This window comes from Pelecanus crispus, chromosome 8 (assembly GCF_030463565.1).
Source record: "Pelecanus crispus isolate bPelCri1 chromosome 8, bPelCri1.pri, whole genome shotgun sequence".
NCBI classification, from domain to species: Eukaryota; Metazoa; Chordata; class Aves; order Pelecaniformes; family Pelecanidae; genus Pelecanus; species Pelecanus crispus.
Genome location: NC_134650.1, coordinates 3680071 through 3810035, shown reverse-complemented (window position 1 = coordinate 3810035; position 129965 = coordinate 3680071). Strand labels below are relative to the sequence as shown.

Below are 129965 nucleotides of genomic sequence, written 5' to 3'. Positions count from 1 at the left end.
TTATCCCCCCCAACTTAGTCATTTTAAGCTGCAAAAATTGCTGATTTCCCTCTTTTAGAAAGGCTTTATTGATCCTGCTTGCTTATTAAGGGCAGGAATTTATCCCCCGCCTGCCGTCCCTCTGCGCAGCCTGTTATTTGTGGTATCCCCACACAACAAACACCTATTTTTAGCCGAGCGTTCTTGGAAGGGGTTTCGGTACCTTGTTTATCGCAGGGAATTCTCTGGCTTGCAGGGTGCCTGGAGCTGCTTGTAGCCCTCCAGCCTGCACGGGGGGATGCTTGGACGGCGGCAGAGCACGTGGCAGGTCCAGACCCGCGTGGACGGCCGGCGTCCCGCTCTGACGGCAGCAACGTCCTAAACAAACACAGCGTCTCCCTCCTGAGGATCGTTTTCCCAGGAGTTACGGCTGCAGATGTGTTATTTTGCTTTTTGACCTGCTCGCCTCCCAGGAAAAACTCCATTTCATTGATCAGACCATTTCAAGCTCATTGCAGGGCTGCTAATGACCGAGCCGTAACAGCAATATTTTAACCTCTGCGTTTTCTCCTGGTGTTCAGTGCCAGCATTATAAAGTACCACTTAAAATATAAGCACAGGCAGTCAATTAGTTTAATCTTTATTACATGTGAATGTACAGCAGCTACTCCCGAGCAAAAAAAAACCTGTGCCTGATACTCAGCAGAGAAGGTTTGGCTGGGAAATGCCATCCCACCGCTTTGGAAAACTCCATCCCACCACGTGCACCCATCAACGGAGCTCATGGACACCCCGAGGGCTCATTTCGGAGGGCAGCCACGGCACGAACACCACCCCCAGCATCCGACTCCTGACTTTGGAGGGGATCTCTTCCTCCTACCTCCTCCTAGATCCCCTATAAATTGGTTGCCATTTGCATGATTTCTACCCCTGTGCTGACAAAGTCCAGGATCAGCACCCACTCGCAGGTGAGGGACGGATACGGACAAAGCCGTGGGCTCACCCTGTGCCCCCAAAACCGCTCGGCTGGGGGCCAAGCACCTCCCCACCACGACTCTGTGCATGATCTGCAGCGCATGGGGCCACCACACGAGCAGAAAGAGCTGCCCGCAAGCAAAACCACTGCTGCTTCCCCATGCTAATCCTCCACCAAAAAAAAAGGTGCCTGGTGAAACGCTGCCCGTCGCACGCGCGAGTCTGTTTTTAACTTGTGCATTAAATGCACAGGGAATGAGCTTGTCAAGTGGAGTTTGGGATGGGCGAGACATCAAGGCAGAGGCAGTGCTTGTGAAACCCAGCTGGTTCAGCCAGGGTCGGCGTTGGCTGGAGCCGGATTTTTCCCTTGTTTTGTGGGTTAGTCATAGGTTTGTTTATTTTTTTAGATTTTTTTTTTTTTTTTTTAAATTATTCATCTGTTGCAATCACAGCAGCCGCATCATTTCACAGCCCTACATGGAAATCCAAGACCAAGGAGCTATTTTTAGCACACAACACGTCTCCCCTAAATGTATTAACTTTGGAAGAGTAAATATTAAATACACTCTCATCACATTAGAGGCGTTTATGCAGAAGTACAGCACCAGCGTTTTTAATGGTTAGGGGAAATTATGTTATACCAGTAGCACTTAATCAAACACAATAAAATGAGATCTTACTGCAATTCTTTCAGGATAAGTTGAAGGGAAATTAATTCATTTTCACATCCGTCACTGATGATGTACTGACACTGGGGCACATTTGCCCCATTAGTATTTATGGTGGCACTTGCAATCCTTATGCAAAACATATAGGGGATAACCTAACATTTATTTTGCAATTAAACTGAAATGATTCTTCGCCTGCTTGCTCCCGATAGAGGCATTCAGCACCGTCTGTGACGAGGGTACTATAGGCAAACTGCAAGCAGGCAACACAGGGAAACCCGATGTGCTGTAAGTGCCTATAAATATATATTTTTTCAATAAGAATGGCATTTTGTAACTTCATTGGAGAAGGATGCGGTGCTGTTGGTGGAGCCCCGGTGCCCCAGGGCTGTCCCTGCTCGGTTGGGTGCCTGGAAAAGCAGCAGTGACCCTCGCAGCTTGGGGACCGGCGCCGGCGGCTCTCGCCTGGTGATGGGGATGGGCAGCGGGGTGCTGCCCAAGTTTGGGTGCCCAGGGTTTGGGTCCTGTCCTCACGGAGCTCCTCGCTGCACCTCGTTCCTGCAAGAGCTAGGCTGGTTGGGTTAGAAGGTGCTTTTCCAAAAAGAAGGATGCCAAAAATACGGAGCCGAGCTGTTGGTGGTGGGTTGGTTTCATTGTTGTCTCGGTTATTGTCTCTAGTACGGGCTCTCTGGGAAAGCAGGGGTGTACAGAGGTGACATAGACGTTCTTAGAGGTCCTTTCCAACCTTAATGATTCCTAGTTTTTACTTTCATTAAAAATAATCCAGCCACCAAACCAGGAACCACAAAATTGCTACTCTCCCCTTGATTGGTTTAGTGGTGGACTTGGTAGTGTAGGTTAATGGTTGGACTGGATGACCTTAAAGGTCTTTTCCAACCTAAACGATTCTATGATTCTATGATGTAGTCCTTTTAGATGCTCCAAACTTTCTTCTCTCTCCCTTTACTTCCAGGCATTTGGGTTCCATTTCCCATGCCCATTCCCACGATACAGCTAGCCAGACCATCCCAGCCATCTCTGGTCTAATACAGGGGCCAGAGGCTGGGGTGCATCTTCCCAGGAATTTGGCTAGCTCTCTCTTCCATGAGGCTCAGGTGTTTTAGAGACAAAAATCCTTGCCAGTTTGTAAGGACGTTGCCCCATGTTGGCCAGCATCAGGCCTGCCAGGCCTGGCCGTGCTGTGTGTCATCCTCCCTTCGACATTTTAGGAGTAGCCCAAGGCTGGGGACATTGCCAGGGCTTGAGGGTAAATCAGGGGAGTCAAACCAAGGGGGTTTTCTCAAACCAGGAGCATGGCGGGCTGGCTTTATGAGATCGAACACTAATATCTCCCTGCCTAGAACAGGTGAAAAACTTATTACAGAAGATGACTCTTGAACCGGCTCCGGACAGACAGGTTCATGCATGATGCTGCGGGCATCGTGTCTGCGCCGTGAGGCTCCGTGGACCGGCCAGGAGCTTGAGTTCATCACTGGGGTGCCTCGGGCAGTGCAAGCAATAACACAGCCCAGTAATAAAATCCTTAGCTTGCAATAAACTGATCCTTTGCCTTTCCATTTAAGAGCAAAATATAAGGCCATGGTAGTTTAAAGGCGGATTTCCTTCTCTCCTTCCCCCATCTCCTGGAAGACCCATCTCAGATCGATGGGTTTAGCGCCGTCTTCTCCATGCACTGTCATTTCCCTAATTAATCATTTTGGTAATAAATTGGACAAAGTATGTCCGTTAAGTATCTCATTTTCCTTCAGCAGCTTGGGCACTTGGTCAATTTTACAGAAAAAACCAAAAAAAGTTACAGGAAATGCCAAAAGGGTGAGACAAAAAAGCCGATGGCCAACGATTCCTTGATGACCAATTGCCCGCCCAGATGAAGTGGCCACACACTAATGGGTCCCACACCTCGGGGGGGGCTGTACCTGACACCCAGCCCCAGCAGGTCGAGTATTTGCTGAAATGAAGTGACACCCGTGGCAGGGAGACGCGGGTCCCGTTCAAGCGACACTTTTTAAAGCTGGTTGGATGAGCCCGGCCTCTCCCACCACGCTCGGCATGGGGAGGTGCGATGGAGGGTCAGCCCCGGCGCCCACCTGCCTGCAAACCAAGTCAGCAGGAAAACAGGCAGCACGTTTGTCCTGGTTTCGGCTGGGATAGAGTTAATTTTCTTCCTAGTAGCAGGCACAGTGCTGTGTTTTGGATTTAATAGGAGAAGAATGTTGATAACACGCTGATGTTTTTAGTTGTTGCTGAGTACTGCTTATGCCAGTCAAGGACTTTTCAGCTCCCCATGCTCTGCCAGGGGCACAAGAAGCTGGGAGGGGGCACAGCCAGGAGAGTTGATCCCAACTGCCCCAAGGGCCATTCCATACCATACGGTGTCATGGGCAGTATAGAAACTGGGGGGGGTTGGCCGGGGAGCAGCGATCGCTGCTCAGGAACTGTCTGGGCATCGGTCGGCGGGTGGTGAGCAATTGCATTGTGCATCACTTGCTTTGGATATTATTATTACTATTATTATTATATTGTTATTATTATTATTTTACTTTATTTTATTTCAATTATTAAACTGTTCTTATCTCACCCCAGGAGTGTTTCTCACTCTTACTCCTCCGATTCTCTCCCCCATCCCATCGGGGCAGGGGCAGCGAGCGGCTGCGTGGTGCTGAGCTGCTGCCTGGGGCTGAACCACGACAACGTTACAGGCGGTTACTTGTCGCTGTGCTATTTTGGATTGCACAGCTTGCTTTTGCTCCTGCGAATAGCCAATGTAACAGCGTGTCTCCCCACGTTACGCCGGCTGCTGGCGCAAGGGGCTGCTCCTCCGAACCTCCCGTCTCCTGCCCCGCTGTGTTTTGCTCCGCGCAAAACAAGATTTCAGTCTCCAAGAGAAAGGTTGTTACGTTGAATGACAGAAACCTCCAGGCACTGGGGACTTTGTGAGCACCCTCTCACTTGGGCTCTCCCCTCCCGCGCTGACAAATGTCTCCAGCCGCGCTCCCCAAGGGCTGGCTGAGGGCTGGCAATGGAAATGTCAATGGAAACACAATGGGAATTCGGGAATTCGCCGTTCACGGGCGGACAGCGGCTGCATCAGCAAGGACGGAGCAGCTCTGCATCCCCATGCAGAGCGCTGCATCCCCTGGGATGCTCCAACGGGCCCTCCGGTCCCCGGGGAAATTGGCTCTGCGTGACCTTGCTCACTACACCAACACGGCGGCACACAGAAAACACTGCTTTATTGACTGCATTTGCCAACACATTGAGGAATGCAAAGGGTTTTCTTTTCATAAGCAATGGGCCATGGTCCCAATGTGTATTAAAGCATACACTGTATCTAAACAGGATGAAAATAATGGCAGACAGAGCTATTCCAAGGCAACACAAATAGCATGCATAATACAGTCTCACACAGAACAAGTTTGATAACGTTATATTGCTTTAAGGATTAACTAACATGGAAAATGTACAAAAAGGAGAAATAGGTTTTTGCATTAATGAAAAATACATTTTTTTCTCTACAAAGGAATTTCTAATACAAGAAAATAAATATTGCAACATAAGCCAAAAATAATTTAAAATTGCTCTTTTCAATATATTTTCAATATTTCTCTTTTATATTAACAAATGGCACATCACGTTCTTTGAAACAAAGAAAACAGAAGGGTTTCTCCTCCTGCGACATTCATATCATTTCCTGTAACTGATGTGAAGTGGGTCTGTTTTGGATGTGGAATGGCGCAAACTGCGGGGGGAATTTCCTTAAAGAACAACCAAACCTCACGCCCTGCCCTGCGGCAGCATCTTCCCGCCGGCGGCTGCTCCCGCATCCCGCTCTCGCCGCCCGGCTCCGTTCTGCATCCCGCCTTGGGGCGAGCGCCGTGGGACAGCAGGCATCCAAAGCCCATCAAGTAGGTGCATGCAATATTTAAAAAAAAAAAAAAAAAAAAAAGGGAAAAAAAAAAAAATTAAGCAGCGGGTGTGGGGAAAATGGGTGCGTGGGATGGGGGCTGTCCTCGGGAACCTCCCGCAGCCCTCGGGGCTGGGGCTGGCGTTGGGGCTGTGCTCCATGAGGGCACGACGCCGTTCGCATCCTCAACTACAGCGGCCGCTGCTTCTCCAAGGAAACGGGTGCTTTTACAGTGCAAACGTCGATTCCTGCAGTTTATACATCTTAAAAGACATTTCTCTACTAAAATAAACCCCCCCCCTTTTTTTTTTTTCCCCTCTTTCTAGTCATTTCAAAATACATTTACAGTAACATCAAAAATATTTCCCTTGTGCATTTTCTTTTTTTCTCCCCGAACGCCAGGCTCCCCTGCTCGGAGGCGGCGGCGAGGACGCAGCGGGCAGGGGATGCAGCGGGGCAGCCCCCGCGCAGCCCCCCGGCTCCCCGGAGCCCCTTTTCTCCTTTCGATGTGCCCCCCCCAACCGCCTGTAGCTCTCCCCACCTAAACGCCGTCTCCCGATGGCAAAATCCGATGCCTGATATTTTGGGAGCGTTTGAGATTGGTTTTTTTATTGCCCGGTGCTGGCGGCGCCGGGTTGGTTGTTCTTTAAAGTCTCCCCCCTTTTTGCTTTCCTGTACTGAGAAGACAAGTAGTGCAGAAGCTGATGAATGGAGCTGTGTACAGTGAAATTTGTGGATTGCTGTGGGTTTTTTTTTTTTAACCATAATTGAGTGAAGCACACGGAAGCAAGATTCATTAAAAGGCAGCATATTGATTATTGTTATGACTCTTATACTAGGATACTGTAGCTAAAGCTAGCAAGCCTGATAAGATAAACTAAGTCCTATTTACTGTATTTAACATTATCTGAACATAGTGAGCCTTAATTAATGAGCAGATTTTCGTTTCCAACCTCGATGGATTATGCTAATTTATAACAAAGGTGGTTCCTGTTCTGTTGATTTTCTGTTGGTTTTTTTTTTTTTTATTTTTTTTTCCCTGCTAACAACTTGTGTAGCGTTTTTCCCATCTGAGGAAGATTCCTCCCCAGGCACGGGCAGTCCCAGCCGCGTTAGTGTTGGGCTTAGCCAGGGCTGGGCGCAGGCGCTCGGCAGCCGCCCCGAAGCCCCCGCCGCTCGCCATGCCTGGGATGAGCGAGGCTGTCATCGCTTATCTTTGCTGCAATTTTATCAATAATAAGGACTTTGGAAGGCTGATAAAGATGATCTACTCTAAAACATCAATTGAAGGAGTCTCAGAGTTTCAAAAGAAAGCTCACAGTGGAATGAGCAAAAAGCATCGGAAATCAAAACGGCAGGATGCGGTCTCGGAGCAGCAGCATCCCTCGGAGCAAGCTTGGAACCTAACGCCGCAGCAGTGTGTTATGAGTGTGTCTTGAGTCCTTTGTTGGTAAATAACTTCCAATTTTTTTCATAATGACAAGTTTCCGGTTTCTGGCTGTGCTGCTTGACTGTCAAAATATTCTTTGGCATCCACAAAATTATTTGACTGATTGGTTTGACAATTGCAAGGTTCTTTTGTTTAGTGATGGGTTTAACCGGTTGCAGAAGTGTCCCAGGTTTGGTTTTTTTTTTTTTAAAAGTTTTTTTTTTAAAACATTTTTTATTTTTACAAAACAACAACAACAAAAGTTTCAGTGAATTCCTTTTTTTTTTTTTTTGTTTTTTTGTTCCCTGAGCTCACACTGGGGTCACTCCAATAAAACACGTAGCACGACTTAACTGTGACCTTTGAAGCCAAAACCGAAGTAATGGTGCAATTAAGTGCAAACATGGAAATTCGCCTGACTTGTAGGTAACATGGGCTTTTAAACAACATTTAAGGCTTATTGGGGACATTTTATGCATTAAATTATTGTAATATTTATAATGTCAGCTTCTGTGAATCACCCTCCCACAACGAGTCAACAGCTTGTAACCAGGATTTAAGGAATTAAAAAAAAAAAAAAAAAAAAAAAGGATGGGGAGGAATAAATTCACCATTTCCATTGTAGCGTTTAGTAGGAAAACAAAATGGTGAAGGCGAGCGTTTCCATTTCCCCTCGGTGACAGCATGTTTGGCCTTGGGGCCAAGCGTTTCCTTGTGCAAAGGGGATTCCAAACGTGCCGCCCCGGCACGGTGGGACCGCGGCAGCCAGCGGGGAGAAGCAGGGGCAGAAAAACTTCGTTCAACCTCCGGGGTTAAACCAACCCCGACTCTCCATGGTGCTTGTAAAGGATGCTTTTCTCCGCCATCCTGCCCCACAGGCCCATTTTCCAGCTTGCTAACAGCTGATCAATTCACCTGAGTAAATCAGTTTTTCCAACGACCTCAGCGGGGCTGACCTACGGGGCAGGGACGGGGAGAAATTTTGCATCCTGGCCCCTGGACAGATCCCAACCAGATGGAACGGCGAGGGGAAAAATAACGACCGAGTTTTTGTTTTTGTTTTGTTTTGTTTTTTTTCTAAAAATAGAAACGTAACGTTGCTCTCTTCCACCCCAAGCGCTTTCCGCCAACAAGCTTTTTGTGCTTTAGTCATTATTTATTTTAGTATCGCTTATTTTGCTTCCTCGTATACGCGCACGCAGGCAGGTACTTCCCCTCCCGCAGCTGGCCGCTACCGTACCCTCCGCTCGCTCCCTGCTCCGGGGGCAACCGTCCCGGGCAGAAACCTGCCCCTCGTTAAATAATGCCCATTAATTAAACTGTCGTCCCTGCAGAAAGCACCGGTACCAGCACCCTCCGCCCTCTCAGCACCCTCGGCATCGGTCCTGCCGGGCGCCGGCTCACATTCCTGGGAAGCGGGGTCCGGCGGGGATCCGGGGAGGGACCACGACTGTCACGGCCATCGACGTCGGTGAAGCTGAAGCTGTATCTCAGGCGTATAGAGAAGAGAAAGACAACAGTGCCGAATTTCCAACTATATACACATATTAAAAATCCCCCTCGCTACGATACCAGGCAGAAATTGGACATGGCAGTTGTAACTGGGTTGAGGCCTCGTCGGGAGGAGTTAGGATGCCAGGATGCTCATCCTGACGATGTCCTCGCTGGCCGCGTCCAGCTGGCCCCGCTGCGCCCGCCCGCCGCGGGACTCCCCGTCCGAGTCGCTCATCTCTGCGTCGGAGAAGTAGCCGTCCGTCTCAGCGTCGAAATGACGCAAGGGAGCTCCGCCGGCGCCGTCGGGCTTGGGGGGCTGCGACCTCCGAGCCCCTCGGCTCTCCTTTGGTAATTTGAACCGCACGACGGTTTTGGGGCTACCTACGGAGTCAGGCACTTTGGCCGCGGGGCTGGGCTCCGGCTGAGCGCAGCGCGGCGTCTCCTCCTCCTCCTCCTCCTCCTCGCCGACGCAGCCCCTCGCCCCGGCCGGGGGGTGAGGCTCGCCGGCTTTCGGGAGAGAGCCCTTCTTGGCCGCCTTTTTCGCCTCGCCCGTCCCTTTGCGGTCGGCGGGAAGCTTTGCCGCCCCTTTCTCCGACTTGCTCGGTTTGGAATCGGGAGCGAAGGGCTTGGCGGCGTCATCCGACAAGTCGCTGCCGTTGTTAGTCCAGGGCTCCGAGCTCTCCGGGTGGCTCCCACCCACGGCGGGGGGGCTGCTCCTGGGCAGCTTTTTCTTAGTGTTCGTTCTCGTTTTGCTTTTCACTTTCTTTGTGGCCTCGCTCTGCTTGAACGGGGAGCGGAGGGAATGGTCCATCATAAAGCTCAGCAAGGTCTCCTCGTCCTGGAGGAGCTCCTCGGAGAGGCCGGGGGTGCTGTCCTCGTGGTGGGCGTTGTTGAGGGACCACTCGCTCATCGCCATGTTCTCGGCGGTGATCTGGACCGACTGCGCCAACCAGCTGTTGAAGAAGGTCCCGTCGATGGGGAAGGAGGTCGACAAGCCTGGAAAAAAAAACAAAAAAGGGAAGATTGCCTCAGGAGCCAGAAACAGCCACGCTGCCCTCTGACGCCACCGACTTCACCAAAACTCCCCGGCACCGGAGAAACACTCAAAAGGTCAACAACGCACCATATCAGGACAGAGAAGAGGGTTTAATCCAGCACCAATGCTGAATTTGGGGTTCGTTGAGGTCACAGCACAACAACCCAAGTGGTCCCCCGCATCCAACGCTCCGCCAACCTGCCCGAACCTAACCGGAGCGTCTTTCCGCAGCGGAGATGCCCCAACCCACCCCAGCGCGGGTGGAAAATCCATTCCCGTGCAAAGGCAGCAAGAGCACCGACCCAGGCGCGAGCCTACAAACTCAGCATCTGCTAGCAGAGGCGGGACTTGCGCCCAGGCGAGGGGCGGCAGGTTGCCCAGGGAGCGGCTGCCAAAGCCCCGGGCACCAGCGGAGCCAGGCGGTCAGCGGGGTGACGGGACCCGTGCTGCACCCGTGGGCAAAGGCGGGGAGGGAGCGGGGCAGGTCTAGGAACGTCTCCAAATACTCGAGAGGGGTGAAAATGGAGAGGAAGAGCAGAGAGGACAGGCTGGAATGGAAAAAGCCGAAAAAACGTCCTAATCGTTCTCTCTTGAGAGCAAGAATGAGCATTATGGGCTGGGTCTAATTAGCAACTGGAAAGGCGCATACCCGCACAAGCACACGCAGCTTTAATCCCCGTAAAAGAAACCCACGGGTTCGACATCAGAGCCGGTTTTATGGATGGAGGAAAAATTAGGATTGGTTTTTGATTTCAGGTAAGAGCTTTCCTTTTAAAGCAGTCAGCCTCGCAACAGAAGAGGGAAAGAGCAGCGGCACGGGCAGGGCGACTCACGGCCGCGATGTCTGCCGGTCTCGACAGCTTTGCGTCGCCCTTCCCTGTGAGCAGCGATACGGGCTGCGGCCCCGCACCGCGGCGGGACCACCAAAACCCCCTGCGCAGTGCCAGGGCAGTGCTGAGGAACTCGGCCAGGTCGGATCCCCCCTCGGAGGTGACAGCCCCGCACCTCCTGGCAGGTCCTTCGGGAGAAGACAGCCCCCCGCCGTGGCACCAGCCCAGCGCAGGGGAGGGGAAGCAGGAGCAGGGATGAGCTTAGGGCGTTGCGGGGTACCCAGGCACCGAGCAGCCCATGGTCTTGCCGGCAAGGGCGCTGCCCAGCTCGCCTTCCCCCAGCCCCTCTCTGATGACTGCAGCTCCAAGTGATGCTTCGAGCCCTCAACAAAATCCAGGAGGTTACAAGACCCCGGTGAAGCTTTTGGATCAGCTGCCTGGTTTCCCAGGCTCGCAGCAGCGCAGCTTTTCTCGGAGACCCTCCATCATTTGATGGAATTTGCCCCAGAAAATCCCAAGTTTCTTGAGCAGAGAACAGCGCAGAGGCAGGATGAGCGCAAAAGCCCCATTTCCAGAGGGGCTCCTGCCTAAAAACCAACAGCTTTGAGATGAACAGAAAGCAGCAGAGTCAGGGCGAGCAATGGGCAAAGCAGAGCAAGGCAGGGTGACCCAAGACCCCCAGACCTCCCACAGAAACTCTCTGTGCCCCCAGGAGGGTTTTATAGCACCCCAAACCATCCGGGAGCCCCACGGGACCGTACCCCCCTGTGCACCCGCGGGGCAGCTGAGTACGCGTGAACTCATCACTCCTGCCCCGCATGCTGGCGGAGGTGACAGCGCTGGAGGAAGTCAAAAAACCCAAATTCCGGGTAAAAACCATACGCAATTGTCAAGGATCTTGTCAAAACAGACTTTTTTATTCTGGTTTTTTGCTTCTCCCCCAGCTCCGTCTGCTGCCAAGCGGCGGTAGGTTGTAGCTGATGGGGAAGAGCCGGAGGTGGGTGAAGCATCTGCAGAGCTTGCATCTCCTTGCCCCCCGACTAAATTCAAGAGAGCCGCCGTGCTTTGTGCCTGCCTCCTGGATGCTCCCGGACCGCCGGCACAACCAGCACGACCGCGCGGTCCTGGACAGTGAATGCCATGAAAATGCACAGCCCACGTGCTGTGTTCACCACCGGTGCACAGCACCGACGGTACGGGGGGGCAGGGATTAGCCCTGCTGCAGGGTGGGTAAGTCTGATTTTATCACCGGAAAGGGAAATCACTCTTTAGCAGCGCATCGCAGGTTTTCTAACACGTTTTTCCCAATCCGGGCGCAAGCCCTGGGGCTGGGGGGGCGGATTTTACACCCCCTGCCCCGCCGGGGACCGTGTCTCTGACATGGGCTCTCCCGTAGGACCTCGGTAACTCAGGCTGACGCCTGCAAGGGAGAGATGGAAGAGGCTCCCACGGCCTCGGGTGTAAATCCACGGTGTACGTGCAGGAGGGATCAGGGGCTGGGACTCTTAACCCTGCTCCCCGAAACAGGGAGCCTCCAGCGGCACGGGTCAACTCCGCACCCATAAAATCAGACTTACCCAGTTGTCCCAATACAGTTTCGTTGACTGATTTCCTTTTCTCTTTCTTCTCGGGACTATTTTTTCTACCATTTCTTCCTTTCCTTCTCGGGTCACTTTTCTTACCCTTTGTCTTCTTCCCAGTTTGTTCTGGCATTTTTTAGAAAAAAAGGAAAACTCCGTGTGAGACGAGGCATCAGGGATGCTGCGGTGAGCAAGTTCCCCTGGGGCACACCCCTGCGGTGGAGACCTGGACCGGACCTGCAAACAGCTCCAAGCCAAAGGCGGAACAGCGGCCGCTTTTTGGCCAACGGTAGGCTAAGGTCTCTATAGGTGAAGGAAGCGTGACGCCCGTAGGTTATGTAAAAAAGAGGTTTGGGCCTCGGACGTGAACCGAACACGGCTGCAGGAGCAGGCGCACTGAAGGCAGGGGACCCGCTGGAGACTGCAGCCACCGACGTGCCCTCCCGGAGCAGGGCTTTGGGGTGAGGACCTGCGGGAGCAGCAGAAGGGAGTAACCCCGACCCCTGCTCAGACACCTTCCAGGAGACATGGGGACCTCCAAACCCGGCGGCGGCGCCCACCGCCGCCAAGAGCATCTCCTGGAGGGATTCCGCCGCAAAGCCACTTTGACAGCAATGGTACCGGCAGCGTTTTAAAGCAGACCTTGATTTGATTTGACCTTTCAGCGACAGCAACTGCTCGCGCTCATGCTGCGCGGGGGCAAAAAAAAAAAACCCCAAAGCTATAAAACTTAAGCAGTGTATTGAGCATAAGTAAATGCAGTAGGAAAAATGACCAGCATGGCCTATGGAAAGCCAGGGATATAACTCTTAGCTATGTAGACATTCAGCTAAAAATCAATATTTCCTAAATGGCTTTGAACTTCTACTGGATTTATTCCTCTTGGGTAAACAGGACAAATACCCTGTAAAAGTATGACTTGTATTGCCAAGCAAATTACTTCCAACAGTTTTTACTTACTCCGTTAGGTCATTCTCCCACAGAAGTCCATGCTAAGACTTCAATTAATTTTCAGAGGGGGAAGGATCTTGCCCTTAAACCAAAATGCGGGTGGCTGACGGAAGTGCAGGCGAGACGCGGTTTTTCAGAGCCTGGCCCATAGGTTGAACGTGCGCAAGCTGCGCAGCTATCGGAGCGATGCTTTTTAAGAAACAAAATCGGTTTATTGCGTCGGCCAGCGGCAGGCCGGCAAACGGCCTCAGCAGAGAGGCTGCGAACGGGCTGGGTGCGAGGGAATAAGCGCTGCTCTCCCCTCGGTGCGGCAGTGGAAATGTACTGGGCGAGGAGGGGAGGGAACGCGCATTGCACCTGCCCGAGCCTGCTTTAAGAGAGGATTTACAGTCCTGGGGTTGCCAAGCCAGGAACCCCTCCTGACCAAAGGACTCGCTGAAAGAAAGAAAAGCAAAAGCAAAATTGGTATTTGCTACGTTCCTGCCAAGTAACTGGAGGAACGCAGACAGATTTTTCACTTCGCTTACAAAATAAAAATCTAACTTTGTTTAGACAGCACAATGGGGCTAAAGAGAAACCCGAGCACTACTTTTTGAAGAGGAACCTGTCAAAATAGCAGCCGTGTTTCAAAGCCAGACAGTGTTTACTTTCCACTCCATGCAAGAAAAATACAGGGGAGAGAGGTGGGTTCATTTTACACGGGCAGTTCTCACTAATTTTATTAAAAGTCTCCTGCTTAAATGATCATTTGTCAGCGGGAAAAATAAACCCCTCCAGTTCTGAGTTTTATGCGGGAGCCATTCCAAAAAAAACTTTGTGCCAAAACCATCTTTGGAATAACCCCAGCAGATTTCGGTCAATGACTACCGTAACAGCAGTTAAAAAACCGGCCTCATCCAGGCAAAATAAATGGAGACTTCTTCCTTTCTCCAAGAAACCCCAGGCACAGCCCGGTGGGGAGCTGTGCGGAGGGGATGCTACAGGAACCGTCCCCCCGGTTTCAAACCAGTCAGCGCTTCGTAATGATGGAAAATGCAGCGGGGAGTTACCCACAGCTTTGGTCCCGCCGGGTGCCGAGCATCTTTAGCTCTAAGTATCGTCAAGCGGCACGGAGGAGGCTTAGCAAGCATGTGAGTGTTGGGAGCGCTTGGGAGCACCGGGGTCTACAACGGCGCGTGTTCGGGATGGGACCAGCTAGGAGCTGAAGCAGAAAATTGTCGTGGTTTAGCCCCAGCCAGCAACTCAGCACCACGCAGCCGCTCGCTCACTCCCCCTACCCCGATGGGATGGGGGAGAGAATCGGAGGAGTAAGAGTGAGAAACACTCCTGGGTTGAGATAAGAACAGTTTAATAATTGAAATAAAGTAAAATAGTAATGCTAATAGTAACAGTATAATAATGATAATAATAATAATGATATACGAAGCAAGTGATGCACAATGCAATTGCTCACCACCCAACGACCGATACCCAGACAGTTCCTGAGCAGCGATCGCTGCTCCCTGGCCACCCCCCCCCCCAGTTTCTATACTGAGCATGACGTCATATGGTATGGAATAGCCCTTGGGGCAGTTGGGATCAACTATTCTGGCTGTGCCCCCTCCCAGTTTCTTGTGCCCCTGGCAGAGCATGGGAAGCTGAAAAAGTCCTTGACTAGCATAAGCAGTACTCAGCAACAACTAAAAACATCAGCGTGTTATCAACATTCTTCTCCTACTAAATCCAAAACACAGCACTGTGCCTGCTGCTAGGAAGAAAATTAACTCTATCCCAGCCGAAACCAGGACAGAAATAAACGCAACGCTGCTTTCCCTGGCTCTGCTATGCGCTGCCACGGCTGCGTAGCTACCGCAGAAGGGCAGCTGCAGGCTGAGCCCTGATCTCCTTTGCGCCGACCGCTCCTGCCGCTGGCCCCAGCGCTTGCTCCGCCAGCGTGAGGACCGCGTGCTGCACGGGGGAGGAGGCATGTACCGATGCTGAGCTCTTGCCTGCGCTAGGACTGTCACAGCTGACCGGGCCGTCCTCTTCCCACGTTTGGGATCGCAACTTACGGCCTGATGCTACGTCCCGGCAAGGGAACTCCTTCCAAGCGTGGGAGACCCTATGCGCCAATGCCAAAAGGCACCGGGGTCCCTAACGTCCCCCTGGCATGGGAAGGACCCAGATGCCCAAACCACCTGGAGATCCCAGGACCAAATTCCCGCAGCCGGGCCCTTTCCCTGGCAGCAGCAGCTCGTGGGAGCCGGGTTCCAGAGGCAGCAGTCCCTGCTCAGCCTCAACCAAAAAGCCCATCCCGGGAGAGATGAGCAGCTCAGCTCGGTCGGTTCAGAGCAGAAAACAAATTGGCAAACGCCAACTATGTGGGGCAGGAGAGAAGAGCATTTGCATCAAAACGTACGAAGCGATCCCACAGCCCGCACACCAATTGCCGCCTGAGTCACCCTCTCACCACGGCTTTGCCTCTGATCGCTCACCTTTAGGCAGAACAAACACCATGGTAACGGCAGCCGTGCTTTCCCCGCCCGAGTACGTGCGTAACATTTTCAGGAAGGGCAATTGCACAGCACCGGCGCTCGGTGGTGCAGACAGCTCCGAAACGCGAGCGGCGGAGCCCCAGCACAGCTCCCTCTCGCTGCTCGGCACCCGCGCCCCGCCGGGGAAGGTCCCGGCTCACCCACCTCAGCCCTTCCCGGGAGGAGCTGCTGACTCCCACCCCGTCGCTGCGTTAGAGAGCGGGTCAGGGATGCTCCCCAAGGCATTTCGGGGAACGCAGGTTCCCCAAGGGCATCTCCAGCCATCTAACACGCCGTTTGTGAGGGAGGTGAGCTCAGAAAGCCTTCCTGGCAAACTACCCTGCGCCTGCCTCCTTCCGAGAGCGGCAAACGCTGACCCGGCTTCGCCCAGCTGAACCAACGAGCATCACGAGGTCCCCTGCGATCCCCGCAAAACCCGCAGAGCCCGGTAGCAACAGTGCATGGCATCTGCCTTCAGGATCTGAGTTTGTTGCTCTTGTCTTTTATCCACCCGTTATTCCCGAGCTGGACGTCCCACCTCGCCGCCCCAGCCAGCAGCATCGCTGCTGGAAGCACCAGCCGGCATAAATTTCCCAGGTGCCAGGGAATGGCTTGTGCTGATGTGCAACATGGGGTCTCCGGCTGGTGGAAGCAGTCAGGAACACCGTTTTGCGGTGACCCGTATCGCTGGTTCGGCGAGGACGTATGGAGCAACACACGGTGGCACGGGGACCACGATTTACGGGATGCACATCCCCCCGGAGCACACCCTGGGGTCCCAGCCACCCTGCCCCACACTGCCGCCCGGCTCTGGCCATCGAGAGGAATCTGCACAGGCTCCGAGTCACAAACATCTCAACGTACACATTTCTCAGCCTCCAAAACTTCAGTCAAAGGAAACTTTTGTCAAGGAAAAGCTCAGCCCAGACGGTTCCCGAAGAAACCCTAACTATGTGGTGGCTTCAAACGCAACTCCAAAGCCGCAAACACAACAACCGTCGGAAGAGCCTGCCAAAGCGCCAGATGCTGCTGCTGGAAAATCTGTTCTGCAGCCATGGGGGTTTGGGCTGTGCTGCCACCGAAGGGAAAGGAGGAGGGATCAGGAGCTGTGGGCTCCGGCACCGCTTGTGCAAAAGGAAGAAAAATTAGGACAGAAGGAAACCAACTTTATTTCAGTTCCTTAATAAAAGGTGCCAGAGGCTGTGCGTGTGGTAGGTGCAACATTCCCCACTGACAGGCGTGTGGAGCAGAGGACTGCAGCCGAGCAGAGCCGAAGGAGCTGGCCTCTAGCAGTAACAGACATCCCATCAGCAGCTTAACCTTTGATGGCGAACAGAGCCAGAAGCATCTGCAGAGAGTCCACAGCGAGGGCTGCTGCCCCGTGCCAGGGAGCCAGCTGCCGTGGACCAGCCCCAGCATCAGCAGCCCCGTGCCCAGGACTTGCCGCCTCCTCCCAAACAGCTCCATCTCCACGGAAGTTGCCGAAACACTGCCTTAGCATCACCACCTAACCAAACACTTGGTCTTTCTGACCGATTGCCGGGGAGAGGAGGAGCGAGAGGGATCTGTGAAAACAAGGAGCTTCGACACTCCGGTCACCCAGGGTATGGCTTTATTGCGTGCTTCTGAACAAAACTGGAGATGCGCAAGGAGTCAACATACGAACCGTGCTTAAATAACGCTGCAGGGGAGGGGGCGGCTCTGGCTTCCTTGGGGGGGGGCTGAGGCTTGGGCATGAGGCTTTGGCTTCAGAGGATGGCAGGGACAGCGCCTGCGAGAACAAGCTCTGGTACGCGGTACTGACCTGGGTAAAGATCTTTCTCAATAAGCTTCATCTGGAGGTGGAAGATCTGCTCCTGGAGTTTACAAATGGTGTGTTTCATTTTCTCCCGTCTCGTCACCATGTAACAGAGATTTCTAACCTACAGAAACACAAGAAACAGCGTCCATTTTAGGCAGGGTCGAAGTGGGTCCCCTCAAGCTGTGTGGCTGCTTCTGCCGCCCAGGGAAATCCCCGCTCCCTGGGATTCGGTCCTCTTCATCTCACCATCATCCGTGCTGCACCAAAACTCCTACCAGGGCTCTTTGGATGCGCCAGGACTAGAGGGGAGGGCTCTCGATCCAAACCTGCCTAATATATCTGGGGAAAACCATGCAGTGAATGATTCAAAGCCTCAACGTCTCTGTTGCGGCTCCGACAGCCAGGACCCCATGCGGGGCAAGGAGGGCCGGCCGGCTTCTCCAGCGCGTGCACTGGGCGTACAGAAGGCGTAAGGAAGCGCGGTATCTCCAGAGATACGGCTTTGCTTACCCCAAGAGCACATCTCTCTTGCAGCACCAAGACTCCTTGCAAAGCCCCGCAGATACCTACCAACGCGCCTGGGGCACCCACCCCAAAACAGACCTTGGAAACCCCCACCCACAGCTCCAGCAGCCTCTGCCCCGGCACCGGGGAGAGCTCGGCCACCACCGCTCCCAGCGTTTGGGGCAGCAGCGAGCTGGGAGCGTCCTGCCCCGGGTCCCAAGCCCTTCCCACGCAGGGGACCACGCAGGATGCTGCACGGAGGGGACTCTCTCTTTCTCCCCCGTCTTCTTCTGAATGGAAACAATCAGCGAGTTAATCTTTACCTTCTCCCATCAAAGGCCTGAATTCACAGGCAGGGTTTGCACTTTGGCATCAGTGCTTTCGAGGGCAGTAATTCAGCCCGAATAACACAGCACGCAGGGAGTCCAGCGCGCTGCTAGTCTGCTCCGATTAGGCAGGATTAACTTGAGTACTTGTCGCAGCGCATCCTTTAATTCTGCTGTCGATACGCATCGGCGCAGAAAAGTGACCGAGACCCACGAGATGGGAACAGAGCCAGGAGAAACAGGTGAATCGTTTTGTGATCTTACCCAGGTTACGGCAATGGTGTGGGCACCCAGGCTGTTTTAATCTCCTGTTAATTGTTCACAGACCTAATGAAGAAGTTAATGTCTCTCAAGGATTTGGAAAGTCTCGGAAGGGAAGATACTGTCGAAGGAGCATTTTTATATAGTTACTGCGCCAGGGGAGGTTTAGGTTGGAAATTAGGAAAAATTTCTTTACGGAAAGGGTGGTCAAGCATTGGAACAGGCTGCCCAGAGAGGTGGGGGAGTCCCCAGCCCTGGGGGTGTTCAAAAAACGGGTAGATGAGGCACTTGGGGACATGGTTTAGTCTAGTCTACCCTCGATTGGTTTAGTGTGGGCTTGGTAGTGTAGGTTAATGGTTGGACTGGATGCTCTTAAAGGTCTTTTCCAACCTAAACGATTCGATGATTCTATGATTCTATGATTACGCAAGGGCCCAGCAGACACACAGAGCCCGGAGCATCCAAGCATCGTGCCGAGCGCTCAGCCCAGGCTGCGTCACGCACGTGCCCTGCTCACACCTGACACAGAAACCTGCACAAAGAAATGGCTCAATAGGCCAGTTCTCCTCCACAAATTGCTCCTTTTGCAGGGAGGAGAGACCCTCTTCCCACAGCCAGTGCAGGGAGGAGGCACAGCTGGGACGGAGCTGCAGGTATGAGGCTACCGATCTGCTGAACGTCAGAGCCTTACAAACCTGCCTGCTGCCCTAAAGCAAATGCCAGGACACAGCATAGAAAATACAGCAGAATATTCAGGTGATGCTGGCCCAGGTCAGCACCCATGCACCGGTGCGGCTCCCTGGCCCCAAATCTGGCTAGCACCCTCCCCTCCGCGTGGTTACTCACGCTTGCTCCGCATCTCCCTGCAAATCACGGGTGTGTTTTGTCCCCGGCTCAAGAAATTTTATTAACCAAGCGCGAAGCCCTAAATGCAAACAGCAAAGCACAAGACATAAGTGCTCACGGGAGCTCGCGCGGCAGCGGTTAAACCCTGCTCGTCACACGGGGTTGCTGATAACTACCCCCAGCAGCCCCAGATGACAGAGGTACCGTGTTATGCCCGCCGGCATCTGCCTTGTGAGCAATTTCAGTGCCGCGCTTTTTGCCAGCCCCGCGTGAGGGTGGCTGGAGAGCAGGGCTCCGTCACCATGGCTGCGGCGGGCATCGCGGCTTTCGGAGGAAACGGAGGGTTTCAGCTGCGAAACAGAAAATGCTAATGGCAGCTAACAGGATTTGACAGCGGTTACTCAGCTTCCTGATGCTCTGAAAGAGCAAAACTGCCTGCAATAACGTGAGGCGGCGGCGGCCTGAACGGAGGCACGGGCAGGAACGCGCGTGGGTATGTCCACGCTCACGCATGACCCCGGCGTCTCCAATTCCTCCTCCTCCTTGTCCTTAAACCCCTCTCTGCGGAGGAAGGCTGGGGTATTTCCAGCCTCGGGGGACTGTCCCTAGATGGTTGGGAGACTTTGTGCCTCTCACAGTGACAGAGCAAGCCAGGACCTCGTCCCAGGCTTACCTGACGTCTGCCACCAAAGGCTGTGAAGGCAGCAGGACGACCGTGGCCATCCCCTAATGGCATCAGTCTTACCTAAGGACAATTTGGAAACACTTAGGAACACAGGAATTCATTTTCTGAATCCCCTAGCTGTAAATATAAAGCAGCGCGCTATATGCTGTATATTTTACGACGTTTTCCTGTTTTGTTCTGGATTGGAGAAAACATCAAAATAAAAATTTCTTTATGAGGAAAACAACTGCCTCTGGCAACCTGCATCTCAAAGTGTTTGGCGGTATCTCTTCTCTATGATTTGATGTTCCTGGAAGAAAACATTACTTGTGCTCTGCTTAGAGACTGCTGGTATTTACACACACTTCCACAGATAAACACCACTCAGCACTGCTTCCTCAAGCCAAGCTTAGATAGAAAAGCCTGGAAACTATAGTTTTTTTGTTAAAGCTAATTTAAACAACCAGTCCTTGGAAAAAGCTTCTAAAAAAAAAAAAAAAAAGGTGGCAAAAGAGGGTTAAAAAAGGCCGGAAAGAAAATGGGGGGACTGTCTTAGGATTCCCAGGCAATAGCTTTAATTTGCTGACACCGTGAAGTGCAGAAATGACGGTGGTAAAGAGACGGCAGAGGGAAACGCTGGCACCCTGGCTGCCCCCACGTCAGCCTCCCCAGCTCTTGGATCCAGACACCACTATCAGCCCCCAAATCACAACCATTCCTGCCGGATTAATTGCTGAAAACACTAAAATAGCCACGCGATGCCCCGCGGACACCCTCTGAAAGCCACCCCTCCAGGCTGCTCTTCTCAGACCCCTGTTTGATGTGATGCCTTGCTATCTGCAAACGAAACGGGGCGGCCGCGCGCGGCGCCGACAGCATGATCTGATGCACCGGCAGCCATGGGATTTCAACCTGCATCACCCGGCTGAGCGCTGGACTTTGATCCGACCAGTGTTTATTGTTCCCCGTCTTGGAAGAAGAGCAAACAAACAGCTCTTCCAGAGCCAGGCAGTGAAACCTGGCAGGGAGTTGCTAAGCAGAGGCTGAACGCCGATGGGGAATGACCCCACGAAGCCTGGAGGCAACCCTGGAAAACGAGAAATCTGGTAAAACCCGTAGTTTTGACACGAAGAAATCAAAGAGAAGCTGCCGTGCCACGTCTTTGAATTAGGCAGCTCGGGGAGCAAAGCGCTGTACCCAGAGATGCGCAGTGGTTCACTGCAGCTGGGAGAGGCAAGCTGGGAGCAAGTGGAAGCAGAGGGAGGTGGAGCAGCGTGGTTTAGATTTACAATATAGAGAAGCAGACGAGGGGAAAAAAGTGAGTTGAACTTGTTGCCCTCGGATCCGGCAGCTGCAGCCTGTTGCCTACAGCTTGGTGCGGAGCCCCATTAGCGGCGGCACCAGCCCGGCCCAACAGAGATGGAAACATGAGCAGTAAAGGCAGGAGCAAAGGAGGGAGAGACCGGCAGAGCGATGGCAATGACGTACGCAGGGATGAAGGCCAATACGGCCACAGAAAAGAGACCAAGAGCTTGAAATCCAATTGCTTTTACACAGAAGGGTCTTGGGTGAAGACCCACATAAGGACCTGCAGTGAGGGACCAGGACAGGCTGGGCCAGAGCTGAAACCCCGCCTGGACATGAACACCCTGCCCACCCGCACCGCCTTTCTCCCCATGGGTGAAGTGACGCCGCAGACCCACAGCGGCTTGGAGAGAAGGGTCAGGGATAGCAGGGGCAGCGTCACCGCCGCCGTCGCCTCCCAGGGAGCAGCACGTCCCCTGCAGCACCCTCCGGCCCCCTGCTCGGGGCACCACCTCCACCGGGTCAAAGCAATGCCATTTTCCTGCTCTCCTCCTTCCTTGCCTGCTCCCAGAGATCCCCTGAGCCCTTCCACGGCTTCTGCACCCCGGGTGGGCTGTCAGGAGGGGACCCAAGCAGGGGCCAGGGATACAGCCCTCTGGCAGGAGCAGGAGAGGGGAGAACGGGCAGGACTCGGGTTTTAAGCACCGGAGGAAAGGGAGCTTGGCCCCTGCGTGCCAGATTGGCAGCCCTGCCCTGCCTGTCCCCGTCCCAGCGCTGCCCCGAGCTGTGCCCATGTCCCACGCCAGCAGCAGCACTACCGCACCCGCCCCTTCCCTGGCCGCACTCTCCCGTCTCACTCCGGGTGCTGTGCTTCATACCCCGTGCTTCCTCCCCATACCGCTTCTCGCCTTCGCCGCCCCTCCTCCTCTCCAGCCTGCCTCTGCCCCGTCCCCGCTCCCGCCTGCTCCTTCCCTCCATGCAGCCATGACAGCCAAACCCGCAGGCAGGCAGCGCGGTGCGGCAGCGAGCGCAGCCCGGGGGGGCTCCGGCACCGCTTTGGTACTGCCGCTCCACCGATGTTTGCTCTCCCCAAAAAAGCTGCCGTGGAGGCAGCTGCTCCCTCCCCGATGCGAGGATGCCCCGTGCCGCGGGCACCTGCATCCTCCGTCTGCATCCTCCGGCGCGGCTCTGCCTCTGCCGGCAGCTCCCCCAGGAGCCGCCCCACTTTCGGCTGCAGCAGGGCAGGGAATGCCCAGTCCCGCTGGCCCTGCAGCTCACTCCTGCCACTCACCCGTCTTTAATGCAAGTAAATAATGAAGTGTTCCTGTGCCTTGCTGCCGGAAAGCATCTGAGGGGCAGCACAGGATAATTTTACGGTTTGAGGCTAGGAAGTGCTCAGTGGAGCAGCAGCATCTGCCTCCCAGCCGCCCAGCCCCACCGATGCACCTCTCCCCACAGACATTTGCTCTTCTGAACCCCCGGCTGAGACCGCCACTATCCTATTTCATCGGTGTCAGTGTTTTGGCAGTGATGATACACACGCTGAGCACCGCTACTCTTCTGAATAACGCTCTAGATGAAGGGACGCAACGGCTACGGGAGTCGAACGGAGTCACCAGGGAACAGGGCTGGTTCTCTCTATAGGTGCCAGCACACGTTAAAGCAGCCCTGGTGGAGCATAGGGGTACACCGTGGAAGGAAAAGCTGTACTCACCCTCTCCAGGTCTTGCCTGAGGTGCATGAAGAGCTTTAAGCGTCGGTAGAGAACATCCTGTTCTTGCTGAGCCAAGTTGTCCACTTCATCTGTTTTTGGTGTCAGCAGCGGTTTGTTGGAATTTGCTTTCCTCTTCAGCTTCCAGTACTGGTAGACAAAATCCACCAGCGATTCGCTTAAGTCAAGGTTCTCCGCCACCTCCGAAGGCTTCACGAGTTCATAGAAGTCCTCCTCCAGCTGCTGGAGCTTCTGCTTCCGCAGCGTGACCTTCTCCAAGTCCAGCTGGGCTTGGTCAGGCTCTGTCCGTGCCTCCTCGGGCAACTTGGTGGCACCAGTGCTGTGCTCAAGGCAGAAGGACTTGAACTTCACTTCGTCGTTGTCTGCTAGAATAGTCCGCATGTCGAGGTTGTGGTCGAAGGCGCAGGTGACGTGGAACGCTGTGACGCAGGCGGGCATGGAGCACTGCGGGGAGAAGGACAGGGCTTACGGCCAGGGCAAGGCACCATCGGCGGGGGGGACGCTTACCAACACAATGTGACCACAAGGCTCGAGCCTGGCTTACTACAAAAACTGTGACACCCATCTGAGTGACAACACCTACCATGAAGTGATGGACGCTCTACTACAGGTACTTCTTATGGAGGAACCCCTGTATTGCCCAAGTCTTACACACCCATGAGCTGGACACCCAAGCAGAAGAAACCCAGGGTTCACTAGATACCAGCGGGCACCTTCCCACCTTACCTGCTTTGATCCTTCTCTGTGATGGGCCCTGCTCATCTTCCACCTACCATGAACAGGAGTTTCCAATGGTTCTTCCAACAAGACACGTCAACAGCCAAAGACAACAGCACGGGCCAACGGGATGCTCAAAGACTGTCAATGGATTTCTCCTGACGGAGAAATTTTCATCCCTTATTTCACCCTCAAACTACTAATTTCACCCTAATATTTCACCCTTAGACTACTAATTTCACCCTAATATTTCACCCTTAAACTGCTCCACTCCTTTACCACATCTAAAGCTAATGTGCCATTTTTACTGAAAGCATACAGAACACGGCAAGGTTTATGAGTGAACATGGTATCTCAGAAGCAGCCAGCGCTCCCGGAGCACGATGCCTTTCTCCTCTGGAAATTACACAGCCTCTAATTAGTTCCATTAAAAAAGAAAAAAAAAGGCAACTCAGCATATACAGAGCCAAACGTCGTGAAATGAACTTTTTAGAACTGGTACAGTGGCTAGACTGTTGTCTAACTTATATCGGGTTAATTTTTTAACAATTTCCCTAACTTACCTCAGACTTAAATTACTTTGGATCCCACAGGCAACAAACCTCAGCGTGGTTTCCTACAGAGGAACCCCTCCAGCCAGCGCAGTGCCTGCGTCCACGTCAGCACCTTCTCCCCCTCTACTCATTAACTGGTTTTTAATGGCTCAGAGTGTCAGGTAATTATTTCAACCATAACTCGTAAGAAATCAGTCTATTCCAGCTGCTAATGACCAGTTAAACTGCAATAATGAGACATTTTAAGTGGGCTATTACTGCAGGCACCATATTTCAGCATTTATAGAAGAACTGCTCTTGCGGGGGATGAAGATGCAGCCGCGGCCTGAAGGACAAGGCGGAGGCACGTGAAATTTCCTGGACGTTGATGACAAACCATTCGGGATGCCGTAGAGTTTTACTGGGGCTCTGCTGCACTTTGATTCTCAAAAAGAAAAAAAAAAAAAAAACATTCTGGTAGTAGTTGAGGAACAGAAGTTTTATGGCTTTTCATCTTCAACCCATCAGCCCTGAATTCTTGCTCAGTCACTCAGCGTGTGAACTTTTGACATTGCTGCTTTTAGATATTTTCCCTTGACTTTGTTTATGAATCTGCTGGTGCTTATGAAAGCGAGAGACTTGCGTGGCTGCCAGGGCCAAGAAAACCGTAGGCAAGCGGTGTCCAAGTCCTCCACTTCCAGGGCTCTCCAGGCCCTGCTCCAAAGCCTCCGAAGCCAGTGGGAAGAGCTGGCTGCAGCCCCACCGCGGCCGAGCCCCGAGCTGTACCAGCACGGCTCCGGGCAGCGATGCCGGGCGCTAACTCCTGCAGGCACCAAACGCGAACAGATGTACTCCTACCCCCCGCTTACCCTGTTTAAATACGGCCGTTTGTTCCTCATTTCAACCTGAAATTGCTTGTGAAAATAGCTGATAGCCTGCAAAAACCAGCTCCCTCTGCTACGCTGCCGGCGCTTGCATAGAGCCTGGCATCACATGGGACCTGTCGGTGCTCCCCGCACCAGCCCGGTGCACCCACCGCAGCGGTGGGCAGCGGGCGCCCGCCCTGCCCATCCCGCGGGACAAGCCCCGTCACAGCCTCCCACACGGCTGAAGTGCTCGAGTATTTATTTTGGGTAACGAAGGAGGGACAGAGGGAGCCCAGCCTGACTTGCAGCACCCAGATTTATTCGGTGCAGTCAGTATATCACGCGCTGGCTCTTGAAGCGCAAGCGCTGGCTCCTGCAGCCACGGGGCAAGCATTAATACGAGAAGGAGATGCGATGCACTTTCAGGTTGGAGGCCTTGGCCAGCTGGAAGTGCCCGTGATTGAGCTTTCTTCTCTGGTAGCCAAGATGGTAATGGTACGACATGGAGCTCCGGAGGTACTCCTGATACACTCCTCAGGTACTCCTGATGTACTCCTGATATACTCCTGATACACTCCTGATGTACTCCTGATACACTCCTGATGTACTCCTGATACACTCCTGAGGTACTCCTGACACACTCCTGATATACTCCTGATACACTCCTGATGTACTCCTGATACACTCCTGATATACTCCTGACACACTCCTGATATACTCCTGATACACTCCTGAGGTACTCCTGATATACTCCTGATACACTCCTGATACAATCCTGAGGTACTCCTGATACACTCCTGAGGTACTCCTGATATGCTCCTGATACACTCCTGAGGTACTCCTGATACACTCCTGAGGTACTCCTGATATACTCCTGATACAATCCTGAGGTACTCCTGATACACTCCTGATGTACTCCTGATATACTCCTGATGTACTCCTGATGTACTCCTGAGGTACTCCTGATGTACTTCTGAGGTACTCCTGATGTACTCCTGATACACTCCTGAGGTACTCCTTATATGCTCCTGATACACTCCTGAGGTACTCCTGAGGTACTCCTGATACACTCCTGTGGTACTCCTGATACACTCCTGATGTACTCCTGATACACTCCTGATACACTCCTGATACACTCCTGATGTACTCCTGATACACTCCTGAGGTACTCCTGAGGTACTCCTGATACACTCCTGATGTACTCCTTATATGCTCCTGATACACTCCTGAGGTACTCCTGATGTACTCCTGAGGTACTCCTGATATACTCCTGATACAATCCTGAGGTACTCCTGATACACTCCTGATGTACTCCTGATATACTCCTGATGTACTCCTGATACACTCCTGAGGCACTCCTGATGTACTTCTGATACACTCCTGAGGTACTCCTGATGTACTCCTGATACACTCCTGATATACTCCTGAGGTACTCCCGATATACTCCTGATACACTCCTGAGGTACTCCTGATGTACTCATGAGGTACTCCCGATATACTCCTGATACACTCCTGAGGTACTCCTGATGTACTCCTGATATACTTCTGATGTACTCCTGATACACTCCTGAGGTACTCCTGATATACTCCTGAGGTACTCCTGATATACTCCTGATACACTCCTGTGGTACTCCTGATACACTCCTGATGTACTTCTTATATGCTCCTGAGGTACTCCTGAGGTACTCCTGACACACTCCTGACACACTCCTGATGTACTCCTGATACACTCCTGAGGTACTCCTGACACACTCCTGATGTACTCCTGATACACTCCTGTGGTACTCCTGATACACTCCTGATGTAGTCCTGATACACTCCTGTGGTACTCCTGATGTACTCCTGATACACTCCTGAGGTACTCCTGACACACTCCTGATATACTCCTGATACACTCCTGATATACTCCTGAGGTACTCCTGATACACTCCTGATACACTCCTGATACAATCCTGAGGTACTCCTGATACACTCCTGATGTACTCCTTATATGCTCCTGATACACTCCTGAGGTACTCCTGATATACTCCTGAGGTACTCCTGATATACTCCTGATATACCCCATCCTGGCTGTTCTGGCATAACAGCTGGGGGTGCCGCAAGCTACAGCACCTTTCGTGCTGTTACGCACATAAATGCCTACGGTAGAGACAGCGGAGACGGGGAGCTCGCCGCCATCGGTGAACTACGTGAGCAGTAGTAGGCAGGCAGCGATGTCCCCTCCCTCCTCCTCCTGTCACCGGCAGGAGCATCGGCGTTAGTACCACGGTTGTGGCTTGTGCCAGGACAAGGGCGCACGGCGTGCCCGCTAACAGAACGACCATCGCTCCACTTTAGGAATAAAGCACATGGAACGACACCCGTCCCGGAACTCTCCTCCGACAGATGGCAAGCAGCACTTGTCAGAAACTGTGCCCAAAATGCAAATAGAAAATAATTAGGCAGCTCGGCTGACAGGGCAACAAAGGAAGGTACCTGGTCAGCCGCGGCTACCCAGGGACCTTGCATAAACTGACAATAAAAACAGATTGATCCGTCCCAGAAGGGCGCTGGAACGAAGCCGCTCTCCGCGGGAGGGAGGGATCTGCCGCGCAGAATAAACCAGGCTCAAAAGACTGCTGCAGTCCCCAGGTCTGCTTCGTTATCCATCGTGCTTCGTTATCGTACAGCGCCTTTCACGCGAGGATTTCAGCGTACTTTGCTTATCGGGGCAAATCCACCGCCAAACAGAACTCTGAGAGGGTGAAGATTCACCGGAGATTAATGTGGGCTGTTACTGAGTCCTCAAACCACTCTTACCGGGAAGAAATAGAGGGATGATTTTATTTGTCAGGGAAATTCAGACAGAAGTTCACCAGCTTACAGAAGTGCTCTGCTGCAGTCTGGGGCCGGAGGGGAAGGAAGAGGCTCCTCCGACAGAACTCCGAGGGGAACTCAGGAAGGAAAAAATAATTACTGATGCTGAACTCCGGCCAAGCCACCAGCCACGACACTTCTGCATCCTCACAAGAACTACCATGTGATTTGTGGTGACCACAGATGGTCCGGATCCTGGTAGCGCGTCTCAGCCGAAACAGGCGATTCCAGCGTTGCAGACGTCCTCGGCGGCCGCAGCGCTGAGGCAGAGGATGGCACGGGGGCTGCGCGGTGCGCGCACACCGCTCGTCCCCTGACGTCAAGCCGTACGTTTTCAGGGCTACAGATGCAGTCGGATGACAGCTCCGGGAATCACCACACCAGTTATCCCAGTGGGTGGGGACCGGTGGCACAAGCAGCTCACGGGGAGCGGGCAGCAGCGGGCAGAGGAGCGATAGTGAACGAGTGAGCGGTGGAGGACGCTTCCCAGGGCTTTTTTCTCCAAAAAAACAACCACAAAAAGAAAGCTGGAAGACGACGACTGCAGAAGGTCGTCCCTTTGGAGAAGCCTGCCAGCCACAAAGAGAGACCTGGCATTTTGCGCTGCGTTCAAAGGCCTTGGTGAGCTCTTCCAGCCGCTCCGAGAAGCGAGGAGGCAGCTGGGGAGGACGGAGCGGGGTCCCAAGCAAGCGCGGCTGGGACTCGGGCTGTGCCAGAGCCCAGCTCCTAGCGCTCTCTTTTCCATCTCAGCAATGCAAACAAAAAAATTCCTGCTGGATACTGAGCTCCCTTTGGCACCTCCCGATGTCTGACCACAAGAACCACCATGAAGTCATGACTTCCCCTTAGCAGGAGCTGGGGGAAGCGTGCCTCCAGGGCTGCATCCCTGCCCAGCGTCCGGGAGCTCCGGCTTGGCTACGGCCGTGCCAAGTTACACCGGGCTCACAGCTCTGCACCAGAAAAGCAAGGGAAATAATTCCATGCAAGCAGCAAGGTCAGAGGCGTGGTGAGCAGTGGGGAGCCCTTCCTCAGGCTTCCCCGGGTTTGTTTTCCTTTTGATGGTCAAATCTGGATGGGGAAAAATGAGGTGATGGGGAAAAATGAGGATGAGGTGCCCAGGCAAAAGTATCTCACATCGGTCTCCATAAATGTGGACGAGGTGGGTGTTCTCTTAAGCTGCGGTGCTGCCTCTGAGCATCCCCGCGCCCCTCCGGGATGACAGTCTTCCACTCCTCCAGCTTGCCATCCAGATTTTGCATCCCTTTTCGGCAAAGCCCCGTTCCAACCAGCCGCTTGGGAAAACCCCCTCCTGGAAGCAACACCCTTCCTTCCCCAGACCTGCCCCACCTGGAGCACCTGATTCCCGCTGCCAAGAATAAAAGCTCAGTGCTTTAACAGAAAACAACCTTCTCCTTTTAGAGCTGGGTCATAAACCCGAAACGCTGACAAAGGTAGTTAGATTACACCTGTACAAACAGGCACTAATCAAAAATATGCTCCATAAACATAAGCTTTCAAAACAGAGCTCTGTAGCGCTGGTGAGTATGGAGCGTGTTTATTTATCCATGGGTGAACTTGCTGATTTACCCCATAAATCCTTAAATAAAGGCACCACCTGCTTTTTTTTTTTTTTTTCCCTCCTTCCCCTTTTCCTTGAAGCAAAACCATCACGCTAGGGTGGCCTCGGCGAATGCTCCCGTGACAATCTTGTGAAGACTTATAAAGCGTGAGCTGCCGGCACAGGAGACAATAAAGCTCCTGTTCCATCTCAGGTGACCTCTAATGCAAATCCATTCAGTCCCAGGGATCTCACAGCTCCCGTGCCATGCCAGCACTAAGAGGATGAAGCCTCGGAGAAGCTGAATTCTTTTTGATGCTGCCAAGCCTGTTTGCCTCCTTCCCTGCCCTTCCGTTCTTTGAAAGCAGTTGCCGTTATGACACAGTATCTCCATCTGGCAGGGTGAATAAGCAGATCCACCCAGAGCCATCAAAGAAGAAGTGAGTCAACGCTAGAGATTTAAAGAAGTATTGTGAGATTTCATTTCAAGCTAAGGGGATTGCTTTCAAATAGCTCCCTTTAAAGTATTAAACCCAAGGCAGTGGCGCAAATGCAGCGGAGCCTCCGGACCTCCTACTCCTACCGCCCTTCTGCAATCAGCCAGCTACTTCTGGTCCCCGAGTCACTGCTGCCTACGCCGACCTCCGAGGTTCTGCTCCTGTTGCTGTACAGGAGCTGATCAGCCAGGATTGGCACACACCCCAAACCTTCTCCCAATTTTTCAATGCTTAATGGTTATTCCATCCCCGCCCTGCATGCCAAGACTGCTTCCATGCCTGGTCTGCCAATGAAAGCAACAGGCACCGGCACCGTAGAGCAGCAGATCCCCCAGCCCGTCCCCAGGGACCGCCGGGACATTACACGGGTAAGCAGGGGGAATCACTTGGTGCAGCAAGGCTCCCCAAACGCTTTCACACCAAGTGCGCTGCATTTGGGATGGGAGCTTTTGTTCTTTGCTCCCCAAGAAGAAAGATCATGGCCCGGGAAGCTTGGTCCCACTTTTGTAACAGGAAAGCCCAGAGCGTCCTGTTTTCGGTCTGAAATGAGAACGTCTCGCCCCCTCTTTAGTACGCTGCTGCTGCGGAGAGAGCAGGCAATCAGACGTCTGCAGTGGTTTGCTTAGGTGTGGAGGAAATGTGGGAATGTAATTTGCAGTAAATAACCCCATTTTCCAAGCCAGCAGGCTAGTGAGACTGCCTAATCCCAGGGTTTCCCGATATCCGCCCAACAGAAAGACTCCCCAGCCACCCCTCACTGGTTTGTGAAATACTTGGGCTACATATCTCACGTCGCTCACTTTTGCGGCAGCTACGCCAAGCCTCTCTGCTGGAGGTTCCTGCTTTCAAACCAAGGTCATCTGCCATCCCGGTAATTAGTGTCACTACAGCAACATCGCTATGTTATGCAAAGTACATTAAATGATTGCAAACAACATCTGATAATGTCTGATGGGCGCTTGTGCTCCCTGTTGCTAGGTTTACTCAGAGCAGGAATAAGACTCGGCCAGATCGTGCCCACCAACAGCTCGAGAATCTCTGGTGGCTATTACAGGCACAACCCCGGAGGTCTGCGTTTCTTCGGTGCCGAGTTACGTACCTGAATACACGTCCCAGTGCACTCCTTGCAGAGGCTGCAGGACAAAGCCCATCTGTTTGCTGGGATATGTGAGATCTTTGTAATGGGTTCCATTTTTTCAGGACATCCAATGCTCACCTGGTCACGAAATAGAAGACAAGTTGTAAGTACTGGTTACCATCCCAAATCTCCTACAGGGTCACGTCTGTGGCAGTCTGAATGGGGGATGGAGTTATTTGTTATTTTTCAGGGTCACTTGTAATTTGGGGAGAAAAAAAAAACCAACAAAAAACCCCCAAACCCAGAAACAAAGCTGGATGAAATGGAAGGAAAAATTTATGCCAGTGTTTCCTCTGAACTAATCCCTCACCTGGATGTCGCCGTGCATCTCAGATGGGCACACGAAATCAGCGTTACCCTGCCCAGGCAGGTCCCGTGACTGCCCCCCACCTCTGCGCCCTTGCACCCCACCTCTGCATCCTCCCTTAACGGGGTGCCGCGTGGCTGCTAATTAAACACAGCCCGATGACGGACCGGCATCGCGCCTCTGCCCTCAGCACGGCTTGATGAGCCAAACTGGACTTGCTGTTTCGACCACTAATGAACAACCTGGGCTCAGAGCTGGAAACCAGGTCCGTGCCCACCCGCCTGTCACGAGGAGGCTGGAAAACATCTTACTTCAGGTATCCATAAGGCACAGCTAACGTGGACCCATTTCGTCCCGCTCCGGGTGGGCTTCAGCGCTCCCCCTCTCTTCGGGCACAGCAGACACTTTGGCTGAACGCCGAGGGCGCAGGTCCGGCACAGCCAGCTCCCGATGGGGACCTTCAGGATGCCGTAGCACGCCTGCGCAGACACGAGGGAGGTGGGTTAGTCCCAGCAGCCCGGGAAGAGCATCCTCCAGGGCCTCCTCCTCCACTCCTACCTTCTCCACTACCGCTGGCTTATCGCCACCGCATCTGGGCATCGCAATAACAAACAGCAGATGTGGAGCAGCTCCGCGATCACGGACGGCGAGGTTAAGCTCTTCCTTCCTCGCTACCTTCCCCGTTTTCATGTGGGTACTTATGCCAGATCAGTATGTCCTGGGTTTTAATTAAAAGCTGAGTACACCAGCGCGCTGTGTATCACGCCGAGCATCCCCCTGGGGCGGGGGGAAAAGCAACCCGGCTGCTCCATCAGAGCCCCCGCCACCGACAGCTCTGCGGCGCGGACGTCTGCCCACTCATCTCCTGCCCGCTTCCGAACCGCTACCGGACCCACGGTGACGCAGAGAAGTAAGAAATGCCACGCGGAGAAAAACTCCGAGGTAGCTGCGGGCTGAAAAGCCACAACCCCGTGATTGAGAAAGACGGCCACACTGGTTACGCGCCCAACGCAGCCTGCAGGGGAAGCGAAAATAACTCCGGGAAGGTAAAAAGGGGAAACCGATAGTCATGAATATAAATGAGCAGGGAGGAACCATAAAGGACGATAAATCTAAGGGACGATAAATCCGCACGAGGCAAGGACAAGTCTACGGACAAGAGAGCGAGAACTAAAGGACTCGGGGCGCCCACGGAGCTCCCCGACCCGCTGTGATAGCGCAGGGTGCAGCGAAGCCGAAGCGCTTCATAAATATTTCCCTTCCATACTTGGGGAAGAGCCAAATGATAAGCCGTATCACATAACGATGATGATAAAATACTTCCCACTTCGGCCGTAACTTATGACTCTATTAAACAGCTAGTGCTAAAGCTCGACAGTTTTTAACCGGCAGGTCCCGCTAACTCGCACTTAAAAGGTTTTCAGAGAGCGGCAGACAACTGCCTTGGGTGCCAGCGCGGGGCTGTGTCACTACTTCACGCGAGGCGATGTAATTAATTCTAGATCTGGCTGCTCTGACGGCCCTCCAGAAGGCAAGCGGGCAGCGTCGATACGGAACCCTGCCGCTTGTTGGCTCTAAATGGAGCCCAGGCATCTCTCACCTCCACTTTTTGAAGTTTAGCCCCAAAACCAACAGTTTTTCGGCCTGCTGCAGGTCACCGTCACCGGGAGCGACAGCGCTGCGGGGGAGGATGGGGCAGAGGGGACACGCGGAGATGCGCGAGCGGGGGAAAAGCGTGTCCTCGGTCTTCACTGGCCAAGAACAGGCTTTATAACATGACTTTAGCTTGCCCCAAAGCACAAATTGACTCTGATAGTGATTTCCAAGGGGAAAAAACCACTTCATGAACAGATTATTGGGATAATAAGGAATTAAGGGAGGTAATATTATTGCTGTGAGCCTACACGGTTCAGAGACTTAACTGTGTGTTTCACAGCGCCTCCAAATCTGACAGATAAATCATTTCTGTAACAGAGTTTTATAAAACATCTGATTTAGTACCAGACAAAAATCAGCCTGGTATGTATCACCAGGAGAATAAACTGGCAGACTGATCTCAAAATCCAGGGGAAAACAGGAATTATGACCAGGTGTGCATCTCTAGCAGCGTCTTGGCGCTCGGTTATTTATTCCTAGAAGTTTTAGAGCTCCTAGGAGCAAACACTACGGGGCCTCTGTCCCAGCCAAGGAGCGGCTCTGGAAATGAGGTGGGTTATCGGCTAAACACGCTGTCCCAGTCCAGCAGCAGCCAGAAGGTGCTCCGGGAACACGGAGCCAGAGCAATGCTGACTAGAAGCAGAGCAGCTATTTTTATCACCGCGCCTGTCACGGGCTCAACGTCACCGAGAAGGGAACGCCGAAACACCAGGGAGGATGCCGAGCCACAGAAAAGCTTGGTGTGATCCACGGAACAAGAGGGAGGGCTCGGCCGTGTCCCCACGCCAGGGAATGGGAATTTGGGAATGACAGGACCACGGCGCGGTGGCTGGAAGCTGGAGATGGATCATTCCCGTGCTGAACAGAAGTGCGACGTTGCCGCCACGAGAGCAATGAACCGCAGTGATTTAGCAGCGGGGCAGGGTGGAAGATTCCTCCTCGCTGAAAATTTTAAAATGAAGATTGCATGTGTTTTCTAAAAGCTACGCTGCATAGGAATTAATTAAGAGCAAGCCTCGTGGCTTGTGTTATGCAGATGAGATGATTACAACGATCCCTTCCGGCACCGTAACCCACCAACATGTGTCTGAGCAAAACCCTTCCTCTGCCCCTTCCCACTGGGATGCGGGAGGATGAGGCATCACTCCGGCCGTGTCCCCCGGGACCCCAGCTCCCCTCCGCCGCTGCCCAAATCCATGGAGCAGGTGGCAGTGGCACCCGGTTCCCCCCAGGAAAGCCCCAGCAGGTTTTGGACATGGGGCTGGCAAAGGCACGGGGAAGGTTAGATTAAAAATATGATGCCACGTAACACCCCGTGCTGTGGCTCTGGACTTTGTGGCTTAGGGCGTAAATGGGAGCAGGGATTAAATCACAGGCAGCTTCCAGGCTGGCATCAGGCTTAGGGCTGGACTCCGCTCCCTGAAAACAGCAGAAAATCTCCTTTTTCTTGCAACAGCCTTGAAATCCAGCCCGCCGCGTCCCCTTCTGCAGCACCGCTGTGCTCCCAGCACCGGGGCCGCTGCCGAAAGTGGAGCCCACGGGGTGCGACGGCCCGTGGTGGGCACAGCCGGGGTCCGTACGTCCCCGCGGCAGCCCGCGCTGGCCTGCCTCCCCCCAAGCCCCTGCCCACCGGCACGTGCCAGCTCACAGCCTCACACTGCCACTTGGGCTCGTTAAAAAAGAAAAAAAACACCCAACACAAAAAAAAATCCCCCAACCCCAACCCTGAATCGTCCTGGTATTTTGTGGAATCTGATTCACTGATGGAAATCATTCAAAACACCCACCTCCCGCAACTATAGATATCTCCGTTGCTCCCCACCCCCAGGAAGCGCTGATGGAAGAGCTGCCCAAAAGATGAGCAAATGGCTCTCTTCAGAGGAAAAAACCCAACGCCTTCACCCAGAGGGTGAAGCCCAGGAGCTGCCACTGCCGTCCCAGCACCGCATGGTGCTTCCCCTCAAAGCACAACCAGGAAAACCTCCCCGGATCCGTGTGGGACCCGGGAGACCCTCAGGAAGCTGCCTTCTCCTTGTCGAGGTCTCCCCGCCTTGAGCACCAAGCGCAGGAGCCCACAGAACCCCCAGCAAGGGCTTGAAGCATTTGCATTCAATTCTAAAAATAAAATGGTTTTCCTCCAGGCAGCAAAATAAAGTGAAATCCTACACTTGTACAGCAGGGAAGCTGAGACAGAAAGCCCGCGATGTGAGACGGCGCTAGCGGAGCTGGAAGGTCCTACTACCCCCAGGAAAATGCAGAGGAGGAGGAGGCTGGAGGTGCAGGCAAGCCCACCGCTCCAGAGAGTGCCGGGCTGCAGACCCGCGTCCCCCCGGCCCACCGGCCAGTCCTGCACACGGTGCTGGTCTGCTCTGGATGCTAAAGGTCCCGCGGCTGCAGTTTAATAAAGAAAGATGGGGTAAAGAAAGCAGAATAACGGAAGAGGAGGCATAAAATAAAATATCACAGCGACCAGAGAATAAGGAGGAGGGAGCAAAGCAAGCTCGCGGGGAGCAGCTTTCAGCCTCTGGTTGCATATTTCTGTGGCCGCTTATGAAGGGCTGGGGCTAAGAAAGTAAGAAAAGCAAGTTGGCTGTCTGCCCGCTATCCAAGACCCCGTTTGCTACCCTCGCTCCGCTGCAGAGGCGCTGGGAACCCATCAGAAAAGCAGAACAGGGCTCTGCAGCAGCTCGGGGAAAGGGGGACGGTGGGGACGGGAGGAACCCCGAGGAGTGCGATGTGCAGACGGCCAAAACCCGCCGCTCTCCGCCGGCGGCGGGGGCTCACCTGGTGCACGCAGACGTTGCACTTGTCGCAGAACACCATCTCGTTGCCGTCCTCCCCCTCCGGCGAGCGGCAGACGTCGCACACCACGTCCTCGTCGTACTCGATGCCCAAGCCCTCCTCCGTTTCGATGGCGATGTTCATGTTCTCGTAGCACATGGTCTCCAGCTCCTCCAGCACTCGCTCCAGGGTGATCTCGTCCAGCTCGGGCTTTTCTGCAAGGCAGAAGGCAGAGGAGGACACTGATGCAGCTCCGGCACAAGAGCCCACCCGCCTTCGGGGAGCGTTTTGCCAAGGGCTGAGCATTTTAAACTGCAACTCAAGAGGCAAATCCACAGCGACGGTAAGAGCGGTGATTCAGAAAACGGCTGCTTCTAACTCGGGATGCAGTTTATGTTTCATAGACAGTAACAAAATATTGCTGCTGGCTGAGAGGAAAGAAACCCATTCAGCTGAAGCAATGCGGATAATTAGGTCTGACAGTTTAAATGTTCAAGGAGACAAGTTTTGCAAAGATGCTTTCTGCAGCGAGGGCTCAGACAAGCTTTGGCAACACAAAGTCAATGCTTTAATTGTCAAGACTGAAAATTGACCCTTTTAAGGCCAGTTAAATGGAACTGTAAAACTGAAGCCAAAGGCTGAAATTGAGGACAAATGAGGTTTCTTTTCCTGGTTGGGTTTAGTGGAACCGGAAGGTCAGACCTGGGGTGGGCTCAGATCTGCTGTGCTGTGTTTTATTCCCCTCGTACCAGGATCTTTAGTGGAAAGAAGTGGCAGAGGTGCTTTACCAGAGGTTTATCCAGAGTGACAACCAGGAATACGAGGCCAATAACCAGGAATACGAGGCCAATAACCAGGAGAGGCTTTTTCAGAGCAGCAACGGGATACCTGGGCACCGTTACGGGGGGATGCTGCTGCCAGGAGCTTGGCAGCACCGAAACGGGCAGATGTGGCACTTTGGGACGTGGTTTAGTGGGCATGGGGGTGTTGGGTTGATGGTTGGACTGATGATCTTAGAGGGCCTTTCCAACCTTAATGATTCCTAGTTTTTACTTTCATTAAAAAATAATCCAGCCACCAAGCCAGGAAAAAACAAAATTGCTCCTCTCCCCTTAACTGGTTTAGTGGTGGACTTGGCAGTGTAGGTTAATGGTTGGACTGGATGATCTGAAAGGTCTTTTCCAACCTAAACGATTCGATGGTTCTATGAAATGGTGCCACGCTGACTGCTGCTCCCAAAGGCGCTGCCTCTCACTCACCCATAAAGATCCCAGTGCCACAAACACAACGTGAGGTCACTCCAGGTAAGGCAAAAAAGAAGGGAAAAATCTGTCAGCAGCAGGAGAGAGGTTCTCTGCGAGGGATAAGAAGCAGAGCTAAACCCCCACCGCAGCCCGTCTCCCTGTGAGCACTATTTCATCACCAGGGAAGGCACAGAGATGGGGATGGAGATACCAGCGGGATGCAATAAAAACCATTTCATCTTTGCATTTCATTTGTGTATATTATTCGTGATAACGGCCAGGATGCTCCAGAACGCACCAGACAGCGGAGGAGCCCAACCCGCGCCGCTGTCCACCTTTCCTGTTGCAAGGCAACGGGAGAAAATACCTCATTTATGAGCAGGCAAGGGGGAAAAAAAGGCTTGAGGAAGTGCTGATGTGGAGCAGTTATTAATTATATGTTCAGTGAGAAATTCGCCACCCTGGGCACCTGTCGAACCACAGTGCGACGGCCCCGTCCCAAGCCGAGCTCTGGGCCCCCGAGAGGCCCCCGGGGCTGGGGAGGGAGGGGGCTGCGGGGGTCCCGGGCAGCGCTCCCGGCCCCTCCGGCTGGACGGTGCCAGCAGAGGCTGCACCTTCCCCCGACGGCCATGGACCGGCTGAAAAAACTCTGTTAAGGGGGAAAGCAACCCGTAGGCGAGCTCGGCAAGCAAACACACCATTGTCTGCCTTTTTAAGCTCTTCCCCAATGTTTCGCGCTGGCACGGTTTCCCTTGGCTTGACAAGTCTCTGCAAACATCTAGCCTGGCATTTTACACGTCTGTGTCGAGTCTGAGATACCATCTAAGACAGACAACACTGCTCCCTATCACAGCCCTTTCAAGCGCTGAGGCTGCTGTGCCGCAGCACGCCGAGGAACCTGCCGACGCCTGTTTTATTACCGAGCAGCCCGGCGATGGGCGCGGGATCTCTGCAGAGCCCCAGGCTGGCACAGGCTGCCCGGGGGCTGCCGGGGCTCGGCCATGCAAAGCATCATCCTGCGCTGGCACGGCGGCACAGCGAGTCCCGCGCGCCCGAGCCAGGGCGGCTTGCTCCTGGCATCGTGCCGGTCGGATGCATCGGGGCAGGGTGCGGGTTACAGACAAAGCCAGAGCGTTCTTTTTGCCTTCGTGGTGTCCCTTTATAAACACACCACCTGCGCTGCGCTTGCTTGATGGCGAGCTGCAAGCCACGACTTCAAGCCAACATGAAATAAGCTCTCGGTCAGGGTTTCGAGTCCGCATCTGTGACTATGATCCCGGGCACCGGAGCGTCAGCCTGGAGTTACTCCCTTTCTCCCAACATTTCAGGCTCTGCTCTTCTGGAAAGCAAAATGATCATTGAAGTGTTGCCGGTGCCTTTCCCCACGCGCTTTCTAGAGCCGCCCTGTGCTCGGGGAGAGGCCAGGCAGAGAGCCGGCAGCTGCAGGCAGCGCGAGGAAGGAAAGGGAGGAGGGTTTCCATAGGAATCATGACCCTAACCTGCCCGCAGGGTCGGGATCGCGCGGGCATCGCGCTGGCATCGCCACCGTTCCCATTTCACCTCGAGTGGAAAGAACCAGCTCCCATCCCACCTCCCGCATTTCCCCATTTTCCATTGTCGTGGTTTAGCCCCAGCCAGCAACTCAGCACCACGCAGCCGCTCGCTCACTCCCCCTACCCCGATGGGATGGGGGAGAGAATTGGAGGAGTAAGAGTGAGAAACACTCCTGGGGTGAGATAAGAACAGTTTAATAATTGAAATAAAGTAAAATAGTAATGCTAATAGTAACAGTATAATAATGATAATAATAATAATGATACACAAAGCAAGTGATGCCCAATGCAATTGCTCACCACCCGCCAACCGATACCCAGCCAGTTCCCGAGCAGCGATCGCTGCTCCCCGGCCAACCCCCCCAGTTTATATACTGAGCATGACGTCATATGGTATGGAATAGCCCTTGGGGCAGTTGGGATCAACTATTCTGGCTGTGCCCCCTCCCAGTTTCTTGTGCGCCTGGCAGAGCATGGGAAGCTGAAAAAGTCCTTGACTAGCATAAGCAGTACTCAGCAACAACTAAAAACATCAGCGTGTTATCAACATTCTTCTCCTACTAAATCCAAAACACAGCACTATGCCTGCTGCTAGGATGAAAATTAACTCTATCCCAGCCGAAACCAGGACATCCATCCACAGCGATGCCCCGGTGTCACCAGCTTAATCCTGAGGAGAAAGTCCCCGCCGATCCCAAAACTCCCGCGCCAGAGCAAGACGGGCACCCCAGCGGGGTTCCCTTACCAGCCTACAGGCAATGCGGTTGTTATACTGTTACACTGAAAAATATAGATCTCCCTCCCTCCCGCGCGCACACGCGCGCGCTCTCACACTCCATTTAGATGTAATTACATTAGGAATTCGCTTGCCAAGCGCCATTCAGAGTACCTCGGAGCTTATTGAATTGACAATTGCACTTGATGGGGATGAAGCGATTAATCGCTTACGAAACACTAAACCATGGGGCCTGGGGGTGAAGTGCTTTTTCCATTTGTGCTCCATTTATCTCCTTTTGCATCATATAAAGTTTGTGCTATTAAACTCCATTCACAAAATTGCCATCTTTTTGGCTGCGAAAACGCTATCTGTATTGATTGTGGCCAGCTAAATAGCAAAACCAAAAAAAACGCTCCACCAAAACACTCCTCGTGTACGTGCACAAGTGACACTGGTATTGTCCCCGGGGAAGGAAAAGCAAAGACCCAGATACTGATCTTGGCGCTGATGACTAAATCCAGCGACGTCGAGAGGGTAAGTCACGTTTGAGACCATCAGCAGGACCGTGGACTCTAACTGCTGAGCAAGAGAAAGGTATTTTTACCTGGTTAAGGTATGCCAAGGTCTTGTATGAAAGGGAGGGAGAAAACGAAGCTTTTCTGAGCTTCCACAGAGAAGGGCTGCAAACTTCTTCATAGTTTCTGTCCGGAGGGACGTGGCCAGAAGTGAGGATTTAATCTCACGCCAATCTCATTACTGCACCGGCGATCTGGAGCCGTGTTCAAAACGCTAACGCAGCAGTGCAAGGCTCCGTGTCCCATCGCCCCTTCCAGGAGTCCACCCCTACCCTCTCCCCATCGACACCGAGCGTGTTAACGATGACTGGTTTTAATGGGACACCCCCGACATCATCCCGTGGTGGGAAGGGCTATCACCCAGAGCACGCTGCTTCCCACCGCATCCCAGCCGGAGAAAAGCCATCCTCTCTCTGCCCGGAGCAGGGTGCTGGCGGGCAGCACACACCCAGCCAAAGGAAGCATCCCCCGGCGGAGAAGGGGGACGTGGCTTTGGAAATGGAGGAGGAGAAGAGGCACCGGACAATGATGCACTACAGGAGGACTCCCGATCTGATTCAGGAAGGCAAAACGCGTAGGAACCCAGCCTTTCATTTGAACTTTGCTCCCAGCAGAAAACTCTTCTCCGTATCTCTGCCACATCGGGGTCCGCCACGATGCCTGCAGCTCCGCAGCCGCCCAGCATCCCCGTTATCCCCGGGGAGCTCCCGAGGTGCCCGCCCTGACCCCACACACCTCAGCTTCCCCCCAGACTTTGAAGTGACTGCCCATACCGCAGCTGGAACACAGAATTTAAATATTTTATCCCAAAGGAGCTGGGATCGCTGGGTTGGCACCGAAGCCACAGCGCCGGGTCTGGGAGAACCACCGAGCACATTCCTTTACACAACGCCGCTCTCCGTTATAATTATTTGTGTAATATTGTAATTTATGTGGCATGAAGGAGCAATATTCTTCTGCTAAATGAATTCTCAGCCACCCCTTATCGTGGTGTGAGCCGACTCACTGCGCAGGGAGAAAAAAAATAGCTGGAGAGCCACCTTTTACAAAACCAAGCCCTATTTCTGACTAAACGGCACTCCACTAAAATCAATTTACTGAAACAATAAATTCTTTTACCCTGTGGAAGATACCTGGAGATAAAACGGCTCATGAACAAACAGTCATCAGGGCTGAAGGCTGTGCCATTAGCTGATTCACAAGCTATAAACCTTGGAGTCTACTTTTCAGTAAAAATATATATAAACAAGCAAAATTACTGGGGTTTTTAATTAAAAAATACCCAAAAAGCACCTGTGACATGATGTAGGCTTATCTCCTAATATCTTTGAAAAACTGAAGAGTGAAAGGAGACCAGCTCCCTGATGGGATCGGGGTGTTGGCGCACGGCACTGGGACCACAGGCTCCTGAGATCTGCTTCCAGCTCTCTCCAGCTCGACTTGGGAGTCACATCAAACCTGCCTCTTGGGCTTCTGCCTCTGCAAAGCTGGGCAGAGGATCCTTCCCCCCTCGGAGGCCGGGAGAATGAAAGCAATCCAAAGCTACAACCACCTGACAGGCGGTTGTAGTGAGGTGGGTGTTGGGCTCTTCTCCCAAGGAACAAGCAATAGGATGAGAGGGAATGGGCTCAAGCTGCGTCAGGGGAGGTTTAGATTGGGTATTAGGAGAAATTTCTTCACAGAAAGGGTAGTCAAGCATTGGAACAGGCTGCCCAGAGAGGTGGGGGAGTCCCCATCCCTGGAAGTGTTCAAAAATCGGGCAGATGTGGCACTCTGGGCCATGGTTTAGTGGGCATGGGGGTGTTGGGTTGATGGTTGGACTGATGATCTTAGAGCTCCTTTCCAACCTTAGTGATTCCTAGTTTTACTTTCATTAAAAAATAGTCCAGCTGCCAAGCCAGGAAACATGGAATTAATTATGACTCTCCCCTTTTTTGGTTTAGTGGTGGACTTGGTCGTGTTAGGTTGATGGTTGGACTGGATGATCTTAAAGATCTTTTGCAACCTAAATGATTCTATGATTCTATGATAAAAAGCACTGGCTAGATGCTAAAACTGAGTTTAGGCACCACTGTGCAGAAGGACGCTTTGGGAGAAGCACAATTTGCCTCTGAGTAAGGCCAGAAGCTGAGCACCCATGCACTCGAGGCACCCATGGGGACACCAGCCACCCCTGCCCCGGGCTGGGTGCTCCCCTGGGCATCCCGGGTGCCATCCCAAGCATCCTTTGGAAAGGTCAGGGGATGGCGGACAGCCACCCGAACACCACACCAGACTATCTGGGACTCCCCAGCCACCTCTAACCCATCATCTGCAGGCACACAATGCTTGGGAGATGCCGCAACTGTACATTAATCTTTTATCAATGTTATTTATAAACAGAACCTTAATGTAAAGCGTGACCGACAAACCAACCGGCAACATGCAACCTGCGCGAGCTGAGCATCCGCAGTCAAACTTCTCGATATTTTGTTACAAACACAGGCTGCTAATGCACTTAAAAGATTTACAGGAACCAATTATCACCCTTTCTTGCCACCCACCGACAACAACTATCGCTCAAATTTAAGACGATGACAAAATGTTTTAGAAGCCGCTTTATAAGCTGCTGTCTCTCTCCAGCGACGCTCGGCACCGGCAGAGCTGTCCTGGAGCACTTCTGATGAAAGCCTCCTCGCTCCATCCAGCAGCAAAACTCTGAATATTGCTGGGAACTACTGCAATTACTGCGAGGAATTTATGGAAATAGCAAAACTAACAGCTTGACATAAAAACTGATTGTGCTGAAAAAAGTGGAGGCAAAACGTCTAAAGCTTCTCCCGCCGATTTCCAACCCTGCTCATCTATACATTCACACAGCTTTCCTGCAATATCTGTTTCTATAAGGAGTTAAATAAGCTCAGCTTTCCCTTCCAGAGCCTCGCGGTGTTTTCATCTCTGCCGACAGCTTAAGAAACTGCCACCTGAAAATATTTCTGCATTTCCTTGCTTCAAGATAGGCTTAAAGGCCGAGGCTATTTGCACACAAAATTACCCTGGATTATTATTTGAGCCTGAATTATTATTCCTCTGACTTGCCTGTTCACAAGGTGAGTTCTGCCCTTGCCTTAAATCGGGGCATTGACCCCTCCACGAGCACCAAGAGCCCGCCAGCAAGCGCGGTGAATCCTCCTCCCAGCGATACCAAGGGTGTTAATCCAGATCATCGGCGATGCAACCGAGAATGGCTTCCAGCCCTAAATCTGCTCCCAAGACACTTCTACGCTGTGCAGCTGTACCTCTATTAAATACACCTCCTGCTCGTAATATACGACCGAGCAGCGGAGGATTTGCCGGTTCGTCTACCCCGGCGCCAAACCGGTCTGCTGCCGAAATGATTACTTGTGCAATGAGCTTACGATCTCCGCGGAGAACAAAGATTTCAGGCTACGCGCGGATGTTCGCTGCGGGCTGCAGCACAGACGTCTTATAAAACAGCTCCAAACCGGCAGGATTTCTTCAAAACAAGGGGGAAAAAAAAAAAAAAAAAAAAATCCAAACAGCCCCTGAACAGCCCCTGAATTATTAATGGGCTAAGCTTTCTCGGGCGATGAGCGGCAAGCGGGGTGAGCCTGGGCGCGGGGGCACGGCGGGGAAGGGGGTGGAAGGGCCATGGCTGCGAGCGGTCCCTTATGGCTGTGGGGAAGACACTTGGAAGGGGGAAGCCGGGCTGGTGGTTAAAGAAACGGGTCCTGCTGCAAAAAGAAAAGACTCTGTACGTCCGCCCGCCAGCCGGGGCCGTGGAGCATCCCTGCGGGGGGGCGGCAGCCCCTGGATCCCCCGCGTCGGGGGGCAGCGGTCCCCGTCGTGGGGCTCCCCCCGGCCGGCTGCACCGGTGGGGAACGGGCCCGCGCCTCCGCCACCGCAGCACGGCGGGGAATTGCGCTCAAAGTCGTTAAAATGATGGAAGGGCTTCAAACGTGGCCCCGCACAGAGGATGGAGCCTGGCGGCGGTGATGGGCACCCGCGGCTGGACAGGCTCTGCCTGGGGAGCACCAATGTGCTGCCTCGGGGGGAAAAGGGGGCTCCCCAAATCCCGAGAGGACGCGGTGGGGTGGGGGTAGCCTCGGACAAGGGCTCTCGGCACTGCGGGGTGGCGGGCAGCCAGCCTCCACGGCGTACACTCAATGGCAGCCTCTGCTCCGTTGAGTACATCTTCCCGGGGGTTACTCCGCCGACTTTGGTTTATTCCGCGTCTACTTGACCAATCTCACCTCCGCCGAGGGAGGTATCGTCTCATTAGCACACAGACATATCTCAAGTATGCAGTGATGAATTCCCCCCGGAGCTTCAAAAGCAATAAATGTGACCTCTGCATGTTCCTGCCATAAAATACCAGGAACACCTCCAGCTCCCAAGATAGAAGCTGTGGTGGGCATATGTGAGCAGCATACACCATATGGATTAAGTCAAGGCAATACTTAGAAACTTCGACTCTGCCTTCAAGCGAAATTGATTCCGGCAACGTTTTTAGCAATTTCTTGAGGATTTTCCCTGTGTTTATGAAGTGCCGATCACTGCAAAGGGATCTTTCAGCCTTGGTCTTTGAAGTCTCTCTAGCCCCGCTCTTACAATAGCCTTGGATTTAGTGGAGATCACAAAATACAGCATAAAATGTTAATATAAAAACGAATATTTTCCTCTAAAAGGAAAGGCCTGTGCTGCCTGCAGTGGCGTACACATAAATCTGGTTCAGGGTTTCATTCAGACTCCTTCAGACCCGCTTTTTTTGCTCTCTCATATTGCAGCAGCAACAAATAAAACATTTAGGCGTGCTTAAATATTGATTTCATCTCTAGCGCACGGAGGTTCTTTAAACAGTACATTTCTACTGAGTGCAGTAGCAGCTACTGAGGCATCTTAATGGGGGGTTTGCAACTATTTAAAGCCGTTTCGCGTGAAAAACTTTTGCTTTTCGGAGCAATTCCACCTGATTGGGAGAGGAGCCGGCAGAGTGCACAGAGCTGGAGCTATCTGGAGGCTTATCTGATCTTGGTGATAAAATTCCATCCCCGGGGTGACCTAAAAAGGACTGGAAAAGGCATGTGCTGTGCGCTACGTGGATCAACGCCGCGCTAACGGCGAAGGGAGATGGATGATCTCATAGGTGTTTTCCAGCTCTCCTCCCCGCGGCTCCTCAAGAGCCAGTCAGAGATCAGGCTCCTTCTTTGTCATTAAATATTTTGGGAATGACACATTGTGCCCCTGGACTGCCCAGTGACAACAGCTCAGCTAAACTCCCAGGAGGAATCTGGACTTCTGCGTATCCGGGCGCTGGGAGATAACTCCTGACTTCTCTGAATAGGAGGAGAGGCTGCAATTCTCCAGATAAGTCATGTTAATGATCTCGGAGATTAGCAAAGCTGGTTTGGAAATCTCAGCAGGTCATTAATGTCGAGGGCTTCCAGGAGAAAGCACTATTTACGGCCTGCCTTCAGACCAACCTAGGCAGGCGGCAATCTTCTGCGTTGGGTGGCGAAGGGCGCGGGCTCCACATCCCATCCCCGCTGCGCCCGGCTGCGTGGCTTCTCCCACGCGGGAAGCAGAGGGAGCAAAACCAGGAGGCGAGCAGCGAGGGATTTGCTGCAACAGCCTTCCTCTACGTGCACCCCAACCCCATCCCTTCCGCAAATAGGAAAACGCATCCCGCGAAGAAGCCCGTTGCCCGCGCAGCCCTGCGGCCCCGCAGCCTCTGCGGTCCAGCCCCCCGTCCCGCTGCCTACCTGCCGGACCCCCGCCTCCCCGCGGTGCCGGGGATGGGTTATTCATCAATGCCACAGGTCTTCCCTTTCAAGTCGCTGGAAAAAACGCACTAGCCCTCGCACTGCTAGAGAAGTCGGGAGGGCTGGGGGATGGGGCGAGATACCAGAATCCTTCGGGCTGAAGCCACATCCGCAGTGGATTTCCCGCGCCAAACGCTGCGTTTCAAAGCCACTCTCTCCCCAGCATATGTAAGGCTCAGCCAGTAATTACAGCGCTCTTTCAGCAACAGAAATGGACTGGAGAATCAGCTGCTGGACAGTGAGGCTCTTTGCGTTGCCGCTGCTGAAATCCCCTGGGTTCGTTATTACCGTCTACAGTTGGTTATGGCAGGAGGGCTCAGGGGCTTCATCAGAGACCGTGGTCCTATCCAGCCTGGTGCTGCACAAACACCTCCTAAGGACCATCCTTGAAAAGCCGACTGGCTGACAAATGACAAGGAGCCGGGGGAAGACAGACACAGCTTGCTCAAAACTGCACAGCGGCGAAGCATCGCCTGCGTCCCGACACGGCGTTCAGGCTGTGCCCGCCGGGATGCTGCGACGCCAGCCCACCCGACGCGCCTGCAAAGAGCGGGGCTAGCAGGGGCGCATGGCTGCGGCGATGCTCAAGCTCCCCTCCTAACTCCAACGCGCTCCCGGAGGAGAGCGAAGCCGCCTCTCTCCCCCAGCGCCCGCAGGTTGGGCGCAGGCCAGCATCCCTGGGGCCCGTGCCCAAGGGGATCCCTGCCCCGACAGCGCCCGCTTCACCTCAGCCCTCCAGCTATCCGTCAGCACGGGAGCTCCACATCCGAGAGCCGTCTAAGACGCCGCATTTGCAACCCAATAATTTGAAGAAATCATAAAGCGAGCCAGATTTAACCCAACTGAGCCGGAGCTCTGCCCGCTGCCTTTCTACAGACTTATGAAATACGTACGAGGGGGAAGTGAAAATACAGACAACCCTTCTCTGGAGCCCAGAGACACCTCTGATGGCCACCCAGCTGTGGAGATGGTGAGGGAAATGCAGCAGGAGATACAGTGACAGCACGGCGGATTCAAAAGGATGCCCGGTGCGGTACAAGCCGGTTTCCTGATGCAGAAACGGCAGCTGTCCAGCGTTAGGAAGGGTGGATCCTCTGCAAGGCACCCGAGCAGGACCGAGCCGCTCGGCTTCGCCCAGGAGCCCCGTCTGCTCTGCCCAAGGACTTGACCGTAGCTGCCAGCAGCTCAAAACCTGGGTGTGCTAATGACAGAGCTGAGGCTGCTAATACAGGACCAGTTCACGAGGGCAAAGCTGACTGCGATTTGCTAGTGAGACTACGGGTTCCACACCACCGAGATTATGGGAAATGCAATACACAGGATACATGTGAGAGCTAATTAGCCAAACTTCGGGACATGGTTTAGTCTAGTCTACCCTTGATTGGCTTAGAGTGGACTTGGTAGTGTAGGTTAATGGTTGGACTGGATGATCTTAAAGGTCTTTTCCAACCTAAACGATTCTAAATTAAAAATTAAAAGCAGCCTCTACAACTTTCTCAAGGTCCCGGAGATCACGCTAACAAAATCTGGTTGTAAATCATGAGTACATCAGAAGAAGATACCTTGTCCCACCCCTGAAAGACCTTTGCAACGGGGAGTAATGCTTCACGTAGGCACGTTTCAGCTTTCACTGACCTCACCAGGTGAATGTTTTACTGCGTTGTTATTCTTACCTGCGCAGCAGCAGCCACACCACAGCAACCGTTACCTAACAAGGACTGGAAAATCTCTCCACGGTCTGGCAGGGCTACACACCCACGTGTCTGTGCCAGCAAATCTGCCCAGCAGACCATGCTAAGCACTAGTGCCAATGGTCAAATTCCAAATCCAGGTACTTGCCCTCAACCGAAATGCACTAATGGATTTTGAGAATGTGCAATGATATAACAGCGGTGATGCGGGCAACGTTATGTGTGATATTTAGACACCTGGGAAAGGAGACACAACCCAGGACCAGCATTTCTGAGAACTACACATTTTGACCAGGAAATCCGCTTTCCTCTGACTCCATCTGCCCAGTTGGCTACAGTTGGAGAAATGTTGGAGAAATGCTTTCAGATGTGGCCGGTCAAAGGAAGAGGAGTCAGGGTCAACACACCCATCCTGACCAACGCCTCCTCCTGCAGTGCAGATGCCGCAGGGATGAGTGCGGGAGGTGACAACGGTCATGAAATGAGAGCACGGCCATGAGCGATCTGGATCTATCGGTTCTTCTGCAAACCAGAGCCCTGCTCCACGGGGCACGCTGCGCTCTTCCTACCATCATCTGGTTTGCCCCGTTCTTAGACCACGTCCCAAAACCCCTACGTGAGTGAGAGGCACTGAAATGCCCTCAACATCCCTCAGTGCAGCCATCCGTGTGATCTCTTTGGGAGAGCCTGAACAAAAATTTCTTCTTCGAGGCCTTCTGTTCCACATGATTACTTAAAAAGACTGAATGCCCACTCTGGGATGCCCAGGCAAGGAGAAAAACAACAGCAATACTCACCCATCTCCTTGAGCTCCATATTAACAAGTTCCAACCAGCAAGCGTCGAGCTCATCCAGGTCATAGCGGCTCACTCCTTGCAAGTAAGTCCTCGTAGCTTCTGAAATCTCGGAGCCAGGCAGGCTACTCGGTGAAACCTGTGAAGGTGAGTTCTCCAGCTGGGGTATGATCCTGGAAGAAAAGAAGGAGAGGTTGAGAATGAGCTAGAAGTTGCAAAAGTATCCGGTTTCTTGCCGTGGAGGGTGCAAATATACCATGTACAAAGCTGACTCTAAGAAGGAAAGCAAGCCCAGCAAAATCAAAGGGGTTTTGTGCGCTTGGTGTCTCATCTCCCGTGTCTCGGATGCTCTGAGGACCCCAGCTTGACACAAGCACTTTCCCAGAGACTGCTGGTCTGAGCACCTTATGTGATGGTTTGAGCTGGGATGCATCAAAACAAGCTGATTGTCAGAAAATGCTGAGCACAGCCCGGCTGCCAGCTCCCCTTCCTGGGACCTCAAACTGGCTGCAAAAGGCTGGACATCCTCGGTATCATGACCAGCTTAGGAAAACCTCGTTCATCTTTTTCTCCAACAAAACAGTAAAAAAGCTTTTGAGCTCTTTGGAGATAAAAATCCTGCAAAACCAGAGAAATATCCACCTTTGCCTGTGACAGATGCCTGCTGCTCACGGGCCGGGGGTTTGCGCTTCTCCCAGCGTCCCAGAGGAAAGCGGCACGGGGAGGTGGGAGCGCGGCGGCACGGCCCCGGCATCGCGCCGCCGCTGAGAGCCAGCCCGCATCCCGCTGCGCTGTGGCTCCGGCTCCCGCTGGGCCGGCTTCCCACGCCGTGCCCACCCGCCTCGGGCTGCTGTCAGGAGGGGAGGGAGTGCCCTGGGAATCAGGAATTTGGTTTTTGGCCCGTGCCTCCATCTACCTCAGTGTATTCTTCCCTGCAGACTGGTGGCTAACACCCATCCCTTCAGAAATAAAAGCAGGATCAGTGCCGCACGCAGGGTTTACCGCCGCACCTCATTCTTCCTAAACTCCCACTGATGCTTTTCGGTACGAACCAGCCCGCGCTCCTCACGGCTCCAGGCTGCAGAGCAGCCCCGGGGAAGCACGGAGCGGGCGGCTCTGCACCAGGCTCTCCACGGGAACACGCCTGCTTTTCAAGAGCTCCGCAATTCCCTCTCACACCATGAGAAATTAAGCCGTTTTTCCACCTTGTGTGGCTCCTTTCTTCCTTCCCGCCTTGCTTTACTACCAGCCTGGTGGCAGCAACCTTCTATGTGTTTGGATTCCCGAGTCAAATAACTCGACCGACTGCTACAGCCACCAGCATCAACCTCATGTTGCTCCCCCTGTCATTAGAGGGCTGTTTCTCCCCACGGGGGCTTGCAGAGAGGCTCACACAGGAATACCTGATGTGGTCATCAGGACAGAAACAGCCCGTTTGGGAGAAATACACTGTCCTGCCTGCGAAATGGGGGGATCTGATGTGGAAAGCACATGCAAGCACAGGACCGGGGCTGTTACAAATAGCGATGCCCTTGCCTGGAGCCAGTTCTTGCCGGCGCAGGGGGACCGTGGCACCAACCCATCCCTGCTCCACGGCTGCAAAGGAGCATCCCATACCCCCAAAAGGCAGGATGCACCAGAGACATGGAATAAACACGGCGACAGGGCTACGGCAAGGGCTTCTGCTCACCACGCTGCCATCTCGGCCACGCTGCCGACCCAGCTCCTTCCACCCTGCGGGCAGGACGGCACGCAGGCACTGGGTTTGGCACCGCCACGCGCTCTGCGCCCTGTGAATATGAGAGACTCTTTGGCCAGTGGATGAACGTAAGCGCAACGCTCTGTCCTAGTTACATTCGGAAACACGAGCTCAGCCAGCGCCTTCTCCCCGCTGTGCCCTGCCCGAAGTGCTCAGCGGGAGCAGAGGCATCCGTCAAGTCTCTCCAGAGGTCTCCGAGGACTGGAGGAAGCCCCAGCTCTACCAGCGCTTCCCCGCTCGCCCAGCCTGGGACCGGACCGCAGGAAAGATGAGTTATAGTTTGGCGACCAAGTCACCCAGCTTTGCTTGCAGCCCTCTCCCCAGCGATGCAGGCAGTCCTGGCCGGACTCTCCGCTTCCAGCCCCATTGTACCAGTCGACTGATGGGCTCGTGCTGAGCCGGTCCCAGTGCGGGTCCGTGACAACTTTCCTTTACCTACAGCAATAGTTTTTCCATTCATCTAGGGAAATTAACTCTTTACATGAGAAAAAATTAGGTCCAACGGATACGATGCTCCAAATACTGATAGCAACAGTGACTCCGCCAGCCATTAACTCCTCAGAAGCAATTACTGCTCATTTACTGGGGCACCACAGAGATCACATCTCTGAGGCTGCTCAGGATGAGATGCCCGACCCACTCTGTGCAGGTATCCACTCCCCAGCGCATCCCTTGCAGGCAGAGCGACCCGCGATTTAAAACACCCTCCAGCCAAGCCCCTGCAACCGAGCCCCCCCGTTGCAGGCAGGCTGCCTGCTGCCCGCTGCCGCGGGACGCCTTCAGCGTGCCACAGACTTTAGTGCCGCATTCCCACCGCGCTGGGCAGTGCTTTGGCAGGCTCAGCAACGGAGAAGATCCCACAGTGGTCCGTGAGATTTGTTCTGAGCGCTCTCTAGTCACAACCACAGGGACGGGGAGAGGAGCTGCCTCATCTGCTGCAAACTCCCTGCATAGAAAGCGAACAGGCGCTGGCTGTCAGCTCTTCTGCCTTTTCTTGGCAACTCTGCGGCAATATGCATGACACTTGCCATGCACACGTCAACAGTGTTGCGCGTAATGACATGCAAGCAGAGGACGAGCTGGAAATGAAAAGCAGCCTGTGGTGCCAGCTGACAGATCTCTGCGAAGTTGGGAGCTGGAGCTCGCTGCAGTATTTGCACAGCTCACGTTTCCTGCCCAAAATACCACCTCCCGGCGCAAATGTCAACACAGAAAGACACTGCAAAGAAACAAACAAGCAAACAGCAACCCGCTGCAGCACGTCACCCCCTTCCAAGCAGCTTCTCTGCCATGCAAAGCCAGAGGATCCAACCCTCCTCCTGCACCAGCACCAGCTGCGAAGCCTGTTGGCCCCTGCAAGCCTTTTATCTGCCTTCTGTCCCGATATGTAAGTTCACGTCAGAGCATCGAGTGCCTCGTGCTCTGCGATGTGTCTGGGGCAAAGCCATCGTGCCCATCACGTAATCAGCTGAATCGCGGTACCAAGGTCTGTGAAGTACCAAGGGAAGAAATTAATGCACGGCTGCCCTTGGGAACGGGACCCTACCTTGCCCAAGGCTGGGAAGAAAATCTGTGGCAGGGCAGAAAAATGAACCTGGAGCTTCTCCGGACCCAGACACGTAGTTTAATTGCTGTCCTCTGCAGTCACAACCATTGGAGGCACTTCCAGAGCCACCAGCGGGAAAAGCAATAATTTGATTGCTCGAGGAGGGAAACATCAAGGACGGGGTTCTTTTTGCCTCTTTTGCCTTACTTTCCCCAGCGGTACATTGAAAATAAAGATGTGCCCCAATGGCCTGAGGACATCTGCAAATTTCAGTTCAGGATCTGAAAATAACCCCATGAAAAGACGGCTCTCAGTCCCCAGATTTTAAAACAAGCTCACCGTAATGTAGGACAGGGCTTGGGGATTCAGTAACGTCTGTATTTAATGCAGACAGCGGTAATAACACTGAAACTATGCCTGCCCCGGTTGGGCTTCAGGACCGTCATCTAAGGTGCTCCCAAGTCCCTAAAATATAGAGGAGTCGCGGGCGCAACGTGCGCTGGTCCAAGGACTGGACCTCTCCTTCCCACCAGCCCAGGTCCAGCTGCGGTGGTCTTGCAGGAGAAAGCTCAAAGCTGTCAAGAAAAAAAAAATATCCTGCAACTGCAATGAATATTCCGGTCGGACGGAGCTGTCTGAGCAGGCACGGGGACGGCGCTGTGAGCCTTCATTAAGCCGAGTTACACAAGCTGCTCGCCGAACAGCCGGCTGCAACAGGTGATAGTCGGACACCGGGCCAGCCGGGAGAGCTCGGGACGGCGGGAGAAAGCTGCTATTTTTAGCCTGGCATAAAAATGCAAAGATGAATGCCCTGCCTGCATATCAAAGGGGCGGCCTGAACAGGTCATTTACTGTACTGACAGCCACCGAAATGCACTTATTTTGGTAAGGATGCTGACGGTGACCGGAGAAGTCTCTTGGGGTTATCTATAATGCGGCACACGCCATACCGCCCGCCGAGAGCCGAGCCGCCGCGTGCCCGGTGCTGCCGGCGCGCAGGACGCGACGCCCGCCCGAGCCCCGGCGAGTCGGCCCCGGCGCGTGCGTGTGCGGGCGCTGTCTCCTTACCGCAGGCACCTGGTGGAAAAGGATTTTTGCTGAACCTGATGCTCAGAGACGGGATGCAAGCGACTCTCCCCGGTCACGCAGCTGCCCGCCGAATGCGACCGAACCCCCCAAAACCCGGACGGGCGTTTAAACTCGCAGGTCCTGGCTTTGCGCAGCCGATGCAGAGATCACAGGGAGCTTCACGGGGTCACTGATGGTAACAGCACCGCCGGCACGGAAACGCGATGCTCACCCCTTCCTAACACCGCGCTGTTCATAGAATCATCGAATCCTAGAATCGTTTAGGTTGGAAAAGACCTTTAAGATCATCCAGCCCAACCATTAACCTACACTACCAAGCCCACACTAAACCAATCAAGGGTAGACCAGACTAAACCATGTCCCCAAGTGCCACCTCTGCCCGTTTTTTGAACACCTCCAGGGATGGGGACTCCACCACCTCTCTGGGCAGCCTGTTCCAATGCTTGACCACCCTTTCCGTAAAGAAATTTTTCCTAATTTCCAACCTAAACCTCCCCTGGCGCAGCTTGAGCCCATTTCCTCTCGTCCTAACGGAGTTCGCTTTGTTCAACGGAGATCGCTTCGGTTTAACAAAATTACAGAGCGACTCTTCGCCTCTCCCCGCGCCACTGATGACGAAGGTCAAGTTAATTAAAATACACAGATCTAGCGGCGTGCTCCGCGTGCTCGCTGGCGCTCGGTTACGAGGGTCGAAGCGTGCCAACGCAGCGATGGCAGGTGCCTCCCCCCGGCTGGAAACACGCGTATCGGGGGGGCCGATCAAGTGCGCAGCACCCAGCTACCGCGGCACCGTGCTGCCTGCGCAGCTCCTCCCTCACTGCAGTTGGCTTCCCTTACCAATTATTAGTCCTGCAAGGAATAAGTATTGATATAAAATCTATCTTCTAAACTAAACTTTACTTTCGGAGTTTCCTCTTCACGGGCAGGACCCCGTGCCCACCCGGCAGCGTGGGCTGGCATCCCCCGGAGTTAATTCAGATTTGGGGATGCTGGGACACATCTGTGCCACGTCCTCGCCATTTCAAATACCAGCAAACGGAGGAGGTCAGAAATGAAGAAACCGCACAAAGGCGGCGCCGGGAGGAGAACTTCCACCCCCAAGCCTGTTGCGCGCAACTGAGGGAAAAGACGAAAAAGGAAAGACAGCCCAAAGGGTCCGCAGCCCGCCGAGCCCCTCGGCATGAAACCTGCCCCTAAGCAGCCTCTGAGGCCAACGCGGCCCCGGGGGAGGGAAGTGCATCGGCCGGAGCGTCCCCAGGCAATGCCCACGCCGGGGGACACGGTGCCCCGCGGTCCCAGAGAGACGAACGCTGCCATCGAGCCTTACCCGCAGATTACGCGCACCCAGTGACGGCCAGAGCCAGAGAGGCTGAACCCCGACGCAGGGCACCTAATCGGAAAGCAAAAACTGCACGTTCAGGATCTGGCTCCTCTTACACTCATTTTCTACTGACATGAATTTTATGACTTGAGTGTAGCTACGCCTGACTTGCACCAGTGGGAGATGAGACTCCAGCGCCAGGTCTGCCCCTCCGACGGCTCAGCAAATGCCTTTCGTCAGGACGCTTTGCCCTGTCGCGTGGCTCTGAGCTGTGGCTCGAGCGGTGCCGATACCTGCTGCCCAACGGCGCCTCAGAAATAACTGCAAAATAATTTTTTTATACGGCGAGCAGCTTGTATGACCCTACAAAGACCTGCTGGGAGCCTGGTCCAGATCAAACCCCTGACTCATCCGCAGCACTTGGTTAAACACGAGGTTTTTATGGCTCACAAACGATTCAGCAAACCGTACGAGAGGCTACGCCTGCTCCTACGAGCATCCCTCCCACCCCGAGGGGTGCAGGAGGCTGCCAGGTGCCAGGGGCTCGCACTGGACACCCCGAGCCTCTGGGAATACCAAGCAGGATGCAACGCCCAGAGGCGCAGAGCCTCCCGTCGATTCCCGGATTTGCTTTAGTGGGTAAAATCACGTCCCTAAAAAGCAGCCCGCTCCTCCCTGACACATGCTAACACACCTGCTAAGAGCTCGGTGTTCAGAAATAAAGATCAATGACTGCAGAGACAGTTGCCTTGGGCTAGGAGAAACGGTGGAAGAGATCCTACAATTTAATACCAGAGAGCAATCCTTTGGAAAAACCCATGCCCTGATTTACAGCAATATAGAAAACAGACCATGCTGTGCACCCCTCCTCAGCTACAATACCACCAGGAAAACTGGAGCCCGGAAAGCTGTAAGCTTTGTGCTGCCCAGACACGTTGCAGTGCAGACACAGCTAGAAAAAGGGAAGAAACCACCGAGGCTGCGCTCACCAGCATCTCCTGCCCATCTCCCGCCGGGCTCCGAGAGCTGGGGCTGGCAGGGACGTCATCAGGGCTTCCCTTTCGCATGGCAACGGGGCTTAATCCCTTTGGAAACATCCACATTTCCAAATAGCTGCTCAGTGGAAAAAGCGAAACTCAGGCTGGGTGATGAGGCTGTCTGCACGTGTGCCACCAACTCACAGAAATCTGCAGTGAATTTTGCATTATGTACTAATGTTTTTCACATCCGAGGTTCAGGCATTGCTGATCTCACAGGAATCAACCCTTCCTTCTTATTTCTACTCTTGTTTTCTAGTTTTCCTCTCCTATTCCGGCCTCAGGCGCGGTGGGGAAGATGCAAGACTCCCTACCTGCTTCAGGTGCTTCAGGATGGCGAGATACCGCCCGTGGTGCGGGACGTGGGACGTAAGGGATGCCCGCCGTCGTTGCTGGGGCCGTGGTGGGCAGCAGGTGCCCGGAGGAGCCTGGCAATACACAGGTACGTGCTCGAGGAGATGGTTTTCTAAAGATTGGTGAAAACACCCGTTCCTCACCCTCGGCGAGAGCCAGCGGCGTGGCCGTGCTGTGCCCTGGCATCTGCCTCGGCTTGGGAGAGCGCCCGCACCCCCTCCTGCTGATGGCACCAACGCGGCCGCCCAGGCGCTCCATTGATTTTTCCTTTCTTGGAGAGAAAGCAAGAGTCAAGCTCTCAATTACCTCAATTACCACTTTTCCCGTTTCCCTTTATCTGTATCGAAGGGCTTCCGTTGGCTTGTGTAGAAAATTTTCTCCTTTTTACAAAAGCAGAAGTAGTCAGGTAAACAACAAAAGCAGTGCTAGGAAATTCATGTCCGGGGCATCTGTGAGGCTGAGAACTCGTCAGCTCAGCTCGCCTGGGCTACCCCGCCGTCTGCTGGGGCCAGCACCTGCACAAGCAGATCTCCAGAGCACAAACGGAATTTCACGCGTCTTCGAGGGTTTTTCCCCTTCCCCCAGGGTTTTGATGCTTTAGTTATTCATCCCTAGACTCGGTTTAAAGAGAGCGAGAGAGACTCAAACCCCAGGTGGCATCAGCCCTGGCATGCTCCAAATAAATGGTGATGGTGACACGCGAGCATCCCTGCAGCCAGGGACCCTGTGCAGGGCATGACCGACCAACCCACCCGGACTGGGTCTGCAGGAGAAGGAAGAACATGCTCCAAAAAGCCCCAAAGCACCTCTCTCAAGCTGAACTAGAGCAAAAGAGTCTTGGGTAGCAAGCAATGGGTTACGAAGCACGTGGACGAGGCAAGATCCTGAGCTTCCAAGGCTCTGTGATGCGCAGGGGGTGTTGTGAGAAGAGGAAGCATCACGCGTGACCCTGGGCTGGGGATGGAAAGCGTCATGAGGCCGAGGTGACCCATACCCCAGCGGGGAATATCTTAAATGCACCAGAATGGGCAGGTGGCAGAGGATAAATAATGCCAAAGCGGGAAACAAGAACGCTACAGAAACAAATGACATACATAGCCTGAAAGTTCATTAGTACAACGTAGGTGCATTACAGAGAATCATTATCCTATTACAGCAACACAAGGATTTTCTTCACCTCAAAAATACCTTAAAAAAATTCAAGCAGAAACCTATTGGCTGGACCCTGAAGTTTTACTCAGGTCAAAAGCCTCTCACTGAAAGTAAAAAAGAAGCACTGCGGCGCTGAAGAGCACAGCGAGCGCCACGCTCCCCAAATGACGCTGTTCTCGGGGGAAAAACCGTGGTCCTGGGCAACAGCTTCTTGGGGGTGCCACCAAATAGCGAGGTGCCCTGGTCCTCCGCCCTGCGAGCGCTCTTCAACACCATCCCCACCCCCCCCCCGCGGGGACCCCCAAAGCCCTGCTCGTCCCTCCAGCCCCTACGGCGGAGGATGCGGTGCTGGGAAGGACGGACCTGCCCGGCTCCGCGGTGGCACGAGGGCTTTACCTCCATCTGAGCACCATCACGGAGCACCCAGACACGGCAGACCCACAACCATGAGATAAAATCACTCCTCGCCGATCCAGAGCGAGCGGCTGGTGAGTTTGGTTGCCCTCCTTAAGCCAGAAGACTCCAGCAAGGCGGCTTCAAATTAGCATCTCGCTGCCGCCCCAACGACCCGGGCCAAGGGCAATGCGTGGCCTCACCGCGCAACTGAGACGACTCATTTCCCAAACTGGGCTCTGACGGCGGGACCGCGCGCCTTCCCATCGCAGCTCCCGGTACTGGCGTTGGCTGGTTGGCCACCACCGAGACGCTGCGGCTCTCCCTGCACCACCGCGGCAAAGCATCACGGAGGCAAAGCCTCCGCCAAGTGCTGAACCATTTGCAGAAGCTCGATTTATTTATGCAGCCAGCCAGAGACATGGTATTTTAAAAAAAAAAAAAATTCTGTATCAATCAAGGGCTTATTTAAACGAAGGGCTGAAAATTGGGATCAGCCTGAAAAGCACAACAAACCTGAGGCCATTAGTCTGAAAGTGGGTCTCAAGGGCACTTGAGGAAAAGGAGTAAGTGGACCTCAACACTCTTGAGGATCACATCTATCCCTGGAGAAGATTATGCAATAATAAAACATACTCAGGAAATTCCCATGGTTAATCTCATCTCTGTAAACTGAATGCTTCACTTGGCTGAAGGGAGAAGGCGTTTTTTTCCATATGCTCCCTTTTAATATGCTGGATAGAAATAATGAATCCTGCGTAGTGTTTCTCTTCTGAAAATACTTTGTTTTATTACAAGGAAGGCTTTAGTCAGTCATCTTTTCTTTACCTACGTTCCAGTCTAAATTAGTCTTGTCCAGTGTCCATAAATAAATCAGCTTAGGAAAGTCAGTGGAAAGATAACTCTGCCAGCAACCTCCAGCGGATGCTGATACCGTTCTTACCGCCAGCTCCACTCGCGGGGGAATTCTCCTGCAGCACACGAGGACTTTCAAAAGGCAATTTAAAGGGATGATTTTCATCTTCTGTTTATTAAAACAGTATCTAGCAGGCCATTCGGACCAGATGCCCAATCTTCTTAGGAACTTACGCTAATAGATTTTATAGGCGTTATTGCTCCTCGATAGCGGAGCAGAATTTAAGATGTTAGAAAAAGAGCCTGGTGGCATAAGGGCGAAGGACGGGGCTGCAGATGGCAGTGGACGGTCACAGTAACGAGCTGCAACCCACAAAAACAAGATTTTGTGACCCTCAGCATACCCAGGCCCAGATTTACCCACCACGTTACACCTACTTATTCCACTTTTATGGCTTCTAGTGAAGTCTGTAAAACCATGAGCTAAAACCTATGCTCCCAAAGCCGGGTTCAAAGAAGAACGGGAAGGCCAAGAAGATGTTAATGGGTTAGGTTTTAAATTAACTGGCCTGATGTTTAGAGTGGCATGTAAGCTGGCTGGACCAGCTGGGTGAGCCTAAAAGCATCGCTGGGATCCAGGTCCCGGTGCTAATGGGTGCCTGTGCACTTCACCGTTCCCCTCCTCGACTGAAGATGCACCAGGTAACACCGGGAGCACCCCGGTCACCGGCGCAGGGTGCTCGAGAGCTCCCAGCCCTGCGGGCGCCCTGCTGTCACCCCTGGCACAAGCCACTGGCAGGAGTCCTGAAACCAGAGAGCCGGGACCCTGCGGGAGGGACCACCGGTGCCCGGCGTCTGCCAACGTGTCCTCCTGCGTGACGGAGCAGAGGAAGGGCTGGAGGCGGCTGGTCCCGGCGAGGAGAGCGGGGACACAGTGCGCCTGGGCAGGCCACTGGCACCAAACCCTTCTATTCGAAAACAAAGAAGAACCTCAACAGAATTAAAGCCCTGTTTTTAGTGGGCACTGCTGGCACCGCTTTGCTCAGAAAAGTAAGGATTTGCAGTTATTTCCTTATTGGCTGCTGGAGCCAAAACTCCTCAAGATTTGGCAACAGCCTTTGCAAATCCACAAAAATTTGTATGGACATAACAGAGCGGCTGCGGGTGCAGGGCTCAGCCCGGGGGTCAAAGGTGGGTCCGGGAAGGGGAACCTGCAGCGGCTGCCACCCTGCTTCATGCCATTCGTGGGCTATCTTCATGGCAGGGGCTGTAACCAGCACATTTCTAGCAAAAATAGTTGATGGAGGTAACATAGCATCAACCCCTTCCTTGGACATCCGTGCTCGAGCAAGCAGCCCGGCGTAACCGCAGGGTTCATCGCCGCTGCTGCTCATGGGCGTGATGGATGGCCCGGCTGGCGCTACCCCCTCGTATAACCTAAACCTTCAGTAAAGGGCTTCTCCCAAAACCCTCCGCGGGTGGTAAACACTTGGTTCAGCTCTGAAGCTCTCGTTCAGCTTCTTGCTGCTGTTTTGGGAGAACAAAGCAGCTGGATTTGGCCCCGGGAGGATCCACCAAGTTCCTGTAACAGGAGCACCCGTGCCCAGAAGCCCCCCCCCCCCGACTGCCCAAACAGCGCTGGCCAACACTCAGCCCCGTGAAGGTCCCTTTGTGTTACCCAAGTGGCACCCGGGATGCTCAGGAAGGGGTTAACGCTGCTTGCAGCAGTGTCCTGCCCTCCGGGTACCAGCAGCCAGTGAGTGCGGCTCCGGGTGACGTAATGCAACGCCTGGGTGGCTGCGCAGGCTGCACACCCCATCCCTCCTGCGCTGGAGGCGCATCAGGGACCCCGGGATGCGTCAAGGACCCCGGGATGTGTCAAGGACCCCGGGATGCGTCAAGGACCCCGGGATGCGTCAAGGACCCCGGGATGTGTCAAGGACCCCGGGATGTGTGGGGGACCCTTGCGTCCTCTGCCAGGCAGGGACCAGCTCAGGCCAGCGCAGCGCAGCTACACCCACCACCCCTTTTAGCTGTTGCTTTTCCCAGCCGAACCCCCCGACGCTCGGCGCTTTCCAAGCAGTGAATATTATAAATGATCATTATCAGCTCCTAAAACATCCTCAGCCATCGGGAGGGTACGGCGAGCGGTGCTGTGCAGCTCCGCAGGGTGCAGCCCCGGCACAGCCTCGCCACCCGCGGCTGCCGGCACCATCTCAGCTGGGAAACTCCTTTTGATGCCGTGACAGTCCAGGGTCTTGCTGTTCGGGTTTGGAAATCCCCCTGTGACAATCCCATTTCTGTGCAAAATGTCAAGGACGGGGTAGGGTGGCCCCTCACGTGCTGCTGGCGGTTGAAGGTTTACACAGGCAGGTTCTGGAAGCTTTACAGAAATGCAGCTGAAGCTCCAAATTGCAGTTAACAGGTGCAATAGGAAAAATGCTCCATTTTCCCCTCTCCGTGTAGTAGCTCCTCCAGTAACAGCCTGTAACCAGAGCGGGTCCTTCCAGGCCTCTGGAATAATGTAATCCTCTAAGGAGAAAGTGATTCACTCTTCTTTGATGTGATAAAAAGAGGAAAACAAGTGAACAGGAGGCACTAAACAGCCATCTTGTTAAACCCAGACAGCTTTTCCAATTTCGTTTCTGAGCTGTTTATCACCATATAAAAAGCCTGATACTCAGCAGACTAGATAAAGACCAGAGTGTTGATGTCCCTGTCTTTCTCACGTTTATATTCCAGCCTAAATCTCACCGAGATTTAGCTCAACGAATGAATTATTTAAGTCTCAGCTCTGATGCAGTGCCCAGAAAATTATCTTCATGTAGATCGGAGAAGGGACCTGGTAAAGAAGCGCTCAGGTGCAGCGCTGGGAAGTTGCGGAGCGGCGTCCGCCTTCCCGAGGCGGAGGAGAGGACGGGCACCATTTCACAGCGGGGTTCATCTGCGCGACTTCTGCGCACAAGAAAACCACGGCTGCATGGACAAACAGCGATGACCGGGCAGCGGTTTGCTGGTGGGCTGCTTGGAACAACAAAACGCAGATGTTTTTCTGGTTGACTAGACAGAAGCAGCGTCTGGGCTGAGAGCAAAATACACACATAATTTCTGATGCTGCGCAAGGATCTTCTTCGTATTTCTTTCCCCCTTTCCTCTCCATGCTGTTCAGCCTCAACAGTGGCATCAAAGGCAGCAGGAGGGGGCTCTGACCCTTCTGGCTCCGAAACGCAGCAAAACACGGCGGCCCCCGACCCCAGGGTAGCTGCAGAGGATGCTCAGGAAGCGTCTGCTCCCCGTGGGCGACCAGGGCAGAGCCAGCACCCGTGCCAGCACCCACGGGTGCTGCTCTCCTCCTTCTCCCAGAGCACCACTGACCTACCTGGTGGGCCTTCGGGGACTCGTGCTGCGTGCCAACCTTCTCCAAACCCAGCCAGCAGGTCACTAGTATTCTGCTCATTTCCATTTAAGCAATATATATCTTGGAATTGCTACTAGGGAAGCCAGGGACACTTGAGCGTATGTTTTCTGGATATAAAAAGACGAAAAATGTTGCTTCTTTATGTAATTTAAGCCAAGCTACTAACGCTAAAGCATCTGGAATTAATTATCTCGGCCAGATAATGTTTCCACAATTATTTCAGTAATGCAAACAGCTCCACTCGTATTTGTATCCACCTACGAACGCGGAGCAGAACAGAGGCTGTGAGCAACGGCAGCAGCTCTGCACCTGCCGTGGTCTGAGCCGGGGCTGCGAGCATGAGCCAGAGCGGATCAGGAATCGGGCAAATCCCCCCCGACCCTGCTGCTAACGGAGCCGAGCATCGGAAAGCTCAAAATACAGAGGAGGGCACAGAGATGACTATTCCTGTGATCAGCACGGTGCCGTCGCGCGGGTCTCCTTACAGAAAACCAACCCAATGAAAGCAAAGCTTTGAGGAATTTGAAAAGGCAGCCTCCAGCCTGTTTTAATGTGTTTTGAATCACTGCACTAACGCTGAACCCTGAAACACAAGAGAACAGTTTTGACGCTGAGTCACTTGAAGCAGCGCACAGCCCATCCCACAAAACCAGGAGGGATCCATCTGCCTCTTGCACCATCCATGTTACTGCTATGCAGCTACGCTTGTTTTGGGGCATTTTCCAGCTCTTCTTCAAGTGCACTGAAAAAACCCACCTACCAGCTCTTCTCCACCTCACCAAGGTCCCGGGAACGTGGTAAAGCTCGCTTTCCAGCAATGCAGGCTTCACCTAAATTCAACAGGATTATCCGCAGCAGCACCAAGAACCGAGCAGCTATTCCCGCTGCCAGGCTGTCCCGGTCCTCCCATCACTCTGAAGAGCACTTAAGAGTAATAGTTTCTTGTGTTGTTCAACGGGGACGCAAGGTGCACTAAATCACTGAGAGGTGATTTAATTACTGCTGTGGCTGCAAGCAGCAGCAATCAGATCTGCTACGGTTTGCCCGGCTATACGCTAAATTCATGATTCTGGATGGAGAGCGGAGGTGATGGAGCAAGATGCGGGGGCTCCCGAGGCTGTACCAAACAGGAATCCGCCCTCAGAGCTGTAAACCTCATTACAGAGCAGCAGGAATCAAGCCCGCTCGTTCTATACATTTACTGCTGAAGTACACTTGCCTTTCTGTGTGCCTGATCCAGTATAAACCACAGGCATCCACTGGGAGGATTAGCAAACATTTAACATAGAAGTCCAAGTGGCTCCGTACTAGGTAAGAACAGCCTGGATTAACACGTTTCCCGTAGCAAACTAATAAAGGTGAGGACTTGCTGAAAGCCCACCCGAGAACTTGTCAAGCAGACTGCAAACCAGAAATGATTACAAGTAACAGAGTAAATCACGCTTAACTCCTTTGCAAAGCACTCGCGGGCACCGGGCACGAACTAACAACCCTCTACAGCGCTGATACCGCCTTTTGCACCGCCCGGACCCTCCGAACCACCGAACCGCTGCTGCCGTAGAGGCGGCTCACCCCATCCTAAACCAGGCATCTAAAAGGCCGGCAGGACAGACCACCCTGCAAACAACCCGTCCCTCCCCGCCGCTTGCAGGGACAAGAGCTGCCTGAGCAGATCCGACTGGAAACCTCCCTTTCCCAGCGGCAGGGTTGCAGAGGGAACTCACTGATGTTGCATCGCTGGGGTTTTTTTTGCCGTCCTTGGTCAGTGCCGCTGGCCAGCCCCGAGCACAAGCGCTGCCGGGGACCCTCGCCGCGGCCAGGGGTCACCCCGGGGGTCCCCAGGAGCGTGCGGAGCGTGCCAGCAGCAAGCTTTCCTCTCCCCGCGCTGCCGTATCCCAGGGCTTGTGACATTAAATGTAAACAGTTAGGCCTAGGGCAGTTGGGATTTTTATTTCTTTTGATCAGAGCAGAGTCTCAGATCTTGAAAGGGAAGCGTACATGTATTTCTGAAGCATACCAGAATCCAGGCACATTTAAGGGCAGGCAGCTACAGAAAGGGGGTAACTGACCCAAGAAATAGCCCTTTGTAAAATGGCCAGCATGCCATCTGCAAGCCCCAAATTCACACGTTTTTCATGATGAGCTGGAGGGAAGGGGGAAAAAAAAAGGAAAGGGGAAAAAAAAAAAAAAAAAGGATCATGTTAAAAAAAAAAAAAGCTCTGCTCCAAAAGATACACAAACTGCTGCAGAATCCTGCCTGCCCCTTCTGCAGCAAAGCCCAAGGGAAGCTGCCGATGAGTCAACAGCCAGCCTGCGTTGCCGACAGAGGAAAGGAAGTCCAATCTCAACACTCAAGAACAAAGTGTGCTGGTTCATACAGTACATGCTGAGAACGAAGCCTCGGAAAGCCCTCCCCGGGCTGGGAGCCGTGCCGCTGCAAGGATACAGCCTGGCTGCCAGCCAGGGCTCCCGCCGCACGCGGAGGAAGAGGGAGAGGTGAAATCCAGGGATTGCCGGGCCGTTTGCACCGTGCCGCCCTGCTGCCGGTGCCACCACGCTCCACGCCGCGGCGGGGATTGCTCCCGGCGTTATTTTCTCCCTTCGCTGGAACCACTCCCCCTCCCTGTGCCGGGTGTTCTGGATGCAGCATCCAGCCCCGCCGGGATGAGCCAAGGTGTCCGCTCACCAGGAGCGGAAGGGAAGGGCAGGGACGTGCCCCAGTCCTACACCCGCTACTGGTGCACCAGTTAATTCTTCTCCCCGCCCCAGCACGCTCATCTCCAACACTGCTCCGCGCGAGCAGACCCGTGCCTCCTCGTGCTCCCCTTTGCAACGGTGCTGGCATCGCAAAACGACATGAACGTCCCTGCCAACAACTCCGCACGCTCTCAAAGAACCGCTGGACCTCCCGGAGACGCTGGGGCAACTCCTTATGGGACCGCAGTCCGCTGAAGAGCAACACAGCTCGAAGGAGACGAACGCCGGGCAGCTCCACGTCGCGATCCGGGCGCGGCCGGCCCCGCGCCAGCTCGACGCACGCCCAGCAGCGCAGCGAGGAGCTGCTTTACCTGCCTGCCTGGCTGTTGGAGGAGAGGGGACGGAGGGGATGGAGGGAGGAGGACAGGACAGCGACACAAACACCGTGCCGACGCGGCGGACGGCATCTGCGCTGGTGCCGCCGCCGTCGCCGAGCTGGTACTCGCAGAGGTTGTGCCTTCCTATGGCCACAGCACTTGCTGTTTGCTGTTAAAACAGGGCCACAGCAATGATGAAAGTATAGATCTGCAACGCCAAGAATACCTGGGAAGCCTGCCAGCAAGAAGCAGCCTTCCTGCTCGTCCTCCCGCTGTGTGCAAATTCGCAGGAAGCAGAATCTACAGCACATGCTAATGTGGCTTAATGTGAGATCCAAGAGCCACCTCTCGATCCTGCCCGCATCCCTGTCAGCCTGGGGAAGGAGCCGCGTGCCAAAAATCTTAAATCATTAAATAACGCCCCTACAGGTGCATAAAATCACACGTAGGTGCCACTGCTTTCCGGAGTGATGCTCTCTGCTGAGCAAGCTCAACGCGCCGCCGTGCACGGCCCCGGCATCGCCGGCAGTGGGTAGGGATGAGCCCGGGTCGGGTCCCGGCACACCCGCTCTGCAAAAAGGGCTTCACAGCCTCCTGCGAGCATCCACGGCAAACCAGCAAGGCCCACGTTCCTCTTGGGTGTATCCCAGTGTGACTCCGGGGAGACAAAGCTCATCCAAAGCTTCTCTTTCCCATTTACAACAGGAGTGTTACCCGCAGCCCCGATGCTCCGAGACCGCTGCAGTAACTCCCCCTGCTACTTCACCTTGCGTAATGCTTAAACTCAAGCCGTGCTGAGATGCTCCCACACTGCATCCAGCACCCAACCGTGCCCCCCACACCAGAGCGGGATCTCATACCTGGCTCCACCACTGACTCGCAGTAGAAACCTCCGTGCCTCAGTTTACCCATTTGTAAAAGAACTGCAGAGGTCACACGGGAGCCGTAAGGCTCACCTCTGGCTCTGACAAGCCTGTGGAGATCTTTTGGCTACGGGCTCTAGCAGAGGTGGGACGTGCTGCCATCGCCGGGGTGTACTGTCGTCACCACCCACATCCCAGGGTGGGTGACCCGGAGACGCGCGGGCAGGGGATGCCAGCCTGCCGCTCCCTGCCTGTCGGAAGGGAAACTCGCCTCGACTCCTCGCTCCCCTGCTCCCACCCGACTGCAAGCGGCTTTTCTCGCCACGCCAGAACCCTTCACGCTTTGGGCAATTCTCAGGCGTGTCACTGTACAAAATAAAACCCTTTTCAGCAGCGCTGAGCCAGAAAAGGTTGTGGAGAGGGAACAGCTGATCTCCTGCGCTGCCTGATAACCCTGGTGTGCGGGTGGCCATCGGCAGCATCTGCGCCTCCCGGGACACCGAGCCAAGAGATGCTGCACCTCTTCCCCCACCGCTTCCCTCCCAACTGCACTGCGATTTCTGCTAACCTAGAAAGGACCCTCGAGTTTAAGGTGGCTCTTAGTGGAGGCATTTCGAGACGGCGGCGTTCTGGGGAAAGCATTCCTTAAAATACAGCTCCTTCCCTTCTGCCTCACCCCCAGCTTTTGACATTTTAGAGCTCCAGAAAAATAAAATGTTTCAAAAATCTAATTTTCAGCTTTGAAGGCACAAAACCTACAGGCAGGCTGCGGGTAGGAAGCGCTGGTTTCCAGGCGCCCAGGCGGGAGATGAAAAGAGCAGCAGCGGCTGCGTACAAGGCACCTTTCGGAGGGCGAGAGCCGTCGCTGGAGTGGGAAGCGGCTCTCGCACCCTCCGCGGCAAAACCTGCCGATCGCTCAGCCCAGGAACCGGACCCCTGGGGTCGCAGGATGATGGGCTGAGTATTATTTTGCAGGCAGTGCTTGCCTGCTCTCCAGCTCTCAGGGCTCTAGTGGCTTCTCCCCGCCCTCCCCGCCTCCCTCTAGGAATTTCACATGGAAATGGCTGTCAGGAGCGACAACATTAGGACAGGATTGCCATGGGCACCCATCCCCTGCTGCCGCAAAGCGAAGGGCAGGATGCTCGGTCACACCCCTGCGTTACACCTTTGAGATGGGGGGGGGAGCAAAACGCTGCCCCAGGAGCGAGGAAGACGGCCGCTGCGCGGCTCCAAATTTCCCAGTCTAGGAAAAAATCAGTGCTGGGGTTTTTTTTCAGCAGAGAATTTGGATTGCCCACATCCGACACAGGGAGGATCCGTTAGGTTTACGTGGAATTTTTTGTTTGAGTAGGGGAAAAGGAAAGTTTGGAAGCAAAGGGGGAAACGGGTGCAGAGCCCGTGGGGCAGGAGCTGCAGGGTGGTAGCGAAAGCAGCAGCTCCGGTGGGAGCAGCGAGGTACCCGCTCGCTGCTGCCGGGGTGGAGGCAGGGGCAAATTAAAGCAATTAAACTCGGGAGGTAAATGGAGTTGGAAGGCCTTTTAAGGCTGCTCCCTTTAGGCAGATGAAATAGAGTCATCTCTTGTGAAAAAATACTTGACGTTTCTCCAAAGGAGGGCAAGCTGCAAGAGGGAGTTGTCTAACACCGGAGATAGGAAAGGGACTGCAGTCTTCATCTGTCCTTGGCAGCCTGAACGCCGCTCCCTCCACCTCCGACTCTCACATCGGTGACCCAACTGGGAAAACACTGAGGATGCTATTGGAGGGAGAACTGCTCGGGAGGAGCACGCCCGTCTCTGCCGTGCCTTCTGGTGTGCATGTGGAGAGATGCCGTCCTGATTAAAAAAAATCTGGCAGTGTCACCGCTTGTCCCCCTGGGACGTGCATCATGGCCACAAACCAGGTGCAACCATTAACGCTGCTGTAAAATGAGCTCTTCATTCCACTCACATCGCACTAGCGAAGGCAAAATATCCTGAACAGGCTTCAGTCCGAAGACAAAAGCCCTTCAGGCCACGCTTGCTGTCTTGCCAGCAAAGAAAGATGGTTCAGGCAGATGAGACATGGTGCAGGACAGACAGATGGAGCAACAAGAGAGGAAAGACCTCCGAGGAAGCTGTGGGTAAGCAGCACAATCCCGCAGCAGCCTGGGATGAGCGGGGCATGTCGCAACCCAGAGGGGCTGCAGAAATCCACCTGGGATTAGCTGATGAGAGTGATGGAACCACTAATGAGTATCTTTGAGAGGTCACAGAGAACGGGTCAGATTTCAGAAGACCAGAAGGCAACACACATTATCTGCCTTTAAAAATAAAACTCGGGGAAAACGCACTGAAACACATAAATAAGCCATCTATATGAACGCAGGCAGAAAATAACGTGGGTAAGAAGGATCCGGCATGGGTTGGGACCTCTGCGGTGGGTGGACAGGAGAGGAGCAGATGGGACCCATCCTGACTTAGCGAGGCTTCAACGCTACCTATCAGGAGATGCTCCTCGGCGTCCGTGGGCTGTGCCGAGATCTCCGCAGGGCCAGGCTTCCTCGCGCAGACTCGGGGTACGCTTGCTCAGTCTGCTGAGTTTAACTCTGATGAAGAAGTCACAAGCTCTTTGGAGAGCAAGGCTTGAACTCCAAACGGTGCTGAGGAACTGAAGAAAGAGCTGGAACTATTGCAAGAGACAATTCATCAAGGATTACAGAATAGCGTGGACCTTGAGAATAACCAAATGAGCAAAATAACCCCAAGAATTAGGAAATTCTTCAGAGGAGGATCTGATGGTGGAAGTGAAACCCAAGCTCAAGGTGCGTGGGCAGTGCCAGGCTGTGGTGGAGTGTCCGATGTCCCCTCCGAAGCCCGTGGGCACGTCCCTGTGGTGACACGGGCAAAACCAGGGGAAGCCTGGAAGACGGTGACAAAAACATTCACAACTCCAGAAAACACAACTTTTGACGGAAGCTTAAAATGAACGGATCTGTTCAGACTAGAGGAGAGAGGAGTGAGGAGACACGACAGCGGTCCAAAAAAAGTGAAAGATATTGGGAAAGGGCTGGTGCCGGAGCAGGACAGGGTGGGATGGGGACCTGGGGGGGGTGACCTGCACCAGGCGTTGCTTTAGGAGCATCCCTGCGCGGGAACAGGCGGCACTGGCAGAACTGCCCCAGGGACCCCTGAAAACAAGGGCTTAGGGAAAAGCAGGGGGGCACATCTGCAGCCTGCCCCGCGCCCCGGCAGCCCCCAGCTCCGAGGTCTGGGATGCCAAACCGCACCCGACGGAATGCCGGGAAGCAGCGCCCACGGGCAGCCTGGCAGCCTGCTGTTCGGGCTGGCTTTACAGGGGCACCGCCAGCCCAGGCAGCGCCGAGCTATCGCTTTTCGGCTGGAAATAGCACCGGCACGAGCCCTCAGCTGGGGCGCAGAGCGCTGGCGAGTCCAGACTGCGGTTAGCTATCAAAGACAACTAAAAAAAGATATTCCACACATAGGGGTTTTTTTCTCTTTTTTTTTTTTTTTGTTGTGTTTTTTTTTTTCTTTCCCAAGGATTAAATCAACTCAACAAGCCCCCTTTACAACTTCCCTTTTGATGTGTTCAGACTCATTAAAGTTTCATTTCTTTCTCTGTTTTCCCCGGGGGAGGAGGGGGAGCGTACACAAAAGTTTACTTCAGAAGCGACGTTGGCAGCTGCAGCAGCAGCTGCTGTTGCTGTGGGACAAGCGGAGCCTCCGCTGGGCTTCGCACCCTGCCCAAATCCCTCGGCAAAACGCATCCCCCCGCAGCCGCCCCCCGCTCCCACGCGCAGCCCCAGCATCACGCCGCCACGCCGCTCGCCCGAGCGCTTGTGCAGGATGCGCGCCCAGGGTCGCTCGTCACGAAGCGAGCGGCGCGAGAGCCGCAAAGCTCCTGCAAACCCTGTGAGTTTTGGGGTCCAACCCTGCAGGTTTTGGGGTCCCACCCTTTTGAGTTTTTGGGTGTGACCCTGCGAGTTTTGGGGTCCAACCCTGCAAGTTTCAGGGTCCAACCCTGCAAGTTTTGGGGTCCCACCCTGCAAGTTTTGGGGTCCCACCCTGCAGGTTTTGGGGTCCCACCCTTTTGAGTTTTTGGGTGTGACCCTGCAAGTTTTGGGGTCCCTTCCTGACCCGCCCGGTTCCCCCCACCGGCAGCACCAGCCTTTCCCCCGCAGCTTCGGCCATCGCCCTGGGATAAGCCCCCGCGCACAGCGCACCGGTAGCAGCTCCCCCACGTTTCTGCCCGAGCAGCTGTTTAAGTGTCTATTTTAAAACAGTTCCCTATTTTAAAATAGCTAATGAGACACCGATCTAGGCTGATAGACGCCGTCTCTACAAGGTCTGGGAGATGCCTGTCTACTTGCTGGGCTCCTTTTCCCGAGCCCCGAATCTCGGCATGCCCATCACGTTTCCAACACGCACAAACAGCTTACACGGTAAAGAGGGAAGTTTTTAATTTAAGGGCCAACTCCTGCACCCCTGCCGTGAAATACCAGCGGTACAGCCACGTGTTTCTAGATGGAGATGCATCAAGCAGCCAGGCAGAAGCTGACATTCTGAGTGGTTTTCTGTTGGTATTTTTTTTATCCTCCCTTTGATTTTATAAAGTCTTTTTAAAATTCCCCGACCAAGAGGAGCTGGTCTGCCCAGCACGGCTCCTCGCTGCTGCCCGAGAAAAGCTGGGCACGTACGAGAGGGACTTCCAGAAAGCAACTGCCCGTGGCAGGGTATGGCGGGAAGTCCCCGTGCATTCCTGTGCATCCCCTTTGCATGCTCTCCGAGACGGCGTGCACCCCACCAAGGCAGAGGGGACCCCGCGGAGGGGACCCGGCGGAGGGGACCCCGCTCGCTTACCTGACCACGGGCTCGGGGATGGCCTCGGCGCTCGCCGGCACCTGGACGCCCTTCTCCCACTCCTGCCTCCAGGGATCGGCCAGGACGTAGTACTCGTCAGGGCTCAGCTGGAAGGAGTCAGGGATCTTCATGGCCGTTATCAGATCCGTACGGAAAACCTGTTATCGGAAAAAAAGGAAACATCCATCGGGCAGGGTGAAGGGGTCTGGCAGCGGCCGGGTGCACGTGCGCCCAGGGAGGGTGCGCTGGGGAAACGGCCCCCACGGAACAGCGTGGTGGGTGCCTGCGTCCCCAACGGCACGGCTTTGGGGTGTCACTTTATGTCACCTCCGGGATGAGGTTTGGGTGCGATTCGGAAGAACAAGGTGCGCAGGCAGGGGCTGCCCATGCTTGGCCAGGGAGCACCAAGAGCCCGAGCCCCCGCGGCTGCAGCCCCTCCGAGGTCCCCTAGCCCAGGCAGATGTGAAATCCAGCCGCAGGCTGCAAGCTCGGCCAAGACACGGACCAAAAATTAGTATTAAACTAAAGAAATGACAAGCTGCTTTCTCTGAGGGGATCAGTGTTTTAACAGAGCCACATAAACATCTCCTCCAAACGCCAAGGGACGTACAGCAACTGGGCTTCTCCGCTCCAACTGGGCTTCAGACTCGCTGGGGGCAACGATGCTTTCTTTGTTCTGGGCATGAATGAAGCTGTGGGAAACACAGAGCCACCTCATCCCCCCGAGCACCTCCACGTCCCCATCGTGTCACCTCCCTGCCCCGAGCGGGGACAGCCAAAAGCAGAAGGTATCCCATCAGGGCTCGACTGCTCCAGCGGTGATTGCACACCGAGGATCAAAAGGCAAAATAAAGCCAGGCTGGGTTACGCTAGAGCTGGAAAATATTGGACTAAAAGGTGATCTAGGTGCTTGCTTACACATCCACAGCCAAACACAGGGAGATTTTTCCTGACCCAACAAAACTCCTGTGAGATCGACACCGGACACCTCCTCTATGAAAATCCTGCAGCCCCTCGGACAGCGAATGGGCTCGCTCTCCATCGCACCTCTGGCCCTGCAGCGCCTTCCCCCAATATACGACGATGAAAAACTCATTCCAAAAAAATCCCTCACGGTAAATAAGATTTTCCTTCCAGAGGGCTGCCTGACAGCAATGACTCGAGCAATCCTGCCTCTTGCAGCATAAAAATAAATTGTAAATGAAAATGGATGATTTCTCCTCTCTACCATCTGCTATTAGCTGAGATAATAACCGGCGGTGCCAGCAATCATGCCTGGACACCATCTCGCTCTATCCGCTCCATCCCTGCTACTTCTGCGATACCTTCTGCGGCGCCGGGACGGATCAGGTGTTTCCTTCAGATGCTGTTTAATCTGTTTGCAGAGTCTATTCTCCAAATGAGCACTGCTTTGTCACGACCACAACAAATGATACAACACGCTTTTACACTTTTGATACAAGGACAACACGCTTTGGAGAGTATTTGGGAAACCAAATCGGCTGAGATGCAGGAAACTAGACATTAACTAAGACCACTGAGACCGGTATTTAGGTCAGTTTGTTTAATCCTCAGAGTCTCAGCTGCTAACCCAATTAGAGTTAAATACAATATATAAACAACCTTTTCTATGTTGGGACCTCTTTGAATTTTACTGGTACCTTCCTCCTGATGCATCTGCTTGGAGACATTTTTGACTATGTCTATATAAACCTGATTTGAGTTGGCCAGATGCAGGCTCAGCACATCCTTCAATAAACATAATTAACAGCCTACATATTACAGTCAGAATTAGGCTCAGTTTGAGAAAGATCAGGTTCCTTTAAGCCTCTATGCGCTACAGACGCATGGTTACAGATGCCACAGTAACCTTTTAATAAGCTGCCAGTGTGAGAAATGTTAAAAAAAAAAAAATTAAGATAGACGTTAATTAAACAAGAGAAGGGATATGTGAGATGTCGTAGTCCTTCCAGTGCTGTGTGCCTGCGTATCATAACAAGCAAAGTAACACCGCTGTAGCTCATTTTCTAAAACACGGTGTACAAATAAGCCCCGTTCTGGACACCCCTGCACTGCCAGGGTCACAACTTGGGCAAACAGCATCTCCGTTACCCAGTTTCGGTGCCCATCTCCGGCGAGGACAACGCAAACCCGAGCGAGCCTCCCCGCCTCGCACCGCTCTGCTTTGGTGGACAAGCACCGGGGCGGGAGCATCGCAGCACACCCACAGCGCTCCATTTGCAAAACTGTCAGAGAAAACACTATTTCGGAGACGCTCGCTCTCGGGACTCATGGGCAGAGCCAGGTGGGAATGGTTTCCAAAGGTGCTGGGCACCCAACACGTTTTCAATACGCCCGGGACTGGACCCTAAGCACCCTCCAGCCCCCTCGTCGCCAGCTCAGTTGCCTCCCGAGGACACCCCCTTCAACGCCGCGGGGTGCGGGAGCACGGATCACCCTTTCCCGGCATGCAAATACACACAAGTCCTCCATGAGCCTGCCCAGCGTGGCGCTGGCCGGGCAGGCAGGGCCCCGCGGGCAGCGCAGCGCAGGGCAGCGGGCACGCTCGCGCTCCCGCTGCAGCGCACACGACCCGGCAGCCAGCGCAGCACCAGCGACGGCGGACGTGGGATTGCCCTTCCCAGGGCAGCTGGCCCCCAGGAAAGTCCAGCCGTGGTGTTCACCTGCCCTGAGACGTCTCCCCGCTCCCTGGGGCGCTGGCACCCGCCGCAGCGGTGCCTTTTCCAGAGCCTTACCCCAAACAAGCATCCCTGCCTCCTTTTGCAAAGGCAGCGCCAGGCGACAGCGTGAGAGGTGACGGGCCCCAGCGCTCCGAGGTAACACCGGGGTGGGCGGCCACGGGGGATTTATGTCAACGCCTGGCCCCCCACCTTCCTCCTGCCGATGAAGAGGGAGACAGAGGAGCCTGCACCGACATGTCCTGCACCATGCAGCCAGCCCAGGGAGGAGCCAGCAGCGCAGCTGGGGAGCCCTGGTCCCCCCCGAGGGCTGGAAGTCAAACATCTCCATCCGATCCGTGTGTCAGAAACTAAACATATTTTGCTTTGCTTGCAGCTATTAGATAATTTCTTCAGCACTCTCAGCTGTTTGCTGGGGTCGTGGCTTCGGCGGTCCAGGCGCCCCGGCAGCATCTCACGGGCCGCTGGCCGTGCATCCCACGCTGCTCACCGCTGCTCTGGCCCAGCAGAACCAGCCTCACCGATGCTTCTTCGCAACATCCGCAGCAGATGCAAAACCCTCCGGCAAACCGCTGCGTGTACCTCGCAGCCTCCGCGTTGGAAAACACAGCGTCGGCATCAGCCCTTGGTATAATTTCTCCCCTCTGCACGGTGCGGATCCCAGGCTCCGTGTTTTCCTGCATTAAGTCTTCCCCAAATTCATCCCTTCTGGCTTTTCAGCTCACATCGGCGTAGAAGCTTAGTTTTAATTTTAAGCCAAATAAGCACGATTGTATCTATTTCCCTGAAGATGATAAGGCACATCGCAGGCTGGATTTGCAATCTCACTACCTCATTTATTTAGTCCTTCTTGGAAAACAGATAAGCTCACCCATCCAACGGCAGCACGCACGCCCACACTTTATCACAGCGATGCCTCTGTCTTTTCATGAAGAACTGGAAATGCTCAAATTATTAACTATCAAAGCAGAACACTTTAGAAATGATAGAACGGCACAGAAATTGTAAAGGAAAGCAGATCAGTTGTCTGGAAATCTCCCAACAGCTAATACGCTCAAATTGTAATCTAAATGTCTTTTTGTTTTGAATTGTCTGGGATTAGGGCTGGGAAAAGACTCAATTATTCTACTCAAACTCCTCTGAATTATTTATGAAAACCAAATAAAGGATAAATTGGGCACTGATGAACCGAGGACCTGGTGATGAAGAGAAAGTTGGGCACCAGAAAACAAGCAATTTTCCCTCAATAGGAGTGTTTACTGTTTCTCCCTGTCCGCAGGAGCTCACAAATTGTCTCCAAGGCCTGGCTGCCGCGCTCCCTGCTCCCCCCGCCACTGCCGCAGCCCTGGCCAGGCTCCGTCCTCCGCTTCCAGCCCGGCAGCGGGATCCAGTTTATTGCCTATTGATCTGCCGGCGACGGGGAAGGCCAAACCAAGACGTGCACTTTATTACCTCTGCTCGCTCGGGAGCCTCAGGCAGTTTGCAGCGATGCTCGGAGATGCATCGCAGCGATGCCCAGGGGCCAGCCTCGCCCACGGGTCAGCTTTAAGGACGGGGAAAAAGAACATCACGTTGCGAAATCCCAAGACATTTTTGCCTTTGGACTTCCAAGGGAGAGGGAAGAGGAGTCGGGGACGGCGTGCTCGTGCAGCCTCAGAGCCCCAGCAGGAGAAAGGCGCACGGAGAAAACCCCCCTCTTGGTCCCTGCTGATCCCACAGCGGGTGAGCAACGAGGGGTGTTTCACAGCAGGGCACGGCGAGGAAAAGGAAAAACTAAAGGAGGTGCCCAACATTCCCCCGGGAGCTGCAGCAGGGAGGCAAATCCGGCAGCTCCCGCTGAGGGCTGCACCTCTCGCTCCCCCTTGCCAGCCCTGGCACCCGCGGCAGGACCGTGCCCGCACCCCACCACGGGTCCCACTGCACCCACCACCGCCTTCCCACGCTGCCCGCAGAGCTACGGCTTATAGGATGCAGAATGCAGGTGCCTGTGGATTTTAGTGGCGGATAAAGAGTAAGAATTGATAAAAATACTCCTGAAGATACCGCTCCTCGGCACAAGCGTACCCAAGGAGGCAGCAGCAGCAAACCATCAAGTACTGTACAAAAGCAGCAATCGATGCAGCAGTCCCGTCCCGATCTTTTTGCGTAGGAAACAACCTCTAAGCAAGCATTGCTCCCTGGACCGAAGAACTACTGGGCACTCACAGACTCCAGCTCACCCCTCCTGTCCCAGCACCGCCACTGCCAGCCACAGCCTGGTCCTGCGGATCCACCCGCTCTGGGCCGGCTCCATTTCCAAGGTCCGCAAGCCTTCAAGTTACCCCTGGCACTCACATCTCACCGGCCAAGCAAGCCTCTATTACCGATCTCTACTACTTCCCCATCCTTTCAGCCCACCAGTTTGCAGTGTTGGGCTGCCTGCCTCCCCGGAACAGCCGGTCCCAGCGGTCCAGGAACACGAAAAGTCACTGGGAGACCAAAGCCATCGCATTCCGCAACGATACGTCAATATTTTTTGTTATTTCTGCAATTTGCCCTTGTGAAGTAAAAGCTGTATCGGTTTTATCTCTCAAAAAAAAAAAAAAAAAAAATCCCCCCAAGCTAATTAAATATAACGCATCTTCCAATCTTCACATCTTAACGCTTTGCTCCGCTCCAGCCTGGCGCGGGAAGGATGCTCCCGTGGTCCTGGCAGAGCCCCGCAAGGCAGGGGCTGGATTCAGCTCCTCCTGCGGCCACACGCGCCCCGTGCATCGGCCGTTCCACCTCGCACAGCATCTGCTGCTTCGCCCGCCAGACGCAGCCGTGCAGCGGTTCCCCGCACCCCTGAGGCAGCTGCCGGGCATCTCCAGGAGCTCTCGCTTGGACCAGCATCAATTTGTCCAACGCTTGGCCAAGCTCAGAGAGAAACCCCTACCCCCGGGAGGAGCTGCTGCGGCACGCGGTGCCTGGCTGCGACGGGCATGCCGCGTTGCATCAGGAACCCCCAGCAAAGGGCTCCCGGGCTGCACCGCTTTGCAGCAGCATTCCTCCTCCTCCTCCTCCTCCTCTGCCTCTCCTCCGTGGCCGCCCAGCCCCTCTCCAAGCCTCTCCATCACCTTTCTGTGCAATCCTCACATTGATTCCCAGGTTCTTTGACTCACTCACAAACCCCTCTAATAAAGTGGCCCGGCAATCTCACTGCCATTCAGCTCCCACTTTACGCGCTCCGTCAAGGACTCGGCTTTTCAAGTGACTGCACCGTAGGTCTGAGCCTGCCAATTATCCCCTTAGCCCCAAATACCGACCTGAAAATGCCAAATTCAGATCCCACGGTAACGACTTCCCGCTCCTACGAAACCAACTCCTGGGCAAGAGCCAAAAAGCTGTATCTGTTTTGGGCTTTAAATTGAAACGAAAAGAAACACTCATCTAGCGCTGGTTTTAATTAGCTCTTAAAACAGCAGCCAGCCCAGGGACTGCCGTGCGGGATCCGGCGCGGATGATCGCACCCGGCAAGGCGGCACGGCCTCAGCATCACCCAACACGGGTACGCAGCCGGGGCCGCCGGCTCCCGGCGCCTGCTCCAAACCAACCCGGGTGAAAACCAGCTCCAAGGGACCAGGCGGCTCAGCCCAACGCAGACGGGCTTCAGCAGGCCGGGTCCCGGTGCACAGGGCTTTCTGAGCCAGCAGGAATTGCGTTACACATCTTCCGCTGCATCTGCACCCAGCTGACCTTGGGGCTTTTAGACCTTGCCCTTGGGGCAGAGGGACAAACTCCATCCCTGCTCCCAGTCCCGGGATGGGATGCAATTTTGTTTATAGCCAAAAACATCTGTATCCCTGAAAAGTTTTAGCAAAAAAAAAAAAAAAAAACCCAACTTTCCAAAGCACTCCACACTGCAAAGCACTGATACGAAATATAAGAGAAATGAAGCCCATCGTTGAAAATCAAGCGCGTGCTGGAACACGCAACGTGCTCGCTGGGGAGAGGGTGGACAGGAGAGGTGGGAAGGGGCTGGCCACAGCCCGCGTCCGAAGTCTCACATTTGAGTCTCCTCCCTCCCATAACCCAGCAAATCGGCAATCCTCCCCCGACGCCCTCGCATCCGCCGCGGCGACGCGGGACCTCGCACGGCCGACCCCTCCGTGGCGAGCGCGGGCAGCGTGGCGCTCCCAGCGTCGCGCTGAAGGGCGAGCGGCAGCGGGTCACCGCGCGAGGGATGCGGGAGCGCTTTTTGATGCCGAGATAACAGGTTTTCTCTAGGTTCTGGTTCAACGCTCTTTTTTTCCCCTCCGACTGCCATCCTGGCAGCCGTGTCCCATGTACCCGCCCCGGCCATAACCCCCTTTCTCCACCCACTCTGGGACCAGGGGAGTCTCCCGCTGCCTTCTTTGCAGGGCTCCCTCCTCATTTCCAGCCAGCTCTATTAGCTCTTCACCCTCTCAAGCATAAAATTGTTTGCTGTAGCTCATGAGTCACAAGGATTTTTGGAGAAAGAGAAAACAACGGGAACAATGGGAGCCCTGGGAATAGTTTTTGGTTGTACAAACTGTCTTCGTATCAGCTTGAGCCGGCACCTCCGCGGGTGCAGCCCTCGGCTGCCCAGCCCCGCTCCCCTCCCGCCCCCCAGCCCTATTGCCCTGCCGCTACATCCCATTTTCCCAGCCTTTTCCGCAACGAGACAAGCGGTGATATTCGGGAGGAAGGCTCTGAAATGTGGCAATGCCTGGCGTGTGTTTGTAAGCAGCGGTATTATCTGCCTGTGGGGGAAAAAATACTTACTCTCAGGTTCATTTGGGAGCCAGCCTGCTATCTCTCCATCTAGTCTTGTTTCCTCTCGAAATGCTGAATGTTAAAGATTCAATGAACAACAGAATTTAAAATAGGAACAAGAAGCATTTTTGTCTGGCCCTTCTCAGCATTCAGAAGACAATGGTATTAATCTGTTATCCCCACGCCGGCTTGGGAAAAGTGACAAAGCCGCTGCAGTCAAACCTTTCAACAGAGACAGATTTTCTCTTCATCCAGCCCAGTGAAAGCATGTCCAGTCTTGCTCGGCCATACTCGTAAAAGCCCTTCTCCAAGCACGGAGAGCCCGGGGACTAAATTCACATTGCACTGGGCTCTCACATACCTACCGCAGGGAAAAAAACCCAAGACCTAACGCGCCGAGAGTTACTTTGTAGAAGGGCAGCAATGAGGATGTTTGTTAAAAGGGTTAAATCCTTGTAAAGAGATAGAAAAAGACATCTTTCAAAACACGGAAGTAATATCTAAACAAGGCAAGCAGAAAATAACGTAAATTGTATAAATTTGTGGTTTCCCCTTCATCTTGAACCCTGCCTGCAGCTGCGGCCCCCTCGCCTCCAGAAGGTCTAGACCGAAGGAGAAGGGCGATGAGGATGTCCGGTGAGATGAGCAGCACCCGCGGACGAGCGCCGAGACTGCACCGGGCTCTTCAGCCTCGAGAAGGGACGGCTGGAGGCATGTCAGGCAGGTGGTTTGCGGAAAAAAAGCAGGTGGTTTGGTTTTTTTTGGTTTTTTTCCCCCACAACGTATTCTAGCAGCGCAGCTCATTGCAGGGTAGCGTTCTGGATCCCAAATAGTCGGGGAGCTCGTGAGTAACGCACCGGCTACGGCAGTGACTCAGAGGCAGCACGCGAGGGAGTCCCCCGGCCGCCGACGGCTGGGAGCTGGCAGATGGAGCCGGCGACCATCGTTACGCACTCGCCTTGTTCTTACATTCTCTCCTTAGACACTGACAACCGTTCCCCGGCAGGAACAGGAGAGAGGGCTTGAGGACTGCAGCCGAACCAGCGAGGCTTGCGCTCGTACCCCCAGCAGCCCTATAGCCGGGGGCGGGATTCCGCTAACGCGCCACTAAAAGAAGCAGAAATCCATACTCCAGGCACACCTCGCTGCCCGCCGCAGATTCAGCATCCGAGACGGGGAGGACCTGAGCGAGCGTCCCCCTCCCTCCAGCTCCTGGGGCAGGGAGCACGACCCGCGTCTCCTCGCAGGGGTCCTCGGCCAGCGGTGCCCGGGGACGGCTACCGGCCACCACGCTCCGTCTGAGGCCAGGTTCAGAGACAAAGGAGCTCCAACGAGATGAACTGAGATGGCCGGATTGGTAGGCTGCTAGCGCCGCAGACCCAAGGAGCTGCTGGCAGCTGCCCACAGGCAAAGGCAGGGCAGGAGAGCCGTGCCCGCGCCCCGGGCACCGCCGGCATCGCAGCAGGGCTCCGCACCGAGGTCTCCGCCGCCCGGGCGCGGGGCAGGCGAGGACGACCGTCACCTCTGCACGGAGGCCTGGTGCCTGGGACACGCAGGAAAGAGCCCGGGCAGAGCCCCGTGACAGACGCAGATAAATATAATCGCCCTCCCTGGCAATGGCCCCCTTTGCGGATGTTTACAAACAGCTCAGTACTTTTCCATGTTAAGAAGCTTGTTTTTCCAGATGCCTTGTATCGGGTGGTTTTTAATGTGTATAGTTAATCCCTCCTCACAGAGTCTTTCATAATAAACATCACCCCCTGACCTGGCTAATAACTATGTAATGCCCGTGATTTTTTTTATCTCCTGCTCGGCTCGTCAGAGGGAATGAAGACGGCAGCTCGCAGCGAAACAGGGGACACAACTTTGAGAGGGGCAGGAGAGCTCGGCGGTTCCCCCCCCCCCCCCAAACCCCCGCTCCCCCAGCCCGTTCCTCCAGCATCGCCGCCCCTCAGGACGTGCCCGGACCCCCTGCACCTGGACAGCAGCTCAGCTCGTGATAAAGCTACAAGCCGTGTGTAAAGCTGGAGTTACTGTTTGAAAAGGCTTGTCCAGCCCCAAAATGTCCGGGGCAGACTGCCCGGGGAGGGTTTCAACATCTGATAATGCATTAATCGTGCTCTCCCTGTTACGCTCCTGTGGTTTCCATTCTCAGTGGGATAACAAAGAAAAAGGTACTTCACTAATTCACGTGAAGTAGTTTGACAGTGGTGTGGTTTATGTTTTACACTTCTCAGTACTTGCTCCAGCGGGACATCCCAGTCTGTGCCTGCAATCCTCCAGGCTCCAGCAAGAAATCCCCCGGGATGTGCCAAACCCCGCAGCGTTTCACAGATGATGGGCAGCAGATTCCACACACGGACTGGACGGGTTCACGGGTGCTCACAATAAGAGCAGAAGTTGGGGCACTCATGGAAAAGTTTGGAAGATGCTGTCATAGAGGAAATCCATAAACCAGCGCTCACCAGAGTGACCTCCAAACCACCACCATGCACTGCTACGGGTCGGACCCGCCGCGGGGGACAATCCTACGTGCAACGCCCGGGACACGCTCCCGTGATCCCTGCGTTTCACCTGGAGCTGAATTCGAGCAGAGCGGGATGCCAGCGGCCGTGGGGGAGATGCAGGGGAAGGGGAGGAAAGCTGGGATCCGGACCGCTCCCATCTGCTCAGGTTCCCACCACGCTTTTGCAAAAGACGGTTTGTCAGCCTGAGCACCCTGGCCAAACTCCAGCTTGAGTAATTACACATCGCCTCCCCAAATTTCCCTGGAGTTTCAGTTCAGATATGCCACCAGGGTTCATTTTCTGTCCCAACTGTTTCTAAGCTGGGCACCGTTAAGCTTTTGCTCCACTTTATTTGTTCCAGAGCTACATTTCACTGAGAACCATCCTCTGAGCATGAAGCAGAGGGATGAGCCTGGCCTGCCCAGGCCCCACATCTGACGTCTCCCCGGGTGCCGTGGACTAAGATCCAGTTTTCACCCCAGCTGTTGCAGAGCAGCAAAACTTGGATCCAGGTCTGACCATCCTTCATAAAGTGCAGAAGCATTTTCACTTGGAGTCTTGGACTTCTATCCAGTAACTCTGTTAGCAGCCTGGCAAACTCCTAGCTGGCTGATAAAGCTAATTCATATTAAAGACAAAAGCGTGTCTGTACCAGTGATGCAGAAAGACATTTCCCAAGGCAGGCTCTTGTGGGGAAGGATTTTACTGGGCAGCAGCAGGGTGGCACGTGTGGCACTGTCGGTGACGCAGGAGTCACGTCCCGGCGCATCTTAACCAGGTCTAACGCCGGGCATCTCCGCGGGACTCCTGAAGGCACCTACACGGCTGATCTGGTGCCTTTACGGACACATCGGGCACAGGGGTGGGCAGTTATTTCGGAGGGGGAGGGTAACAGTGCCCCAGGAAGAGGAGATGCCCCAAATCCTTCATTTTTTCAATGGGGGATTCAGCTCGCAGAATACAGCCCCTCACCCATTTTGAGAGACACATCTGTAATCAAAAAATGACATTACCGGCCCTAATGCACAACTTCCCGACAGCCTTGTCAGCAGCCAGTGACATTTGCACCCCTGGTTCTTTGCTCTCTGGAGTGTTTCCCATTACCTCAGCTGGTAATAACAGCTTTTCAGCCCCTCTCTTTACCCAAGGCACCAACAACTCAGACTTTTTAAGTCTCCGTCCACTGCCAACACATTAGATATATCAATGTGAATCTGTCAGAGTGATAAGAACTAAGTGCAGCTGTAATTCAAGCAGTGACCACAGGAAAACCTCAAAATCTCTGCTCAGCTTGATGCAAAGGGAGGATGTTAGAGAGGTTTGTGCTCACCGAGCCACAGCCTCAGGAGCGGCGTAACGCGGGGGCTCGGGAAGGAGTTCACGGCCCGTGAGCAGGCATTAGCCATGCCAGCTTCCCCTCCTTCTAAACTTAGCTCTGTTTGACGCCGGACCCTGGTCCAGAGGAAAGGAAATGTGAGAACAACGTCCCTCTGGCTTTGCTCACGCTGCTCTTGAAACGAAGATGCCCACCGCTAAACACTGCAGTTGCTACAACAGCAGCTCATGCCTAGTATAGTTTCCATCTCCAGTGGAAACGTATCCGAGGCACGGGAGGGAAAACAGGGCACAGCATCGTCCCTTCCAGCACCGGCCTCGGGAAACGCAGCTCCTCCCGACCCGGTCCCCGACCCTGCACCGCAGAGCTGGCAGGGGCGACCTGGTCAATGCCCTCCGGGGTGGGCAGCGCTGCCTGTACCAGCTAAGAGTGAGGGAAAACCCTGCAACAAGGTCACACACCAGCGGGCTCAGCTTAATGCCCTTGAGCCCCGTGACAGGAAGAAACCAACACAACATAATCTCCAACTCAGCTGCGCTGTCTCTCATTTCACGGCTCTCCGTACCTCCCACTTATTCACGGGGAGGAGCTCCACGCCACCGAGCCACCCTCCCCTGGCATCAGTGCTATGACCTGTGCCGTTAACGAAAGGGCATTCAGGCGGGCACCCAAACCGGGGAACCTCAGCACGAAGCCACCCCAATACTGTAGGACCTCCCAACCCCACCAAACTCAATCTCCCCCAACTTGCATCAACAGGGATGAAGTGGGCACAAGGAACCCAATGGAGCAGACACAAGTATCCCAATGGCGTGGGCACAAGGACCCCAATGGTGCGTGCACAAGGACCCCAATGGAGCAGACACAAGTATCCCAATGGAGCGGACACAGGACCCCAATGGCGCGTGCACAAGGACCCCAATGGAGCAGACACAAGTATCCCAATGGAGCAGACACAAGTATCCCAATGGCGCGTGCACAAGGACCCCAATGGAGCAGACACAAGTATCCCAATGGCGTGGGCACAAGGACCCCAATGGCGTGGGCACAAGGACCTCAATGGCATGGGCACGAGGACCCCAATGGAGCGGACACAAGTATCCCAACGGCGTGGGCACAAGGACCCCAATGGCGTGGGCACAAGGACCCCAATGGCATGGGCACAAGGACCCCAATGGAGCAGATACAAGTATCCCAACGGCGTGGGCACAAGGACCCCCCACCTTTCATCAGAGATGCCCACCGGGTACTGTCGCCGGCTCCAACCCCCAGAGCTGAGCGGGAGGCTGAGGCTGGTGGGAGCTGTGGCTCTGCAGCGTGGGCTCTGGCTTCTTGGAGGATGCCCTGTCCTGGCACCCACCACCCACAGCCAGCTGTGGGCACGCCAGTTGGCCACCACATCTGGGCAAGCACGGCCCCGGGGGCAAACTCTCCTTTGGCGAAAGCCAGAAGTCCACATACCTCAGAGGGCTTCTTCTCCTTCTGCCGTGACCAGGTGGATTTGGTGTTCGGAATTTTGGAGCATCTGGAGGCTGACGTGGTGTGACCTGCAACGAGGCAAGAGAGGCAGGTTACCTGGAAAAAAGACACAGTTTTTTCCATACCTTTGTCACCAGCCCCACTGCCGCTACTACAGCCTCACCCAACACTTTGGGCCAACGCTAAGGGGCCATAATACCTTGACATGACATTATTTTTGTGCACATGCCAGGGTACTTCACCAAAATAGATTAACATCGCTTTCCTGCTGCTATAGATGATGAAACAGAGGCCTCTGAAGTTTATAAACACTGTTTTCAAATGCAGACATCAGAAATGAGAAACCCAAAGCCATGAGTAAGAACGGCTTCTAAGAGGGAACGAGCCAGGGCTCATTCCTGGATTCAGGAATCTATTGAGTTCAGGAATTAAGGAGATAAGACTAAAAATTTTCTAACAAGGATGTCAAAGATAAGCATCTCAACTGCTCGAGGACTTCAGACCTGGTGGTCAAAAATACCGACCAAACTGGGTAAAACTCCTCTGCCAGTGCCAGGACTAAAAATTTCCACGCCTGTGTGCAGTTCAGCATCTAGTGGGAACCACGCAACAGGACACACCGAGCGAATGGACTTTAGACTTCGGTAGTGAGAGGGTATTTGCTTTGGCATTTGGGATTAATTTATCCTGGGAGTGTTATGAATGGACTCATCATCCTGACCAGAGCAGTGCTACCACCGCTTCCACCTCCACAAGCCAAGGGCAGCTGAACCTGAAATGTGCTGGGACCATTATGTTATTAATCTTTATTTCCAACCCATAGGTGTTACTATCACTTAAAAAAAAAAAAAAAAAAAAAAGCTGTATGTATTTGGTAATAATAAATAAACTCATCACTGGAATCTCTTTATGATAATGATGATGGCTGGGTCTTCTGTATACAGGATCCCTTTAGATTGCTCTATATAAAAATGTTTTGGTGAGGGCACAACAAATTAACTATCGATAAGCCTATTTATCCTGATTTTATCCTTGGCCACTGATTTTATCCTTGGATGGCTGAATAAGAGCAAACAACCCCGGGCACATGAGCAAATGCCAAGCACGACAGATCCGTGCACGCAAGGACTTCAGGAGGGGCTCTGGGCTGGGAGCTGAGCTGGCACGAGGGACCAGGGCTGTCCCCGATGGGGTACCAATGCGGTGGGAAATGTCCCTCTCCCACCAGCGCAGGCAATTTAGTCCCTCGCAAGCCCGGATAAATCTCCCATGCCTGTTTTTGCTCGTAGGGGAAGAGGCACTAGTTCACCATGCACTAAACCCACTTTCTCGTACTTCCTAAAATGAAGACCAGATCTGATGGCACCAGTCGTTCTCAGAGGACAGCTGGTTTTCTGCCTGTAGCGTCAGGCTAGACGTCATTAAAGTGGGCTCCACATAAATGCATTTTTTTAATCATTTTGGTACCTAGCAGGACTGCATAGGCAAAGCAGCAGAAGTTCGCACGCTGCAGCCGCCGGGAAACGCTGCTTTACTCGGCGCATTGCTCAAAGCATCGCAGATCCAGAGGTTATACTGGGAGACTGAGTCACTCATTTCCACCTTGCCCTTCTTCTCAAGCTACAACGTGGTGCTACAACTATGTAGACTTAGATAACATGCCACTACCATCCTTTCCTGGCGGAGGCATAAAAAAGAAGGTCAACACTTTGTTTACAATTATAATGCAGGAGAGCATTTGTCAACAGCTTAGCTATCACCTGCAGCATAAATATCCAAGCCCAACAGAGATAAGGCCATGTTGTTTAATACCGTGATTAAAGATGCCTTACCCCCGAGAGGCAGAGAAGCCAGCTAGCATGGCTCGGCCCAGTAAGCCTTTGAGCATCTGGGGATTAGGAGATGGGAAGTTTGGAGCACGGCTTCCAAAACAAACCCCTTTCCGAGACAGAGATGTTTTATTCTACGAGAAGCGAGCGGTGTTGACAGAGCCTGAAACACTTTCCGTAGGCACGGCTCAGCCCCCCGCCCCCCCCCAGGGCTCCAGCAGGACGGGGGTCCCCTCCGGCAGCCAAACAGCAGGTTCCCGTCGGCTGCAGCGGTGCAAGCTCCAGTCACGCTGACAATTTTTTTGGCTAAAGCTGTGGGAACGGCAGCCAAACCCAGCAAGATCAGCCTTTCCATAACCCCCTGTAATCTCCCCATCATCCTGTTAGGAAAAGGCCCAGAAGTTTTAGTGTCTTTAGCGAAGTCCTTTTCGCTCTCGGATATCCAGCAGCCAGATCCTGTAAAGTGTGGAGAGCAAATTCCCAGCACGGCCCAGATGAAATTACTGTGACATTGGTAAGAAACCAAGTGCAACTAGGAGGGAACTCCGGAGCCCAGACAAGGGATTAGACCAGTGCCTTGAGGGTACTGAACGCTAAGGCACTGCGGTTTGTCTGCACTGGGTGAAACCCTGGAATAAGTGGGAGAGGAAAGCGCTCTATTTATAGCCAAAATTCAGCACATTTGCACATTTATTGTTGAGCGCATGCTTCTGTGCTTTCCTGAATGAGGATGAAGTGAGGTAGATGTTGAGAAGCAAGCGTGGGCTTGCAAGCTTTGCTGGCTCAAGCCTTATCCCTTTTCCCACATCACCCTTCAGCTTGCAAGAAGGGAACAAGAAGGCTCCAGTTTTACCCTGACTCCAGCAAAAACTTCCCTTTCCCCCAGCACAACTCAGTCGAGAGCTAACCGGTCTCAGGCTGCAGCTCACAGGGAAGGACAACTCGTCTACAAAGGGTGTTTGCCTTGTTAGCAGATATGCAATCAGCAGCTCCCCCTCGCCCAGACTCCTCACACGAGGGAGACGCTCTCATCAGTTAAGAGGAAGCACAACCGGGGCATTTAAATTGGTATCAGCTTGTTGCTGCATTTCTGACAAACCCAGCCCGGCGCACAATTCATTGTGCAGGCTTCCCAGTAACTGCAGTTTCCGCCACTCTTTGCAAAGTAATTATTCAAGCGTTTTCCCTGCTGGAGGTGAATCGCTTAGTTATCTCGTTCAAAGCCTTGAATTAAAGGTCTTACTGTCAGTGGTGTCTGAGTTATCACTGCTGATCGAGTACTTGCGCCGTTTTTCTTCCATCTGTAACAAAAGAAATTGAACATTACACTTAGTGCCCAGGAAACTCATCTCAGTACCAAATCACTGTTATCTCTGAATATCTGCACGCAGGTTATCCCAGCGCCAGCCAGTACTTACCCTCCCGACAGACAACTACCCAGGGGCTTAAAAAAGGAAGAAAACAATCCTCATAGCGGGTTTTTTTAACTTTAAGGGTGCCGGTGCCCCTCTACCAGCTCTCCCCGCTCCTAAGAGACACCGTGAGCACGCTTTGATCGCTCAGCTTTGCACAGCGATTTGCCTACGCAGGAGTCACAACCCAACGCCCCATTCCCTGCAAGAGCATCGCCACGGGAAGGTGCCCCCGCACGGCCCCGCCGCGGAGCGCGGTGCTGCTGGACGGGACAAAAGGCATCCCGTGAACTACCCCGTCTGGGCTGCAAATTTGAGACGCGCACAGACAGAAGAATGGAAACTATGGCGCGCTCTCGGTATGTCTGCAGGGGGAAGTCCGAGCATCACGGAGCTGAAGAGGACCCCTGCGTACGACGAGACCGGGGGTTTTACCCTCTGACTCATCTTCCCACTCAGGCGGTATCTACTTCTTTTAAGACTTCTGGTGTATCTGTCACACAGCCAGCGCGAGCTAGCCAAGCCTGAAGCACGCTTCCCATCACCCAGAGCTGCTCTGCCTGCTCCGGCACGGCCATGCAGCCCCCCGCCGGCACCGCGGCTCCCGGGGGGCGGCGAGCAAGCGGCTTCTGCACAGCCGCTGCGACTCCTCCATCCTCTCGGAGACAAAAAAACCACGGCAGCGGGTCCCACCGCACCGATTAGGGGGACGGGAGACGCGTTTCAAGCTCGGCTGCTGATTTGCTTTGTGACTTTGAACAAGCCACAGAATTGCTTGAAATCAGCAGGTTCTCCTGAACTCGCCCCTCAGGAACTGAGTACTCAGAGCTGAAAGTCAAGTACCTGTACCAGTAGGTGCTTTAAAAAGAAGGAAGAAAGAGGGGAAAAAAGGGAGGGAAAAAGGAAGGGAAAAAAGAAAGAAGGGAAAAAAGAAAGAAGGGGAAAAAAGAAAGAAGGGGAAAAAAGAAAGAAGGGGAAAAAAAAAAGAAGGGGGAAAAAAAAGGGGAAAAAAAAAAGAAGGGGAAAAAAGAAAGAAAGGGAAAAAAGAAAGAAGGGGAAAAAAGAAAGAAGGGGAAAAAAGAAAGAAGGGGAAAAAAGAAAGAAGGGGAAAAAAGAAAGAAGGGGAAAAAAGAAAGAAGGGGAAAAAAGAAAGGAAAAAAAACTATTTTAACTTTCAAAGACCCCAGCTTAGCAATGTGGGGGGTGACTGATCAGTGTGGTCCCCAATACAGGGCTTGGGGAGCTCTGGATGGAAAGGGCTACCCATATGGACCAGACAACGATCCAACAGGCTGTGAGCTAAAATACACCGCAGAAAACAATGCTAATCTCGTGGAAATCGTCTTAGTACTTTCTGAGATATTTTGTAAGAAGCCAAGGTTGTTAACATGGCATACCCACCACTGCTTCCACAAATGATAAATGGGAATGATAATAAAATACTGGTTTTGTGTGGTTCAGTCGCAGCATTGGACAGCAGGCTAGAGCACGCCATTTCCCCCCAAACAACACGAAAAGTTCCACATAAGCATATAAAACCCTTGCCATGCTTGTATTTTACAACATAGGTGCTATGTTTTATCGCCCCATTATAAGGGATAATACTACAAAGTATCATAAACATTTTAACTATCAGTGTTGTGGTGAGGCATTGCCCTGTCAAAACGTGATTAAAAATGTTCCTTGAGAATATGGCAATATCAATACCTTCCCCCAGCGATTCAAGGGGAACCAGTTGTTATTAAAGCAGCCTTGTTCCAAGTAGCCATTACATTTTGCTTGGGGAACATGATATCGGAGGCAGCTCTACCTGCAGTTCACTTCCTTTTAGTGGAAATTCTACCTGAACCTTTTAAACTGGTTCCTACTGGTCTGAAGTGGCAAACAGGCTTTTGGAGCACGAAGCTGGAGCTATGCTTTTATTGATTCTGGAGTTCCCAGTCGCAGAGATTAAATAAACCAAAGTCAATGGGGAAAAGAAACACCTGAGCTGAAGCAAAGGAACGCTACTGATGGCCAGGCAGATTTCCAGCGTTTCCCATCTTTGCCTTTACAGCAAGACAGCGTCATTAACATCGCTCTCCTTCCAAGGGAGAGAAGAAAGTTTAGTGCACAGCACAGGTGTCAGGGTGCTGGGACTGGTTTTGGCTCTGATATATATGCGAGAAGATGCACCGATCATCCCTTTAATCGCACGTGGTCCCTGCATCCCGCTCCTGTCCTACACCCACCTCCACAACACGCTTTTACACGCTTACTAGATAACCACAGGAATTTATATTCACATACAGAAGTGGCTCACGCTGCAGGTAAAACAGTGGCTCTGCTTCAGAAAATCATTTTGCCACTGTCTGGCAGGATCCAGGACAGCCTCCTCGGAACCAAATTCCATTTCAATCGCTCTGAATGAAATTCCGGCTTGAGCAAAGCCTGGACATCTCCGAACGCAGCAGCACGGAAAGGCGACCGCTGCCCGGGCAGAGGATGGCACGCAACGGCCCACAAGGTACTGAGTGCCTGAAGGAAGGAAAATTTGGGGCCAAAACCACAGGGCTCAGCCAGAGCTTTTCAGAAAACGGTGAGCTTCCAGGCAGTGCTAAGACGACGCTGTTTTCTGAGGGACTCATCTTCCTGAGCAGCCAAACAGTAGTAAACCGCACGGTACTCAACAGAGGAATTTGCTGCAGAAGAAGGGTAACCGGGCCATCTCCCCATCTGGAGTTACAAAGTTCTAAAGCCTGACGGTGGCTGGGCGAGCCATGGGCTCCCAACAGCCCTCCGGCACCCAGCGCGGGGCACCCGGCACCCACATCCCCACACTCCCGGGCCAGAGCTCCGGCCTCGCGCCGCGCCGAGCAAGCTCTCGGGAGCAATTCAGTTGGTGTACTACTAAGCAATTTAAAGTCTCTGCAAAATACGGTCTCCGCTCCAAAATTAATCCTTTGTTTACATTAGAAGCTAATTTCACCTTCTACTGACCCATTCCCCGCATGGCATCATTATTAAAGTCATAAACAAATACCAAAAAAATTTGTAATACTTTGAAAAGGTCACCGTTAGGTCAAACTTGGCCCAAAATCTAGCTTTTACAGAGCCAGAAACCAAGAGAAAGGTTTCTATGTATGCTTGCTTAAAAAATTAAAACAGAAACAGATGTGGGTTTCTTTTATAAACAAATGAACATCCCCCTGAAGTGTCTGCAACTCAAATCCACAGGCATAGCCCTGCGCTAACGCCTGCAAACCCGAAAAAGGGAATTGCTTGCAAACTAACACATGTTCAGCATTGCCTTTGTTCAAGCTGAGAAAGGCAGATAAATGCTTAAGCAAGGAAGATGATGGCCCTCCATCAGCCTAAACAAATGTAAATCACTGGGGTTTGGAGAAATTAGCCACAGGATTGGCGGTAAAATTGAGATGATGGCCTCAGGCTGCCTGGTCCTGCCTGGCAGCAGGGAAGGGCTGAAGAAGAGCTTTCCGAGATGCAATTTTGCCCAGCCCATGCAACCTGGGAGAAGCGAAGGCAGCAGCACTCTTCAGCCCACCGGGAGATGCGTGCGCCCAGATCCCGAGCTCCCGTCCCACCCGGGCGCTCCTCCCCGCACCCACGCTCCCATGGGCGCTCAACCAAAATGCCTCCTCCAGCCTTCAGCCAGCGAACGCCCGCTTCCGACGAACTCCTTGCCCTCTGCCAACCCCTTCCAGGATCCCTGCGCTCTGGGGAATCCGCTGACGTTCCCCAGCTCCCTGCAAGCATCGAGTCCACGTGGGATTTGGAGCTGCTGGTGGCATTGCAGCACCATGTGCAGGGGCTGCTGGCAAGAATGAACCATTCTGGCTTGTAGCTGGCGAACTAGAGAAATTCCTACACGCCTGGGCACACCGGGAACAGGCACAGAAACCTGCAGAAGTTGCAGCAAAAAAAAAAAAACCAAACCGAACCACAACAGTATTTGGTCATCACCTCTTCCCAGCGCTCATCCGCACGTTAAGGGATGCACCGCGCTCGGTCCCCCCCGCGCCGTCACCTCCGACGCCGTGACAGTTGAGCAACACCGGCTGAATTCTGTGCTCTGTTTGTGAGCTGCAATGAGACTGCAGAAAAACCACTTCCCTGTTTGTTCCTCCAGCACAGAAATAGGAACACAAACAGAAAATAGTGCCCCCAGCGGCATGCGCACCGCTCCGGCCACCCGGACCCCCGCTCCCATGGCCCCCCGCTCCCAGAACCCCTTGTCCCATCGCCTGTGCCCGGGCGGGTGACGTGGAGTCGAGGGGTAGCTCATCAAAGCTTCTCCTCTGCGTTAACTATTTCTTCGCTCTGTCTAGGAATACCAGCAGGTTGTTAGAAAGTATAAGAAGAAGGGTGGAGGGCTGGAAGGTCCCAGCCTTTACACCCTAGGAGGGTTGTCCTCGTCGGATTCCCTCTTCTCATGAACAATTTTGGAGCCAAGCGCTGCTATAGGGAGGCTCGGAGAGAGCAGCAGCATCCCCCGCCGCAGGCACAGCCCCAACTTCACAATAACAGAAGAACAAACTTTCTGACCGAAGGATGCGCGTCGGCTGTGCCAACAGACCGTCAGCAAATCTTGGTGCGCAGCCCTTACATCTCAGGGGAAGGCGCGCTGCTCTTTTCTTAACCTCCCTGGTAACCCTGCAAAGTGGAAGTCCAGACAGGCACGATCCTGGTACCCAGGAACGCTGATTTTCTGGGCAGCGGGAGCCTGCGCCAGCCAGCCGGGGCTCGCCGGCCCCTCCACCAGCTGCTGTCAGCTCCATCTTCAGCAAAACTCAGCTGCCCAGGTGAAGAGAGAGCCATTCCTCCTCTCCTCCACAGCAACTCTGCCTGCTGCCTTGGTTCCCTGGGGCAAAATTTAATCTCATTTAAATTTAAAACAAAACAAGCCCTCGTTTACTTCCTGTGCTTTGCCTTTTTCCACGTCTACAAGGGGATTTTTTTTCTTTACTACTCACATTTGTAACTTCGCTTGCCTCTTCTGACTTGTTACCCTCTAATTATCCTTTTTTTTTTTTTCCCAGCAAGCCCAGGCAGAGCACAGGTAATCGGAAAGGTTACTGCGGGCACCCGGGGCCACCGCTGCCTTCGGGCAGGAGGGAGCGGGCAGGGATGCAGGGCGAGGGCAGGGACACAGGGCACAGGCAGGGGCACAGGCAGGGACACAGGGCACGGGCAGGGATGCAGGGCATGGGCAGGGATGCAGGGCACGGGCAGGGATGCAGGCAGGGACACAGGGCATGGGCAGGGATGCAGGGCACGGGCAGGGATGCAGGCAGGGACACAGGGCATGGGCAGGGATGCAGGGCACGGGCAGGGATGCAGGCAGGGACACAGGGCATGGGCAGGGATGCAGGCAGGGACACAGGGCATGGGTAGGGACACAGGGTGAGGGTAGGGGGACAGGCAGGGACACAGGGCACGGGCAGGGACACAGGCAGGGACACAGGGCACAGGCAGGGATGCAGGGTGAGGGCAGGGATGCAGGGCACGGGCAGGGACACAGGCAGGGACACAGGGCACAGGCAGGGATGCAGGGACACAGGGCACAGGCAGGGACGCAGGGCACAGGCAGGGATGCAGGGAACAGCTCTTTGCCCGCCGTCAGCTGCCCCATCCTGCAGGTCTCTGAGCATCCGCAACTTGGAGGAAAATCAACAGGAGCTACGGGCACTCCCGTCTTCGTACCAAACACCCAGAGAAAGGCAAAGACCAGACCTTATTTAAAATACCTTAGTTTGAGGACCACCTACCCACCAACTTCCAGAACTTGGTGTCAAACACTACCAGCAGCCACCAACGCTTTAAATGAATTGCATCTCCCTGCCTACAGACCTAACGTGTACCCTCTCATCCTTTGCTCCAAGCCTTCATTTTTGGACATCAGCCTTAATTTTCCTAGGAAAAACAAATTTAACCTTTGATTTAACCTTTCTGCAAGCTATTTTTACTTCTATCTCAAGCTTATTTTAACCTCAGTAGCCAATAAATGCTTAAAGGTCAAACACCATTCCTAAGTGCCGGGCTCCTCACCCCTGGGAGAAAGGCTGGGATCATTGATTTTTTTTTTTTTTTTCCCCTTTCCCCCAAGCAAAATCCCCTCTTAAAAACGTCCCAGCGGCAGGACGGCTCTAGGCTCAAACCCGCAAGCAAACAATTTTCAGTGTGGGTGCTGCGAGAAGGAGGTGGGAATTCTCCCCGTGAACGCCATCCTTCCCACTCAAAAAGCGCTCCGGATGCGCAGGTATGGAGAGGGAGAGATGTGGATCATTTTTCCCCCCCTCACTGCACAATTCCAAGCCCCTCGCCCGCCTTTGCAGCGCTTCCCAACTTCCAGGTCGCCGCCTGCACCCCCGGGAGCGGAGCAGGCGGGGGGGCGAGGGCGCAGGTCCCAGCCCCGCAGCCCAAAAGCGGAGCGGCCGGCGGGGAAGGGGCGGGAGCGGCGGCGGGGGGCGGCGGGGGCTCCCCCGGGAGGGCTGCAGGGAGCAGCCCCCGGAGGGGGCAGGTGCCCGGCTCGCCCCGGCCCCCCGGGCAGGGCCACGGGGGATGATTTGGGGCGCGGGCGATGCAAGGGGGGGTGGGGGGGGGGGGCGCCTCCCGGCCGCGGCAGCCCGGGGAGGCGGCGGCGGGGGAAGGCGGCGGGGAAAGCCCCGCGGCGCGGCGGGCCGGGAGCGGTGCGGAGGGCGGGCGGGCGGGAGCCGGCAGCCGCCACGCCCCCGGGCACCGCCATCCCGGCCCCGCGCAGCGCTCCGCGCCCGCGCAGCGCCCGCCGCCCCCCGGCCCCGCACCCCCCCCCCCCCCCCGGGGGTACCGCGCATCGCCCCGCGGAGCCGCGGCTGCGGGCCCCCTCCCGCAGGCGGGCAGGGCGCGGGGCAGCGTCTGCCGCAGTCATTAATTTGGCAAAAAAAAAAAAAAAAAAAAAAATTTAAAAAAAAAAATTTAAAAAAAAAAACCGGCGAAGCCGCCAGCCGAGCCTTTAAAAGTTCTTGTTTACATTCCCGCTGCCTCCCTCGTACACTTTAAAAGAAGAGTGACCAACATGCGCAATCCGCCCCTGGAAATGCTGCACATCCCCCGCCTCGCAGCCGAGGGGGAGGGAGGGGGGAAGGGGGGGGGGGGGGAAATTAAAAAAATAAATACAAGCGAAGCAGGGGGAGCTGCAAAAAAAAAAAAAAATTTTTTACCATCCGCTGCAAAATAAGCCCCATTCCCTTCGCCGAGCCTTTTTACCTTCGCCAGGAGAGTGTCCGCCAAGAGTTGAGGCTGTCTCTCGGGTTACGGCGGAGGCGGGGGCGGGGGATGCTCCGCAGCCCCCGGCCGGGAGAGCCCCCTCGCCGCCTCACGCCGGTGTCATCGCCGGGGCCGCGCCGGCCGGGCCCTCCTCAGGGGCGGCCGCCCGGCAACTCCATGGATGCGGCCCCGCTCCCAGCCGAGATGGCCGCTCCGCGGCGGCCGGCCGAGCCCTGCCCGCCTGTTTCTCTTTCTTTTTTACCCCGCACTTCCTCAGGCTTCTCCTCGCCCCGCCGCCCGCCCCGCCGCCGCTCGGGCTCCGGCAGGGAGGCGGGGAAGCGACTTTCGGAGCGGGGACGGATAATGGTGGCGGCGCTTCCACACACACACCGCACGCACACGCGCGCACCCCCCCGCCTCCCTCCCCTCAGCCGCCCCAAATCTTCAATTCCGTCCCCTCCCGCGCCCCGCGCCCCCCCCAGGCGCCGCGGCAGGGCCAGGTGCGGCCAGCGCCGGTGCCATCCCGGGCCGGGCCGCCCGCCCCGCTCCGCTCCTCACCCCCCCCGCCGGCCGCCGGGGCCCCATGGCGCTGCCCGGAGCCCCAGCGCCGCACCCCGCACCCCGCACCCCGCACCCCTTCCCTCCCCCCCCCACCCCACCGCGCCCCGCGCCCCGCGCCCCCTCTCCGCGCTGCGCACAGGCGTACACGGGGCCGCTGCTGCAACCTTAAAAAAAAAAAAAAAAAAAAAAAAAAAAAAAAAGCTTATACTTAAAAAAAAAAAAAAAACCACCCTTTTGGCGCCATATTAATGACGTACTTAAAATTTGCCATTTCTCCTGCGTCAAAAAGACGGTTCTTGCCCATCGCGGAGCGGGCGGGGGCCGCGGTGCGGAGCCGCCCCCCCCCCCCCCCCCCCCTCCGCGTAGCAAACTTCCGCGGCCGCGGGGCGGGCCGCCGGCGTGGGAATGGCCGGGCTGGGCCGCGCAACCTCCGCGCTGCTCCGCGGGCCGGGCTCCGCGGGCCACGCCGGCAATCGCGGCCGCGCTGGAAGCGCGCAGCGCCCGCGGAGCGGCGAGGGGCGGCTGGGCTGCGGCTGCGGCTGCGAAGCCCCGGGGTGCCCCCCCCCCCCAAAAAAAAAAAAAAATTAAAAAACCAAAAAACTTTACAGAGTTTCCGCGGAGAGGCGCGGAGCGGCTCCCACCCGCCCCCGGGGGGACCCCGGCGGGTGCTCCCCAAATGGGTGCTTTGGGCTCGGGGCTGCCCGTGGCCAGTGGCTTCCCCAGGGTTCAAAACCGCGACGGGGCACCGCTGTCGAGATAAAGCCGCTTTCTTAAATTAAAACAATAATAATAATTTGGAATTAATAATAATTGGATGGAGCGGGCCAGACAGCCTACGTCTTTCCAAACTCTCGGAGGCCCGAGAGTAAAACAAATTGCAGAAGTTGTTTCGCACCGGTTTAAACCGTTTGCTGCAGAAGATGAAAATTCAGGTGAAAGACCGTCTTTCAATCCCAATCTGCCGCCGTCTCTTAAATTCGTTAACCTGGTCAGCTCTAAAACTCTGAGTTACTGGTTGTTAAAAACCCATCGGGACCACGGGTAGCATCACCGCAACTACAGCAGTCAGATGCTCCCCACTCTACATCCCTGTTCTGGCTCCGTACAATTTGCCAAACTTGAATGAATTAGGCTGCAACTTTCTGCCTTGGCAGCCTGTGCTGGACGTTTTCCGAACGCTCCACATCCTTTGGCTCTTCCAAGGATGAAAGCAGAGGAGGAGAGGAGGATTGCTTTGGTCATTCTTGGGCTCGTCGGGGTTTTTTGTTTTGTTTTTAGGACTGTAACTCTGGAAATAGGGTCTTGACATTTGGCATCGGGCAGCCCTTTATGGTCGGTCAGATAAACCCACCCAAGTTAGTCATGTTCTTGGGCTTTGAAGAAGAGCAGCTCACAACACACAGCAAAAACATGCCCGATTCCGGCTGCTGAGGTCCCTCGAGATGCTGCTCGTGGGGGACCTGCAGCCCCCGGGCTCAGAGCCCGCTCAGCGGCCCCCCAGGGAATGGGAAACTTCAGCCCCTCGTTAAAAAAGCCTTTCCTGGTAGTACAAGAGTGGTGGGACTCGGGAGCATGGCCCCTTTCTGTCGGTCCCCGCCAGCCCCGGGTACCTCGGGGGACGCTGGCCCCCGCTGCTCCAGCACCCAGCGGCGTTCCCTGCAGGGACTTCACCTCCGGATCCCACCCCGTCTACGTGCACAGGCTGCGTTAAGGGATATTTTTTTGAAGGTCACTGTGTTACCTGCTCAGAACGTCAGAAATGTCCAAAGTGAGGCATTCTGTACCAATTTACGGAGACTTGCTTGCGCACGCATATTCTAATGCAGTTCTTAATTACCTAGTCACAATCTGTTTCCCATATGACACCTGCGTGCCACAGACCTGCTCCGTAAGTCAAAAAGGAGACAAATTTTGGCCAGATCCTCATCGTACCTGCAGAACCAAAAACTGCCCAACAGAACAAAGCAAGGGCTGCAAGACGTGGACGCAGTCCGACAGCGAGGACAGGATAAAACTCTCCCAAAGAAGAGGATTCTCTCCTTGCCCTTGCCACAGGCTTGGTAGCGCTGACAAAGTCATTAAACCAAACTTTTGGGTGCTGACGGTTGTGTTGCCCACATCGCGGGTGCGTAGCTTGAAACCTTTAGCCTGAATTGCTGACATCCATCTTAGTACAGCTGGAAGCAGCGGGTGCTGTGCTTGCATGTATGAAGTGCTGTATCATGTTAAATGCTCTGAAAAAGCAGACATTACGCTCCTCAGATGGAGTACCCTGAATTAGTCAAAAACTGACCTTAATCCATCCATGTGTCACCCTGACCCATCTTCATAACGGGTGTTTGGGGAGGATTAATGACGTGCTGAAGCACTGATGCAGTGTAGTGGAAAGTACCGTCGAAAAAGCCATGAGGAAATTAATAATTCTGTCTTCGGAGGAACCTGCCGACGTCCCTGCTCCGGTCCTGTACAGCACGCTACAGCCTTACCACCCTTCTGGCCATTTCTCCAGGGTTTCTGGACAACACCCCTAAAGGAGGTCACGGCGTGCCAAAATCCAGGGACGCAGATCCGCTCCTCGGTGCGGATGGGTTGCGCACAGCAGGTCCGCAGCGTCCCGAGACGCGACCCCAATGCGGTTTTGCCATCCAGAAGATGAGCGCTTTTGTTCTGCTTTGCAAACCGCGCACGGGAATGTCGGAGCTGTATTTTCTCTTGCTGCCAAATCCAAAAGTGGTCAGACATGTGAATAATGTGCTGAGCTAAGGCCTAGGATCATGTGCCGAACAATAGGAACAAGCCAGCGTTCCTGAGCCCCTCGCTGACCATCTCACGCGTTGCACGCCGTAGCGACGCAGAAGAAAAATAGTATCCGATCGTGCAATTAAAATCTTGGTCTGCTTCAACAAAAGGGTGTGGATTAAGTCATGCTGGCAACAAGAATTTGGCCATTTCTGCGTTTTGAGTACTTTCCTCGGCAATAGCGATTGCGTGCTTAACAGATTTTTGGCTACCACACGTGCACACTCATGCAAAACTTGCATACGGATGCATATATGTAACACCTACATATAAAATACACGGAGATAACACCTGATGGATGGTTCTACGGAAAGGTCACGTATATGATATATATGATACTCCGTTTCTATAGTATGACATTTATGTAACGTTTATGAAGAGCTCTGACAGGGTGTTGTCAGCTGGCATTTGCTAAGAGAAGAAATAAATCTAATAATAAAAACAAAAAAAAGCATTTTGGAAGAAATAATACTGCACAAATCCTCTAAAAGGACAGAATTGTCTACACAACAAAGGCTCAGCTGATTGATGCTAAAATAAGCAGTTATGCAACAAGTAAGAAATACGATCTCCAGGGAAGAAACCAGCAACATTTTCCTTTCATCTTCATTCACCGGTGCTTATTTTTGCATACCTGAAAGAAAAATATAGGCAACCTTTCGATGATGAGCGCGTCAGTAGAATTAACAGATGTTTTAGACGTTTCTAAGTGAAGGACGGAGTCTCGATGAGCTTTGTGCAAGTTCTGCAGAGTTAAAGCCCGTCACTAAACGTGAGTCCCCCCCAAAGCACCACAGAGCTACTGGCTTTGGGGGAGCGCGGTGCTGGCATGACGAGGTGCGAATATGTTGATTTTAGGGGTGAATTGACTCACCGTAGAGCTGTGATTACAAAACTCTTCAAACACCTTCAGGAGAACAAGCATACAAAATAGTTTGCCTCCCAGCACTTTGGTTTAATGAAACTTCTCAACAGGACTTGAGACGAGTGAAAATCTCGGTGCAGATGGGTCTCATGGAAGAGGAAGAGGAAAACCCAGCGGCCTCGTTGGCATCAAATTTGATTACTGCAGGACGTTAGCACCAGACGCACGGGTGGAGCAGGTCCAAGGGAGCACCGGTGTTCCCCAAATGTAATGAAGATTCAATGGCATTTTGAAGACCCTTAGAAACAAGCCGTTCAGGAATGTCAGCTAGTGAGAAACCACGAGGGAAGCTCAGCTCCTGTTCCCGCAGTGACACCCACCCGGCCCCGAAGCTGGGTGCTGGAGGACCACCACAGAGCAGGGAGATGCTCTGGTGACGCAGAGCTCGTGGAGATCCTCAGAAGCACCACGCAACTTTGAAAACAGCGCAGGAGACACGTGGCTGCTAATTTACTGCCTTAGATACCCTCTTCTGAGGCCTCTGGTAGCCAGAAGTCGTCAAAATAGCCACATGGCTACTTTAATTTCAATCAAGGACCAGGGCAGTACGCGGGCATTCCAGGAGGGGAACACAAAGATGATGAAAACCTTGCTGCATCCGCATCCCGGGTTGGGTCATCCAATATCCCAGCTATAATCAGGATATTTAGTTTTTATTAAAATACGTGTTAATTTGGAAAGTAGTAAGCAGATGCAGTAGAAGGAAAAAGAACAAGCTCTGTTCTAAATTACAATAATCACTCCCATCTTGGAGAGTGAACTACTACAGAAAGATCAAGGGAGAGATGGCTGCCATGGTCATTATATAAACTAATCCCTTTTCTTTCTCATTCATTCTGCATAATTCTTTTCCCCTCTGAAGCTAAGGAAAAATACTATACTTACAGGAGAAGAAAATTTGATTTGGCAGATCAGTGGATAGTGAGATTTTGTTTGCAGTCTCAATTACCTTCAGTAGCTAGAAATTTGGTATCAAAATAAACTGTAAACAAACAAAAAAATAGATATAGCATTACAAACATCCATCCCTTGATGGATAGCTGAAGAATTCTCTTATGTTCTAGCAACAGCTGCTTTAATATCTTTCAAAGAAATGGCAGCCTCCCTCTGTCTGAAGGGATTACCTTTAAGGAACGCATCCGTAAGTGGTTTTGTGCAAAGATGCTCACGTTTGTGTGGGTTCTGTGCACTGAATTTTGTCTGCCAAATTTCAAGATTCCTTTGTTGTTGTTGTTGTTATTGGTTTCTCTGTTTTCGGTAAGTTCATTTCTATTACAAAGGATATCTAATGCGGCACACGTTTCATCCAGTCCCCGGACTGCAAGAACTGAGGCTTTTCAAAGGGCCCTCAGGGGTAGATCTGGGGAAATCAGGACCGTCCATGGTCAGCTGAACTGCTTCAGCGCTGCTCCTGCAACCCAAGACCTCTTGTAGCTCCTCACGCTTTGGACGGATCCTCGGGCATTGCAGCAGAGCCCCCCTGCAACGCACTTCCCTGCTTTATAGAATCATAGAATCGTTTAGGTTGGAAAAGACCTTTAAGAGCATCCAGTCCAACCATTAACCTACACTACCAAGCCCACACTAAACCAATCAAGGGTAGACCAGACTAAACCATGTCCCCAAGTGCCACCTCTGCCCGTTTTTTGAACACTTCCAGGGATGGGGACTCCACCACCTCTCTGGGCAGCCTGTTCCAATGCTTGACCACCCTTTCAGTGAAGAAATTTTTCCTAATTTCCAACCTAAACCTCCCCTGGCGCAGCTTGAGCCCATTTCCTCTCGTCCTATCGCTAACTACATGGGAGAAGAGCCCAACACCCCCCTCCCTGCCCCCTCCTGTCAGGAGCTGCAGAGCGATGAGGTCTCCCCTCAGCCTCCTCTTCTCCAGGCTGAACACCCCCAGCTCCCTCAGCCGCTCCCCACCAGCCCTGTGCTCCAGACCCTTCCCCAGCTCCGCTGCCCTTCCCTGGACACGCTCCAGCACCCCAATGTCCTTCTTGTGCTGAGGGGCCCAAAACTGGACACAGCATTCCAGGTGCGGCCCCACCAGCGCCGAGCACAGGGGCACAATCACCTCCCTGCTCCTGCTGGCCACACTAGTCCTGACACAAGCCAGGATGCTGTTGGCCTCCCTGGCCACCTGGGCACACTGCTGGCTCATGTTCAGCTGCTGTTGACCAACACCCCCAGGTCCTTTTCGGCCAGGCAGCTTTCATTCCTTTGCTCCCTTTTCATTGGCATTTCAAACTTTCCACGTTCGACACGGTGATGGGATAACGCGGCTCCTCAGACCGCTCGGAGTTTCGGCGTGAAGATGGTTGACTGCTAGGGGCAAAGTCTGTAGTTCTGGATGATGGGCGGTGAAACTAGTAGTAGATTTAGAAGATTTAGAATAGTTCAGTTGGAAGGGACCTACATGGATCATCTAGTCCAGCTGCCTAAGTACCTCTTCTCTCCCTCGTGAAGGGCTGTCCCAAAGGCAGGACATGCCATTGCAAGCCCTTCTCCTGCCCATTCCCACCCCGCAACCCAGGGAAGGATCGGCCTAGGTGTAAAAGCAGTCGTGTTTTACTCCCCTGAGGAGGCCAGCAGAGCTTTCCTCCTCCTCCAGCTGCCCTGGCTTGGGAGGGAGGTTAACAGCCAGGTGCCAGCGGGTGTCTTCCTACCTGCAGAGCCCACCACAGAACACTCTCCCAATTAAAAAAAAAAAAAAAAAAGAAAAAAATAGACATTAAAGATCTGAGTCACAATTCAATGCGCCATTTGAGTGAACGGTACATATGCTAAACAATACATGCATCAGGACTTCATTAATCCACATTTTATATGGATTCCCTCTAGACATTCAGTTTATAACCGAGTTGGCTATTTCCCTGTATTTCTCTGGAGTTGGAGGGTGTGAAAAAGACATTTCCATTTCATTGACTAAGTTCCCAAGGGGAGAGTTTATGAAAGTGCAAGTGCATAATTTACTGCCTGACAGGATAAAGATGGTATGCGATTTAAAAAAAAATAGTGTACCCTGAAAAACAAAATTGCTAGAACAGACATTTGTTTTCCGTAAGTACCATATTTTAGAAGCATTTAATTTAGCTTAGAAGCACTGTTAAAAATATATGCATTGTAAATTGCAGCTGTATAACATGATATTTATCAGATAATGTCACTGAATAGTCTCCTGTTGCAATATAAATGCCAAGGCATTTATAGAAAATAAATGTTGAAGTAGAGAGCTTTCTTTTCAAAGTGGAAAACCATTATCTCATCCAAAAGTCATAAATAAAATGATGAGGGTTTGCTTACAGGGTTGGTTGTAACCATAGGGGGGCTGACACGGACACTCCATCGCCTGAGCAATATTCCCGAGCAGCAAACTTGGATGCGGCGAGGAGAGAGGGAGGCACGTGGGACGCGGGACTGGCGACGACCGTTCAGAAAGACCCAAGAGTAGCCAGAAGGACAAACCAGCTGCTAATGCATTTAAGGAAAAGAGATACGGATGGAAAGTGAGGGATTTCTTCCGATTTACAACATCACACGGTATTTATTTCAAGAAAATTCATCAGGTCTGAATATAGCCGGGACCCGATACAATATGCCGCAATACCAACTTTTGAAAAGGGTGCCTGAAAGCTGGCTCTGAAAGCCACGTTTAGTGACAGGAATGCATGATCTGATTTTCAGAGGATGGAGCACCTGGCAGTTCCTATTGATTTCTTCAGGGTCTGGATCAAGTCGTGCACGTGCAGCACTGTTTATTAGCATAAGGTACAAAGGGCTACGAGAGAGGGACGGTAAATAGGATTTTGCATCCAAGATCTCCGCCTTCTGCTCCTCTGAAATTTGAGGACATCGGTCTCATTTTTTTCACCTCCTGTTAGAACGGGACTAAAATGAAGCTCGTGCTGCCATTCACACAGATCGACGGAGCACTTTGCCGAGCAAGCTGCACGCCACGTAGGCGGCTGGGTCCCATCCCATGTGCTTTTTGCACCATAGGTCCATTTGCCGGCATTGCCGAGACTGGAAAACGCTGCTCCGACGCAACCGGGACCCACCACGTGAACCGCCGTGCCGTTGCCGCCGAGGTGCGGTTGCTGGAGGTGCGATGCTCGGCACAGCGTGCAGGGGAGGAGTCAGGGAGCACCCGCTGCACCGAACGCCTGTGGAGTAATCCTGCTAATTTCATTTCAGTTATTCTGGGTTTGACAGAGCCAGAGAATCCACGTTTTATGGGATTTGTAATCTTCAAATCATTTGTAGGCTCTGTAGTTAGGAGCAAAGCCTGCCTGTAAATTCAAGAAAGCTTCAGCCATAACATTTATTTCATTGTGTCTATAAAGCCAGAATGGCCACCCTACAGTCCATGGGCATCCTTCCTGGGGTGGCAAAATGAGGGCATTTGAATTTTGCTCACAAACCTGGCACTTTTCTGGTTAACTGTGGAAGCCAGAGTGGGTTCACCGCTCTCAAATGCCTCCAAGAGCGGCCCTAGCTGAAAGCTTGGGCACTGCTCTTCCAAAGGAAGGAACGGGATTCCTGCAGCCCTCTCCTGCCTTCCTGAATTCATCCTTTCATGGTTCCGCTCCTCTTTTAGCCACTTCTGGGATGGCTCGTGTGGTGTATCGTCTGCTTCTTCCTCCCTCTGTTTTCTCCCTCTGCTACCCGCTGCATTTTTCTTTGGACAACCCAGTCCGCTGATCCTCTTCACCAATCATATTCATACCAAATCGCTGGTTATTTGCCTTCCCACGCTGGCTCATCTCTCTCGGTTGCAGACCACGCTTCAGTCTGCCCCGTAACATCACAGCCCGGGCAGCACAGTCAAAACTGAGACTGGATGTGCCGAGCCGAGCCAAATCCTTCATTCTTCTCACCCAACTTCCTCCATCCACTCTCCCGGTCAGAGGAGCAACGCGCGCCTGGCACGGCTCAACTGGTATGTTGTCAAAAGCACTTCACATGATGAATGGTATGATGAATGCCAGAAATAGGAGTCTGAAATAACTTTTACATACAAGAAGTGGCTGGATGCATGAATGGATGGACGGACAGCTGATTCACTGGCTCGTCGGCCATGGGAGGGAAGTGTAGCACGCCAGCAGGACAGGTTTCTGGGCCACATTCAGAAGAAAATACTTCAGCACCGGTAGCTCCTTGCAGAGGGGATCCCACACTGAGCACTGCCCTCCTGCAAGCACGGAGGACCTCAAGGTCACGCGCCATGTTTGTAAAATATCACAGCAACGAGAGAGGGTGAAGACTTGCTAAATCATTAAGTCCATCGTCTCCTAGGATAGCGTTACAGCCCCTCCGCAGATGAGGTACCAGCTATTTATTTGAATTTACCTTTGCCCTTTGAAAACAGGCCACTCTTGACTAGTACTGCCGGGCTGCTGAGCAGCCCCACATCCATCCGAGCCGTTTTCTGATGAGCTCCACAGATGACAGACAACTACTGAAGCAACAATTCCTGCATGCCAGGGCTTTAACACATTGTATATGCAACGCATACCCCCTTTATAGTGGTTATAATCTTCAAATCAATCGTACCTGGCAGCGGAAGTTTAACATTAATGACTTTCTTATTATGGATGGGAAAACCTTTCAGAGCTAATGAGCAGAAACAAGACTGCTTAGCTCCTACCTGAGGAGGTGACTCCACGGTCACGACCAACGCTTGGAACAGAGCTGTAGCGACGCTTGCTTCAGCACAGCAAATCCAGAAGAGTCGGTCTGGCAGGCTACGCTGCCTCTGCCTTTGGAGCCGAGACCCGAGTTCAGAGAGGGCTTTAAGGATCTCGGCTCATGCCCACCTAACAGCAGGGAGGAGACAGCGCGGTGCCCACCACGCAGCCGTCGACCCAGATGCATCACCCTTCCCGGCAATACGAGCTGGGATGGCGGTCCCAGCGGAAGCCTCGCTTTCCCCAGCCGTGACACAGGGACAGCTGCCGAGGTGCGAAAGAGAGGGGTTCAGTTTAATTTTATCTTGACAGCCAGGAGGGAAAAACAGCACCCGGCGAGTTACACATTTAATTTCCAAGCTGGTCCCGCGGGGCAGAAGGAGCGGGTGAGCCAGGGAGGGCGTGCAGCCTGGCCGGGGCACGCACGGCATCGCACGGTGCCAGGGGGTGGTGGCATCTGCCCTGGCATACCTCGGGGAGTGGCACGCCGCAAGCCTGGCTGCTGAAGGAAAAATAAACAAATGGAGTGAGTCACAAAGGCAAGTGGCATATGACGGGGACAGGTACTTATGCAAATAGACTGTTAACACCCAGCCAGACAGAGCTGATAAGCCTCCCAGGCCAGCTGGAGGCTTCTTCATCCTGCTGGGGGGGGGGGGGGGAGGAGGAGGAGGAGGACAGCTTTAGGATAACAATAGAAAAAACAAAAAGCAAGAGCAAGGCAGCTCTAGGAAGGTTGCACAGGGCTGCCCAGCTTCGGTACCAAGCTGCTGCACCCTGCCACGCTGGCGTGTCGCTGCACCGCTCGGCGACGACTGGGGCAGCCAGGCTCCGCTCTGCTTCCAGAAGCATCCTCCCGTGCCGATGCGGGTTAGCGCATGCCGGGGTGCCCCTCACCGATACCTCCCGGGGGCGGTGGGTGCCTGCCAACGTGCATCTCCCCGCACGCCCGCGGCAGCAAGGTAATCGGTCACGCAGCAAAGTTTCTCAGATTCGGGAGGCTGCAGCGCAGGGGTGCAGCGGGAGCTGCCTTCCCATACCGTCCACCCACGTACCGTCCCCGTAACTCCCCCTGCTTCATCTCTGCTGGCCACCCCCCTCCAGGAGCATAAATGAGACAAATTATCCTTCTGCAATGCTACGGGGGATCCCCCAGGAAGCTTCCTATCTGGCCTGGCTGGGCTGCTGATAATCAGATAGAGGGGGTTTAAAATAATCAAGCCTAAGCAGCTGAAATCCAAACGGGAATAGGGAATGGGGTCAGAAAACAAACGCTGCAGCCAGAGCACAGCCGGAGGGTCTGTGGGGCCCGATGGACAGGGCACCACGCACACACTTGGGGCAGGGTAATTCTTCAGGATGCTCCCCAAAAAAACAGAGTCCCTACATGTGCTTTTCTGGCCCTGGGAAACCTGCATGAAAGTCCCTACGTGTATCACATGGAGCCCCAGCGAGCCGAGTGGCTCCTTCCCCCCCCGTCGCATCCATCGCCATAAGCCCGAGGCACAGAAGAAGGGATTTTGCAGCCCCAGAGCTCCGTTAGTCTCCAGGGCTCCGGTCCCGGCCCTGCCAGCAGCTCAGGGGATGCAGGAGACCTCCCTGCTCTGGCAGCATCACCACGCACAGGCTCCCATCCCTGGATCCCCTGTCCCACGCTGGCTTAGCCATGGGCAGGGAAGAAGGGGCAGAAGCATCAAGGAAAGGGGGGATTGCTAAGCTTAGAGAATATTTGTTTTGCCCGCCACTCAGATTTCCAGCTGCTATCAATGATGTAATGCTCCAATGGTGAGAAGCCAAAGTTTGCCCTTCCTGTGGTATTCCCTTAGGAAAAAAATATTACTGCAATGTAAAACTGAAAATTGAAACAGGCTGATGATTCACCAGAGAAAATGCCTCTCCCTTTTCCCTATTCAGTGAGGTTTGAAAGAAAGCCTTTAATTAATCCCTGGAGGCTAAACTATGCCAGATATGGACAGGATTTCTCCTCTGCCTCCTTTTTGGATGAGCAAGAACATGCTGCTGTCTTTCTGCTGCAGCTCTTTCCAGGGGATTCTCCAGTCCCCAGAGGATCCAAAGCATTTTCCAAAGCTTCTTCTGGGGAGAGGGTGGCTGCCAGGGAAGCCGCGCTCCTATCCCAGGGCAGCGAGGAGACCAGGAGCCCCCTCCGGCATTTCCCAAATCAGCACAGACTTTTGGAAGCTCCTACCTGCTGGGAGGAAACTTTCCGAGTTCAAGGTCAGGTTTGTTTGTCTTCCATCCTGACAGACACAAACTGTTATGCAATATTCAGGAAGTCACTTTTATCAGACTCGATTCAATTTATAAGATTAAGAGCATGGAAAAACAAATACTAGTGCTGGATGGAAAGTGCTGGCACTAACCAGGCCAACACTTTGTTTGGACAAGGATTGTTAATAGGGTATCTCTTATTTCCACAAGTCAGTAGGGGCAGGATACAAAATGTGCTGCTTTTTGCAGGGGGTTGGCGATGAGAAAAATTAACCCTTGCTTAGACAGAGCAGAAACTGTAGCAAAGTTGGGTTTTTTCAGAGCAACTTCTATGGTTGCTACCACAGCTCCAGCGGAAACGGCTCCGGCTCGGGAGCATCCCAGGATGTGAAGCCAGGGCTCGACCCCCAGCAAAAGGCAGAGGACTGCAGCCGCATTGCTAGCGGTACCTGCGCTGGCCAGGTTTGCTTGGCTACAGCTACCTTAGTGCCAGGCAGGAGCGTGGCTGCAATATGGGTAAAGGCTTCTGCTCACTAAAAACCCAACTTGCAAAGTAACCGGTAAAATAGAGAGCACATGCGATTTTCACAGGGAGCAACAACAGTTGGCCCAGCTGGGCGACCTCATTGAGAAAATGCACTGGAAAAACGTGCTGGAGAAAAGAAATCTTAACTTGCAGAGGGAAAAGAGTACCAAGACAGACCCAGGCTGGCCCTAAATCTGATCTGCAAGTCCTGAAGCCTTTAAATAAGAAAAGGAGCAGGAACTGTAACGGAGGAGCAGGGATCATTCATCTCACGGAGCAGAGGCCCATGCCAGAAATCACATCAGCCGCAGTCCAGAAAACGTATCTGCCTTCTTGACACTTTTTCCAACCAAGGCTCTTAAAAAGTTTCAATAATCGCTGCTATTCAGACCAGTGCTTTCTGTTGATACAGGAAAAAAAAATTGGAAATTTAGTTTCCAGCACTGTGAACTCCCTTAATTCAGTGCCATGTATATAGATATTATACGCAGAAAGTTAAAGTGTGGTAATAAGGAGCTATGGAGTTTGATAATAGCTAAGGGAGAACCCGAGGTTTGAAAGAAAACTATTAGCAATAGCAGATTTGCGAGTTCAGCTATGGGAAGGACCACAAAATCTGAGCACATGCTATTTATCTTCCTTTTATTGACTGTTTTGTGGGGAGCTGCATTTCTTGTTGAAGTTGGGAGCTGCAGACTGCACTCTGTGTTGATTCTGATTATAGAGTGGTGGTAATTAAACCTCCGGAGCATTAAGTTACCATTTTAACCAAATGCCTGCATTTTATCTTGATGGGAAATGGAGAGCGAGATTCAGATTTTCATAGTAAATAAAAACTGTTGGCTGTTTCACAGATAACCCATTTCCTCAGCTCATACATGAGAAAATCCTCCTGTACGGTTTCTTCTTCCCTTTTGCAAATGCACACACTCCTTGAGGAAGCTCAGCAGCAGCACTGCCAGCGTCTGCACACTGTCAGCCTGTAAAATAATATCATTATAATCATAATGCAGCTCCTTAACACTTTTAATCCAGGGACCAGTATCCTTATCTCCACATAAGAGAACAGAGGCATGCAAATTTTTGCTCCAGTGATACAAGTGGCCAAAGTCAGGAATAACCCAGCACCCAGGTTCGCAGTCCATCCGTCAGCTGTATCCGCTGCCTGGCTCTGAAGTAGTGATCCTGCCCACAAACAGATAGTCAAGGTGTAAATCTGGTTTTTTCTTAGGCTCAGTTCTGCGATGACAGCCGCAGGTCTGTGTCACCGCACACCTGTAGCTGAGGAATTGGGCAAATACAGCCATTTCGGGTCACAGATCCAGGCTAGCCATCTAACAGTGGTTATTTTCCCTGCATACCAACCCGAGCCCACTAGAACAAGCAACCTAAACAGGTGAATCCCTCAAATCCACTATTTTCTTGCAATGAACAGCAATCGATTGCTGGAGCAAGATTCAGATACTCGGCAGCACTAGCAAAAGGCTGCAAGGCTGCAGGGTGCGCTGGCTCCGTTTCGCGCAGGCAGCGGCGTTAAGTGCGTTGGGAGATCAGTTATTTGATAATAAAACAGTTGCTTGTGCAGACGATTGGGCCCAGTCGCTTTCAAAGCGCAGCCATCGCCACAAAGGCTTTCATCCTTCGCTTTCGGAGTAAAGTGCATCCTCCCCGCCCAGAGCAGCAACAGGTTTACCACAAAATACTTGCAGCATTTGATGCCTGCAGAGGCAGGTATTACTCACCCAGTTGCTGCTTATGCAAATGTGCTACCGTGGCTGGGATAGCAGGGTGAGGAGTCTGTGCATCGAGGGCTGCTGGAGATGCCCATCCTCGTGCATCATCCTCATTTTAGCCTGGAGAAGAGGAGGCTGAGGGGAGACCTCATTGCTCTCTACAACTCCCTGAAAGGAGGGTGTAGTGAGGTGGGTGTTGGTCTCTTCTCCCACGTAGTTAGCGATAGGACGAGAGGAAATGGGCTCAAGCTGCACCAGGGGAGGTTTAGGTTGGAAATTAAGAAAAATTTCTTTACGGAAAGGGTGGTCAAGAATTGGAACAGGCTGCCCAGAGAGGTGGGGGAGTCACCATCCCTGGAAGTATTTAAAAAACGGGCAGAGGTGGCATTTCGGGACATGGTTTAGTCTAGTCTACCCTTGATTGGCTTAGAGTAGACTTGGTAGTGTGGGTTAATGGTTGGACTGGATGATCTTAAAGGTCTTTTCCAACCTAAACGATTCTATGATTCTATGATCCCAGTCCAAAGTAAAGACCAGCTGCAGGGCTCGTTTGGGGCTGTATTTCTCAGCAGAGAGTCTTCCTGCAGATCTGCGTGTTGACTTGCCACATTATAGCGGCGGGAGCTGGTGAGTGCCAGAGTCTGAGGCTGCATCCCTTCATCATCATCACTCCACCTCCAGCCATCTGTTGAGTGGAAATAACGGCTGTCACGGCACATCGGTGTGCGTACACAGAGACTTCCGCGAAGCCTTGGAGAGAGCCATCAGGAGACGACATCTGGAGCGCACAGATCCGCTCCCTCCCCGGCGGGCATCAGCTGGGCCAGGCGAGCCCAGATGTGATGCGGAATGTCACCTCCCGGAGCTCCTGCCCAGCGGAGCGACACTGGCAGCACTGCTCCTCGCTATCCCACCCCATCCGCAGGTCGGGAACTCCTCGTGGAAACCAAAGCAAACTCGGAGCCAAAGTTGTGACGAAGGTTTTTCCGGATAGAAATGCAATTGTTGCTGGTGTGGTTGAGGACTAAAATAGAGTAAGATGGCTTCCGACTTGAAAAGGTTCACAAAGAAGTCACTTATTTTGGAGAAATCAGTGTTTGAAAGACTATGAATTATTCTATTATTCATATCTAATAACGGAAATGAAAACTAAAAGAAGTATTGCTACTGATGTCTCTGGATCCAGGATTTCACACCTTCTCCCCATCATACCATCCTGGGATATGATGCTCTCCAAGTCTAACTGATACAAATCTCCCACCCATATCCAACTGTTCTACATCCTGTTTTTATACACCAACATGAACCAAAAAAAAAATCAATATAAAAAGAAATTTTTTTCCAACCAAGCAAAACAAGGAAAACACATCTACTTCTTAACATTTCTAGATGTAATTATTTGGGGTAGGAGAAAGAAATAGCTGATTATCTTCTGCATTTGACAAGATAAATGTAGAAGTATCTTCTTTGAAAGACTCAGAGGCATTATTCTGCATTCTGACATTAAGGGAAATGTTACTTGATTGCGTCTTTTCTCAGGAATGGGTAGACTGGTCTGGTGGTTTGGAAAAATGTAAGTAAGCATCTATTTTTTAATTATTTTTCTTTTTTCCACAGACCACTGCCATTTTTCATTTGAGTAATGGCCAGAGTTAGAAAGGATAAACCGCCACAAGACAAAATTCTCTCCGAGTATTTTTCTGCTATGAACTTCTGGAAATAGCAAAAGAAAGCTCGTTTGCGTGAAGTTGGCGTCAGACGATGAAGAATCAGGCTGACTGAACAGCCAGGATATACCACCCGCAGTCCCCTACATGTTGTGACGCTGGGTAAGTTACCAGAATCAGCAATGATACAAAAATAAAGATCCATTAATCAAAGAATGAACTGGAAAAATACTCAAATGACACAAAAAGACGGCAACAGCTCCACGGAACAGTCAGGTCCCTGCTTTCCACCCCTCCCGGAAAGCCGGGTGTAGGAGGTTTGCTGCCATCCTCCCTCTTTTCCCCCTTCCCTTCTCGCCCAGGCGATGTCCTGTCTCCCTCTCACTTCGGCCCGGTCTCATCCACCATATGCAGACAGGATTTCTTTGCAATCACGTCTCAAGCTTGCTCTTTTCCTTTTTAACATCTCTAAGACCATTTTCTTAAAGAAAAAAAAATTCTCCTCCAAGCCTCCCTCCCTCTCTTACATCAGTTAGTGCAATCTTCAGTTTTGGCAGCTGCCCTCAAGACCACATCAATTCACTCCACGATCACACTGGTCCTTCGTTTACATAATTTACAAGCTTCTTGCCTTCTCCTCTTTATTCCTGTTACCTTTCCACATCTCCTCTTACCTCGCTGAAGCAATAAGCTACCTACCATACAGCCAGCCCATAACCTTTGCCCCACCAGCCTCTAGAATCCATCCGTCAGCTTCTTCCCTAAGCGCAGACTCGCTTTCTCCCCAGCTTTCTTGTAAGCCTGGGAAAACCTTCCCGATAAAATCTGAACAGCCACTCCTTTCTCCTCCTTCAGAACTATCCTTACAACTCACTTCTGCCAAAAAAACCCTACCAAACACAACCTTGGCTATGGCTGGGCAACTGATGAACTAAGGTTTTCTTTCCTCCTTCCCTTGCTCCCTACCTCTGCTCTCAGCTGAGCATTAGCCAGACCAAATTACACTACCAAAGAAGGGTCCTTGCCTTATATATATTTTTTTTTTTTAAATGCTGTATCCCCATGGTTATTAGTGCCTGCAGAACCTAAGACCCTCAAGGCAGGGATTGCCTTTTTTTTTTTTTTCCTGCTTTTGCAAGGCACCTAGCACAACCGTGGCTCAATTCCCTGTACGTGCTCCCAAAACAAACACATCCTGATAACAGCGCATTCCCCGGAGGAGAGGTACGGCAGAGCTGGGAACCACCGGTGAACTGCAATCGTCACTGGCACAGAACGGGAGGGCGAAGAGAGATCAGACTAATTGGGGAAGCGTGAAATAAGAGAGCACGGAGCACTGAAACTGGTGATATCGTGTGTGGGAGCAAGTGACCACTAGCACTTCCAGAAGCTCCTGTGTTTCCGTGCTCCAGCCCACCACAAAGCTTTCAGGCAGCAGTGGTCCGGTTTCCCTATACTTAAAGCAAACTTTGTTTTCAGCAAAAAAAAAAACAAACCAAAAACCCAGCGCTTTCAGCCTTCACTTCTAAACCAAACCCATATTACGATAGCTAAAATGTCAGAGCTAATTAAGAAGAGGAAGCTGCGTGTAACCCAGCCAAGATGTGCATCTGCCACCAAAAAGAAAGCGCCCATTTCCTACAACCCTCTCCAGGAGCCAGAGCACACAGCCAGTCTTCCCCTAGAAGCAGATAGCTAGGCTGGCAATTTGGTCAACCCTGAATTATACACTGGAGTGCTAACTTCCCTTGTGGTTGCAAAAAAGAAAGGCTTTAAAAACATGATTTTAAATGATGCCCAGGGGTATATTTAAAGAATAGCTCGCCAAATTCCACCCTGCCTGCCGGAGTGCTGTCGGGCTCCAGTGGGGTTGCACAGCAGATAAGCGAGCACGGCGTCTGGCCGCGTAGTTTTAACCATCATTATATAATACTGATGTCATATTGAATACACATATATATGCTGGCAGAGCGACTGAAATTACATTGATTTATTAAGTTGATAGCGCGCACCGGTGCCAAGCTACCAGGTAATTGATCAGCTGCCTGGGCTGAACTTCAACTTGTAATTTCCAGCACAATTTGACTGATCAGCAATACCATAATTGGTTGCAAATGTCCTTCCTTTTATTTGTTTTGTTAAGCAGCTTTTTCATTAACACAGCAGAGCCAAGTAAATAAATATGACTTTACTATTGGACCGAAGGCAGAGAACAGTTGAGAACTGGATACAGCCTGGGACGGGACTGTGCGATGTTGTCAAGCCAGGGCTACTTTTTTTTTTTTAGACTTTCTCCGTTTTGCTGCATTTCGGGCCCTGGTTGCTCCAGAAGAGATCTTTTAGCAAAAGGGACGTGACTAACACTATGCTTAGTAAACAGCAAATTTATTGCATTTATGCCCCCAAATGCCTTAAGTCAATAGGTTTATTATTGGGCCTTAATGTCTCTACTTTGAATATAGTCCTCAGATGTCCCTGCTAAGAGAGAAAACCAAGTCAAGTCGCTGGGAAGGGGCTCTTTGCCCTGGAGGGCAGCACCCAGGCATCTGAACAAGCTGCAAACTCAAAACTGGGCAGAGAGGGTTTAAGGGAGGTGGCACCTCCCTCCTCCCACCCTCTCCAACACCAAAACCCAAGCTGAACCAGGTGGCAGCTCCCATCTCCGATCCCCTACGGCAGCACGCTCGCAGCCCTGCGCTTTTACAGGACGCCAGGGACTGAGCCTCGCTATTTTAAAAGACAGAGAAATGTCAGATATGGTCTGAGGCTAAGTAAGTTGCAAAGTTCCTGAAAATATTGACTCAAGCATTGTAGCTGGAGCGAGTGCAATTATTTGAACAGGAGAAGGGTGGAAGCGCGCTGCTGCCGCACCAGCCATCCCATGAAATAGCTCTGTACGTTACCGGATTATCACATGGCATTCCTGATTTCCAACAGATAGATAAAACATTGTTTTCTGGGTGTATGGTTCCTCAGTACGTGCTTTTTAATGCTCTTTCCATCTCTTATTTTACCCTATTCTATCAGCGTCAGCCCATTTCTGGCTATATTCTAAACATTTGTAACCGTGTTCAACCAGAGGATGAACAGGGTTATCTGGTGACTTCGCAGCAATGAAACATTATTACAGACCCTTCACACTGAGTCACTGCTACGTATTACGGGAGAAAAGGCAATAAAAAAAAATGTCAGAAAGAATAAAGGCATTGAGTCAGGAGAGAAGAACTAATCCGTTATTTTCAACTATTTTCAGCAGTTTAGGACTTTATACCTTTGATACTTTTCATCCACCGGCCTCTGCCAAATAGAGCCATTGTTTTTCTCCTGTTAGCTCCCTGAAAATATCTGACAATGGCTTACTCCAGCGTGAATAAAATTAAAGACTAAGCTACTTAACCGATGTGTGTTCTTTGAACTATCCCATTTAAATCGCCAGGATACCAGCATGCTGCAAACAGGCACACTTCATTAGCCGATTCTTAAACCTGTCCACAAAAGAAATTGGGATGGAAGCGTTCAGTACCTTTTTTTTTGTTTTTTAAAGCTTTTTCTGTCGCAGACTTGGAAAGGCCGTGGAGTGCAGCTACACAGACCTGCAGGGCTGCCTGGAGCACAAGCCTGGAGCTGCAGCACCGGGAATAACGCGGTTTGGCCGAAGAGGTGGTGGACAAGGCATCACTCCCGACCCACTCAGGGCAGACGTGGCACAGGGCTGAGGTTTGCGATTTTGTATACGCTTCATAAAGAGCTTAGCATAGTCATTACTCAGCAAATAACCAAAAGAAACAGGCTTGTAATTGGGTTGTTCAGACAGTTGTAAATTATTAGCATTTACTATGCCCTGGTGCATGTACAACCCGGGAAAAAAAAAACCACCCTTCTTGTAAGGGCCTGTCCTGCAACTTCTGCTCAGAGCGTTTGCTCCTATGAGTGGGGTCACAGAAAGCATCATGATTATTAATGTGATTAAGCAGCAGACACCCTCCCCCTGTATTTAATTTTGAAAGTGCTCTTCAGCACCCAGATCATGCCAAGCCCCCACCTGCCTCCCATCCTGACCTGGCTGCACAGCAGCTCCTTTCCACATCACTGACTACTTCTGTCCCTTCAAACTGCTGCTTCTGAAGCCTGAATCCCAACTTCACAGGAGGAAAACCTCCCCAAAATCTAGGGTTTTGGGCAGTGCTCCCGGCAACGCACATGGCAAACCAGAAGATGGCTTTTCATGCAAAGCCCAATAAATCTGCCCTGACTGATTGGAGGGGATGCATTAATTGAGCCTTGAATTTTTTCCCCCACCCTAGCTTTTCATGGGGAAGGAGGCTGGGTTGGTTTGCAACAGTTCCAGAAGTTAGACATGAGAGGGAAACACGCACCAGCTTTCAATGATCTGTCAAGGGCAACGGCTGCTTCTTGGCAGGAGCCTCTGCTGAAACACCAGCGAGCATCTCTTCCCCTCTCAGCACAGCACTGCTGCCAGTGACTAAGCAGTTTCTATAAATCAAGCTGCAGCAGAGTTCAGAAGCCTAATAATAAACTGAAGATGTAAAATAATAATAATATGGTGGTTTTAATGTTAAGAAGGTCACAGATAAGTGTAATAGGCATTCTGATGTTGAGACTTGCAGCTTGGTTTCAAATAATTTTAGCACTCTATTTGATGTCTAGTCTTACAGCATTAGAAACTGGAATTAAACAACGCAATTAAAACACAGCGAAGCTGTAATCTGATCTTATTTTCTACTCCTAGCCTTGCTGCTTCACCTTTTCCTCCGAGCCCTTCGTCTCTCACATGTTAAAAGTACTTGCCATTGCCTGTTTGGGCTTTGGTACCAGTTTGCCTGCCGAGATGCCAGCAGCGCTCCCGCTCCCCATCCCGCTCTATTCAGCGGCATTCAGTCGAGGCCACCGCAGCAGCGGGATGTGCGCGGGGTGGCTGTGAACCAGCAGCGTAAGGGTGCAGACGTCCTCCCCCGTACCATAAACTTGCAAGGCTTTTTGCACAACGCATCCGAAATGCCTGACAGTGCCTCTACAGCTGGCACAGGATGAGCCCGACTTATTCTATTTACTGTAACTGTCTCATTATGACTTTGTTTATATTGGTACAACTTAATCCAACTAATTGCCATCATGAACTGCAGCACGTTAAGGCCCTGGCTATAAAGGGCTATTGTACTGCACTAAATGTAATCCTTCTTAAAACATCCTCTGTTCGTACCTACCAATTTTCCAAGATTACATCTGTGTAACACATCGACACGGAAGCCTTTGCAGACCTTTGATGTACAGATGCTGAAGCAAATGTCTCCAAAGCTGGCACGGCTTTGCACCGCCGGCTCTTTCGGGGCAGGAGCAGTTTGCTACACGTATGTTCAGTACTGAGCAGTACCAGTCACCGTGGCTGGAAGTAATAGACATTCCCAGAGCAAGATTAATGAAAACCTTATGAAATGCCATATCCATATCGCCATTGCTTTAGTTTTTTCAGGAGAAGCCATTTTCCTAGAGTTTCCAACCCAATCTCAAGCGCAGCGTGGTTCAGGACAAGGCAAGCTCTCCTTCTTGACAAAGCTGAAGCATCAGCTCTGGATGTTTGTCAGGGAGGGGGGGCCCCGGGGCCAAACACACCCCCGACCCAGCTCAGCCCCACACAGGGCACGTTTCAGCTGTTCACATTAGGCAAATGAAGGTGTTCCTGATGGCACAAAAAAGCAGGTGCTTCGGCGACGCCCGAGCTTTGCAATGGGCTGCCATGCAGAAGCCAAGGAAGGGCAGTATCTCCAAATGCACCAAAGCATCCCCCAGCAGCCGTATATCCATCAACTTGGGCAGCTTAGGGACAGATTCCCATGTCAACACCAGCCCTTTGCCCAACTGTCATCCTTTACTGCTTGCATACACCATGCATCCCAAAGCTACACCATCATTAGGGAATAGTAATGAAGAACTAAATCCACACATCATAGAATCATAGAATTGTTTAGGTTGGAAAAGAGCTTTAAGATCATCCAGTCCAACCATTAACCCAACACTACCAAGTCCACCACTAAACCAATTAAGGGGAGAGCAGCAATTTCGTGTTTCCTGGCTGGGTGGCTGGATTATTTCGCAGCGTAACATGTCCCCAGCACATTACCTTGCAAAACAACATCATGCTGATCAAGCATCCAAGTAGTCCAGCCCCTACAGCAAATAACCCATCACACTCCTGTCACATAGTCAAAGGCCTGAAACTCGAACTGGTGTTACTGGGGAGGTCAGCAAGAGGATCATACCTTAGAGCAAGGCCACCCTTATAGCAAGCCAGGATAAAAAGGGTTAAGTTTGAAAAGAAGACTCAGTGATTCTGGTGATGCTATTTGAGCTCTGTGGAGCCTGGGACCACCTGCACCCAGAAGAAACCATTTTCATCAGCCAGCCTCAGGTTTTGCATAACTCAGGCTTGAGTCAGCACTGTATCCAACAGCAGCACGGTAACATTCAGGTGCACATCAAGTCCAGGGTGCAAGAAGTGGTTTTACTGGAAAATAATCCAGCTTTATGCCACTTTAGTGCGGTGGTTAACTATTACCACACATGATCTTAAAGGTCTTTTCCAATCTAAACGATTCCATGATTTGTGGATGGGGAAACTGAGGCACAGGAGGAGAGCACTGCGTTCGGTAGCTGGGAGACCCCGCAGCCTCATCAGGCCAGCGGGAAGAGCCTCGCTGCTCCATGGCACGACCCCACGCGCACCCATGCGGCACCCCACTTCTGCCCTGGCTTCACAGGAGCCTGGCTCCTCTGCAGCTCAGCTTCTGATCAAGCCCAGCTGTGGGGTTAATCAAGCCCTCCACCTCCTGTTCATCCCCTGCTCTGCCAGTAAGTACACCACCATTATTTAATACCTAAAACCCAGCCTAATTTTCAGAGGTCCTGGATGTCTGCATTGAGTCCAGAGACATCTGAGGAGGCTCAGAACCGCTGAAAATTGGGGCACTACTCTTGAGTCAATATTTATCTCTCAATAGTATATAATCTTAAGCAAAGAGAATAGCAGAAGTCCACAATACACTACCTGAGCTATACACTATGTGAAGGTGGTGTTATAGTCAAGGCATTGCAGTGGGTTATAGCAAATCCTGCCGAAATCACTTAATTTCCACGTGCCCTATTTCCACATCTGTGAAATGGGGATAACAAGACATCATGTTGCGAGGTGCCGAGCCACTAAGAGTTATTATGGGAGCTGCAGAAGTTGCTATAAATACCTGAAGAACGAGGGCATTTGGTGTTACACTAATAGAATACAAAGTCTGTAAAAGCCTTTGCATTTTAGAGATGAAGGCTTGAGGTAACTACAGGAAGCTGGAAAAAAAAAATCCTCCCAGACCTTCGTCCACAGCCACTGATGTTCCCCTGCCGACCGGGTCACATTGATACGGTGGGAAGGCAGTATTTATTCTTTACAGAGATGGGAATCTAAGAGCCTTCAAGCTGGTGGCTGGTTGAATTTAACTTTCACAGGGAGAAGTTTATAGTTTCAAAAGCAAGCAGCAGGGCTTTTGAGCTCGCTTTCAAGTTCAAAGTAGGCCAGGTTGGGAGAGACCGCAGACCATTTTACCACTCTTGGCCTGGTCTCTTGGCTTTCTCCTGAAGTCAGGCTACGTCAAGTCCCCTTCACATCACCCAAATGGTACAAAAAGGCTTTAGAAGAAATCCATCGCAGGCTTCCCACGGCAGCTCCAGCCCTTTCTTGACAGCAAAAGGGTGCCCAGCTCCTGCATAGCTGTGACCTCCCGTTCCTTGGACTTGCAGAGACTCCCCTGCAAGACCCAGCAGATGCAGATGTAGCCAAAACAAATGCATGAATCTTAAGGAGAGGGGAGGAGAAAGACCTGCCCCTGCACAGGTGGTGCAGCAAAGCTTGTCTGGAATCATGAACCTCCCTTTAGGTTAAAGAGTCTGTTTCTGTGGGCAGCTGCAGCTGGCAAGTCTCTGCGGCACAGCCCTGAGCCAGCCAAGCAGGAAAAAGCAGACTCAGACAGCAGCAGAGCTCCACCTGGTTGCACCTCTGCTCCTGAAGGAGTGGTCCTCAGCCTCTCCAGCTTTGCAAACCCCCAATATTTCCCCTAAGGGGTTGCAGTAGGGTTGCTTTCCTCACTTGCTCCTCCCAGACCTTTGGAAGGAGCCCACGGACACCTCTCCACTTACCACAAGTGAAAAATTTCTCTGGAGGAGTCTCAAGACTCCTGTAGATTTCTGAGGATCAAAAGGATTTTGAAGGGCTAATCCCCTTTCTCCTCCAGGGCAATCACCACCCCTGTGTAGGTTAATTTAGCAAAAAGGCAGCAGAGGAGCTTCATGTAGTGTGGTTTTTCTCCCCATGCTGTGCTGGTGGCTGTGATGAGAGGCAAGGAATAAAGAAGTGGGGAAAGCTGTCAATAATCCCATCTCGGTGCTATTACCATCATCTGTCCTGTCTATTATGTCAGCAGCAAAAGGGAGGTGCTTCAGGCAGAAAAATACCATGAAAAGCATTTTGCTACCCCCGACCTTGCCAAACTGTATTTGTTCCTAGTGAGACGTTTCATTTCTCCGATTCAGCTGGTTTTGCAACAAATGGATCGACGCCTTTCGCTGGGGCGCTTCTGCAAGTTAAAAATTGACGGAACGCACTGATTTCATGAGCCCTCTGGAACTGTAGCAGCTTTATCAAAGCTGCAATCAAATGGATTTATTGAGCCATGTGGGTGAGAGAGATTAAGACCAATTGTGAGCCTCTACCCGTTAATTGCAGAGTCTGCCTGGCTGCCCAGCGTGGGCTTCTGCATGGGCCAGTCAGCGGGGCAGGAGGAGTGGGGATAGTCCAACAGAGCCGCTGGGGTTAAATGGGCTGGATAAGGTCAGCTGGAAGCACTGTCCTGGGGGAGCAGCTGCCCAGCTCCCATTCACATGGGAAATGTTCAGCAGAAGGGAATGAGAACCCGGACCACTGGGCAGAGCTGCTTTAGACTGGTGAAAAGCAAGTGCCTCAAAGAATAAAAACAGTATATACCATAATGCACCTAAAACCCAGGCAAACCTCTAAATTACGATTGTCAGCATTCAGCCTCCAGTGAAAAAATGATGAATTTAATAATTAGCCTCAGTAATATATTCACATATACATGACCAGGAAAATTTCTGGTCTCTAATGCATTAGACTCTGAATAAGCTACATGCTCCAGCAATAGCCTTTATAAATGAGGCTCGCAGGTTTGTTGGGAGCATGTTCTTGCATGTTGCAAAATGGGGCATTTAATTTTGAGTGTCCCCCTTATTTAGTTAAATTTTAAAATTATTGGATTGCTCTTCTGTATTTCAGCTATTTACAGGCAAGAGAAATAAATACTAGTGTTGACTACATAGTTTGTACTTACTAAAAAAAATAACATATTAACTATTTAGAAAGTTTTTTTTTTAAAAGAGGTACTGGACATTGAAGACATCCTAGTGGGATTTTTGTGCCTCAGCCTCTCCAGTCAAGTGACACTTTCAGGTTCCCCACCTGTAATATTTTACACCTGATACTTTACCTGGAACCACAGCAATATCCACTCTGGCACATACTCCAAGCCTCTTACTTGGCCATGGCCTCAGCCCTTCTGGGAACACACCCTGCCCTTTTCCACACGCTGCTTGTCCCAGATGACGACAACAAGAGCAGGGACATTTAGGCAGTACAGACCCACCTCGTGCACGGTAACTTTGGCTGGGCCATCACAGCTATGCGGCATTTTTCAGAGGCATTGTGCGCTGGAGCCACTGGAAAGATATGTTAAAGATTTCTATGTCATTCCTCTGGGCTTAATTCTTATTCATTTGAGTATAGTACTATATAAAGGATAATTTAGCTGTAATATTGATTAATTAATGGTCAATTAGTGTTCATTAAGGTGAAGTAGCAAACGCAAAACTGATGAAATGTACTGTTAGATTTGCTAGAAAAGGTCATGGGTGCTCATAAATCAGCAACAGTCAAGGAGAGACCCAAGTTCTACGCAGATAAGTATAGCCAGAGCCACAGCCTGGCCAAAGATCAACATTTAAGCCAGTCCCTAATTATTAGGATAACATCTCTGGGGGGAATCAAGGGGAACAGACTTTCATGCATGTGCCTGCCACCACATCTCTTGCATCTTCATCTGGAGCCGGCCACTGCTGGAGCCAGGGTACGGGAGCCAGCTGGACCACAGCAGGGTACAGTTTGAGACCTTACATACTTGGCAACAGCCAATCTCCGTCACATGCCTATACTTAGGAAAGAACCAGCTTTGAGACCTTGACTGCAGAGATATTTAGTGACATCAGAACTAAAAAATGACCTCAGTAAGAGTCCCAGCTTTACTCCATCCTGCACTTGGAAAGACTTGAGAGCAGGGAGGATGCGAGGGACGGCCTCACACTCTGCAATGGAGCAAATGAAGGGTTTGGATCAAAAAGCCTCCAAACTCCAGGGAAATTCAGGTCCAAATTTGCACTTTCCAACTTTACGCTTCACCCCTGTTTGTAGTATCTCATCTCACTAGGCACTGCTGTCATGTTTTTCAAGAAGCAGACATGGAAACCTATTGGTTTTGGTTCTGTTGAACATTCTGGGAAATGGTTCAGAAACCTGGAATTTGACCGAGACTTACGTCTAAGCTCCACTGGACCCTTCAAGCACCACGGTTTGCATTCTAATAATAAAGTTCCACCCAGTTCTCATCTTAAAGCCATGGATCCAAACTTCACCCTTAACCAGTTGCTTATCACAGTGCAGTACCGCATGGTACTGCTCTCTTCGAGGTGCCTTGCCTCTGAAGCAGCACCCATTTCTACCCATTTACAGAAACTGCCGGCTTATTGTTACAAACCCAAAGCAGGATCAGCCACATCTGCCTACAGCTCCGGTGTTCTGGTTAAAACACTTCCCAAAGCCTGCGTGGGGCTCAGGGGGGGCTTTGAGGCCACCATGGCTACTCCTGGCCAGCACTGGCCCCAAATTGCCCCACCTCCAACCCAGCCCTTTCTCATGCACCTCATGGAGTAAGGCTCCAGCTCTGCAAAATCCTACAGCAGTCTATTTAAGTGCATTTTTCAGCTTCCAGCACATGCATGTTTCCTCTTATTTCATCAAAGACTTGAATTTCTTTTTGGTGACATAATTTGTCAACACATGCAGTTCATAACAGGAAAAAAGTTGATCAAAGAATAGCAGGTAACTCTTATTTACTGCGTGATAGCAAGCTAAATTGCTGCTATAGGTTTGTATTTGCAACTCCACATTTAGTGCTTTTATCAGCATTTCAGCTGCAACACACTCTTCAACTTCAGATAGACAATTTAATAAGCAGAAAAGAGGGGTTTCTTTTCCGCCCCTCTGACAGGCAAAGCTCAGTGCTAATGTTAGTATGCAGGAAACTGTTACTTACAGCTAGTGATTAACCCCAGACAAAATGCTGGATTTGTACCTGATGCAGGAAGATGGGGAGCAACGCACGGCTGTCTACCGTGAGACAACAGGAGGGGTCTGCAGGTGCTCACGACCAGCTCCTCTACTTGTGAGGGGAGCAAAGGCAGCAGAAATGGTTGAAAATATAAAAGCAAGCGGTGGATGGCAGTGGCTGTTGAAATTTAGATTCAAATTTCAGTTTGGGATAAACCCTCTGTTATTTGGATTCATCAGTTCAATTATATACCAGAATAAAACCCTATCATTTCCATATCAGGTAGCCTTCTTTAAGAAAATATCAGATATTAAAAGACTGCTTCACAGACATTACTAACTCCACCTCGCTTCCTAGTAATACCAACATCCCCAGGTTTCAGTCTTGGTTTGGGTGCCAGCAGGTCAGGCAGTATCTTCCACATTGATAACCTGGACATACAGTGCCTATGTTTTTAACTATTCATATAAGTTATGATTAAACCTTTTTTTTTGTTTGTTTTTAGGTAATTCATAATGTTTTGACAGTACAGAGCTCCAGGGCCATGTGGTGGCCCTGTGTCAGCTGGAGTCTGGGGGCTCATCCGAACACCCCACATCCCATTCTGAACACCCCATCTCCCTCCCACTCCCCCAAAAAGCCACATGTTGCACCTAACACTGCATTAGTAAACCTAATGTATCCACCCCACAAAAAGTGGATACGTCATTTACCAGCTAGAAGGCAGCCCTGGACAGCACCGTATTTCCAGCACAAACTCCCAGTCCTGGGAAAGAGTCCCATTTCACTGAATTCTTCAATCCCTGCCGTGAGTCACCTTACCAAACTTAATTTAAAACAAACTAATTTAAGGTTTAAAAGTCTTTACAGGGACAGGGAGGCAGGAGCCCAGCTTAGTAACACACCAGCAAAGCCCTCGGTACCTGAGCAAGGTGAGCAGAGCAGACCCACAGGTCATGGCCAAGTTCAACCAAGAGCCCACATCATCAGGCAAGTCCACGGTGATGAGGCAGGTCTGAGGACAAGCCACACAGGTCAAGGTGCAGTCCCGTGAGGGCAACCCAGCTCAGACACCATCCAGCAGTTCTCAGGCAGGTCCCTCACGGCATCAGGGCTGTTCCCAAGGCAGAAAGTCCATGGATCTGAGGGTGATTGAGGGGCTCCACAGCCATGGCTGAGCTGGAGACCAGCACCTCTCTGACACAGCTCAGGGAGGCACTGAGGCTCCTGGGTTGAGCTTAAATGGGCTCCCGGGCAGAGGGTGTGGGTGGGTCCCCAGCTGAGGCTGCTCGGGGCCATTAACGCCTGCCAGTGCCCTCGCCTGATGCTGGAGCCTATGGCAGTGAGAAGACTCACTTCCCTCAACAGTGAAGTATATATGACAGTACCTGTACCCGTACCTGTACCTATACCATGCTTCAAATTATACTACATCCAGCCCGGTCAGGATTAGCAACGTATTGTAAGACTCTGCGTCTAGTTTTCTGTATGAACTGTAAATAGGCCCCAACAGTTAAGGTATTTGTGAAGAAAACACACCGTGAGATGAGGCCACCTCCTCGCTTATGGCTACATCAAAGGCAAAGCCACTTCCTTCAAAGGCAGACAGAAGAGTCTTTTTCTGGAGAAATCCACACCCCAACTCCTAAGCATATGTGAAAGGGAGGGTTTTTCAACTTGTGACTCAAGTGACTTGAAACAAATCAGATGTTGAACCATATGGGTTTGGAGCTTTTTGAGACTGTAAACTTTTTTCATTACAGATAAAGCTAATGGTGACGCAGCTGTGCGCTCTGGAGCTGCAGGCCAGGAGGTCTGAAGATAGATGGGTGGAGTGAGACCGAGGGTGATGCCGTAAGAATGTATAGGGAGATAAAATTGCAAAAGGTGATTCTGTGTTGCTGGGTCTGGCGTGACAGCAGCTTCGTGGACATCACATAAGGGCTGAAGGGCAAAATGTGCGCCACGGAGAGGCACGCTGCTGGCTGAACTGAGGGTAGTACCTGAACTCCACAGAAGCCAACAAACTGACCTGGCTCTTGGCTTTAGCTCAGCTGAGCAGCCCAGGCAGGTTAGAGGTCTCAGACCACACATTATAGCTAGTCCAAGTGCCCATTAGTCACTCTGCACAACTCCAGAGGGCCATTTTTTGACTTCTAAGCTGTGTATTGGTCATTTATCTCTCTGCCTACCTCTGATTTTTCCAACTGTGCCCGTCTTTGCTTCCCCCATACTATTGCATCAAGCCTATATCAAAACCGAGATGACTGCTCATTGTCCACGGTCCCACCCATTTTCCATTCCATTAGGTAGGCTTGTAACAGAGCAGTCGAGAACTGCAGAATTCAAAAAAAAAAAAAAAAGGAAAAAAAGATGGCTGTGTACCCTTGCCTAATCTGGCAGCGTTCAGCGGAGTGGTAACAACTTGAGGGAAAGAAGGAAGGTTTGAAGAGGGGATGTTGCTTATCGCAAACCAAACATTGATGCACCAGCAGAATAAAACCATCAGCACCAAGAAACTTCTTGAAGAGGCAAAGGGAGATGGAATTTTGCAGCTTTCATTCTATCTAGAATAAAGGCAAAGAATCTTTCTGCACTGCAAAATAATGTTCACATTTTGACCAGAAACTACCTCGCTACTAACTGTAGCGAAATGTTATGATATCAAATCATCACAAAGCAGAATAAAAAGTGATTGCTGTAATTAAGCACGACCAGAAGTGTTAAGGAAAGAAATGCCCGTGATGAGTGTCACAACTCTGCTGACGTGCATAGGTAATGAAGCAGGAGGGAGACTTTTCACAGTTTTCTGGGAAGTGTAAAGGGGCCTAATCCAGTAGTCCAACATCTTCGTTCGCGTAAGTACAACTGCATTTACATCATACCTAAATGCATAGTATGTTTTGTTCAAAATATCACACTTTTGGCTGCTTAAGGAGTGACAGAGGCAAGTAAAAATGATCTCCAAGTTGCAGTGTTCTGCTGCATTTTGCATGAATTCTTTTCACTGCCTTTCCAGTGAGCACAGCGAAGATCAGCCCGTTAATCCCCAGCAGCTTTACCAGCCTCAGTGAGTTACAGTGAATGTCTCAATCGTGTGTCACACTCAAACTACCACTCCAGGACATTCAAGAAAGAAATCAGACATAAGAAAGGCTGTACTGTAAATATTTGAAGAAGTACAAAGTGCAAGTATAGTTAATGGCATACTTTGGTAATAGATCATCCTATAGTCTACATTATTTTGGCAACAGAATAATGTTTCATAACTGAGACAAATAAACCTGACCCTTTTTAAAAAAGGGCCATATATTACAAACTGACTACGTTTAAAATCCAGGACCTGAATTGCCAAAATTTGGATAACTGCTCGCAGCATCTTACAGAGAGAAGATATGAATGAGTCTCCATATGCACGGTTTTAACTTGAATGCATTATCCCCGTCAATTAATACTACGTTACCAGCCTTGTGAAGAAATTAACTCATTTTTAACATCCTGACCTAAGCTGAGCCAGGGAAGAATTACTGGGCCAGCCGCCTCTTCTGACATATGCCTTATCTTCAGCCAAGCCAGCTACCTTAAATCCTCAGCGATCGTCTCACCAGTAGAGAAAAACTAAATTCCCAGATATTCACTTAGGGGATTCATCTTCCTCACCTTCCCCTGTCCAGGCGCTCGCTGGCCAACAGCCACTGGAGAAGAAGAGAGCCCAGCCATCGGAGATGCCTAGCTTAAGAGGGAAGGAACTGTCCTCTGGATGTGCCCACACCAGGCTCTCCATCACCATCACCATCTCAGGTGAGATGGCCTCCACCTGGCAATTCTTTGAGAGCACCTAAAAATGAAAGGCTTCTGGGATGTTTTTTCTCTGACCAAAGAATTTCTCCATCTGCTTTGTAGCACATTGCAAGCCAGCCGCCCTCTGCAGCAGGAGGCACAGCATCTCGGTGATGCTGTCCTTTTGACCACACTGGGATGAAAATTACCATACATTAAGCATTGGAGCAGGCTTCCCAGAGAGGTGGTGGAGTCCCCATCCCTGGAGGTGTTCAGAAAATGGACAGATGTGGCACTTTGGGACATGGTTTAGTGGGCATGGGGGTATTGGGTTGATGGTGGGACTGATGATCTTAGAGGGCCTTTCCAACCTCAGTGATTCCTAGTTTTACTTTCATTAAAAATAATCCAGCCACCAAGCCAGGCAACATGAAATTAATTATGACTCTCCCCTTAATTGGTTTAGTGGTGGACTTGGTATTGTTAGGGTAACGGTTGGACTTGATGATCTTAAAGGTCTTTTCCAACCTAAACGATTCAATGATTCTATACAATGGTGAAATATTATTGCTATGTAACATAATGTCTTCATTTCTTTCTGTTAACTCCTTTCTCCCAGACAGATGAATGGTTAAACATGAAGGTGGTGACCGCTGAGGGCGGTCACCTCCTCTGTTCTGCAGGAACAGTTGCGCTGTGCTCTCCAGGAATGTTTATTAACTGCAAAGCATCTGATTCAGTCCCACTCACAGGACTGAGCCCAGCGAGTCTGTCGGGGGAAAGGATGGAGCACGAGCAGCTGCCTACAACAAGGTCTTATCATCCAGGCGGCAGGACCGGGCAGGGAAGAGGTTACGGGGCAAGGCTGTACCGGCAGGGAAGTGTGCTGACTCAGCACCGACCAGCTGCCAACGAGACCACGGGGCCGCGAAGGCGAGGAGCAGCAGAAGCCTTTGGAGAGGGTGCTCTGACTGTAGGTGTTTGGGTCAGTATTTCTACAAGGCTGAGTTGGAGGGGAAAAATGAGAGCTTAACATTGCTCTTCCCTAGCGAGTCTGCAGTGGGAAGACATCTTATTCCTCACCTTTCCTCGTACTCACCGGTGGTAAAGACACAAACACCTCGTCACCTAGGAGGGGACGTAAGTCCCTGTCGCCTAGGAGGGGAGGTAAGCCCCCATATTAGTTCTTGAGAGGTATGAAGAAGCTTGCCCCGGCACCCTTCACAAATTCTAGTGTTTATCCTCTGTTCTACACGTTCATACACATCATTAAGCTTAAAAGGATCTTTTAAATTGGATTTTATTTGATTTTTATTTTCCTCTAGATTATTTTTAAAAGACATTATAATAGAAAGGAAAATGCTACAAGGGACAAAAAGCAAAATATAATCAGTGTCAAAAGCCTTACTGAAGTCAATATATTTGACGTCTACTGTTTTTCTTCTATCCACATGGCCTGTTACTCTTTAAAATGAAATTAGAGTACTTTGACATGATTTGTTCTTGACAAACCTGTATTGGCTGTTGCTCATCTCCTTATTATTTTCCAGGTATGTGATTATCTGCTCCAGCATTTTTCTGGATTTTGAGGGCAAGTTGACTGTTGTACAATTCTCCTGCTCTTTTTTCTCTCACGTCTCCCACCTTTTAAAGATAAGCAATGCATCAGTCTTCTGGTATCGCCCCAGCCCGTCCATGAATTCAGAGATACCGTTAATAGTTCTGAGATTACTAAAGCCAGTTCTTCAAGTACTGTAGGATTAAGTCAGCCCCAGCCAATTTAAAAACCTCTAACTTATCTAAGTATTCTTTAACCTGGTTTTCCAGGTTTCTTTTTGTTAGTATTAATTGTGTTAAACTCTTCTTCACTGTTTATTTTTTATTGAAGACTGGTGAAAAAAGGCATTAATTCTTATTTTCATTGATCAGGAGCTTTCCTCTCTATGAAGTAATGGACAAATCTTTCATTTGCTCTTCCTCCCGTTATCAATGGGCTTAAGAATTAGTGCGTGATATCCCTGATGTCTCTTGCTAGCTGCATTTGGTTTTCTACCTTTTTCATTTTGACTTTTCCCTTACGTATTTGAGCTATTCCTTTATGATCATCTTCAGTAATCTTACAAATTATAGTTCTTTCCTCTGATGTCAATAAAGAATTTATGATTTAGTAAATCAATTGCATTTCCTATGTTTTCTCTGCACTGGGATAGTTTGCATTTCTGCCTTTTCTCTCCAATGAAAATCTGTCAGTTCTCGGAGTTTACTGAAATCAGGCCTTCTGAAGGCAAATCTCCCTTTCCAAGGACCATGAATGCTATTGTCCCATTGGCAGTACCACCAAGCTGTCTTCTACCTTCATATTTCCAGCTCCTGAAAGGATAAGATGCCCAAGAGCCTCCCCTCTAATTCTTTTGCTCATCTTCCATTTCCAAAAATTGTCTAAAAGTCTTGGAGGAGGCTCTTAGAAGAGTTGGTGGCATCCTTAACAGCCTCAACTTCCTATCACTGTCGCTTTGGTCTTCAGATGATTACTCTGTCACTGTCAAAAGGCATCAGCCAGCTGATCTTCCTGACTCAGTGGCAGACCCGGAGTCTACTCTATTTGATGGGGGAGCTGCCCATTCTCCTTGTTACTGCACTTCATTATTAATAACCCTTTTCTCCCTAATTTTTCAGCCCTTCCCCAGGTTGCTGTGGGTCATCTATACTGTACTGTCCTTGATTTTTTTTTTTTCTTCTGATGTCAGCAAGTCTGAACCTGAAGTTTTGGCCTTTTTTTTTTTTGGTTGTTGTTTATTTGGGGTTTTTTGGGTTGTCTTTTTCTTTTTTTTTTTTTGGTCGTATCAGCTTCATTTATTGAAAACAGCTCATGAAACAGTCTTGGCTATGGGAATCAGAGCTCTCTTGGCAGCATCACCCAAACAGTCATGTGGTTTTATGGCCGTGCTGTGGGGCTTACGAAGCTACAGAGATAGGCAGAAGTGGCCACGCAGCACTTTGCATTGCTTTGCAGCTGTGGCTGCTAGAATAGCCTGTGGTACAAGATAAGAGTTTCCAGACTCTGCTATCTGCCTAACTGGCTAAGACTTGTATAAGGTGTTCACGTTGCCAGAATTCAGTCTGAATTTGCAGCTCCCTGGCTATTCATCATTTTTTCCAAGGGTCATGAAGAAGAGCCGTTGAGCTGGCAGTGCTGATCCCGGGATGCACCAGGGATTTCACTATACCAGAAACTCAGCTATAAGTCTGCTTTACACATCTGGAGCAATGGAAATAGCCTTAATTGAGGCTATAAACTAGCTCACGATGACATTTTCTGCCAGTTCTGTGTATCGCAGAGGATATGCGTGCACTGACAAGTCTTGAATCATTTCTCAGCTGGAACATAAAATCAATCTATTTAAATATGTTGTTTAAGAGTAAAAGGTTCATTGAAAACTGCCTTCTACTTTCACGAGCAGAAACTCAATGGTGTGTATAGACATATCCTCCACAAAGTTTCTTCCATAGGTTTTGTTTGAGATGCTTCTGTATCAAAGTCGAGAGTGGCCAGTTCCCCTCGCTGCATCATTTTCTAGAGGCTTATGTCAGCAGCAGGTTTCAGTCAGGCTAAAGATCAAAGGCTTTGATCTCCATTCATCTCGACTTAACTAAAAGGAAGCCACATCTGGAGAATTTATCTAATTCTGCAAGCTATAAATATGTATGGTTTTGGTACTGTGTAATTAATCAAAAGCCTGAAACAGGATACATGTGCTAACCTGCAAAGATGTTGGATTGGAAACTGTAGGAACTGATGAAATATCTTCCGATGCATACTTCTGTGTGTAACTAAACCACTCGGTGTTTTAGCACTTTATCTTTGTTTAAAGTCAACTCAGTACCAAGGACGCAAGCCTTCAAAAGTCCTTAAGAATTAAGTCAGTTATTTCTAAGCAAATACAAGTTTCCTACAGCGGAACAACCCAGAGCCTTTCCTTGCAGGATTTTGAATCAGTCCACTCTGAAGTCAGGGGCCTCAGTATAAAACTTGGATTTAGGTCTGGTTTTGAGTCCTGAATTTTTCATTCTCAAAATCTGGATCAGCTTACATGTCTGGATCCCATCTCTGATTTTTCCCATTTACTCCAAATCAGCCATAAACAGCACCAAGTTTAATCTAATCAGGCATCTTAAAATACGTAATCAGGCTCCAGTGGTGACTACCTACTTTAGTCTCCTAAATACAACTGATTTGTGCGCGGAAATGCCGAGACAATCCGAACTCCTGATTAGCTGAATACGCCACTCGTGTGGTTATTTTTAAGCTCGTGTACTTTTCCTGCGGGTTTTTCAAAAGTATGTAGTTGCTTTATTTGAAGGCTGTACCTAAAAGCTAGTGGCACATCTACAGCTGTTGAAATGGCTGAAGCACGCGTTCGCAGATTAATGGCCAAAGTCTACGGCGGGAAACGGATGGGTTGGTAGATATGTCGTCTGGTTGGGAACGAGCCCCAAAAATTCTGAAGACAGACTGGAAAAATGAGTAGTGGGGATCACCCGAAAGATACTTCCAAACCAACCAACCAACCAAGCAAGCAAAGAAACAAGCATCGCGCTCTACACCCGCCTGTGCCGCTGGCTGTTGCTTCTGGCGCTTGTGGGGCACCACTGCCAACAAATCTCCACGTGGCCTTCACCCGCCAGACCCAAGACCCAACTGCAATAAAATAAAGCTCAGAAAAAGATTTTTCTTTGTAGTCATCACTGTCAATGGATTCATTTCTCTCTTTTAAAACTCCTTTTCCACAAGTAGGGGGGAAATAACTGTAATGAAAGGTAAATATTGAGGAGCAGACCAGGACAGCTCTCAGTTTCCAAGCAACACAGACACTCTGATCATGACTATTATGATTTCACCTTTTAAAGAATCTCCTGCCTATGGCTAATTTTACATAATGGGCTTTATCAATATTAATTAAATCTCACAACTCATGTGTGATGTAGCTAAGACATACAGTTTTGAGGCAAAAACCAGAGAAGTTACACGGTTGTGAAAGGCATGAAGATTGTAATGGAGTCGGAAGAAGTACTCCTCCCTCCTGATTCCCTCGTCTTTGGGACCAAACCTAAACCTGCCTCCTCCCCAGCAGCTAGGACGGCTGCTGCTGCTCGTGTTTTCCCAAGGAACGTTTAAGGCTGCGTAGCCTCTCACAGCGTCCATCACCCAGCACCGATAAACACCCGAAGCCGAGCAGCGTCTCCAAACCAGAAGAAACAGAGGAGACAGTATCGTGCCATAAATCCAGCACAAAGAATCACATCTGGTACACAGTCCCATCATGCTTTTAAGCTTCTCCATGTTTTCTAGAGCAATTCCAGAGCAACACTGACTAGCCGAATTTACAAAGCAAACCACGTTTCCTCCTCTCTTCAGAGGACACTTGAGAAAAGTTTGTTTCACTGTTTTCATCCCTGCCAAATACTTGCTACGGGCTGTGAACAGATCCCTT

At 52.2% G+C, this 129965-nt stretch overlaps 1 protein-coding gene across 2 annotated transcripts; it reads right to left on the bottom strand.

The window, feature by feature from the left end:
- Positions 1-8408: 8408 nt before the first annotated feature.
- JADE2 (jade family PHD finger 2) lies at positions 8409-93167 on the bottom strand. 2 transcript variants are annotated; one of them, XM_075714964.1, is made up of 12 exons: positions 93108-93167; positions 85694-85751; positions 82604-82689; positions 69843-70000; positions 48129-48298; positions 35732-35943; positions 31603-31770; positions 30946-31062; positions 22802-23263; positions 17185-17302; positions 11914-12042; positions 8409-9466 (listed from the first exon to the last, which is right to left on the bottom strand). In XM_075714964.1, exons 2-12 carry the CDS (start codon positions 85749-85751, stop codon positions 8604-8606), a joined length of 2541 nt encoding a protein of 846 aa, XP_075571079.1. In that variant the 5' UTR covers positions 93108-93167; the 3' UTR covers positions 8409-8603. The 2 variants fall into 2 exon arrangements, with proteins under 2 accessions (XP_075571079.1, XP_075571078.1); XM_075714963.1 differs by lacking the exon at positions 93108-93167 and adding an exon at positions 89826-89890.
- Between the last annotated feature and the right edge of the window lie 36798 nt (positions 93168-129965).

Coding starts and splice junctions, on each gene's coding strand:
- JADE2 (XM_075714964.1), bottom strand. CDS start 85,751: ATGGAAGAAAAACGGCGCAAGTACTCGATCAGCAGTGATAACTCAGAC. Junction 48,299..69,842: donor ATCCCCGAGCCCGTGGTCAG/GTAAGCGAGCGG, acceptor CTTTTCTTCCAG/GATCATACCCCAGCTGGAGA. Junction 35,944..48,128: donor TATGGAGCTCAAGGAGATGG/GTGAGTATTGCT, acceptor TCTGCCTTGCAG/AAAAGCCCGAGCTGGACGAG.